The following is a 144,179-nucleotide window of genomic DNA, read 5'->3' on the forward strand; positions in this document are numbered from 1 at the left end:
TATTTTTTTTAATAAAATGTTTTTATTTTTATTTTTTTTAATAAAATGTTTTTATTTTTATTTTTTTTCTGTAAATCATGCGCGGAGTGTTGCTACATCGACTATCTTATAGCCTGACTCGCAAGGGAGTGCTGCTACATCGACTGACAAATAGCCTGACTCGCAAGGGAGTGCTGCTACATCGACTGACAAATAGCCTGACTCGCAAGGGAGTGCTGCTACATCGACTGACAAATAGCCTGACCCGCAAGGGAGTGCTGCTACATCGACTGAGGGTTTGGTTGGGGCAGGCAGTCTATCATTATTAAAAAAAAAAATTCCGGTCTTGCATTTTAATTTTTACTTTTTGTCAACAAAATATCGAAAAAACTTTCGGACAACATCTAAGGGTTTTATATATATATATATATATATATATATATATATATATATAAACATTAGGTTGTTTCCTAACAGCAGAAACAACAATTGTGTTATTTCTGCTGTTAGGAAACCATGGTTTATAAATTGTATTCCACACTTTAGTTGTAAAAGTATTAGGTAACCATTAATTTAAATAATTGTCATAATTTATTATATAATTATTGACATTACAATTTAAATTAAATGAAAGTTTGTTAAATTATTTTGGCCGTGGATAGAGTACCGAAATTCTTTATATAAAGTCCAATAAACTCCTAATTTCAAAACATAAAAATGGGATTTGTTTTATCACGTGACTTAAGCAACCAATATATATATATATATATATATATATATATATATATATATATATATATATATATATATATATATATATATATATATATGTATATATACATATATATATATATATATATATATATATATATATATATATATATATATATATATATGTATATATACATATATATATATATATATATATATATATATATATATATATATATATATAGAGAGAGAGAGAGAGAGAGAGAGAGAGAGAGAGAGAGAGATTGATAGATAGATAGATAGATAGATAGATAGATAGATAGATGTAGATATATACATACAGCGCCGGCCTTGGCCTTCTTGCCGCCCTCGTTTGAAATTTATCCGACCGCCAATTACCATTTTTTAAATTTGCTGGTAAACTTCATGGAAAGTAATAACAAGTTAAATTCAAAAATAGTACATTATAATAAAGTGTTTGATTTACATACATCATAAAAAGGTACGTTTTGTTTACATATATTTTTTTGTAAATTTAAATTACAACAATTTACTTGCCGCCCTCATGTGGCGTACATTCTTCCCTCTTATCCCCTTTAATTCAATTCAAAAGAAAAAAAAAAAAGCAGGTCCTGTATAAGTGACAACTAACTTATCTTGCAGACTAAATAAAATTACTATTAGTTTTTTGTTTGTTTGTTTTTACTCTTAGTTTTTTGTTTGTTTGTTTGTTTTTCGCTTTCCAATTCTGAAACTCAAAACGTTAGGCAATGTGAAGAAGCCATTTTAAGCTTCTAATTTGAAGACAGAGAGCAAAGGTTGACGTGTTTCAGCTGTCCGTCAAGATCATATTAATTCAACTTGGACAAGGTCAGCCTATGTGTTAAGCAGAATGATATTCTGTCAATTTTGCTAGATATGATGATTGTCACTTTGCTTTTACACAGATTTTCTTGATTTATCTAATATTATTGGGCAGAATTCCTTTTTTTAATACTTCTTATCTTTTTCAAACTGAATCCTGATAAAAAATGTTCAACGGCATTAAAATCCATGTAAATCTTTTTAAAGATTTATTTGCTGTTTTGTTTTGGTAGTTGCTTTATATGCGAAACAAGACTAAAAGTTCTTTTACCTTTCTTTTCCAGTTAAAACAATTAGTGAACAATTAGTGAACAATTAGTGAACCGTATCTTTTTAAAACTTAAAAAGACAGTTAAACTTCGTTCACACTTTTATCTTAAATCAGTAAAAAAAAAAAAAATGGTTCAGTGCATCAGCAGATACTTGATTTGTAAAATAGGTTTTTTAAACATTTTTTACAAACCAAATGCTCTTTTGGTAAGACATCTTTTTAAGACATATTTAATTTGAAGTTGAATTAGTTACAAAGCAAATTATTTCTTATTGAGAAAATATTTATAGGAAAAAAAAAACTTACTTTCAACAACATGTATTTTAAATACTAAAATCACTACTAAATGATACTTTTTCATCTTTTATAAGTTAAATTTCCTTTTTGCTGTCGGTTAATGCTTATAGTTTTACAAATAACAAATTTATATGTATAATTTATTACGTAACAAAAAATTGCTTTACAAAGGCCTATATTCTGCCCGTTTTATGCGGATAACGCGTTATAAAATCACTTTCCGTTGTCGCAAATTAAATTTCAAACAGTGATCAGTTTCCTAGTTGATATGAAATCTTTTGAAAAATGACTAATAAATTTTTTAATGAAATTATTTTTTTGACTGTTAAAATTACTGTTATATTACACTATATATCTTACTATAATATATATATATATTTTACTATTTTTTCAAACAAATTTTAAACTTAAGAAAATCAATGCCCTTCGTTTTTTTTTTGTTTTTTTTTCTTAAACTCATTTTTTATAAAAAATGCTGTTTTACTTTAGGTATAAACAAAAAAAATACAAAAAAGTTAATAGAGTGAGTATGATGAAGATAAAAAAGTAAGAATGTTGGAGATTATAGAGTAAAAAGGACGGAGATAATAGAGTGAGAAGTATGAAGACAAAATGTGAAAACTGAATTGTAATGATTCTAAAAAATTACTAATATGAAATTGTAGACAGAGTGACGGTACAAAAAACATAGATTGTTAAAAATGCTGATTAAACAATTTTAGTCAAATTCCATCAAAAGTAGTCACCCATAATGAAAACTGCTGATTTTTTAAATTGGATAAACAATTTTAATTGGGTAAACAATTTAAATTGGGTTACATATTTAAATTAGGTAAAAATATTAATTTTAAGCATTTATTTTGAAATACTATCAAATAATTTTGAAATGACTTTCGTTGTTACGTACAGTACCGTATTGTAAAGTCGGATATGATTTTACTGGTTTTAGATATGACAATAGCATACAGTGCTGTACGTAACCCCTAAAACTTTTTGCTTATACGGAACTTTGCGCAACCACTAAAACTTCTTGTTTAATCTCTTTTTTTTCTCATAAAATTAATTTGTTTTGATTAAAATTTGTTTCTAAGGAGAACGGATATTGCCATTAGCTGTTCACGACTTTCAATATATCTATTTACTATATAGGTTTCAAACGATATAACATTTAAAGTCCTCTAATTTAATTAAAAAAAGTATGTTTTCAAATATGATTGTCCGTGTCACTGTACGCTACGATTTGTGAATGCTAATATCCTTTTTTATTAGAAACAAAATTTTTTCATGGTAACTATTTTCTAAGCAAAACAATTAAGCTATTTGGGCCCACTTAACTAAAGCTTTATCTAAAAAAAATAACACATAAAAGCAAAGAGTGTTTAAATAGAGTTCAATAATTCAGTTATACTTGATTATTTATAATTATAATGGAATAACTTTTCTGCTAACATTTACAACTGTTACAAAACAACATTTGCAGTTTAATTTATATCAAATATAAATATATATTTATAAAACTACATATATAACTTTTTTTATTTATTTTTTTCAATTGTACTCAAACTATTATGTGTATATATACTTATATTTATATATATTTAAATCATAAGAAATAACAAACTATTGAATAGGATCGTATTTTCAATAAACAGATTTTCGGTTACCGTTGTAATTACATAAACTACTTATAAAAAAATTCTTATGCAATAAAATTTTTTTTAAAATAAGTAGTTTATGTAATTAAAGAAGATTAAACAAAGATTAATTATTAAATAAAATTTTTTTTCTCTCAATAATCCGATTTTTGGTTACACCCCAAGTTAAAAAAATTTTAGAACATTAAAATTACAATTTTTATTTTTTTTTGCTTCTTAAAAATAAATACAATTACAAATAAATAAGCAACTCAAACATTTATTATAATAAATGGTGTTTGAGTTATTTTCATTAGTTATAATTACATAATTACTTTTGTTACGAAAACTAAAGTAAAAATATTTTATTGTTTCAAATAGATTTTTGTTCGTTTTTTGTGGCCCTACAGAAATTGGGGGCGGATCCAGTTTGAAAACCGTATATACAGTTGTAATGATTTATCTGTTCGTGCGCGTGTGTATTAGCATATACAGTCGTTATATTTTATAAAAATCATTATTGATATATAAAACTGTTATGAAATTTTTTTGTTACTAATCAATTAAATCTTTTTAGCATTTTCCGGTCATAGCAAAAAACATTGCATATTTTAATGACGTCAGAACATTTTTTACATATTTATGTCGCTACCTACATTTTTATGTCAGTTATTATTTATCCTTTATTTGCATTACTTTTGTCTATAATGTTTGATATTTTACGATTGCTCAACACAGGCTTTTTCATGCACGGTTGTATTTGGTGTGTAGAAAAATAATTTATTAAGCGCGTGCAAAAATAGTTTGATTCTTTTGATTTTTTAATACTTTAATAATAGAAAATAAACAAATAAAATTTAATCAATTATTATGCTAAAATGTTGTCTTTGACTGTTCGTTTACGAGCTAGCAAAGATTGGGTGTCCTCATAATCAAACACTTTGGCGAAAAAGTAGCTCAGGTAAACTTTGAGATTTCCCTGTGTCGTATTCGGAGATTTTCTTTGAGATTGCTCTGTTTTAAAGCTGCTTAAACCACCGTTTGAGCGGCTACCCGACGTTGGTTTGATGCTGGGTACCAAACTTACATTGGAATGAAGTCAGCCACTGAAATCTGTTTGATGTAAGTTAATATGCCATCTTCAACCATGTAATAAGACATTTAAGAGGTCTACAAAAAAAAGGATAAAGCATTTACAATATACATCACAAAAAAAATATAAAACAAAACTATATATGTTTTTAAATTAATTAATTTGATTCGGAATCATCAAACAATTTTGATCAGCAAAACTTTCTTTACATGTTTGTGCACTGGCCCTTTATGACAATAATGGTTGCGGATGATACTCATCTTTTTTTGTACCACAATAACATCAAAAAGTTATTTCATGATATGAATATTGAACTAATGAACGTTTTCGAATAGTTTAAATTAAACAAACATCGAAAAACAAAATGGATTCTCTTTCATCCAGCTTCTAAAAAACATATACAATTGTTAGAAATGCCTGTCCTCATCATTGATAAAATTTATATAAAAAGAGTCATGTATACAAATTTTTTTAGGTCTTATTATCAATGAAAATCTTTCATGGAATTGCCAAATAGGTAACTTATGCAATAAAATTGCAAAAAGTTTTAGAATTCTTTATAAATCGAAAAGCATTTTAATGAGACGTACTCACAAAAGTAAATTTCGCTCTTTATTTTTTCACCTCTATCAAACACTGGGCAAAGTTTAGCTCAAATTGATTGCAAATTTTTATTACTTTGTTGATAAATAGGTTATCTTTAGTAACATTAGAGTCAAAATCAGGTAAAAACAAGTCGTATTTTTCAGTAGTCAGAGTTTTGCTATACTGTGATATATTAAAGAGGAACTTTAATGCTGACCTTCCAACAGCGTCCAATTTATTAAGAAGTGAATTATTATAGCAAGAATTTCTAAGCAGTATGATAAATTCGGTACAGCCAGAGATTTGAACAAATGTATTATTTAGTTTTTGTTAATTTAGTTAATGGTTGAGAAAAACGAATACCAGATTTTATAAGAGCTCTGGGGATTGATTGAAACTGAATAATACTTTTGTTTACATTTTCTGTTTGAAGTGTAGCTATATTTTGTGTATGATTTTGATTATCCCATAGAAATCCAAGGTGTTTCAGTTTATTAATGAGGTGTTGGGAAGAGCCGTTTATTTGAATTGTGTTTTTTGTAATTGAATTTTTACCGGATATAATAATCTCGGTTTTTTCAGTGTTTAGTTTGATATATAGGTTTTGGCATTGTGACTGAACTTCATTAACCAATTCTTATAAACCAGAAAGAGTAGGACTTTGTTGGATTATATTGTTTGCATAAGCAATAATACCAGTGTATACACCACTAACTGCTGTTCCAACTTTGCAATCTGAAACAATTTGATTTAATATACTTTGAGTGAATATATTATGCAAATGTGGTGATAAAATTGATCCTTGTCGCACGCCTTGAGACAAACGGAAATGATTTGATTTATGCCCAAGGTACGATATATTAGCAGTACCCGATAAGTATAGTGATTGTAGTGCGCAAACTACTGATAGCGGTAACTTTTTGTTGTAATAAAGTTTTTCAAACAACAAATCTTAGTTACAGCTATCAAAAGCCTTACTTGCATCTAAACTGCAAATATACATTTTTCCATAATTTATATATTCAAAGAGCTTTCTCAAAAAGGCATGATACTAATTCCACGATAGTTATGGGGATTATCAAGAGACTTTTTATTGGATTTTACTATTGGAACAATTATGGATGTTGAGAGGCACTCCAGCACCGCTCTATTATTGAAGATACTGTTATAAAACTTTGAAAGCCATGTGAGTAGGTTGTTGTTATAAGAGTAATATGTTATGGAAGTGTTCGCAGTAATTCCGCAGGAATCACGCGCTTAGACCTAAGCTTGGGAATACAAGTTTCGATGTCGGAAGATGATATAAGTATTTTATTAGGCTCATCTATAAGCTGTGGAATATGACAGTGTTTGTAATTGTTGTGAGAGTGTTAAGAATGGTACTAAAGTTTTGTCCAAATTTTTCTACAATTTCTTTTTTATCTTGTTTTTATTAATAGTGAAAATACGATTGTTTGGATTTGATTTTATTCTTTGGATATTGTTCCAAAACTTTCGTGGATTATTTTTTCGAAGGTATTCAATATTTTTGGTGATTTTATTGATTTTTAATTCATGAGCTCCTTTTACAATTTTGCGGAAATTTTTACAAACTAGATTTTATTTATTAAATGAAATGCATTCCTGCGATCTGCTGTAGTTATATTTTTTCCATTCCTTAAAGTGAAAAGAGAGAATATCTTTGTACGATTTAATTTCTGGTGTTCACAATGATTTTGAGTAAATTACTGATTCTTTTTGTTGGAAACAGTCTTCCATTGCTAAAATAGTAGCATTTTTTATTTTTCCCATGTTGTGTAAGATTGTTTCTCTATTTCTTCACCAATAAAGGTAATCTTATAATAAATAATCTTCGAAAAAATCAGAGAAATTCTGATTATAAAGTTTAATAAAGTTATTATCATTCCATGCATACTTTGGGATTGCATTATATTTTTTAAAAATACTATTTACAATTGGCGTTAGACTTTTATTTAGAAATTTATTATTTGTAATGAAGGGTAAGTGATCACTCATGTTTAGATGTGAAGAAGGAATAACATGGCAGTTAGTAAAGCATATTGATGATTCTTTTAAGACTGCAATGTGACCGATGTAAAATGAATTATGTAGCGTTTTATGTTTATAGGTATAGGTAGGACTAGTATCATTAATTATATTCAAAAGCGAAAGCTCATTTAATTCAAGAAAAATTGGATAAATGCTAAGAAAAGTTATTTTGTGTTTTATTGTTTCGAGCTTGGAAACCGCCGTCATTTATACATTCTCCTTCATCTTCATATTTGTTAATAATGGAGGTAATCAAACTAAGTTGAGACATGCATTTCTAAGGATTCAGAAGTATTTCTGAAGTAAGAATAACTCCAATAAAAATAAAAAAACTTTTGCGGTATGAACCATTTTTTGCTAGAATGTGTTCATCTTCGTGTATTACTTGAAGAGACAGCAGTAAATTTTTACAAATTAAAAAAACATTTCCCCCAAAGGTTCTTCCATATTCTTTTTTTTCGGCAGAGTTAAAAAATATTTGATGTGTCGGAGCTGATAGATCATTAAAAATAAAACGCTCAGCATTTGAAAGCCAATGCTTGGATACTTCAGGTTTTAGGACGATGTGTTTTTCGTAACTTTTTATTGTTACTTTAAAGGAGCGATTCTATTTATTTGCCCGGTTGAGTTTAACAGCAATCGCTTTAACGCCTATTTCATTCTTTAAGTAGCCATACAAGTCTATAACGCCTCCGACAAATATATCAAATTCTCGAACAATACGGCTTCCTTCAATAGAGCTTCTGTTCTTAGCTATTTTATTTCTATAGATTGGTTCTTTTCTTAAAACATAAATGAGAAAATTGCGAAGAAATGTTTATAAGGAGTTTTTAGAGCCGCAGAAAAATAATAGTTGAAAAGATGGTAGTTTTACTTACAAAAGAATAGCACAACGACAGACATTTCATGAAAATATACCTTCACATAAAATGGAAGAATATTACAGGCAATCAATTTACACTACTCTAATTGATGCGTTGTTATTGGACATAAACTATGTATTTGTAAATAATTCTATACAGCTTGGATTATTTATGCTTTTGAAACAAGTGTTAACATTGACAATGTACTGTGCATTGTAATTCTTCAAAAATTCTGATAAACATTTTTCTGAGTTTTGCATATTAAAATCATCAACAAGTATAAATTTATCGTATTTTAGCAAATAAAAATCAATCGAAAGACCAATGTTTAGTAAATAATAACTATCATCTTTGCTTGGAGCGTGATATGTTGCTAATATTACCCATTTTAACTGCCTTAAATTAACTTCAATATATAAGCCTTCGATGTCTTCATTAAACTTAAAATTAGAAAGTATTCTACTTTGTAGATCTGTTTAACAAATACAAGTACTCCTCCATTTTTGTTTCTGTATTTTTTATATAGAATGGCATAACTTTCAACCAAAAATTGCTATATTTAATACGAGGAAACTAATTTAGTTTCTGTAAGTATTAGAATGTCTATTTTATTTTTAAATATTTTTTTAAGTTCTTCAAATTTATTAGATAAAAAGTTTATGTTAAAATTTCCAATTATAAGATTATTATAGTTTTTTATAACTAATGAAGATAACAGTTTTAGATATGAATTGTTTTGTTGATTAGGTCTTTTAGTTTTTAGTTGCATCAATACCTTTTAACATAATCCATTTAACATAAACTTTTTTTTTTTCTCTCTCTCTTTTCTTAAAACACTTAGTGAGGTTGAGGCATCTAACCCTGTATCCTCTGACGGCAAATATTGAATAAAAGAGCGGTAAAAAAAGAACAGACGATTGAAATACATTTAAATCCGATTTGAAGAAAAGTATAGTCAGATATAGATGCGGCTATATTGTCCGCCACTGGTTTTATTTATTGGTTCATACAGCTCTTTTATCTATTTTTTGAACAATTTTACTAAAGTGCAGATATTTTTTGTTAGAAGTTACAATGAATATAAATAAAAACAAACAAAGAACGAGAACAAAATTGTTAAGTCATGTATGTAATAACATACTTGACGATAATTACAAAAGAAAGCATATATTTAGTATGTATGTATTATATAAAATATATAGTAGTATGTCTGGCAAAGTAAATGGTACACAATAAAAATTATCTGACCTTCTTAATCGCCTAATTCCATTTATACGAAAGAGAAATAAACATTTACAAAAAAGTTTAACATTAATTATAAATTCTTTACAACTCCGAAATTTATCTAAAATAAGATTAACAGCTCGAGCCGAATCAATAAAATCTGTATGAGTTTTTTTAGTTTCAATTATAAATACGTTGTAGAAACATCAACTGATTGATATTTAGATAAAAGTACTAGAACTCAAGCTTTAGGGTTATCTAAAAATTTGCTTACATTTAAGTTCTTAGTATTTTTGTACTTTATGAAAAATATCATGTACAAAATGAAAATGACCTTAAAAAATTAAAGACCTCAACATAATTGATGCACTTATGTTGTTAAACAGTTTAACTGAGATTTTTTACTGTATTAATGTCAACAAGCTGGCCACGGATAATTTAGTGCAATAAAGTAAGCACTCCAATTAGTCGTTGATCCTGAATCTGATTTTAGAAGAGTTGAACATAAATAAAAACAAAAAAAGAAAGAGAACAAAGAGAAAACTAGAGATCCGTGGCCACCTCTGAACAAGTTTTATAAAATCGGTTAAAAAGGAGGCGTGAACTATCTTTTAAACTCTCTTTCCACAATGCTCTGTGATAAGACCGTAAGGGTATCTTGGGGCACCTGAAATAAATAAAAAATTTAATGTTTATAGAAGAAGACTTTTGCCAAAAAATATCGGTTCTAATCCATAATCAAAATTCCATAATCAATAATCGGAATTAAAAAATTTTTTAGATACGCTAATTTTATTATCTTTGAGCATTTAAAAAAGTATAATTCAACTATTGAACCATTGTTTATTTTGTTAAAATTACCATAAAGTACCAAATACTTTATAAAATCACTTTTCTCCAGGTTGTCATCATCTAAAACAAGTGATTATGATGGATTTTATTTTGAGTTTTTAGTGTTGGTTCATTGTTGCAAAGTCATTTCTAATTTATCAAAATTTTTCAATGAATCAGAAACGCACAAAAAACTTTTGCCAACTATAAACATAAACATTAAGAATAATTTTAACAGCACCAATAGGTACATAATCAAGGGCCTTTGGAACAAATAAAAGTTTGCTGGCTCCAAAGTTTTTTGTTTTTTATCATTTACCTATTAAACGCGTTTACATAACTATTTTTAAAGATTGTTGCTATAAAACTGCAAAACCCATAACCCTTATGGCTTCCACAGCGCCGGGGGCCATGCCATCAAACGAATAAACATTTAGCAAATCAAAATGGATGATAAATTATTTTAGATGTACAATGCACGTTGTTCAATTACAAAACTTGATGCTTCTTAATACTAACAAAGATATGTTAGATAAGATTGATCTAAAAAGAGTTGTTGAAAATGAGCGCCAATGAAACAACGGAAAATCTTTAATTAAATTAAGAATCAATTCTCTGGAGAAATACTCTAGTTATTTCTAAAACAAGAGAAAAAAAAACAACTTTTTTTGACGTGATAAAGAAGAAGTTTTAACTAAGAAGTTATTGTTACAGCAAATGTTCATTATATTTGGTTCTTTAGTAATCAACATTACTATATAGTAATGAATATCTAGTATATACTAGATATTCATTACTATATACTAGAATAATTAAATTTAATGATAATAAAAAATAATTAGTCGGATTTTTTTTTGCTCGTACCTCCAAAAATAACACAATGCTAAAACTATTTGGAACAAAAGCTAAAATTGTTCTTTGAATCAAAAAACAAACAAAAAATGTTAAAATATTTAAGAGATATTCATATAAAGTTTAACGTGTGTTCTATTTGAAAAACGTTCAGGCAATGTTTTTGTCATTCCGTTTGGTTTTTGAGTAACTAACGTCACCACATAAAAGTTAAGCTGGATATTGATTTTTTTTCTAACAACTTAAATACTCTTATATTGTATTGAATCCATCATTTGCTTGTTTTTTTCCTCACTATAACCCTGCACTCAAATAGATACTCCCACAAAGAATTATTTTAGAGTCTATACACACCGAGCACCATATTTACTCAATATTGTCATTAAGCAATTAACCATTAATCAAACTAAACGAACCGATGATGGGTATAAATGTGTAGATCTTTACAAAAAAAGAAATTATAAAGATGAGGAGAATGTAGCGAAGATTTCTTCAATAACAATAAATACTACAATACAAAAACATATGCAAACTCCAATATAGTAAGCTTCAAAATAAATATACACAAACTTCAATATAACAAACTGTAACTATAAAGTAGGTGTAATAAACTTTAATAACTCTCAAATAATAACCAATATTTTTTCAATTGTCTTTTTAATTCTGACTTCACTTGCATTTATATGTCGGATGTTTCTTTTCACCGAATGTTAATTCGGTTTCCACAACGGACTATTACATACATTCATATATATATATATATATATATATATATATATATATATATATATATATATATATATATATATATATTTGCTTCGGTGTTTATTACCGGTAATCCGGTGTTTATCAGCGGTATTCTTCTATTTCTCCATTTTCTGGCTCTAAGGTCTTTATATTTTCTGCACTGCAAATCTCCTTTCTACTTCATCTGAATAACAGATTATAGTCTGAAGAATAAATTCACTGTATGCATTCCATGCATAGGAGCAGAAAAACACTAACATAATATCCCTCGCATACTTGTTTTGCTTTTTCACCAAGACAAGTCGTTTAAGAATGTGACGTTGACCCTGATTCTAGTTATGTTTAGTCTAAGATTAATCTCCTTTTTTAGCATTACAATTTTGTTTCAACTGTTAAATTAAATTATAGTATTTGTATAAATTATTATATTCCATTTTTACATAACTAAATTTATCAACTTAATCTCAAACCGCATAACCGAATAAACACCCATGATGAACTCTGCTAACAATTTCAAGTTTTTTAGATCTTTTTTTTCTAAATCATACTCTGAGCACCTGAATTAAATTAGTCACATGCAAAATTTAGCAATCTTGAATGACTGTGTGGGCTAATTTGAATCTCTTTTAAATCATTAGGGAAAATACCTGATGATATTGCATTATATATTCTGTACAAATCACTATGTCGTAATTTTATACAAATGGGTGGCCAAAAATAGTTATGAAGAAAGTAATAACTTTTATTTAATTTTTTTTGACCCAATTTTAAGAGTTTTTTATAAAAGTACAAATTTTTTTTTTTTTTAGTTAAATTTAATGAAGGAAAAATTTTTAAGATTTGTACGGCCCTAATGACTGTTTTTTTAGGCACAACTCCGAACAACTAGCCGCACCACTGATTACATTATTTATTATTAATTATATTGTTTTGTTGGAGCAGGTAACTTGTAAACATTACCTCACAGACCTAATTAGTAAACTGTGTAGGCCATAAATACCTAAGAGGACACTAGTACTTCTACAAAAGGTTACAAACTTGTTTTAGTTTTTAAAAAAATTAATATTTAAAAAACTTTCTTCAAAATAATTTTTCACAATTTTTATTTTTAATATTGCTATATTTATTTCACACGCCAATGTTTTCATCTTCCAAATAATCTTTAATAATCATTAGTAGCTAAATCGTTCGTTATTTCATCTTCTAAATTAATAATTTCTGTTAGTTCCGATAATTCTAAGTCTGAGGATTCTAGTTCTGTCAGTTTTATTGATTCCTTATTGTTCACTTCTAAAATTAAAATAATCTTTACTTTTTTTGGAAGTTTAAGCACAATTTTCTTCGTCCGTCTAGATTCCAAGGAGATAGAACTAATGAGAGGATCGGATGATCTCCTTGCACGGTTAAAGACGTCTTCAAAATTTGCTTGTCTTGAACATTTACGAGCATGTAGTTCACAATGTCGTCTGTAATATTTGTTTCGGCATTCAGATGCTTCCTCGGCTAAAACTCCCAAGGGAACTGGCGAGTTTATCATTATTTCTGCTCCATGTGCAAGAACTTTGTGAACTGTTGACGGTACCAATTACACAGATCTAAATATCGACGGTATACTGTTTTACAGTATAGCTCAAATAACTCTGGATTCAATGTTTGTTCACAACTTATTGCAATTGAACATTTTAATCATTGTTTTATCAATCCCTACTATTTCCTTAGTTCGTTTGGGTCAGAGAACGCTTTTCTGCAAACATTTCCGGTGGTAGATGTTCCTGCTCCACCAACTGCGGTAAAATCAACTCGGAGATGCTTCCTATTGAACATTAATTGCTGGATAAATTTCTTTTTGTTATCGTATACTGTCTTGAGTTCTTTGGTAACTCTCCATTTTTTGAATTCGAGTTGGTATGAAATATGTAAAAGACACTCTAGAAATCTTATCCAAGCATGTAACGGAGATATCCCATTGATAAGTGTACCTTTTTTTGATGTAAATCCACTTAGAAAGTTCTTCAAACAACTCATTGCAGTTGGTGTAGCTCCGCACTGCGTTGATGATGTGTTTGTTATAATTGCTAAAACCTTTCCATGCACAAAATAAAATTGAAATCAATAATAACAAACTTTCCATTAACCAATTTAATATTCACTGAATGAAAATCCAAAATTTCATTTTCTATTTGACGTTTTTTCCTAAAACGACTACAGCAGTTTCTTTGATGAAATGAAATTAAATTGGCCTACAAAATCTTACACTAAGAGGCATTAAGTTGGTCCACAAAAAGACATTTTTTGAATTTGACACACTAAGCCTCAAAGGTGTTGTTACAACTGCAAACATACTTGAATCTTGACTGTCAACAGAATCGGAAAACGCTTGGTTATGCAGTACCTGCCCAGTAGATCCATCCATACCCCAACTGTCTAAAAGCAACATATTTTCACTTAGTTTGTTACTGATATCCAAATAATCCATTATTTCTTTTTGCCTCAATTTTACAATTCTTTCAGCGGTATGATTCATAAGTGCTTTTATATCTACATTGACTCTTAAATCACTGACTTCGAAGTAATTATCCTGTGGACGACACAACTTAAGTGCTTTTTCAACTGTTGAATAAGATGGATATCTTATTTTAGATGCCTGTTGGATTCGTTTACAGCCAGATACGCTAAGATCTACGTCAAGTATTATTGCAGCGGCTTCTTTAGCTGTCATTTTATCGTTGTCATTTGTCAACTGAACAAACATGTGATGTAAATCTTTATGATTTTTGATGACATTTGTTAACACATTGAATAAAGAATAATGTTTTTGATTATATACTTTTCAACGGGCTATAAGTAATGATTTTTCAATTGAATCAAAATTTGAATTTGTATGCTCTCCTGCAATTATCTGACATTTACTTCTCTTACTCATATCATCAAAATCTTTTTTTGATCGGGCTTTTATGTTTTGTGCGAATTCCAATGACAAAAAGTCTATTTCAAACTTTTGATTAAACAATTTTTCGTGTTTCGTTTCAAAAAAAAACTGTGTTTCTTGATGAATCTCTCCAAAATCTTTGGTAATTCGATTCAACTTCACTTAACTTTTGTACCAAGTTTATTTTTTTACCATTACTCATACAAACTCTAGAGGTTATGAAAAGTAAAGCATTGTTTATATTTTCTTCTTTTGTTGAATATTTGACACAGCTAATAATATCTTTAGTTGTAAAATCCATTGCTTTTAATTTTAGTTGAATATTAGGGATATGACTTTTTTGCAACCTACTAGGCCTGTATCGTAATTCAATGAACTTTTATGTAAAAAGAACGAATAGATGTTTCATTTTGACATATTTTGAAAAAAGGTCACCCCAAAACCAAAAAATCGAATTTTCAATAGGTACACTTTTGTACAGTAAATGAATATTAAAGGCTGAAGATGTTGTAAGAGTCATACTCCTGTTGTTATTTTATTTATTTATGCAACATGTACTGTGATATAACAAAAAACATTATGTGATATATAATTATACAAGTATTACAAAATTAACAGTATCAAAGCGTCTAGTACAACAATATACATAACTGTCTGTGTCTATAGGCCTACTGTGTTTAGTACATGGGTCACATGATGCTCACGTCTCATAAAGAGTCTAGCGCTTATTACTTAGAATGAATCGAAGTTGCAGTTTGTCTTTCTTTCTGCAGGAAGCATACAGGTCTTGCATCACCTTGATTGCACGTTCAGCTATCTGATTACTTCGTGGTATGTCGATGACGGATGGCTCTTTCTTCCAGTGATTTTTGAATGACTGCAATGCCTTTTTGTAAGGCTTCAATACATCAGATAAATTCTTGAAGTCATTGTCATTGTACTTTTGACTACTAAACCAATGTTCTGCCCACTCATATGAAATGAACCTGCAAACCTTCTCCAAATTCTTTCTCGCTTCAGGCATAAGAATGAACGCCAGAATGGCGAGAATGGCTCTTGAGTTCCATCTGGCATTGCTCATATTAGGAATGTTCTGAAAGTGAATCAGAGAGAAGTTTCTTTGTTCTTCATAGAACCTAAACACTCTTGTTAAATGGTACAAAAACTTCATATCGTCTCTCCACCCTGATTTATCAAGAATTTCTACAGTTCCATTCACAAACTTATCCTTCAGTTCATCATACTTATTCAACAGTTCAGACACAAATGGGTATTCAATGTTTGGAGATTTGGTATCACCCCCAAGTTCTTCGTCCATCACCAGACGGAGAATCCTGTCTAGTACGTGATGCTGACAACCGATAAATTGTGGTATTGTGACACCCTTTAATTTAAACATACGTTGCAACTTCACAACAACTCCATTTCTCTTCCCAGTATTGACGTTTGTTGTATCAGTAATGATCATCTTAATTGAATTCCACAAATTGTATTCATCAATAAGTTTGGCAATTTTTTCAGCAACAGTTTCAGCTTTGCCATCTTTTAAACGCAGTGCATCAAGTTTCACGTCAGTTCTTTCATTCTGAAGTACAACTACCTGATATTCCTTATCATCTATTCGTTTGCCGTCAAAGTGTAAGGACCACTGTTCCATTTTAAGTTGTTGTATCATTTCTTTTTTTAATTTACCTGCCTCTTTGAATATGGACTTGTAAATTGCTGATTGACTTGGAGTTGGAATATCAATACCTTGTTGTGACAATACATTGCATATTTTAGCAGCTTTCTTTGTGGAAACTCCACTTGATGTAACCATACTTACAGCAAATTTACTTTTGTAGTGCTTTCTAGTTTTTTTCCGAGTGTCCTCATCATCGTCTTTATCACCGTTGTCGTCTTTATCATCTTCACTCTTACTTTTGCAGTTTTCAGATTCAGTACCACTGTCTGTGGTAGACAGGACTTGTGATGTGGAAGGTATCCCAGTGGAAATAAAACCGCGTCCCACATGGGTGCCGCGTGGGTTCCGTGTGGGATTGATGGGATTTACGTGGGACGGATTTTCCCATGTGGTATCCGAATGGAAATTTGTCACCTTAAACCCATATGGGTAATCCCACATGGGTTACATGTGGGAACCATATGGTATTTACACACATAGGAAATCCCACGTGGGTTTCCTGTGGGATTTGCATGGGAATTAATTTGAAAGCTGGAAACTAAAAAAAAACTTTTAAAAAAAAACTAAAAAAATTTTTTTAAATCGACATTGCATTGCGTTACGTTTATATTGTGTGAAAATATTTTATATTAATATAGAGAATTTCAAGCGAGTATGTAAGTACCACGAATAATGTTTATCTTTCTTTATAGAAATAAGATTAGGATTTGTGCAAACAGTATTATTAGGATGATATAATAGTTATTTGAATATAGATCTTGAGTAATTATTTGCAAACAATTAACTGATGCAAGTTGAAATGTTGTCAAAAACCAATCTTGCATGCATGGAACACTGCAGTGTCCCACAAAGAAATGCTGGTTTGAAAGTCAAAGAATTCCCAATTTTCTTTATTAAAAAAAGAACAAAAATAAGATGAAGATGGGTTTCTGTAACTTTTTTTATGCTCCAAAACTTTTAACTTTAGATATAATGAGGTCCTTAAGACTTAAGGGACTTACGAACTACATTGAGGAACAAAAACAGGATATTTACAGAAACTTTTCAATTTTTAATCTGGAGTACCACAGTGTTATTGGGAATAAAGCCTCTGGGTCCAGTTTTCAAAGTAATATGATCTAAAGTAATGTTTAAATAAAATAATATGCTTTAAAATGCATGCAGTTATACATATAACTCCTGATAGTTAACTATATGTATAACTAGTTATACATATAATTTGTTATAAAAACTTATTTTTTAAGGTTATGCTTGAGCAAATTAGTACCAATTAATTCAAGTTGGAGATTTAGTTAAAGTTCAAGTTAAAGTTCTTATTTATTCATTGTTTTTGTTAATTTTATATTTATTTGTTCAAATTTATCAGTTACTAACTGATAAATTTGAACTGATAAAATGAAAAAAAAAGTAAAAAATAGTACTAACTGAGTTAGTACTATTTTTTACTACAGTAAGAATGTTTATCATTGTTGAACGTGATTTTATTAGTAACTTAATTTTATTTTATTATTATATTACTTTGAATACTGGACCCAGCGACTTTATTCCCAATAACACTGTGGTACTCCAGATTAAAAATTGAAAAGTTTCTGTAAATATCCTGTTTTTTTGTTTCAATGTACTTCATAAGTCCCTTCAGTTTTATGAACCTTATTATATATAAAGTTAAAAGTTTTGGAGCCTAAAAAAAGTTACAGAAACCTCCCTATCTCCCCCCTATTTTAATATTTTTTTTTTAATAAAGAAAATTTGACTTTTGAACCAGCATTTCTTTGTGGGACACTGCAGTGTCCCATGCATGCATGCTTGGTTTTTGACAACATTTGAACTTGCATCAGTCAATTGTTTGCAGATAATATACTCAAGAACTATATTCAAATATCATATGAACATGTTAGAGAATGTTCATATGATATTTGAACATCACAAATTTAATAATATTGTTGTGATATGTTATATAAATAATACCATAATAGATTATGATATGAAAATAAGATAGGATATGAAGGTAATGATCAAAGAATAAATTTACTTATAGAGATTTAGATGTTTGTTTATTAGTTTCAGAATATTATATTATGTGTGACCGCGGCTTTCTATAATAACAGGCCTTGACATCGCGCAACAAAGTTGTTAAACTGAAGGCCAATTCCTAATACTGTGTTTACATTTTCATCTTTTAACATTAGACGAAAGTTTGTGTTCACGCTCTTTTAATAAATCTTTAAAATTTGATTGGTTTATAAATTAGATAGCGCAACTTCAAGACGATAACGTTGTAAGGTTCAAGGCGTTACATTGTAAGGTCAAACTAACGGTAAGTTTTTTTAATAATTAAAATGCCTTTAAAATGCTGTGTTTCTCTTTGCAAGTCGAACTATCTCAACTACAACAAAAATATCAATTTATACAACTACAACTACAATATCAATTACAACTACAACAAAAATATCAATACTCAACTACAACAAAAATATCAATTTATAAATTCCCGAAGAATCTAGAGGAGAGAAAAAGATGTAGTGAAGCTATCCCAAGAACTGGTTTTATTGTTACAGACTATACAACAGTATGTCAACTTCATTGGCCAAATGAAGCACCTTTTGAAAGCAAATATGGGAAGCAACGACCTTTAAACCCACCATCTGTTTTAAAAAATATTCCGCCTAGTTGTTTAGCCACACCAGCAAGTAAAGTTAGAAAAACTGTAACTTCAAGCGGTTTCGAAGCCTTTTACCAGATAAGTTAAATAATTTTCTAAAAGAGGATGAACTTATATTTGGCGATATTCAATCTTTGTTAAGTGATAATAACGATGTTATTGTTTTCCAGCTTAATAAAAAAAGTTTACACATACAATCAAAAATGTACAAACTTGGTGTTTCATTATTTATTTTAGTAATTTTCAATGATTATTCATTTGTAGCTAACCATAATGGCACAACTTGTAATATTTTATCTTTAGCTGTAAACAAATTAAAGTTAATAAAAACAAAATTAGCTTTATTTGAAGCAGTTAGTTTTTTAAAAAATAAAGAAAGTTCACTTCAGTTAAATATTCTATTTGAACACCTTAATGCTATGAGAAAAGTTAATATTGGTGAAGTTTTATATACTTCAGATATTATATGTAGAGCATATGACTATTTTGCTATGCGACGAAGTTTATATGATTGTTTGTGTATTGACTACAAGTTGCCATGTATAAGGAGTTTAACACGATTGACTTCAAAAATAAGCTCAATGGAGGACCTAAGTTTCATAAATAGTATTTTTATGAATTTAAATCCATTGAAAAGAATTTCCATACTACTAATTGATGAGGTCTATGTCAAAGCTTCATTACTTTACCGAAGAGGTGCTTTGTTTGGTCAAGCAGTAAACTACCCTGAAAAGTTAGCTAAAACAATTTTATCATGTCTTTTTACAGGTCCAGAATTTATATGTAGAGCTCAACCTGTTGCAAATTGTTCCTCTGAATTTCAGTTTGCTCAATGTCAACAAATTGTTGATACGATAAATAATATTGAAAATAGTAAGACACTGGTAATAATTACTGATGGTAACCGTGTAAATCAAAGATTTTTTGGAATGTTTAGAACAGTTGATAGTAAACCATGGTTAACAACATCAAGTATATATTTATTGTATGATTATGTGCATCTCTTAAAATCTATACGAAACAATTGGTTGACAGAAAAGACTGACGAACTTCAATTTTTGAACAATAAAGAACTGGCTTTGGCTAAGTGGAGTGATTTAAAAACTTTATATAAAACTAAGTGCAATAGTCTTTTTAAACTCTCTAAACTTACAGCTAAATCAGTTTATCCAAAACTAATAGAGAGACAATCTGTAACGTTTTGTTTGTCTGTTTTTTGCGAAGAAACAGTAGCTGCATTAAGAACGCATCCAGAGATTGAAAATAAAGCATTTGAAGGTACTCCTGTATTTATTGAAAAAATAATTTTTTTTCGATTGTTGTTAATGTCAAAGCACCTGGTGCTGGCATTCGGTTTAGAAATGAATTATGCGAAGAAATCCACTCAGTTGGTGATCAACAGTTACAACTGCTATGAGATATTGCTGAACTGTCAAATTTTATGAAACCTACAGGTAAGCGTGTAAAACAGCTTACGCTAGATACTAGCAATGCAATAGCGCATTCATTTTATGGCTTTATTGATCTCGTAGAAACTTTGTTGAGTAATGGAGCAAAGTATGTCTTATTAGGTTGGTTTTCAACAGATCCACTTGAAAAAGCTTTTTCTAAGCTTCGACAGGGATCTGGAGGTACTTACTTTATAAACGCTAAATCTATAATTGAAAAAATTAATATTCAACATACTAAATTGATATTACAACTTGACATTCCTGTTGATGGTATCGATGGTCATACTTGTGACATATGTTTTAGAGATATTTCTACTGATGAAAAAGAACTTCTGGATAATATACATGATCTTGAAAGCTCAGTTAATAAATCTACATTAGTGGCTATAGTTTACATAGCTGGCTATGTGCAAAAAAGCGAAATAAAAATTTATGATGATTCTTCTAATTATTATTATAAATATGGAAGTTATCTGTATAGCCTAAACAGAGGCGGACTTGAAATTCCTTCTGATACTCTTGTCTAATGGTCAATATTTTGCTCTTTTTTTTTTAAGGTGCTACTGACCCTTTATGCAGAACATTTTGTGTTACTCAGTTTCAGTTCATTGCTGCTAAATATAAATTTAAAATCACAAAAAAACAATGCAGAGTATATTCTAATATTCTGCTAAAGAATTACTCACTAATTACCACTCCCAAAATACTAAAGCTATCATAATTTATGTGAAAATTAGTTTTGTAATTTATTATGCTATTTACTTGTTATGTTTTTTATTTTCTCATTAGCCTATATGTCTCTCAATATGTTTGGATTTGTAAATATTTACCCTTGCGATGTCAAGGCCTGTTATTATAGAAGGCCGTGTGTGTGACGAAAAAGTAAAGATACTTTTGCATCCAGTGGCTATTGCACAAAAGGTCTACATCATTGTAAAAGTAGGTTTTTACATTTTTGTTTTTATTTTTTTGTTTAACTACTTATCCTGATCACTTGTTTTCAGGATTCTCCTCATGGGTTTAAGCTCATTACGCATAATATGTGTTTAATTACCCATAATTCGTTAGTCATTAAGTAAGTAATAAATTAGAAAATAATTATTTGTGAAATATTGTAGTCATTAATGACATCAACCTGGCTAATAATTAAAATTGCTCGACTAATAAGGTTCCTTATTAAAATTGCTCTCTTTTTCTCTCTCTCTCCCTCTCTCTCCTCTCTGTCTGTCTCTCTCTAACTCTCTCTCTCTCTCTCTCTCTCTCTCTCTCTCTCTCTCTCTCTCTCTCTCTCTCTCTCTCTCTATATATATATATATATATATATATATATATATATATATATATATATATATACATATATATATATATATATATATATATATATATATATATATATATATATATTTGTATTTATATATATTTGTATTTATTTTTTTTTTTTTTAGAAAAAGTTAGAAGATACTAAAAACCTTGGTATTATGCAAGCCGAAGCGATTTAATTAATTCAATCGACAAAGAACGGCGTGTAAATCGCAAAAGAAAAAATAATATTTTTAATATTCATTTTGGATGTATTGATTAATAGCATTTATTTTAAAATAAATTCATTTTGCAACACGTTTTTTAGTTTTATAAAATTTCGTCATTATAGTTAAAGGTAAATCCCACAGGTTATAGGTGGAAAACATCACATGTAAAAGATCAAAAATGCTACACATTTTGAATACCAAATGGGATAAAGTAGCAAATACCAGATTAAGTTAAGCCTCTCTGAAAGCTTCGATGATTAATTTTAAATTACTATTTAATTAATTTTTAAATTAAAAGAATTTTAAAAACATAGAAGCATTCGGACTTTCATTTGTCTAGTATTGACTACTTTTATACCATTTGTATTAAAATATGTAGTATTTTCCACCTATATCCCATGTAGGATTTACCACATAAAACCCATGTGGGATTTACCATATGAAACCCACATGGGACAAAATAATAATCCCCATATGGGTTACATATGGTAAAAACCCACGCGTATCCCATATGGGATTTACCATATGGAATCCATGTGGGATTTACCATATGAAACCCACATGGGACAAAATAATAATCCCCACATGGGTTACATATGGAAAAAATCCACGCGTATCCCATGTGCGCTTTTTCACTGGGATTGCTGTTCCAGACTGGACTTTCCTTCTCTTGGAAGGGTGAATGGTTTCTTTACTTGCCACTTGTCCTGTTGAGTACCCCACCTGTCCTTTACTTTCTTTTTGTAGGTGGTATAGACGTTTATCTTCCGAGGATAACCACTGGCCATTCACTTTCGTGATGTCAAATAATGCATTGAGAACATCATATTTTCCACGCTTGACACATTCATCATAGACCTTCAGCACCTTCATAAGCTTTGCTCTTATCACTTGATCAGACACACGTGGAAAATTCAGTTTATTGTCCCACAATTTTGTAATTTCCTTAGAAATTTGGTCTATTCGTTCTTTTCTTCCTTTAACATATGCTCCGAGAAACTGGTATCTTCCTACGATCTGCAATTGAAGTGGTATTCTGGATTTTTCATCGAGTGAATGTTCTTCTACAGCCACGCTTCCTCTTCTTCTGTGTGACTCTTGAAATCTCACCAAATTTTTAGTCCAAGTCTTCTTGTTCTTTGTTACTGTGGTATGACTTTTCTTGTGAGACATCATATAATATTGTTACGACTTTACGGATAGCTGAGCGTAAATATCCGTTTAATAAAGTCGTTTAATTAATAAAATACTTTAACTGTATAGTAATCCAATTATAGTTCGATAATCCAGTCAATGTTGATAACAGTTCGATAATCCAGTCCGTATCCTAACGATAATGCTACAACTACTTATACTTCGTACACTTACAGCGTCTTTAGTTCGCTACAGTAGTTCCTTATTAGCTCAGTTACACGCAGAGTACTTCATAGAACTATTCACATTATCAACACTGAGCTCTGACAGCAGCTCGCTTATATAATTATTTAGAGCTTCCAGAATGTTCTACTAAGTTCTATAATCTTCTACAGTCTGTTACAGTCGTCTATATCACCGTGGTAACACAATGACGTCATCACATAACAATTCCAAGTATTTGCCGGCACACGGCCGTTTCGTTGCCATGGTAACGTGTGGCGTTATATTTATAAATTCATAACAAAATAATAAAATAAATAGAATTAAGCTGAGAATTAAGCTTAAGATTAAAACATCGGTCAAAAATGAATGTATAAAAATGGTAAATCAAATTTTTATTTTGGGGGTGACCTTTTCTTGTTGCAGAAAGCTATTTGGGCCTTTTTTCATGATTTTAGGTAAAAGTTCATCGATTTATGATACAGGAAACATTTTATTTGAAAAAAAATTAAAAAGTTATATCCCTATTGAATATACAACGTTTTGTTCTTTTTATTTTTTATTTTTAATAATGTTAATTTCAAGCATGGAATGTTAGTTTTAAGGATAGGATAATAACACATATGCAAAAAATTAACTAATTAAATGTCAATTATCAATAATAAACTAACATTTTCAATTGGTTATTGAATACAAAGTCTTATGTAGACTTTTGATTAATTAACACTTGGGAAAAAACAAAAAATTGAAAATTGGCTATAATCCAGATAGCGCAAACTTCAAAGAGAAATTTCTCGCATAGTCGCGAAAAGTCGCACCTAATTTTTTAATTTCTTAAAAATATACTCAACTCCACGTTATTTAATAATAATTTGGTCAATACCTTTTGATACTTTGTTTTTTGCGTGTTCACGGAAGTTGGAAGTTATGATTTAAACTTTTTTTTCGGCTTTAAACATCATGAAAATTGAAAAAGAAAATTTTTTTTTTTTTTGAGCGTCTTAAGACGTATTTAATTTGATACTCTTTAATATATAAACAAATTAGCAGAAAAATTTTTTTTTTCACGAAACACTGCAAGAAAAACAAAAACATATAATTTTTTTTGAAACTTAAATTTGGCAACCATTTTTGACTTTGATGGTCACTATCTCTGGGATTACTTTCACCAGAGTAAAAATATTTTGTATTTTCCTTAATCTGAGTATTTTAAAGCAGTAAGAATTTTGTTTCCAAAAATCTGAGATAACTTTTTTTGTATTTTGGCCACCCCAAAACACATAGTGCAAATGCCTCTGATCTGTAGACTAAATGAATCTACAACTTCCTTCTCCAGATGAATTAGCTCTACAACAAAATCATGCTCAGAGATGTATGTAAAAATAGGAAGATTTGTTGCTTTATTAATAAGTTTTCCAATGTTTCCTGAGACGCTATTTTTAGATTAACTTTTTCCATCTAAAGCTAACATTAAATGCCTTATTGGCTACTCGTTGGTTTATAGTGCACAAATAATACAGATTAGTTTGAATCCTAGTTTCTTTTCTAAATATTGAATAACTCCACCCTTCCAACCTATAATAATTATTTACTTTCAGTAAAAAATAAAAGTATATAAAATGTTAAACTACTATGAAACAAAAGTTAAATCTGTGTTAAGGTTGGTTGAATCTCCTCCAATTGCAACTAATTGATTTTCAACGCCATGTGCTATTATCTAATCATACAGTTGTTCAGCAATATTTTCAGCAGGTCTTCGACCCTCTCTCTCTCTCTTCTGAATTACTTACAAAGTGGAATAAATTTTTTCCACTAGACTGTACAGACACTTTAATGATTTCCTTAAATCTCCCTTGGGTAAGATTTACTATCGTTACTATATAAAACTGTTTTTGACCATCGAATATTACACAATAATAATGCCCCCTTCTTTAAACTCATTGTTATGTTTTTTATTTTCAGGCCTTCATTACTCTTTGCTTTGATCTCTCAATTTTTTTATGATCTAGAGCTAGGCTTCAATCAGGTATATAATCTTTTAAAAAACCTGCATCCTTGGCTGCTTTTAATGTTGCAGTGCCTATTGATGCAGTTGCTCTGTCACTTATACCAAATCTTAATGCCGACAAAGCAATATGATTTACATTTAAGATATTTAGCCGAGAAACTTTTTTTATGTCTGGTAAATAATCATTTTCATTACAATCATTGTCAACATGGTTTAACTCCACGTTATTACGAGATAATACATCAGAATACTGTACAGTTTCAGTTCTAAATCTCTATGATTTCATCTGCTTTCTTTGATATTTTTTTGTTTTGATACTTCTTTTATATTAACTGGACCTATTTACATTCCACTTTTAGAACCAACTTTATCTCTCTGCGACTTTATTTATCTTCAATAATAGGAATTTTATTTTTCTGAGAACATTTACAAACAATATGAAAAATCTGGTTGCAGCCATTACAGTTGGATTTTGCGCATAATTTTATTGAACGTTTTCACCTAGCTATGTCAAACAATTTATCTAAGATTAAAATATGATCACAGACTTGCTTAGATTTTTCCATCCCTAAAACCAAATTATTTGTATTTTTCCAGTCATATACACTCTTAATTAAAAGATGTAAAATTACACCGTTTTGGTTTTAACATAACATCAAACGGTGTTTTTTGAAACTTGTTTAAGCAAAAAGTTTAAATTTACACCCTTTAGGTGTAATTATACACTCTGAAGGTTAATTTTTAATAAAACGGTGTAAAATAATACCTTTTTTTATATTACTACACTTTTTTAAAAAGGTGTAAAAATCGAATATTAGAGCAGACCGGGGCTAGTTGACTCGGTTTTTACTCTATAAGCTCTGTAGCCCTAACGGCACATTTTTTTGAAAATATCAAAGTGTAGTCCCAAAGAGTATGAACTTGGGTAATTTTTAAAAGTTGCATTCATTTACAAAAAAAAATTCTTGGGGCCTTCCCGGGCCCCAAAAAAAAAATTGCGCCAACTTACCCCACCACGGAGTAAGCTGCTTATACTCAAGGGGTAAGTTGACTCACAATAATAAAAATTAAAGTTTAAGGTCCGATTTATATGTATCCCAATAATATTTTAACCCCACCCCCACCCCCCACTCACCCCTTTTTTTAAAAGAATACATAGCTGAAATATTCTTTTACCAATATCATCAAACTTTTGGGTCAAGTCATTGTAACATTTTAAGCAAAAGAGTAATTATAATTAAAAAGTATATAATTAAAAAGTATAATATAATTAAAAAGTGAAAACAAAACAGTGTTCCCAATTTATGGATATACAATAAGAATTAAAACGTGTATTGTTTTATTATATGAATATTTTCAACTAATTGAGTTTCAAATCGGCTAGCAGCAATTATTGCAAATGAAAAACAAAGAGTCTCCGATTATGCATGACTCGTGAGTCCAAAGGTGACATTGGGTGCATTGAACCCAGACTTCTTCTGGTTTACTTTCCGAAACATTCCAACACAAATTAAACAAAAACACTCCTTTTCTACAGAGCTATTTGGACAATTCAAACTTTTTCCCATTAACTTCCTTTACTAATTGATCTTCTACTCATTTTATCATTATCTATATTTAACCTTTTTGTTTGTTTTCTCTCTTTAATTGCTAACTTTTTCTTTTTAACTTATTCTTTTTCTATTTTTAAAACATTCGTATTTGGTGAATCTGTAAGAATTGATGTGGTTCTATTTCTTTTATTAGCTCTTTTTCTTGGTTCTGCTTTTTTGAATGGTCTTAAATCTTTAGGCAATAGAACTACAGTTGACTCTGTAGATGCATTGTACACATTATTGCTTGAATATCATGATGTGGTTCTGTATCTTTTGAGCAACCAGCTTCTAGCATGTTGTTTTCTGATGTTGTAAAGTCAACATCAAATACATTACTTATATTTAGTGTTGTACTTTCCACAGTACAGTCTTGTTTTAGAGATGGTCTATCTGTAGTAAACTAGATGGTCTATCTGAAGTAGCTTTTAAATTTCACACAAGGAAATATGAAAAATCAAGGAATTGAATTTCCTCTTGCAGAAACAGCAATTAAATCTGCCACAGTTACTAAATTGTCTCTCTCAGCGGAAGTAACACGTCCAATTTATTAAAAATATTTTCTTGCTACAATATGATTTACAATATATTAAAATAAATAACACTATATATATATTTACAATATGTTAAAATAAATACCACTATATATATATATATATATATATATATATATATATATATATATAAATATATATATATATATATATATATATATATATATATATATATATATATATATATATATATATATATATATACATATATATATATATATATATAAATTAGTGAAAAACACTTATCTAACTTTTTTCTTCAACTTTAAGTTTCACCATTGCTGGATCGCCAGGAAGAGTCCTGATGATCCGGCAATGATGAAGAACTCTTCCTGATAATCCAGCAATGGTGAAACTTAAAGTTGAAGAAAAAAGTTAGATAAGTGTTTTTTACTAATTTATTATTGCTCTGTTCTTTAAGAACATTGAGCACTCTATTTGTAAAATACACTAACATAATTTACATATATATATATATATATATATATATATATATATATATATATATATATATATATATATATATATATATATATATATATATATATATATATATATATATATATATATATATTGATCACAAACTCTCCTACTGATCCCTGAAAAAGGTAAATTAAAAAAATCGGATGGTTGGACATATTTCACTGAACCATGCAAGATATAACTTTAATCAAGTTTACGTGCACTTGATGCAATTGCTTTTAAAATCAAAAAAATAAAGAAGTTGTAAAAGTTACAAAAATGTGGAAAAAACACATAAATCACAATATCTTTTATGCGCATGCGCAAATCCTTACAATACTACAGTACAAGTTGAAATAGTCAACTAGGAAGGTTTCCTGAGATTATTGGCGCTTTCTGATGAAAGGCTTTGCAGATGAACGCAGTTCGTCAACTTACTCCTGCTGCCAACTAGCCCCGGTCTTCCCGAAGTGGTAAAAAATTGATTAAAAAAAAACTTTTACCGATCAAAGTAAGAAATAAAATAAAATATGTGGCATTAAAAATCATATCCTATTGTCCATTTATAAATGTGATTATGTTAAATAAAGTTATAGAAATGAGAAAGGTGAGAATAAATTAACTTTCCAATTTAAGTTTCATCTGGAAATGAGTTAATTCACTGAGAAAGAGTTTATTTTATAAAATTAATAAATGTAGCTATTAAATAGTTATGGCCATTTTATCAGTTGTTTACCTTATATATATGTATACAGTGCTCGCAAAAAGTCTTGCAACAAGGCACAATTTTACACAAATCAATATTTGCAATGTGTACACAAATGCAAAAAGTCTTGCAACATCATAATTACTTTTCATAATTACTTCCAAAAACAATAATACTTCCAAAAATATTATATTTTCACCAAAAACAAGTTTAATTATTTTTATTACATTTTATAATCATTTTAAACAGATGTACAAATAATGTTTGGTAGGATATCCTTTGTTTTTTAACACAGCACTAATTCGTTTGGGCATGGATTTGGCAAGATTTTCACATAGTCCTGATGTAATTTATGTACACCATACATGACGAATAGCATTTTTCAAACCATCTAATGAACTGTAGTTCTTAGCAGATACACGCTTCTTTATTAACATCCAAAGATTTTCAATCGGGTTGAGATCTGGAGAATTTCCAGGCCAATCAAGCAACTGTATGTTTTTTGATCCAAGATATGCTTCACAGACTTCGCAGTGTGGCATGGTGCTAAATCATGTTGAAAAATTGTGCACTGATGAATAATCATGAAATTGATTAGAGATTCATCCAAAACGTTGAGGTACTTTTTTGCATTCATAGTTTCTTCTTTGGGCAAAAAGTATAAATCTCCGAGACTGAACATAACCTGTGTCCACTGCTCTTCTGTCCAATCTTGATGCTTCTTGCAGAACTCAATGCGCTTTTTTCTCATCTTTTCAGTTACTAATGGCTTCTTAAATGGCCTTCGTGCAGGTAAGTTTAATTCCGCAGAAAGTCTGTGACGGATTGTGCGCATTGAAACATTAGAAAGTGTTGGTATGCTGTTCTGTAGGTCACCAGAGGTTATTGAAGGATTCATTTTGACCATTGTTACCATCCTGAGGTCAGTACGCTGTGAAGTGGCTCTAGGAAGTCCAGACCTCTTTTTAGGAGACAGGGGGATTACCTGCTTTACAACACGCCAAATTGTAGTGCGTTCAACCATGCAAATTGTTGCAATGTCTGCATGAGACATACCACTTTTAGCAAGACGTTGAATGCATGCTTTTTCTTCTTTACTAAGCTGCCGAATCATAGCCATGGTTTTCACTGAATTAACTGTTTAAGCTACAAAAATGTCTTTATAAATATATTTATACCTAAAAATAAAAATATAAGATAATAACACTGAGCCTACTGGCGTGGAAACATTGATTTGTGTAAAATTGTGCCTTGTTGCAAGACTTTTTGCCAGCACTGTATATATTAGGGTGGTTCAAAAAACAACTTTTTTAAAAATAGTCTGGTGCACTTAACTAAATGTGTTCTATATAATACAAAAACACTAGGTTTAAAATTTTTTTGAATAAAAATATTTTTAGGGGTGCCTCAAGACCCTTAAAAATTTGAAAAATGTCAGCCTGCCCAGTGAAAAAGCGCATATGGGATACGCGTGGATTTTTTCCATATGTAACCCATGTGGGGATTATTATTTTGTCCCATGTGGGTTTCATATGGTAAATCCCACATGGATTCCATATGGCAAATCCCATATGGGATACGCGTGGGTTTTTACGATATGTAACCCATATGGGGATTATTATTTTGTCCCATGTGGGTTTCATATGGTAAATCCCACATGGATTCCATATGGCAAATCCCATATGGGATACGCGTGGGTTTTTACCATATGTAACCCATATGGGATTATTATTTTGTCCCATGTGGGTTTCATATGGTAAATCCCACATGGGTTTTATGTGGTAAATCCTACATGGGATATAGGTGGAAAATACTACATGTTATAGATCTTAAATGCCACATATTTTAATCCAAATGGTATAAAAGTAGTCAATACTAGACAAATGTTAATTCTTAATCTTCTATGATTATTCTTAAAATTCTTTTAATTTAAAAATTACTTAAATAGTAATTTAAAATTAATCATCGAAGCTTTCAGAGAGGCTTCACTTAATCTGGTATTTGCTACTTTATCCCATTTGGTATTCAAAATGTGTAGCATTTTTGATCTTTTACATGTGATGTTTTTCACCTATAACCTATGTGGGATTTACGATAAACTATTATGACGAAATTTTATAAAATTAAAAAACGTGTTGCAAAATGAATTTATTTTAAAATAAATGCTATTAATCAATACATCCAAAATGAATATTAAAAAAATTATTTTTTCTTTTGCGATTTACACGCCGTTTTTTGGCGATTGAATTAATTAAATCGCTTCGGCTTGCATAATACCAAGGTTTTTAGTATCTTCTAACTTTCTTCAAACATTTTCTTAAAAAAAAAATATAAATACAAATATATATAAATATATATGTATATATATATATAGAGAGAGAGAGAGAGACAGAGAGAGAGACAGAGAGAGAGAGAGAGAGAGAGAGAGAGAGAGAGAGAGAGAGAGAGAGAGAGAGAAAGAGAGAGAGAGAGAGAGAGAGAGAAAAAAAGAGAGCAATTTTAATAAGGAACCTTATTAGTCGAGCAATTTTAATTATTAGCCAGGTTGAAGTCATTAATGACTACAATATTTCACAAATAATTATTTCCTAATTTATTACTTACAATGACTAACGTATTATGGGTAATTGAACACATATTATGCGTAATGAGCTTGAACCCATGAGGAGAATCCTGAAAAAAAGTGATCAATTAGGATAAGTAGTTAAACAAAAAAACAAAAACAAAAATGTAAAAACCTACTTTTTCAATGATGTAGACGTTGGGTGCAATAGTCACTGGATGCAAAAGTATCTTTACTTTTTCGTCACACACACGGCCTTCTATAATAACAGGCCTTGACATCGCGCAAAATGCCGTAAAAACTGAAGGCCGTTTAAACTTTCACTTTTACTTATATTGATATATTTTTATATTAGGTAGGGTGCAATAGCAGTCTATGTTTTCTAATAAAAATCTCTAGTAAAGACGGAAATATAAAAAGAAAACCTAAAAGTTGTTAAAAGATAATCATATTTTTCGTATTTCAAATTTCATTAAGAATATTTATGTAATATTAAATAGTATCAATAACAAGCAGAACCATAACAAAGTATATATCTATATATTAAAAAGATAACTGTATTTTTAATTTTTTTTGCTAAAAATGGTAACAATAAAAATCACCAACAATAAAAAACACCAACAAAAGTTGATTCAAGCAAAAAAAAAGTTTTACCAATATATCTCAACAGGGTAAATATATACAAATCCAAACATATTGAAAGACATATAGGCTAATGAGAAAATAAAAAACATAACAAGTAAATAGCATAATTAATTACAAAACTAATTTTCACATAATTTATGATAGCTTTAGTATTTTTGGAGTGGTAATTAGTGAGTAATTCTTTAGCAGAATATTAGAATATACTCTGCATTGTTTTTTTGTGATTTTAAATTAATATTTAGCAGCAATGAACTAAAACTGAGAAACACAAAATGTTCTGTATAAAGGGTCAGTAGCACCTTGAAAAAAAAAAGCAAAATATTGACCATTAGAAAAGAGCATCAGAAGGAATTTCAAGTCCGTCTCTGTTTAGGCAATACAGATAACTTCCATATTTATAATAATAATTGGTAGAATCATTATAAATTTTTATTTCGCTTTTTTGCACATAGCCAGTTATGTAAACTATAGCCACTAATGTAGATTTATTAACTGAGCTTTCAAGATCATGTATATTATCCAGAAGAAATCCACTCAGTTGGTGATCACCAACTGAGTGGATTTCTTTGCATAATTCATTTCAAAACCGAATGCCAGCACCAGGTGATTTGACATTAACAACATTCGAAAAAAAATTATTTTTTCAATAAATATAGCAGTACCTTCAAAATGCTTTATTTTCAATCTCTGGATGCGTTCTTAATACAGCTACTGTTTCTGTGCAAAAAACAGACAAACAAAACTTTACAGATTGTCTCTCTATTGGTTTTGGATAAACTGATTTAGCTGTAAGTTTAGAGAGTTTAAAAAGACCATTGCACTCAGTTTTATATATAGTTTCTAAATCACTCCACTTAGCCAAAGCCAGTTCTTTATTGTTCAAAAATTGAAGTTCCCCAGTCTTTTTTGTCAACCAATTGTTTCGTATAGATTTTAGTAGATGCACATAATCATACAATAAATATATACCTGATGTTGTTAACCATGGTTTACTATCAACTGTTTTAAACATTCCAAAAAATCTTTGATTTACACGGTTACCATCAGTAATTATTACCAGTGTCTTACTATTTTCAATATTATTTATTGTATAGACAATTTGTTGACATTGAGCAAACTGAAATTCAGAGGAAAGATTTGCAACAGGTTGAGCTCTACATATAAATTTTGGACCTCCAAAAAGACATTTAATCATAAATGATAAAATTGTTTTAGCTAACTTTTCAGGGTAGTTTACTGCTTGACCAAACAAAGCACCTCTTTGGTAAAGTAATGAAGCTTTGACATAGACCTCATCAATTAGTAGTATGGAAATTCTTTTTAATGGATTTAAATTCATAAAAATACTATTTATGAAACTTAGGTCCTCCATTGAGCTTATTTTTGAAGTCAATCGTGTTAAAGTCCTTATACTTGGCAACTTGTAGTCAATACACAAACAATCATATAAACTTCGTTGTAGTTGTAATTGATATTGTAGTTAAAGTTAAGATAGTCCGACTTGCACAGAGATACACAGCATTTCAAAGGCATTTTTAAGGTATTTAAAAAAACTAATCGTTAGTTTGACAATATTATTACCTTACAATTTTAACGCCTTGAAACTTACAACGTTATCGTCTTGAAGTTGCGCTATCTAATTTATAAACCAATCAAATTTTAAAGATTTATTAAAAAAGCGCAAACACAAACTTTCGTCTAATGTTAAAAAATGAAAATGTAAACACAGTATTAGGAACTGGCCTTCAGTTTAACAAATTTGTTGCGCGATGTCAAGGCCTGTTATTATAGAAGGCCGCGGTCACACATAATATAATATTCTGAAACTAATAAACAAACATCTAAATTTCTATAAGTAAACTTATTCTTTGATCATTGCCTTTATATCCTATCTTATTTTCATATCATAATCTATTATGGTATTATTTATATAACATATCACAACAATATTATTAAATTTGTGATGTTCAAATATCATATGAACATTCTCTAACATGTTCATATGATATTTGAATATAGTTCTTGAGTATATTATCTGCAAACAATTGACTGATGCAAGTTCAAATGTTGTCAAAAACCAAGCATGCATGCATGGGACACTGCAGTGTCCCACAAAGAAATGCTGGTTTGAAAGTCAAATTTTCTTTATTAAAAAAAATATAAAAATAGGGGGGAGATAGGAAGGTTTCCGTAAATTTTTTTAGGCTCCAAAACTTTTAACTTTATATATAATAAGGTTCATAAAACTTAAGGGACTTACGAAGTAAATTGAGGAACAAAAACAGGATATTTACAGAAACTTTTCAATTTTTAATCTGGAGTACCACAGTGTAATTGGGAATAAAGTCTCTGGGTCCAGTATTCAAAGTAATATGATCTAAAGTAATATATAAATTAAATAAAATGATTTAAAATGCATGCAGTTATACATATAACTCCTGACAGTTAACTATATGTATAACTAGTGATACATAAAATTTATTATATAAACTTATTTTTTAAGGTTATGCTTGAACAAATTAGTACCAATTAATTCAAATTCAAGATTTAGTTCAAGTTCAAGTTCTTATTTGTTCATTGTTTTTTCACTATTTTATATTTATTTGTTCAAATTTGTTAACTGGTACTAATTCTTACTACAGTAAGAATATTTATCATTGTTGAACGTGATTTTATTAGTAACTTAATTTTACTTTCAACATATTTTGACAACACCCTTTACATTTTAAATGATGACAGCTTTACTTTTCTATTGATGTTAAATTTATTACGTTTCAATAACACACATAGAATTTTACTGACTTATTGTTAGCGTTTTAAGAATTTGTTGTATATAAAATTTTGTTTTATATATATTAAAAAATATATATATATTTATATATATATATATATATATATATATATATATATATATATATATATATATATATATATATATATATATATATATATATATATATAGTATTTAGGCTATGCCAGTAGATAGAGGGGCAGTGTGAGTTTAATAATAATTAACAATGGGGAGGGAATGTTGAGACCAAAATAATGTCAATTAAAAAATTGAATTAAAAAAAAAAGTAAATTATTTTATTAAAAAAAAGTAAAACAATTTATGCTAGCTATGAGCAGGTTTTAGAGGTATTTACACCAACAATGTGGTCTAAAAACTTCTTGCTTTTGTTGCTTAAAACTGTAGAGGATCATAGGAAAAACAATTTAAATTCAGAAATTAGCTTGCTTATCTGAAAGAACAATTTGTGTTTTTTATTTTTACTTTTAGTATTGTTGAGAATAAACGTATAATTGAACCAGAAAAAAATTGATGGTATATGCATTTTTTATATTATATTAACAATTTAGATATACCATCATAATATGATAACAAAAACTGACATCATTTTCAATGGGAGATGGCAAAAAATTGACTGAGTTTGATAAAGGGTGAAGGTGTTCAATAAACCGGGTCATCATCTGACATCATTATGCATAGATGATCCTATGATTTAGGTAAAATAAGTAATCAATTTGCCATATTTCTCTTTAGAAAGTGTAAGAAAAAAGCATTGTTATGCTGAGAACCTACCTATTGAGCAAGCTTTGACCACCTATTTTATAAATTTGAGAGACAGAAGTGGAAGTGCGAATCGCAAAAGAATTAATAACAATGCTCTAAATTGATTTTAACTTTGTAGACTAACATTAATATAGTATTTAGAAATAATAAATGAAGTTTACATGATTTTTATAATTTGTATTTATTTCCATTAATTATCAGTTGTCAGTCTCTATTTTATAAAATGAATTAAAAAACTATTTATTTATAGTATAATATTAATACATAAATACTAGTTTCCTAATGCTATTATCATCAAAATGTTAATGGTATTCATTTTAAAGTGAAATTTTGTATCAATTTTGTTGTTTTAATGTTGTGTATATATATATATATATATATATATATATATATATATATATATATAAATATATATATATATATATATATATATTATCTTTACTTTATTTAAAACGACATTTGATATACAACAAACCCCTACAAAGCTTACAATAATTCAGTTATGATACAATCTGAGTTATTGAAACGTAATAAATTTAACATCAATAGAAAAGTAAAGCTGTCATCATTTAAAATGTAAAGGGTGTTGTCAAAATATGTTGAAAATAAAATTAACAAATAAAATCACGTTCAACAATGATAAACATTCTTACTGTAGTAAGAAATAGTACTAATTAACAAATTTGAACAAATAAATATAAAATTAACAAAAACAATGAATAAATAAGAACTTTAACTTGAACTTTAACTAAATCTTAAACTTGAATTAATTGGTACTAATTTGTTCAAGCATAACCTTAAAAAATAAGTTTCTATAACAAATTATATGTATAACTAGTTATACACATAGTTAACTATCAGGAGTTATATGTATAACTATATCAGGAATTATATGTATAACTATATCAGGAGTTATATGTATAACTATATGCATTTTAAAGTATACTATTTTATTTAAACATTACTTTAGATTATATTACTTTAAAAACTGGACCCAGAGGCTTTATTCCCAATAACACTGTGGTACTCCAGATTAAAAATTGAAAAGTTTCTGTTAATATCCTATTTTTGTTCCTCAATGTAGTTTGTAAGTCTCTTAAGTCATAAGGACCTTATAATACCTAAAGTTAAAAGTTTTGGAGCATAAAAAAAGTTACAGAAACTCCCCCACCACCACCACCCTATTTTTTTCTTTTTTAACAAAGAAAATTGGGAATTCTTTGACTTTCAAACCTGCATTTTTTTTTGTGGGACACTGTAGTGTCCAATGCATGCATGCTTGGTTTTTGACAATATTTGAACTTTCATCAGTTAATTGTTAGCAGATAATATACTCAAGATCTATATTCAAATAACTATTATATTATCCTAATAATACGTCTATTTGCACAAATCTTAATCTTATTTCTATAAAGAAAGATAAACATTATTCGTGGTACTTACATACTTGCATGCCATTCTCTATATTAATATAAAATATTTTCACACAATATAAATGTAACGCAATGCAATGTCGATTTAAAATTTTCTTTTTTTTAGTTTTTTTTAAAAAGTTTTTTTTTTAGTTTCCAGCTTTCAAATTAATTCCCATTCAAATCCCACATTAAACCCACGTGGGATTTCCCATGTGTGTAAATACCATATGGTTCCCACATGTAACCCTTGTGGGATTACCCACATGGGTTTAAGGTGACAAATTTCCATACGGATACCACATGGGAAAATCCGTCCCACGTAAATCCCATCAATCCCACACGGAACCCACGCGGAACCCATGTGGGACGCGGTTTTATTTTTCACTGGGTGGTACTCAAGAGAAGCAAAATTATATAAAAACTTCAAAAATAATAATCAGTTTACATAAAAAACATGTTTAAAAAAATTATTTTAAAAACTTAAAAATATTGACTTTATTTACTTTCATCTTAAAAACAATACTTTTTAGGCGATTATACCTGAAAAAATATTTTTATGTAAATTGATTATTATTTTTGAAGATTTTATATAATTTCGCTTCTTTTGAGTGCCAGGTTGACATATATTAGAAAAACATTTTTTTTCAAAACATTAGGGACCTGTCAAATTTTTATGTGTCTTGAGGCACCCCTAAAAATATTTTTTATTCAAAAAAATTTTAAACCAAGTGTTTTTATATTAAATAGAACACGCTTAGTTATAAATATATATATGTGTGTGTGTGTGTGTATGTGTGTGTGTGTGTGTGTGTGTGTGTGTGTGTGTGTGAGTGTGTGTGTATGTGTTTGAGAGTGTATTTATATTAGTGTTGATACACTATTGGATAACTCGACTGTCGACTAAATCGACTAATATTTTCTGAAGTCGTTTAAATTGACTAATATATTTTTAAAATCGACCAAGTCGGCTAAAAGTTGATTTAGTCAAAATATGAGAATAATTTATTTTTTCGTAAATTTTTAAATAAATTACTTTTTTTTTTTTTTTAAATAATAAAGTAATTTATTTTTGCTTTCTATTTTGAACATCATATCATTTAAATGTTAATGGAGCAAAACAATATGACAGAACGGCCGCTCCGACAACTGGACAATATGTTTCCAGTCTCCAATGAATTCGGAATTGCCTTAAATATTTTCCATATATCAATGTCTTTACAATCATATTTACAATGTGATTGTATAGATGACATTTAGATTTTGGAGCTTCACAACTTAATTTTGCCCAAGGACCCCGAGTCAGCTTGAAGCGGCCCTGAATGAAAGTCTTTATGAAAATCAAAAGTATCAAGTAAACGAAAGAAAAAGAAATTAATGAAATTAATACCCGATAGTTTAATTAGGTATAATTTTTTTTCTCTTTTTTTATTGTAGTTATTAAGGAGCTCCAAGAAATCTTTTCGGTCATATTACAGTCCCGGAAAGGGCATAAATAATGCTAATATGCTATGAATTAAATAAACCTTAAAGAGTGCAAACAAAAAATAGATAATAGTTATAATTAGAAATGCCATACTAAAAATAACCATTCACTATGTGCAATGCGACCGGCAAATAATACGAAAAATTTAGCAAGTTCTGTTAGGATAATGTTTTGCGCTTGCTCACCAACACTTATATGGGTTTGGTGTCCAATTTAAGTTAACGATTTCGTTTGCAATTGGAATTACTCTTTCTCACATCTTCACAAGTCTGCATTTTTTCGTAGAGATTAGTTCGATTATTTTTATTTACATTTCTTTTTCTTAGGAAGTAGAGCTGAATTATTACCGGTTCTACTAGTCACGGTGATGGTTCATCGGTGTCAAGCAGCCTTTCACTTAGAAAGATTTATTGCATCATTTTATTGCAACCGTATAATTAACATTCCCATTAAAGTTAAACCATGTTTTAAGTTCAGGTTGTAGTAAAGATCTATCTATATCTAAGATCTATACCAACCTCTCTGAAATGCATTGCAAAATCTCTGAGCTGGTTATTTTTGTAATCTTTTTTATTGGTTTGAATAGTTTAAACATAACCATAGTTATATGTTTATACATAACTATAGAAAAAATTAAATTACTATTGTTACTAATACTATAGTAATACATAGCTAGAGTAAAAAATTACATCAAATTAATGTAATAGTCAACAAATAATGTGTACTGTTACACATCCAAGTCATAAATTAAACAAACGTACCTACAGCGTAGTTAACATATTGTGGGTATTCTATTTAACTCAAAAATCCCTTTTAAAAGTAATCAATCATTTAAGTTTTCTTCCAATTTGAAACTTTTTATAATCTTATTAAATTGTATTTTTGTGTTGACATTTAAATACTCTATATTGTTAAGTGTTTGTTTAAGAAAATAATTCATATCTTTTATTTTTTTTTTAATTTAAAAGCTTTTAGCCTAAATAAAACACCCGTTTTATGAATTAACACTAAATGTACTTTTATAAACAGAGAAAAGATAGTGTTTACTTTGACTTGTATTTTGCCAGTTTGTACTTATCATTAAGTCAAAACTGACAATTTTTGACTTTACATCTTTTTCCAGTATACCCACGATATGCACTTCAATGAACCAGGTCGGAACCCTGGTGGCAACCGAATATTTGGTGACACAAAACCACTATTTGTGACATCTCTCGTTACAATAGTACATGCTTTTATTTTTAAATGAACAAATAAAAATTAAAAAAGATTGAAAAATTAAATCTAATGAAAAGATAAAAGGACTTTAAGATTTTCATTTGACTAAATCGACTTTTAGTCGATTAATAGGAATTCCAAAGTCAACTAAATCGACTATTAATTCTTTCTAAGTTGACTAATTTTTACTTTGGACTTGTCGACTTTTAGGCAATTTAGTCAAAGTCGATAACAACACTAACTTATATAAATATTAATTTATATATATGTGGCTTTTGTGTATTATTTAAACCCTCGCTCAACTGTTATTAAGCAAAACCCAGAAATCATAAATCATGCAGCTTGCAGACTACTATAGAGGAGACAAATATCTTCTTGTTGTTGTTGTGGTTGCCTCCCAAAAGTTTTTTTGCCAAACTAGGGTTTTTGCCAAACTAACATGCCAAACTAGGGTTTTTTATACATTTAACCTAGAGTATCCTTCTAGATCAAAATCATTTTGGGAAATTTTGGCAATCTATATTTCAAAAAATCTTCTTTTATCAATAAAGACAAGTAAACTATTGAAATCATTAACTTTAAATGAATCATAAAGACATTTTTTAAGAAATTTTTTAATGAGTAGAACATAAACAGGAACATTTTTTTATTTACTTTTTAATTAAATATGTGTATATGTTAATTTTTAGATATTTTTTTGCTTGTTTGAAACAAACACTAAAAAGGTGTGTAGCATGAAATACATCATAACGGTGTAAATTAACACCAAAACGGTGTAAATTAACACTAAAAAGGTGTGCAGCATGAAATACACCAAAACGGTGTAATTTATACCAAACGGTGTTTTTCATGCCTTTTTAGTGTAATTTAACACCTTTTAATTAAGAGTGTAAGATTCTTTCTTTTCCTTGTTTATCAGAAATAATGGATATAAGTGGATTAGCTGTTTACCATAAATATTTTACTGAGGTCCACAACTTTTCAAATTAGTTTTGTCAATTTAGATCTAACTATATCACGAGTGTTTTGAGCCATTATTTATAACTTTTGATTTATATACAACTTGTACTTATTGTATGATTCTTCTTTCTTTTAATTAATGAAACTGGTCTTTGTGGTCCGACTTTAGCTTACATAAACAAAAAGTTGCGAAAATACCTCATCAACACATTTTGAAAATTACTAAATACCCATTTATATGGTTATATGCCCATTTAGTTGTTACAATTTAGGATCATATTTTGACATGCTTATTGATAAAATAGATTTGGTTTAAGATATTGATTTGATTTAGAGTGGTTTAAAGCTGAAATGCTAAATGTGCCAACTCAAATGCATATATAACAGTTTTGGGGGGATGGGATGAGGGTGGACACCCTCTACACTCCCTGTTCAGGATGGCCCTGTATATTAGGCAGATGCATTTTTAGGGGTTGGAAAAACTACAATTTTGCCACCTTATTATCCCAATCTATGTTGTTATAGAAGACTTTTTCTACAAAAAATTTTGAAAAATTTTAAATTTCCTGACCTCCCTAGGGGTTTGAATATTTTATATTTGTACATTTTTAGAGTAATATATCGATGGCTAAACTCCAACACCACGTATCTCAAAATTTGGTGGTTTTGAGTTAAGTAGTGAATAAGAAACTATGTTTCTTATTCACTACTTAACTCAAAACCACCAAATTTTGCTAATTTTCCAACCTGAGTCTAACAACACTTATGTTAAATAATACCGGGAAAAGTGTTTAAATTAGTTAAATTTGTCTCCTGTATCTTGTTTGTTGGTAGAACTGAATTCTAACACCACATATCATGGTTTGTTTACATTGAAAACATGTGACAATATTAGCCAGCTGGTTCATTTCAGGTAATTATTGTTTGATTTGTTAACTGTAATGCAATTAAGTTAATTGGCTACTAGCTTAAAAGTATAATGAATAGTTTTGAAGTATTCACTTAACTTAGATTTGTTGTTTACTATAGAAAAATTGCTTGTAAAATAAACGTTCAAGATACGTGTTGTTACAGTTTAATTTGTATTCTTGCAGGTCCAAGATACGTGTTGTAATATTAATATCTACTACCTAGCAGTTGAATCATGGATGATCGGTTTGCTACAAAAAGAAGAAGCAGTACGTAAGTAGCTTTTAAAATAATACTTAAATTCAAATTTCTATAGACCTACTCCATAAAGTGATAGGCCTACTCCTGTATAAAGTATGACTATTTGACAATACTAGCTCAAGCTTATTCGTTTACAACATTTGAAAGGTATAATAACAAGAAATAGTTTTGAACTTTTGGCTAGGCCAAAAGATTCAAAACTATTAATAAATTTCTCTCATAATTTATCCATTAAAAATTAGTTTATTAAAACAATAATACCCTAATAATTTTTCAGGAACTGAGCGGACTACGAATTTTCTTGGAAGGACAATTATTTTGAACAGCAATGACGATACAGGAAATCAAGCTTTTGGACTATTGATATATAAAGCAGAAGTGATATTTGAAGATGGCTTAGGTATTGAAGACGTCCTACAAGAAGAAGTCATCCACTCTGTCAACGAAACGGATTTGAATCAGCCCGGGACAAACCATCAGGATGTTTTACGATAAGGAGATCAACCCATACCTATTATTGATTGCTCTCTATACTTAAAAGATAAAGAAAAAACTGCTACAAACATTGACAATAGTATTAATTACAATAGCAATGATGAAGAACCTAATGACCTTAATGACCCAGATTTTGTGTTGCCTGATGATGAGATTATGCAAATTAGCCTTGAAAATGACTCAAATATTGGCCTAAATAAAAACGATGCTCAAAATAAAGAAAACAATTCCAATGCAGACCATTTAATTAACGACCTTGCAAGAAAATCTCAAGATGACTTACAAAACTATGCTCAAAATATCGAAAATAATCCCAATGCAGACAATTTAATTTGCCAAGAACTTGCAAGAAAACCTCAAGATGATTTGTGCTCTGTTGAGGTACTTAATAATGAAGGCAATAATGGCAAGAGAAAAAGAAACTAGCGGCCTGATTGATCTTCTTGGGATATCAACGTTCACAAGAAACTAAGAATAACAGGAAAAAAGTATTTAGGCTATAAAAAAGTGATGGTAGAATTATTGTTAAACGAAGTGAAGTGGAGCATGAAGAAAGAAAAATGGGACCTGCGTTTAATTACAAAATTTTTAAAGCAAATAAAAAACGAAAATGTACTGAAATATCAGAAGAGATGAGACATGATTTATTCAAATTTTTTTGGCAATGATATGATTTATTCAAATTTTTTTATCTTGGAAAAAAAAAACAAGTTTACATCCGCAACCACGTGAAGAAAACTGATGTACAACAGAAAACTGTTATAGATAAAATAAACAGGAGGTCTGGTTAATTCAAATACTACTTAAGTTCTACTGCTGGTGATTTAAAACCTGTTTGCAAAAAGATGTTCTTGAACACCCTTGGTACAAAAGAATATTTGGTTCAAAATTGGGCATCAAGTACAGTTGTGTCTCCAGACGACAAGGAAGCATTCAGAGAAAAAAATACTACAAAAGAAAAAGATCATTTCTAAATGGTTTGAAAGTTTACCAAAAGTCCCAATCTCATTATTGCAGAGCATCCACGTCAAAAATGTATTTAGAACCATTATGGGATACAAAAATTGATTTGTACAGATCATACAAAGACTTTTGCATTTCCCACAATAAACCGTATGGATCCCTTACTATTTATGCAAGTTTTTGAAGAAGAGAATTTTTCCCTCTTCGTTCCCAAAAAAGATCAGTGTGATACTTGTTACGCATTTAAAGCAGGCAATGTTTCAAAGGAAGACGACGGTCAGCATATTACTGAAAAAAATTGGGCTCGAGCTGAAGAAGAACGGGACAAGCAGAAGGCAGTTGATATTGTATCAACTGCCTTCTGCTTGTCCCGTTCAAGCAATATGAAATATATTGCTTGACGGCAGACATGGAATCTGTTAACCCCATGACAAAGGCAAGAGCCATGTATTATAAGACGAAATTATGTTCACATAATTACACTGTTTATAACTTAGCTATTAGGCATTGCAAATATTACTGGTTTTCAAAAGTAGAGGGGGTTTTAATATACCAAGGAGGCTTAGCAAACTCCCTTCCCTTATGAGGCTGCATACTTGAAATATGACTTTTTCAAGGATTTCTTTATTATAAGCTATTACAATTCAGTTCGTCCATGAAGAAATAACGGTGACCCATGATGTTCGCTGTTTCCAGTACCTACCCACAGGAACGATTCAATACAAATTATATTTTGATGGAAGTTTTGTGGATTTGCCTAGAAGACCAATCAAAGTTAAAAAAGATGAGTCACCTATACAACTATTTAAGGAAAGGATTCCGCTTCCATACACCAAATGGAAATATTTACAAGACTTGAAGTATGCCATCCCAGAGGATTACCATCACTTTTATGACTTCCTTTCTTACAAAAAAAATTTTTGTGAAGACAACAGATGTTGGAGGACACTTAAAAGTTACCCATTAGAACACCAAAGAAGGTATAGGGGGTTATGTAACTGTTTAGCCTTACTATTTTTTAAAAGACTGCCTTTTTACAGTTTTATATGCCTTTTAGTTAATGAATTTTGTCCTATTTCATTTTAGACAATGCAGTTTTATTATTGACTTACCCTCTTAAACAACACTTATCTCAAACAAAACTTCAGGTCAATTCCACGTATCTTAGAAAATTGCCCATATTTCAAAGTAAAAACTTATTTTAATAAAATCAACATTTTAAATAAACAAACAAAAGAATTTAATAATTTGACGTTTTTTTATTTTTTTATTTCAGTGGCTTTTTTGAAAAATATCACGTTTTTTATACTTGGTGTTGAAGTTTAGTCATCGATATATTTTTTTAAATTTGCATCGCCGGACCTATGTGGAGTTCTAATCACAGCGCGCAATAATAAATTTTTTGAAACTGCACTGTTTATAACTTTTTAAATTTAAAATGGCAATATCAACACGTTTAAATACTGAAATATTTTTATTAGGACAAACCCACGAAATTGATAGCAGAACTTTGCCTACAAAAGGCGACGTTTTAAGATATTTTTATCTCTGCTGCAAATTATTAAATTTCAAAAAAAATAATAAAAAACACACCAAAATTATTTCTTGCCCTCTAGATATAAATCACGGGCTGCTATGTAATGATAAAACATGTCAGCCCAAATGTGTTGTTTCTGTTCTTAGAAAATCGTGACTTAGGAGTGGTATTCCACACATTAGCTGAAGAAGTATTAGGTAACTATTGATTTAAATTATGTTCATAGTTTATTACATCAGGGCTCGAATTAAGCGTACCGCGATCGCGAATCGCGATTACTTTTCGCACCTTCGCGATTAGTTTTTTCTTAAAATTTGTTTTTTCGCGCTCTTTCTTTTTTTCGTGATTGTTCTTTTTTTATTTTAGAAGATTGATACTCTATTTGCGAATATTTAGTGTTCTTTTACAGTATAAAACTGCAGTGACTTCTGTAACGATAATTTTTTTTTTGCGGAGCATAAAAGAAAGAAAAATAATAGATTTAGAAAATCAATTAGCAAAAATGTTCAAATGCAGGAAAAAGACCGATTGTTTAAGGAAGGAAAAATTTATAGAAAACAAACGTTTAAATACCTATTCGAATCAAGAGTACAAGCTAAATATTGCAAATATTACCATATGTATGGAAGGCTGTTTTCAATCTCTCCAAAAATCACCATTGTTTATACATTTGGTAGCTTTACTTAACGTTTATAACCGGCCGTTAAATGTGAATGATGGAACTTTTGGCGATAAAGCTATCGGTGAAGTTGTTGAACATTTTTCTGAATTTTTAATTGGTTTAGGATGTGATTTGAATAATATACTTCATGAGTGGATCATTTTAAAAGCATACATGTTTCCCATCATAAGTAACAATCAAAATGAGTATTATTTGAAAATTTGGAATCTCTACTTCGGATAAGTGAAGAAGGTCCTGAGATTGACAAATTTGAACCTGATACTGCTATGGACGAATGGTATAATGATGAAGTTAGACGATTGTCAGCAAATTTTCATCGTTATCCGGAAAAAAGAAAAAGAAAGTCAGGAAAAACAGACATTGATCTAGCGACAGTTACAATATCGGATTTGGAAGAAAGTGAAAGCGAGGAAGAAAATTTCATATTTTAAGCATTAAACTAGTGAAATGATTACAAAACGATCAAAATATTCACGATTACGATTACAAAATATTCACGATTCACGATTCACAATTCACGTCAGATTCACGATTACAAAATATTCACGATCTAATACTTTTTCTATTAGCAATCAAAAAAAGAAATAGATCGTAAAAGATTCTATTTAATTTAGACACATTTTTTTCTTTCGTTTTATTATATTGAATGAAAAAAGTGAACGCTAACTTTTATTAAAAAATACATTGAATGAAATAGCAACAGATAGAAATATAATGGGAATTTGATAAGGTTATTTAATTAAGAAAACTTACTTAATAAGAATTTAATTATCATTCTTGTTTGTGATTGTGCGGGTTTTCGTGATAAAATGTTAAGTTATCACATTTTATCATGATAATGTTTTCGTCATTTTTAATGGTCTTTTATAACTGTTTCAAATTTATAGATTGTTTTGTTAGAGTTTTAAATAATTTGTTTTACTGTTAAAAATTTATAGAAAATTAAATATTCTAGTTGTTTTAAACAGTTTAAAATATGTAAATAAAATAGAAAATGAAATAATTAATTAAAAGAAGATTATATCAAGTTCATTGATTTTACAAAAATACAGCCGTTAGATTTAATGCAGATTTAAAGAAGATTATATCAATTTCATTGATTTTGCAAAAATACAGCCGTTAGATTTAATGCAATATAATAATAGTAATAATGTAAATTATAACTAAAGCTACTTTACAACCGCTGAACGTAAATGCTATGACATCTTATGCAAAAATGAGACTTATTATATATGTTATTATAAATAAGTTAAAATAAATAATGCCCCCTCCCCTCCGGCGGGAGTGCAGGAGGGGTTATGAGCAACAAAAAATCGCGATTAGATTTTTTTACGTTAACTCGAGCCCTGCGCATTATTGATAATTATTCAATAGTTATATATTAATTAAAAACATTTTCCTTAAAATAATTTAATAAATTTTCATTTGTCATGTAACCTAAATTTTTATATCAATAACTTATTGATATAAAAATTTAAGTTAAATGACAAATGAAAATTTATTAAATTATTTTAGGGAAAATGTTTCCAAACTAATATATCATCACAAGAAACTGGTATCATATCGTTTCAAAAACGGTTTTGACAGAGGGCATCCAAAATTTTATGAAATAATTGAAAAAAATTTCGATCAAAAGATGCAAAAGAATGCGATATTTTATTGTATGAAGACCACAAAACTGCAAGAAAAATGATAATTGATAAAATATATCAAAAAGTTTATTCCAACAGAGAGTTTTGCAAAAGGAAAGCCAAGGAGTTTGAGAAAAAGGAGGAATCATCCACAAAAAACTCAAAGTTAAAACAATTTTCATCAAATAGCAATTGTATTAATGAAAATCAAGAGGTATATTTGTTAGAAAATTTTAATAATGAAGAATTTCATAATAATAATTATGATGAAATTGAAAAATAATCAACCAACATAAAACAAAATAAAGTGACAGTAACAGTGGATCGTGATAAACTTATCAAAAAAACTTCAACATTTTGTGGGCGTTTTGGAATTTCTGTTGGAATACAAACAGAATTGTTAGCAATATATTTAAGATGTGGAAATATCGATGAAGTAAAACTTTCAAAGACAAAAGTAGAAAAAATAAAAAGAGATTTATATGTATATTTATAGTTTTTTACTTATCAAAGTGGTTAAAAAGTCCACCTGAAATGTGGAATTAGTCTGTGTAAATGACAGTTGTGAAAGAGCTGGTAAATTGGTAAAAGATTTTATTGATTCAACAATTAAAGAGGAAAAGTTGCAAGATATTTTATTGGTTTTGAAGGAACACAGAGTTAATTTTCCATTTTATAAATGTAACTGGTCCAAAGAAATACTTAATAAATTGTAAGAAAAGTTTAACTTTTTAAATGTGGGACAAAACTTTCTCCGCACCCTGTATAAATATATATACACACACACACACACATATATATATATATATATATATATATATATATATATATATATATATATATACACACATAAATACATACATACTACATACATACATACATACATACATACATTCATACATACATACATACATACATACATACATACATACATACATACATACATACATACATACATAATGCAAAAGATTTAAATTCAACTGATGAAAGTTTTGCGACATTTCTTTCTAAATATATTTGAAAATGTTTTAGATCAAATATTTCTTTTAGCATTTTAGCTATTTTAGCGTCTTTTAAAACCTTAGAATGGCTTAGTAAAGCATTTGCATGTTTGCTATTACCGTGATGAGTGAGATTCATTGAGTACATACACACTATTTATGGTTTGTCCAACACTATTTACCATTTTTTTAAGCAGTTATTGAAAACAATAATTATTTTTACTGCTTTTATACTTAATTTTAAGCTTTTAAACGCATAATTTCAAAATAACTTACGCATGATTAGCATAATTTGTGTGGAGTTATATCGTATTTAGAGTGATACGTTCCTGCGCTAACCTCATAAAGTTTGTTTTGCACCATATTCCCGCAAAAAACACGATTTTCAACTTCAATAAAAACTGTTAGAAATGATATAAATGATGATATAAATTGCAAACATATGCAATTAACAGTAAAACATGCATAATTATGTCATAACAAAGTGCGCCTGTTTTGAAATAAAGGGGAGGGGAAAGGGTCGAAATAAAAGCGTACTAAATTAAGAAAAAATGTATGCTGACATGTATTAGAAAAAATAGTTTCTAACATCAATTGCGCTTTAAAAAAATTAAATAGCCGAGACTATTTTGAAACGGCATGCGAGAGATTGAAAAAAAAACAAGCAAAAAAGAAGTGTAATGACGAAGGGCAAACAAAAGGCAATTATTGACTTATTAGCGGCGCTAATTTGATCATCCAACAACACAGAAGGTGTTAATAAATACGGCTTTTTGTATCCGTTATTCAACTAAAGGTAAGTTTCCGCTCATCCTTTTTTCTACGGGAACCGAAAAGAAAAGAAAAAAATATTTACGTGAGCATGCGTAGTTTTAATTTGTTCGAGGAAAAACTACGCATGCTCACCTGTTTGCTTTTCCCATCCCGTTCCCGAAGAAAAGTGTATGAGTGGAAACTCACCTTAAGTTTGAGAATATTTTATCGTAGTTGGAATATATTTGCATGGTTACATGAACAAATTTGTATGTTGAAATGTTCAATGAATGATAAAATTTTAGTTTTTAGTCTTAATTAAAGCAAAACAGCAACGTTATTGTGAAAACATGCAAGAAAACCATAATCTTAGAGTAAAGCAGGCAATGTTTTATCAGGCAAACTTTTCGGCTAAATAAGAGCTTCTAAAGTTTACTCCGTCGGCTTTTCATGAAGAAGAGAATCTCGGTTACTTACTATTTTTCTGCAGACGGATTAAATTTTCGACCATAAGTTATTTTTTAAATTTCATTTAGAACGATGCAAAATAATTATTTTGAGGTAAAATTAATGCCAATTTTTTTTTAATGATTCTATGGAAAACAAATTACTGTTTCAATTACTTTGAAGAAAAAAATAATAATAATTCGGATAAAAAACAAGTTGAGTAACCCCGTGTTCATTTTTTATAAGAATGACTGCATTCACAAAAAATACAACTTGTTTGTAAGAAAAATGTATTCGCATAATAAGTTTTCTATCCAACCGCACGCGCATTTCAAAAAACGGCAGGTGTTTGTATGTTTGGAAAAATGAAACTTCGTTGGCGAAAAGAATTGACTGTGAAACTACTGTGATTGAAAACGAAATAATTAATAAAATAACGAAACTAATACAAAACATTTTGTTAATTGTTTTTAAATTTTATAAATTAATTCAAATTATAGCTAAACTCGGTTTATCTTGTTTATAAAAATGCTTTCATTTAATTTTTTTTTTTTTTAATACTGTCGAGTTTTAGCATTAAAATTGTTTAAAATGAATATTAAAACAACAGATTCCGTTCTAACATCTGTAAAAAATTAAAATCTTATACAAGCATTTCTGTTTGAAAAAAAAAAAAAACAACCATTAGGCGGTTGATTAATTTATATCTTAAAAGCGGAAATCTAATTTTTGCCTGAGAATGAATAAAGCGCTTACAACTGTTAAGAGGGGATAGTTTGAAAATATTAAACTGTACATTTTAGGAAATTCGTAGAAAGCGTAGGTTACCGAGATAACAAAAAATAAACAATCAAAACTTTTAATTTAATTAGCTATAAAATTAAAATCAGTAAAACCAGCGAAAACCTTGTCAACCAGCCAAGTACAGTAGTTTTATTTTTTTTCAATCACAAATTGAGTAAAATGTTTATTAAAATCTTCGAGATTTATTTAAACCTTATTATAATTGATTTATTTCTGAAATTTGGATTTAGGCTCATTTTAATTGTTACATCTAGAAACTGTGTGCAGCTGTTTTACGCAGCGAGCGTTACATTTACTTTATCCCTACTTTTGCAGGCAAATGAAATTAATGAAGCGCGTCTAACCATGAATTTGTTGTATGCAGAAAGTTACACTCAGTCGTTAATTATTCATACGTAACTTTAGTAGGAAGCATCCAGCCGTAAATTTGTGAGCTTTGTATGTTTGATATACATAAATTCGTTTTTAGTAATTATATACATAATTTGTATATTGTTTTTTAATATTAATATATGTACGACCCACACACACACATAATGTTTTATATACTCTCCACGCTCCTGATTGGAGCGCTGGTCAAAACTGCGTTAGCTACTGATGGAGAATTTACGCTTAAAAAAGATACAGATGAGTCCGGAAGTATGAAAGTAAAGAAGGTTAGAACCCATGCTGCTTCTTGTTTCTTCTCATTATTGTTTGACTTAATTTAAAGGTCCGTCTTTTTTAGCAGTACAATTTACACCGTTTACAGTTTCAACTTTTTTCCTTCCTTTTTTTTTTTCCGGCATTTAAAAATATTTTTATCGTTTAATTTTTGCAGCAACGTTTTGTAATAAATTCTTTAATTAGTATTATTATTGGAAATTGATGTATTTAAATAAATTAAATGCATTTGTTTTCAACAAACTTTTATCACCTAAAATGTAAAAATTATTCTACAGAAAAGAAAATTTTATAGATGACGGCGATTGTAATATATCTTTTTTCTTAACGAACCGCAGCGGGCCAATGAAAATAGTCTTTAAAAATCTACTAATAAAACACTTTTTTTATTAAAATATTTTAGTAAATAGTTTTCAGTTTTATATTAAAGTTTTAATTCAATAAAACATGAGTTAAAAAGCTGAAAAAACGGCCACTACAAAAACAATTATTTTGTGTACTGAACATTGTATTAAGTAAATGAGTAAAAAAAATGCCTTCGATAAGCAGCCATTATTAAATGATTTGCTTATTTCTTTACTCAGACTTATATAGTGCACATAAATGCTTAATGCTTAAAAATTATATACTAAGTGAGTTTTAGTCAAAATTTTCTTATATATATTGTTTTATTTCTTATTTAATTATATATACAAATTTAGCATTAAAAAATTTTGTACAAAAAAATTAATTAATGTTACAGCAAAAAAAAAATGTTTTAAATTTATAGACTTGTTGCTAATTTGTAGATGATTGCCCCTGGATACTATTCTCAAGAATGCAACGTTCATAAACCGTGTCCTGACCCCACGAAATACTGTCATATGTTTTTGTGCGTCGATTGCTTAAAAGAAAACGTTGCTTGCACTCAAAATGGTCAGTGTTGCCCTGGAACAGAATGCACGTATGGAAGATGTAAAAAAGGATCCTCTAAAGGAGCTGCAGGTTTTAAATTTTATATTTTTTGAGCAAAATATATTTTAAATTTTGTAATTTATTTAACTTTATAGTTATTTAAATTTATATTTTTTAAATTTAAAGAAGCATCGAAAGTTAGAAAAGTTTAATAACCTATAAAAATACAAAATAAAATATAAAGAATCCAAAACTGTTTTGCAAAATGTTTTTAAATAACAAAAGTGGTTCTATGACCTATGAATCAATATTATTAGTTCTGAAATATCATTTAAGGTACTTTTTGCGATAGACAAAAAGATTGCGTTGGTCCGGATTTGTGTTGCGTTCGTGAACCTGCTATTAATCCTGTCATCAGTATTTGTAAGCCTGCGCTTGATGAACATCAAACTTGTGGACCGTATAACCAATTTAGAACAGTATATATAGGAGGAACAGTTCAGCCAGTTTGTGGACCTTGTAAACAAGGATTAGTTTGCAAACAAGTGGGGTAAGAACTTTATTTTAAAAATTCCAGCAGATCACAAACTACATAAAACATTTAAACAAAATTAATGTTAACTATAATTGCATGCCAAATTTCTATTATAGGTATATAAATATCTTTGTGTTATTTTTAAAAAAAATATCCTTGTGTTAATTTTTTAAAAAATATCCTTGTGTTATTTTTTAAAAGAATATCCTTGTGTTATTTTTTAAAAAAATATCCTTGTGATATTTTTTAAAAAAATATCCTTGTGTTATTTTTTATAAAATTTTTGAGCAAAAATCAAAAAACTACTAATTTTTTTTTTTTTTCCTCTGTAAGTTTGCCGTCAATACATTTTATAAATTTCGTATTTAAAATTTAACAATGGCTGGGGCAAGAAGAAGACACAATTGTCTTGTCACCAAGCCCCTAAAACTCCGTAAATAATATATTCACATCATATACACACATACGGTTATGCAAATATATGTCATTAAATATTATACATAAAAATTAAAAAAGTAAAAATAAAAAATAAAAAAAAATCACAAGTTTAATCTCTTTAAAATATTATCCCCTCCTCCTCCCCCTCTTTAAAACATCATTACCTCCTCCCCCTCATTTCTATATATTTTTATATATACAAAATGACATTTTTTAATGAAAATAAATAGTATTTTTCAGTGTTAATTTGTCAAAAGAACTTCATTAATAAGTATTTCAATGTTTTTGCACTATCGAAATAAATCCTCCATGATATTAATTGTATGTTTAATACAATTATGACCACATCTTTACCGTTGTTGGAAACGGTGTCAGCTCATCAGACCGAAAATTCCTAAAATGTTGTTAAAGATGTGAGCGATCTTTGCGCATTTTATACGGGTTAGTGTAGATGTCTTGAATGTAAAACTGGCCGGAAAGCCATATGTCACCCCACGTGCCACTACTAAATTCAAATATTGATTGACTTTCAACTGACTAATAAAATTTTGAAAGTAAAATATTAGCTTGAAAAACTAATTAGATTGGTTGTCTAAAACGTAGAATGGTTTTTTATAGGTCGTCTACTTCGTCTAATGCCTCTAAACCTTCATAATCACTGGTAAAATATTGTGCTCATTTTTTCTTCAGTGCTAAAATTTTTTTTTATCTATATTGTTTAATTTATCGTTGCTATCCTGGCGGATATTTTGTTTAATTAAATTTTAATTTATTGGATGAACCTTATACATGTGTATTTTGAATTGTGGTGTAGAAGCCCGTTTTACCATGTGTTAACATCTGAAAATTATTAAAAAAATCTCTGTTTTCTTACCTCAAATGTTCTCCTACTTCATCAGTTACAGTGATTAAGTTGATAAACTCATGTTTTCCTGGTTTTCTGTTGTCTTTTTCAAAATTTTTGATGAATATTTTCAATTTATCTTTCCACCGTTTTCTTAATGAACTTGGAGATTTAGCTTTTTTATTACATTTTTATCATTAACCATTATCACAAATATATTATGTTTACACTTTTTACGTTTGAAATTGGATTTTGTTTGTTTGAACAAGACTGCCAACAGTCTTTGTATGTTATATATATTATATAAATAAAATACTTTAATTAGTTATAAGTTTGTACATTCTAACATTCGGTGCAAAATCTGTCCGCTATCTTTATGCTACCTTTTAAATCAACTTCTTCCGTCTTTCACTCTAACATTTTTCGTTTTGCTTAAACTCGTTTACTCTTGGTTCGTCGAAACTTCGTTACAATGCTCTTTAGTGAGCTAAACTCGACTTCGCGGGCCTTGGAATGTGGCCTCTTTATGGCAATTAACCGGAGAATGATAAACCACAATGCCATCTTTGTATACTTTCTAACCTTTTTCGGTTAGTTCGAAATAAACACAATTCCCTTATTTTCTTATTCGTTTCAGAAAGAAAACTATTTTTGTTCGACTAAAATTCTTATAAAATTAAAGTTTGATAATTATTTTTGTTACCTGGAAATAAACAAGTCTTGCAAGATAATTTGTTAAAATACGTTAATAAAATATCAACAGTGAGGTGATAAATAATAAGCTTTATCCTAACCTAATTAAAAAAGTTCTCAGAACCATCACATATATAAATAATTATAAAATTATTACTATTATTACTGTTTATTTCAAAATAAAGCCTGATACATTAAAATTTATGTTTAACGACAATGTAAAACATACAAATACAAATGTTGTTACAAATTCACCAACAATTTATACTTAGTCACGCACGTTTTGATTCTGTCGCGGCAAATATATTATTTTTAACTAATTATGTTAATTATGTTAGTTATGTTACTCCGTGCTTTGATTAACATTTGATATGTTTAGTTATTTTATTCACATAAACCATTGAATGTTGTTATATAAATTGTAAACTATCTAACATAAGAAATATAGGAGATAAAAATGTTGAGCTTGGTAGGGGTGGGGCAATTTTTTTTAAGATGCATATTTATGTCTATGCTATAACCAGTGAACAATATAAAATATATATAACATAAGAAAAAAGATTTGAGAAAACCATACAACAGTGTAGAAAAAAAAAAATTTTTTTCATTAAATAATCTAGCAACATTGTCAACTAGTCACAGTATTTTGAAAAAATTCTGGCTTTCTTTATATGACTCAGGGCCTAATGACATTTAGTTTAAAAGGTTTCTTTTGTCCTCGGGGTAAAGAATCTTCAGAACTTATAAGAGCTCGGAGAAAATGTTTCTCCTATTAATTATGTATGCATGTATGTATGTATGTATGTATGTATGTATGTATGTATGTATGTATGTATGTATGTATGTATGTATGTATGTATGTATGTATGTATGTATGTATGTATGTATGTATGTATGTATGTATGTATGTATGTATGTATGTATGTATGTATGCATGTATGTATGTATGTATGTATGTATGTATGTATGTATGTATGTATGTATGTATGTATGTATGTATGTATGTATGTATGTATGTATGTATGTATGTATGTATGTGTGTATGTATTTATATATGTATATAAATCAATATTTGTTTAGAATTTTTGGCGTTCATGAGATCTGTTTGCCATCTGGAGGTAAAGGAAAGAAATAAGCAAAAGAAAAAGAAAAGTTTACGAAGCAAAGTTAAAAACTATAATAAATTGAAATTAGCCATCCCTTAAAAGTACATTCAATAATATATTTGAATTAACAATACTTTGAAGAAAATTTAAAACTTCATAGTTTAGTTGCATGGCTACCGAGCATGTTTTTTAGTATTGTTTTTTTTTTTAAACAAATTATTAATTTATCTTTATACAAACAATTGCTTACACTTTGTTACGCACAATAAAAGCAGCCATTAAATATAACTTTGATAAAAATTTAAATTGATTTAAATTGATACTTTAACAAGTTAAAACTGACTTTTAACTCAAAATAATCGTGTATCAATCCAATTAAAAATTTTAAAATAAAAGTTAAAACTGGGCTTTTTTTATGCATAACTAAAATTTTTCATATATTGTATATTAGGTTATCCACTTTACAACTTTGTGTAAAATATCTTAGAACATGTGTATAATAATATTGTGAATGTTCAAAACACAAAGCTTTACTACTCTGTGTATATTAATTATTTAAAACGCATCTTTGTAAAAAAAAGTTGTACCCCTTTAAAGAAAATGTGTTTGTAATTTTTTAATCACTCACTATGCATGTTGGAATAATCATGTAAGCGCGATAAACTATAAAATACAACATATAATGCAGTATCATGGTCGAAAAATAAATATTTATAATAACTATATAGAATTAAGTTGTAACTAAGCAAAAATAGCAAATCGAATACTGTAAATGAAAGTACTCTATCACAAGGTGGTTTAAACGAAAGTATTCAACAATTTTTCGTATAAAACTAAATGTTTACAAACATTGCTGCACTTTTGGTAAGTAATTATAATTAAGTTTTGGCGAGTCCAGAAAATTCTTATTTTTAAGTTTAAATTATGAACTTTATGTAAGCAACAAAATAAAAATCGCGTATTATATATTGCACTCAAACTTTTGACTATACATGTTATGACTATACATTTATATATATATATATATATATATATATATATATATATATATATATATATATATATATATATATATATATATATATATATATATATATATATATATATATATATATGTATATATATATATATATATGTATATATATATAAACACCAAATTACGGTATAACCGTATAAACACCAAATTACGGTGATAAAACCTAATTACTGACGGTTATATAAAAAGTTTCGCATCTTATATATGATAACGAATTTAAAAAAAAAGTTTTGATAAAATAAACTTTAAAACAAGACCAAAAAAAGTTTTAAAATATACTTACAATTGTGCTAGATTTCAACTTGAAATCTAGCAAAATTAAATTAACAAAAAAAAATGAGAAAAAAATTAATTTTGCAAATAAATAAATAAATGTTGTGCCAAATATGACGTTAATTAATATTATGCAAAAAAATTATATTTCCATTAAATATTTCCAATAGTTCTTGAAACAAATTCAAATTAAGATAGACGCAAGCAAAAGTGACTTAAGCCTTAAGTCACTTAAAACAGTTAAAAAAAAAATCCTAAATTTTCATGTTTTTTTACCAGCTTACCACCTTAAGTTAATTGCGAAGTCCGTAAAAACACCTCATTACGGACGTTTTGAAGTTAAAGTTAAATAATAGTGTTGTTACAAATATTAAATAATTCGACTGTCGACTAATTCGACTAATATATTTTCTAAAGATGATTAAAATCAACTAATACATTTTTGAAATCGACTAAGTCGACTAAAAGTCGATTTAGTCGAAATATGGGAATAATTTATGTTTTTGAAATAAGTTGTAACAAAAATAATAAAGTAATTTATATTCGCTTTCTATTTTTTTAACCTTATATTATTTAAATATTAATGGAGCAAAACAATATGAGAGAGGGGCCGCTCCGACAACGGGACAATTTATTCCCAGAACCCAATAATTTATGTACTACCTTAAATACTCGCTACATATCAAGTATATATATTATAATCATATCTAACATGTAATTATATAGATGACATTTAGAGTTTGGAGCTTCACAATTTAATTTTGCCCCAGGTTATTGAGCCAGATTGGAACAGCCCTGTATTAAAGTATTTATGAAAAATCATAAGCAACGAAAAGAAAAAAGATAGAAATACATAACCGAAAGTTTAGTTAGGTAGAGGAAGTTCGTGTACCTAGGGTCTCCTTGTATCTCCCCCACTTTATTTGAAAACTATAAAGCTCTAAGTAATAGTTTTCAATAGTACCCTATTTTGATTCTCAGAGAGCATTGCTACGGTATGTTTTAATCGGAAAACACTTTTGATAGTCTAAAGTAAGTTTTTGCCGCTAGTATCTTAGATTGTTATACAATCCTACTGGAAATGCTTTTTTATAAGTTTTTCATAATATATTGTTTGTTACTAAAGTATTAAATGCGATGTTCATTAAGTTTTCTCTCAATCGGGATTCATTAATAGATGGCATTTTTCATGGGGCTCTCATTTTTGTACCATATGTTTGTTACCATATAGTGCCATATAGTTTGCTTGTACCAAGGCACATAAGTGCGTAACAATAATATACTATATAAACTAGATGTCTAACTTACGGGATTTTATTGGACGAAAAATGAAGGCGCTTTTTTTTTGTGTTCATAAATATAGTCCGCCATGTTTAAAAAGGGTAAAAGCAGAAGCCGACGTGTGGAATAAAAGTTAAAAATGCTAGCCAAAAGTTTCCGATAAATTAAAGATAATTCAAAAACACGTTTTAATAATCATAAAGTACTTATAAAAGTATTTTTATGAGCCTATGTTTATTAAAAAGTATTATGGTTCATAAATAAGCGTCTTTCGTTTCACTTATCAATTCAAAACTTTAATCCCTTTCTAATCGAAAATAAATTTAGGAATAAATTATTAATTTACAAGAATTCTAATTTCCTCTAAACACTTGTATATAAATAGTATTTACAGTGGCGGCGTTAGGCGTCTGCCGACGGCCTCGCGCTTGAAGGGGCCTCGCAAAAATATACTAAAAAAAATTAAATATCTTAATTATAATTGATGATATTTTTACAAATCTTATTTTGCTTTGCAGTACGAAAATATGTTTATCTATCGGTTTTATTATCGGTATTATATTACTTCAACTTTAAATAAATATCATTTTCTATGTATCAACCTTATTCTCACTATTTCTGATAACATAAAAGCATTTTTAAATATTGTTTATTATTGTTTACCGGCTCCGAGGCGTAACGTATCTTTAACTATATAATTAACAAGGAATTAATATTCGATTAAAGATCTATAAAAAATTCGATTGTTTTATTCTATTCCATTTTTACTCGATTACTGTTATAAATAAAATTAAACTCTTTATTTAATTAATGACACGTAAATTTGAAAATTTAATTAAAAATGTTCCGTTTCTTTTATGATTATCTTGCCTAAAATTAATACCATAAAAAAATAATTAAAATCAAAACTTAAAATTCATGTAAGTACGATGTATATATATATATATAAATATATGTATATATATATATATATATATATATATATATATATATATATATATATATATATATATATATATATATATATATATATATATATATATATATATATATATAGAGGGGAGAGTGGGGTATTGGCGAACAGCTAAGCGGGAATGCGAATTAAAGACATCTTTTATACGAAAAAATTTTGATTGCGTAAGTTTTGTAAAGAGAACTTAGTGTTAAAATGACTTTGAACCTCTTTATTAGGATTTATTAATCTTTATTAACCTAACCATTGATGTCACCAAAGCCAGGTTTTTGATATTTCAATATCAACTAATAATCTAAGCTTGCCTCAAATTGAATCTGTATAAGCTGTTTTCTACCAAAACTATTTTTATTCTCTGGACCACGAGCATATTTTATATGACACATGTAAGGGGCACTCATAAAACTGTATTAAGTAATGTTATGACAACTACCCAATCTTAAAACTCTCTGTATTATAAAAGCTATATTGTAACTCCTCAAGGTCAATAAACTGAGAAGATGAGGTTATATACACAGGTGGTTCTTATACTTTCACGAGCTACACAAAAGTGTAGCTCGTGAAAGTATAAGAACCACCTGAATCTGCCGCTTCAAATAAATATTTGAAAACATTTTGACTCTACAAACATCAGCTCTTCTCTTAAAAATAGTTTTCAAATTTTATTTATTATTGTTCAAATTTTTTAAGAGTTGATGTACAGTAAGTAACACTGTGTATTAGGAAAACGCATTGAAATTTTAATTTTAATCAGTTTAGCACCGCGGAATAAAAAAGAGGATGGCAACCCTAATTAACGATATATTGTAGTAATAAAGCTGCAAAGCTGCAATATCTAGATAGCAACATGTCATAATAAAATAAGTTTAATCATTATGATAAATAAATTAGATCCAATACTAAAAATCAAATTTTTTAAACATTAAAGAATAAATGAAATAATAACGTAAGAAAAGAAAATCGTCTTAAAATCACTATAAAGCTTGTTATTCGCTAGATAGTTATTATTTCCCACCCGGCGTTTTAAAAAGAACTTTGCCTAAATTTTACATTAATAAAAAAAAATCTTCATAACTTTTTGAATGCTAATAAATTTGTTGTAGTAATCCCGGAATCAAGTAATCCCGGAATTTCTATAATATGGTTTCTATCATATTTTATATTACTGAGTAAAATAAAAGATTTCTATAATATTTTTTATAACTGAGTAAAAAAAAGGTTTTGTCATATATTTTGAATATTGTCGAATAAAGTATTGCATTGAACTTTTTTTGGATCGAAGTATTATTACCTTTAACGAAGACATTTTTGTTAAAGGTAAATTTCCATATGTAAACATTATTACTTAAGATAGCTTACAATTAATATATTGGGTCGACGATTTTGTTAACTTCCAAAACAGTTACTTTTAGTTCCCGGTAAATGCGGTAATTTGAGCGAAACTTAAGGTAACTTAAGTGTAACTTATGGCAACATTGGGTAAGTTATAATCTAAAAAGTAATTAAAAAAAAATTGACTACTATTATCGTAATTAAAATAAAAAATTGACTACTATTTTCGATAGAATGTGAGAAGAATTCTTACATTATCAATAACACTTAAGTAGTTTGCGTTTTAAAAGCATATTTAAAAGCATTTTTAGTAAAAAAAAATCATAATCCTTTTACAAAGTTAGCTCAGATTCTTTGAAAAATCTCTTTATACAAACATATTAACTATTCGTTTAGATTTAGATTCGTTTAGATTTAGAACTATTTGTTAGATTTATTTAACTGGTTAACAAGAATTATACTTACGTTTTTTAAGAACGTGGGACTTCATAAACTTAATTGTACGCGTTAAGCGTATTTTTATTTCATTTTATCACGTTTCCTTAGGGAAAATAAAACTTAAAACTTAGAAGATTATTCTGGAATCAAAGTCGTGTAAAAAAATAATTTTTACTTAATAATTAAGTATAAAAAAAAATTGACAAGAGTTACTGGTAACTAGAATTAAGCTTACCGGTAAGTAACCAGTAACTTACCGGTAAGTAACTCGCCGAATTCTATTAATAAGGTAATATCAAAGGTAATTAATTTACTTAATAGTACTTGTGAACGTAGGAAAGGTTTTAAAAAAGCATTAATGCGTCGGTGTATTTACTTTTAAGGCTGTCGACGGGTACCCGGGTGCCCACTCGGTTACTGCTCTGGTAGCATAGTCAAAAGATGGTAGGCCGTCTAAATTAAAATTCATTTAGTTAATTTTAAAGTTTAAAATCTTATAATCATCACTTAATAATTTCACAAACATGTGAATAAAAATCTTAAAGATCTTGTTGTTAAACATTTCAGTAAATTTACAGTTCTTTATCACCATCAGAATTTTTGAAGTTATTTGAATTTCATGATTCAGATAACCCCTTATTATTCCTCACATTATGTACAGCGTTTTTCTTTGCGTAAATCAAAATTTCTCCAACCCGTTTATTACATGGTTACTTAGACAAAACTTTTTTTAAAACCTGGATAATGGAAAATATAACTATTTTGAAGCTCAATCAAAGAAATCCATGTTTCGGTTAAGAAATAATATTTAAAATGTATTCAGTTTCTTCTTAGTATACACTTTGTTCGAAAAAAAAAATGATTTGAAAAAAAAAAATTTTTTATTTAAGTGCGCAAAAACATTTTACGAAACAACTAGAATGCGTTTATTCAAAAGCATATAGTTTTGGTGAACATCAATCCCACAACCACTTACGTATATAAGAATTTCTATTGTTTCTGAGCAATATTTGTCCGAAAATTAACCCCATAATGCCTTACGTTACTGAAAAAAAAAAGTATTTTTAGAACAAAAACTTAACGCTATTCTAACAAATAAATGTTTAGTATACTGCCGTTCTTATAAAATAGACAGTAACTCCAAAATTTCCATTCTGAAATATTCTTAAAAAACCAAAGAGTTATTATAGATAATGTTATTATTATAGATTATATTATATTATTAATATTATTATTATAGATTATCTATAATAACTCTTTGTAAAAAACAAAAAACGTATTTATCCAACCAGTCAGCTTAGAGCATGTCAGGAACTTTTAATATCATCCATTGACTTCAAATAAGAGCTTTCCTAAGATTTTAATGATTTTAAATTTTTTTTATTTAATTATCATAATTAAGCACGTCTTTTTGCTATGTACTAAAATTATTATCTGCACTGTTAGCATGTTTTAGGTAAGAAAGAAAGCAACTACGGTCTTTTTGCTTTGTGCCATGAGAGAATATATGTTAATTCCGGTCCTAAGTCCTTTTTCATTTTTTTTCACTTACTGTCTATTTTGTAAGTAGGGCAGTATAATCTAGTTGTGATTATTTCTTCTTTATAATCTACTTTTAAATTAATTGCAATAAAAGCACATTTAAAAATGGAGAGATCATATAAAATATATTAAAGGAGAAACCTTTTTTAAATTCAAGTTGTTTAAAACTCTTATATTTCTCTTTTATTAATTCCTATCTTAATTATGCTAATATCTTAATTATGCTAATATCTTAATTATGCTAATATCTTAATTATGCTAATATCTTAATTATGCTAATATTGCATGGTGTAGTACCAATACAGATAAATCAAAAAAACTCTTTAATATGCAAAAACATGCAATCAGAACTATATCCAATGAAAACCGCTGTACACCCTGCCAAGCTTTATTTACTAAGTTAAATATACTAAACATCTACCAAATAAATATTTATCATCTTCTAATTTTTATGTTCAAAATTAATAAAAGTATTATTCCGAAAACTTTTAATCCCTTATTCAAAACTAATCAGAATAAATACTTAACTAGATATTCAAATAACACCTATATAAAAAAGGGGTACCATTGTCCCAGTCTTTTTGCAGGAGAACGCGATAAAAGTTTTTATTTTAATTAGTTTAACGCTGCGCTCTCCTCCGTAAAAACCGGGACAATGGCTGTCCTAATATACAACCCAAAAGTTATTATGCGGCAACTGAGTTCTCAATTTCAATTAGAGGACTAAAAGCATGGAATAAATTACTCACAACTAAACTTAATACTCTACAATGTTAAATGAGTTTAAGGCTAAATTTAGACAGTTGTTACTAAAAAATGATTTACCACAAAGCTATTTCTGAATTGCAAAATATCCTTATGATTGATCGAAAGCTTAAGTAAAATTCTTTTTTTTTCTGTTTAACATTAAATAATCAACATATATATACAAGAAAAAAATAAAAATATGTTCGTAGAAACAAAGAAGACAGTAAAATCTTGTCAACAAGCACCGTTTTTGTATAGACAATAAAAAATAAAAACTGTTCTTTTTACAATGATCTTTATAAAATAAAGAGTTAAACAGACAGGGGCTCGAATAAGATGAAAATGACAATACGTCATCGCAATCTTTTCATAGAGCCCCTTTATACATTTTTAATAGAATATAGATATTAAATTAAAAAACCCTAATAGGCATAAAACTGCTGCGCTAATTAGTAAATCCAAAAAAAGATCAAATAAAATAAATACTAAAATAATTTAAATTACTTGGTGATCCCTTTAAGCACAATTGATTTTCAAATTTTAAAAAATTCCTTTTATATTAGAAACTTAAATGAACTTAACTTTGCCATACATTCGAATCCTTTTTGATAACTATTCCATATATTTGGTCCTAGATATGCAATGCTATATTCAGAATATTTATTGAAGTTTTGAGGCAGTTTATATGAGTTACTAATACTTGCTCTGAGATAATAGTTTTCATTTATGTTTATTTCAAACTTGTTATTAAAGTTTGCAGGAGAAAGATTATTATTGAATTGATACATAAAAATTAAATACTGATAGATATTTATTTCATAAATATCCATCATTTTCATATCTTTCATTATAGGTTTGGCGTGTTCACGCTTATTTTTAGAGTAAGTGATTCTGCTAGCATGTTTTTGTAGACTATAAATTTTTTTAAGTTTTGATGGTTGCGTACTCGCCCATGTTATGTTTGCATAGCTGATGAAGCAATGAATTAGTTCAAAATATATTAGTTTGAGACTTTGTTTATTGATATATGAGCAAACTCGATACATCATACCAATTATATTAGTGATTTTAAATTGAATATATCTTATTCGAGGAAGCCAGGATAAATTCTCATCAATAAAAACTCCTAAGAATCTAATACTGGCTTGTTTTTCAATTAAGTCATCATTTAAGATAAGGTCAGGCAACTTAAGAGGAAGGTTTTCTTCTTGTGTTTTTTTATGGAATAACATATAGTTTGTTTTCTCTGAGTTAAGTGAGAGTTTGTTAGCCCTAAACCAATTATTTACTTTATTTAGTTCTTTATATATCCTTGGGGGACTCCACATAAAACATTTAAAACTCCAGATTGTATATTACACACGTATTGTTTTCTATTGGTAAAATAACTTTTAATTCAATTGTAAGTTTTATTAATTATGCCATAGTGCTTTAGTTTATCTATTAGGATGCAATGGTCAACAGTGTCAAAAGCTTTTGATAAGTCAATAAATACTCCTAGAGTAAACATGTTTTGTTTAAAACCATCAGTTATTTGATTAACTAATTCAAAGATTGCATGCTCTGTTGAGAGGTTTTTTTGAAATCCAAACCGGTTTAAGTAAAATAATTTGTTTTTAGTGAGGTGATTATAGATTCTAGTATAAATTACACGTTCGAAAAGTTTTGAAAATACAGAAAGTATTGATATAGGTCTATAATCGGTTATGTCTGAATGTTCATTGCATTTATTTAAAAATAGGAATTACTTTTGCTAATTTAAGTACATCAGGGAAAAACCCCGATGATATTGATAGCTTAAGTATATGGATCAGAGTTTGGCTTAGACTGATTTTATTGAAAATAACTAAATCGCTAGTTATTTTATCAAGCCCTGGTGCTTTCTTTTTTTTTTAAAGAGGAAAAGGCTTCTTCGAATTCTTTATAGTTGAATTCAATATCATACATGATAGCGTTATTTGCGGTTTTAGGTAGTTTTAAATGAATCAGATGTTGGACTTATTTTATTAGCGAGATTAGGACCTACTATTTATAAAATATTTAATAAATTCTTCCGAGATTTATTTTTTACAGAATATGTCAGTGTTTTTAATATTAATTCTTTTTGGTAAAGAAGTTGAATTTATTTTTTTCCTTCCCATTATCTCATAAATGATGGACCACGTTTTCTTATTATCAGATTTGCATTTAATAATTTGATTACTGTAGTATTTATTTTCAGCCTTTTTGATAAGATTTTGGTAAAAATATTTATAATTTTTGTAGTTTATCTCATTTTCAGTGTTTTTATTTTTTTTTTAATTTATTATAGAGTTTTTGCTTCTTTTTTGAGCATTTTATCAGTGATTTATCCATCCCCGGATTGGCAACTGTTTTTGTCTTAATTTGTATGTTCTCTTGAGGACAGGTTTCATTAAAGCAATCTTGGAATATCTAAAAAATTGTTAAAAGCTTTGTTAGTGTCATGACAACTCTACACGTTGGACCACGTTTCTTGTTTTAGTCTAATCGATAATTCATTAGTATTACTTGTTTTAAGATTGCGTTTTTTCAAATTTATAACTTTTGGCTCACAATCAGATATGGCCTTTAAATTTCTTACTTTTATAAATATCGAAAAGTGATCGCTAATATCAGTCATAAATATCCCGGTTTCAAATTTCATTTCCAGGTAATTATTAGTTAAAATACTGTCTATTGCCGTTGCCGAGGTTTTTGACACTCGTGTTGGTTTATTAATTGCTGACAAGACATTAAATTTAAGAAGCATATCAAAAAAGGATTTTGTTTTCGGAGACTTTGAATAAGTTAGAGCATCAAGGTTCATGTCTCCAATAACGTATAAAGTTTTATTTTCTTTATCTATTTTTTCAATCGTATTTTTGATAAAAGTTTAAAATGATTTGATTTTACCACTTGGTGTACGATAAACGCATCCAATTAAAATATTTCGAAATTTTTTATTTATAATTTCAATGAAAAGGCTTAAGATAAATGCACTTGATAACTTTTCAAATTTATTTATGTCTTTGTTGTTTAATATGTATTGTTATGCTTTTTATTTTTTGATCCTTAGGCTTTGGTTTTGTGATCTGAAGTTAAATATTTAATAAAATAAAAAAAAATTAACTCATGATTTTTCAATAAAAATAAATATTTCCGTGCTTTTAGAAGAATATGTTTAAGTAAATAGCGCTTCTTGTTATTTTTAATAATAGATGTTTTATTTATTACTAATTTTACGTTTGTTTATTTTATATAGTTAACAGAAGTGCTTATTTTTAAATTAGACTTTATATTTACGGAACTTATCAAGGGGCTTGGCGATAAGACATATTAGTTTTCTTCTCGTCCCTGCTACATATATATCTTGTTATTAACGTACGGATTGTATATATTTACACGGCAAAAGCCGTAAATATTAAGTTAAACCGCAACCGTGCATAAAGAGTAAGCGCGTTTAAAGAACAAATATTCGTGAAAGATGAAGGATCAGCAGTTAGAAATGTGACATAAAAAAAATTTAAAATACAATCAAACAGCCTAAGATACATTTATTAAAAGATGTTATTATTGTTGACCTCTTAGTATCAAAAAGAGAATGTAATTTTATTAGTACTTAATATACATATATTTTTAAAGCATAATTTATTACGTCACTGTGCATAATTTATTACGTCACTGTGCGGCAGAAATGCTTCAAAACTGAACATTTGACGAAAATGAAAAAAAGGGTTATGAAATATTTTTTGGCGGTAATGTATAAAAGAATCTCTGGTCCTTATTTACATGTTAATTTTTAGGGTAGGACTGACCTTTAACCCTGTAGAACCTATAATCTGGCTCAATTTTTTAGTTTAAAAGATAAATCGCTTGCGTGAGTTACTAGTACTTCTTTGTTACGAGTTACTAGTACTTCTTTGTTACGAGTACTACTTTGAACCACGGATCCTTTGTTTCTGAGGCAAGTGCGCTACCACTGCGCCACGGCTGCTCTATAGTGGTAAAGCTGAAGCTTTTGAAATTTCCAAATTTTTTTCAGGGATTTTTCAATTTTAGGTTTACCGCTATCTTTTGGCAATGAAAAAATAATTTTAAAGTGCCTAAAATAGAGATTAAAAAGTCTTTAAAAGAAGTGCATTTAAAATATTTTATCTTTATTTAATTTTTTCAAACAATGCGCTTTTTGTTTATTTCCTCACTTAGATACAGTTTCAATTTTTTTTTATGGAATTGCTAATGATTACAGATTGTAAAACATTTTTTTTTTCTGCACTTATTTGCCCCTTTTTGTGTATAGTGGAAATGTGTCAGCTTCATCAGTAAAAACCAGGTAACAAAACCAGGTCATGAACGCTTGAACTAAAGGCGTTCTTTTTTTTTGTAAGATTTGTTTTGTGCAAGTTTAAACGAGTTTTGGAGAAACTTTTTTTCGAGTGACTTTTTACATTAAATTCGAATTACAGTAATTTATTTTAGTGAATCGATAAGATTACGTTTATATTATCACTTACCGGTTTTATAAAATCTTCACTCGAAATTACTCGAAAATGCATTAAAAACGTCTGACAATTGTAAATATTTGTTTAAAAAGCTATGGACTAACTTTTCCTTAGTCTAACAAAAGCCCTTAAAATAATTATTTAACTTAAAAATCAAAAACAAAAAAAAATTAATTTTGTCCTGTTTTAAAGCTATTCTGTGCGTCGCACAGTGAGTCAGAAAGGTGAAAAAACGGCAAAAATTATATAACTATCATATATAATTATGTGATGCATCAATATTATCGTATTTTGGGTCAAAAAATTTAAATTTTCCATTGAAAATAATTTTTACGCGTACCTACGACGCGTGAGGCGCGCGCATACGCGTGTAACTGTCTTTTACGCGCGTAAAATATAACCTAAATAAAAAAATCGAATTCCTTGATCCAAAATACCATATAAAAGAATACCACATATTTTTTATTCTAAATATTTCTTGTGCCTAAGGCTCGTACTACTTACGCGTATACGCGTTAGAGACTTTTACGCGCACAATGACTGACTTAATTTAAAAAAATTAAATTTCTCAAACCAAAACATTTATTAATTAAAAAGAAAAACTGGTTCGAAAAATATTTTAATATTAAATAATATTAAAATATATTAAAAACAAAATAAATATTTATCTTATCTAATTTTTCTTTCACGAAAACAAAAAAAGAAAACCTAATACTAATAAAAAGGCTTTATTTCATTATAACAGCATTAACAAAGATAAAACTTCAGGGGTAAGTGTTTTTCCATTTTCAACCTTGTATTTTTTAAAACAAGTGTTTGATATTACAAGATCACTTCTAATCAACAAGTACTGGTTTTTCATAACATTCTTTCTAGATATCTTGGCTGTATGGTTTAATCTAGCTTTGTGAATTTCTTTATTTAGAGCCTCTTGTGACTCTTCAGAGAAGTAAACAATTGGCAGTTCTAATGCCTCAGATATCTGCACACCATGTTCCAAGAGTTTATGAACAGTTGGGGGAATCACACACCAGCAATAGTTTTTGAGTATAAGAGCTGTATTTTCATAGCAATACTGGCCAAAACTTTCAGAGTTCAACTCATAACAGGAGCATACTGCTATTAGGATTGTCCTCAATCTAATAATTACATCTACTGCCACTCCCGTTATATCAGCGAAAGTTTCTGCATTTTCAAATGCTCTTCTGGCAGTGTTTCCATCGTTAGTGTTGCCAAAACTCTGTTTGGGCATATCAACTATAAGACTTAGCTCTTCTCTAAACCTCAGTTGAATGTTCGTTTTTTTACTTTTTACTAATGCTTTTTCAGCAGGGGATTTGGCAAAGTATTTTTTAATGTCAAATTTATATCCTAAATGTAAAATATATTCAAAACATCTGAGCCAGCAATGCAGAGTTGCATTGCTGGCTCAGTTGCAAATGCAGAGAAAGACCCAAAGATAAAGCTTTTTCATTGATTGGTTTAGATCTGATCAATGCTGGGTTATTAAGTTCACTGGGCTTAGCTCCGCAAACATTACATGATTGCGAGGAGAGAGTGTTAGTGAGGGCATTAACCACTTTACCATCAAACATAGTTAAATCTAGTTTGAACTTATATGTGATAGTCGTATCCGGTTTGCCTTCCTCTACTTCTAACTTTACTTCAAACTTGACTAGTCTATTTATTTCTGCTTTTAAAAGTTCATATTCATTTCTTATCAATTCTTCCGTTTCTTTTTGATATTGGAGATGGAGGGGTCTACAGTTATGTGTACTAGAGGGCTTTTTATTTAACCATACATTTTTGTTCATGATGGTTAATTTAGGTGGAACAACAGGTGTCTGGAAAAGACTTTGTTCATTAACTTGGGCTTCACCAATATTTGTATCAGTGTATTTTTGTTTATAGACACTTTGACTGGAGGCACCATCAAAACCACCTTTAAAATGAAGTAAACCTTTAAACCTCCCCCCAATTTCAGCAAACATCCTCATAGAATCTTGGCATTCCGTAAAAGTTAATATCCTTGTCAGAGTATGATTAAACATACCCTGTAGAGAAGTTGAAGCAGATGTTTCTGTCACAATTAAACCCTCAGGATAACATTTGTGTCTCTCATTCTTAATTTCATGAAGTGAAGGATAAATATCTGCATTATGTATTATCGATGAATTTCTAATAATTTGATACTGTTCATCAGAAAGGTCACACTGAATTTTTAAGCTCAAGGCATCTTCGGTTTTCATTTTTATCGGAAAATTTATCTTTTTGATTTTATCTTTTTCAGAGTTTGTAGCACTTTTCACAAGATCAACGAAGTCTTTTTTGCTAGGATCTCTAGTGGCTTTTTTTATTGAAGCTAATGCCAATGCTTCAGCAGGATGTTCAGCCAATTTGGCAACCTTAAACAAGATGATATTTAATATTTAAGCTTGTAAACTATTTTTTTAACTGGTTTGAATTTAATTTATTTATTAATACCTTAGATCTTCTGCTTCTATCACCTAAATCTTCCCAGTTCTTGCACTCTCTACCTGAACCTGATGCAACATTTTTTTTGTTAACAGTAATATCTTTGTTCAACCAAGTTCGCTCGTGTTCTAAAAGTCTAGAGAAGGTTCTTGCATACTTCCGCAACTTTGATCGGAATTTACATTTAAATACTATTAGAGTTTTCTTTAGATTTATCATTTCAGGTTTTTCAATACTTTCATAGTATAGACCCTTCAGTCTACAAAACTCACGTAGAAGAGCCTCGAGTAAGTTATCATGATTAATTCCTAACTCTTGAATTATAACTAAATGTATTCTTTTCATATTGAATGTAAGCAATGAACTATTTTAAGTTATTTTATACACAAGTTTTAATTTTAAAACATGCACTATGCCATCAAACGTTGCGTATATTGGTTTTTGAGGTTTGATAATTAGCACCATCTGCATGAGCATAAGTTTTTTTACTAATAGGAACTAAATGTATAAATTGTGGAATGAATGAAAGCAATGAACTAATATTCGCTACTTTATACGGCAAGTTTTAATTAAAAACGAAAAAAAAAAACACAAAAAAACCGAAGTATTTGAAAGGTCTTATTTTAATTGGGGCAAGTTTGGGCAAATGATTTTTATTTTTTCTGCTTTCATATATACGTGCGGTTTCATATATACGTATTTTCTGCTTTCATATATACGTTTCATATATACGTGCGTTATTTTTTCTGCTTTCATATATAATGTGCAGCCGTGGCGCAGTGGTTAGAGCGCTTGCATTATAAGCAGGAGATCCAGGTTCGAAACGAGCTTTGGACATATTTCGCGTCACGGTAAGGAAGGAGGCGTGAACTTCCTGGTTAAATGCACTTCCGCGGTGCTCTGTGACAAGACCGTTAGGACTTCTTGGGGCACCTAAAAAAAAAAAAAAAAAAAAAATATACCTATTAATGGGAAAATATTAAAACTACCATGGAATCTAGTGGAATCGTTTAGTTTTTAAACTAAACTCATAATTAAACTAATTTAAAAAAATCAATTTATGACACATTTTTGAGATCTCAGTATGAAAAACTAAAAACAAAATTTATTGTCAAAAATGTTGTTAGTAGTTGCCAAACATCTTAAACATATGACTTCAAATTAAATTTTGAACTGTTTTTACCCATGTCAATCTTAAAAGAGTGACACAAAAGCTAGATTTTTTTGAACGAGTTTTCCGATAAATAAAATAAAATAAATTAGTCTCGGAAAAAGGCGTATAAATTGGTGAAATCTTGAAAATTGTTCACAAAAAAGTTAATTAATGACTTTTAGTGGTATTTAGTAACATTATAATTAAATTAATTAATTTCCAGCAATACTTTTTTTATGGGGGGTTTTTGCGGTTTTTTATGGATTTTGACTCACTGTGCGTCGTCCAGTTAAATACCTATGCTAAACACCAGTTAAATACCAGTTAAATACTTTATTGACATCCACACAATATAGTAACCATAAAAATTGTTGTCGTAGACAAGTTAAAAACTAAAAAGTTCTCCTCTCATTTCACATCAGGGGTTAATTTATTATGATCAACAAAAAAATCAAAGAAAAGTTTTTGCTTTATACAAACAAAATTTTGTGACATTGTTTTTCTTCTTAAATTAAACATTGTTTAATCTCTGTGGTATTCCGTTCTCGAGTAAAAAGTCTAATTTTCGTGTTTTTTTTTCTTTTTTCTTATTGTTAAATGACTTTTTTCCACTAATTTATTTTGAATAGAATAGATAATTGATGAAATAGATGATTGATGAAATAGATGGTTGATGAATTAGATGGTTGATGAAATAGATGATTGATGAAATAGATGATTGATGAAATAGATGGTTGATGAAATAGATGATTGATAAAATTGATGATTGATAAAATAGATAATTCTGATGAAGATGATTCTGATGATTCTTGTGCATTTTTATATTTTAATTTTTAAGATCTTGATGATAATTTCATCTATTAATTGAGTTCATTCTTCTAAAAAAAAATTAATGTTCACATTTTCAGAAAATGACTTTAGAAAAAAATCGTCCAGTAGATGACGCAAAACCATTATCTCTGGGCCAGCGACACAGGTTTCGAAGTAGGGGGGGGGGGGGAGCACAATCGTTAATTCTTAAAAAAATGATCCGGCCCCCAACCCCCCTTCGGTGTCGTTGGCCCTGTATCTTTATTACTCTAGAGAAAAAAGTACTGCTAAAAATTAGATTGTGCTTTACCATAAAATGTTCTTTCTGAAAAGTCTAATCACAACTCACACTCTTTTAAATAATCTAATAACTCAAGAAAGCATCTTACACCTGGAGCCAACTAGGAGTTAAACAAAAACTACGCAGACAATTAGTAAAGTTTCTAATTAAACCTTTTTTCGCCACACTTAGTTTCTTATCACAAAGTAGGATTTTTTTTTTTTTTCTACAGGCCTATTTTTATTAGCTAAAATTTTTACTATCTGCATTGATAAGGATAGTACTACATTTTGATTTTCAAAAATATTTTTTGAGACACCCAAATGATGAAACTTAGTTTCAAATGAAAATAGAAGTTGCATCTTTTATTTGTACCCTATCATTTGAATATCTTTTTGTTTTTTCAATTTGAATAATTGGTTCTTAAAACTAAAATGATATTTTTTCATTTTAAACATTTTATAAAATGTTTATAAAAAGTCATAAACGTTTTATAAATTTTTACAATAGTGAAAATAATATGATAAATTTGGTAATATTAAAAGCAGTCAATTTTTTACAAAATATAGTAACTGATAAAACAGTATGCAAATAATTTGTTTAAATGTTTTCCGGTTAAATAACCGGTTTTACCTTATAAAAATTGAAAAAAAACATCAAATCTACAAACTTTGTTTTTAAATGAAGAGTGAATTACTTTAAATCTTCTCAAACGAATTAATAATGATTGCAATTTTCCACACTTAGATTTCCAAAAAAAGAAAAATTTAGTTTTGCATTAGTAAAAGAAATCGAAAATTTGCTCAGCCGGCACAAATAAGCCGGATTGAAAAAAGTATTTACGCGTATTAATACACGTTTTTTTTTATCAGGTGTTAATTCACTCTATGGAAAAAAATAAATAAAAACAAAGTAAAGTTTAAAGCGTTAATTTTATTATTATTTATTTCTCATAATTCAATTAGTTAATTATATTAGTAAATGAAATGGACATTATTTTCTAATTAAATCATATTAAATAAATAATAAAAATAGTAATAAAGAAAAAATTTAACATATATATTTTTTTCAAAATATATTTTCAAAAAAAGCTACAATTTCAATTCGGAGAATTGCAAGAAATGATAAATGACATTATCCTGCATTAGTTTGATGAACTATATAGAATTCTTGATGCGCTACAAAGTGCTATGAACTGTATAAAATTCTTAATGTGCCACAAAGTCGAAAATTATTTTTCTATAGTACAAATAGCTGCAGCAGTGCACAAAAAAATCGGAAAAATCGGTACTGAGAAAAGTTAGTTCTAGGTTTTTAGATCAAATTATTTAAACCAGATCAAGCGTATTCGGTTTCCGCTATTTTGTCTCCATTTTTGATATGTGATAAAACAAAAATGTGGAAATGGAGGCATTCATTTCCTCAGAATTTAATATTAAAGTTTTAGAGTTTTAGTAAATAAACTTATTCAGACATCCAAAAAGTTTATGAAAAGCTCATTAATAAGATTGTTTATTATGTTATTGGTTTTTCCAACAATTTCTGATTTTTGCGAAAACTCTGTATCTTCTCCTTAAAAATAGCGATTTCGTCAAAATGCTGTTTGTAAGGCCTACAACGCACAGTGACTCAAACAACAACAAAACGGCTATAAAAACCTCACAACTTTTTTATGAATTAAGTGCCTCTTTTTAAATAATATTGATTTGCTATGTTTTTTTATTTCAAAAGAAAAAATAATTTTTTATAAAACTTTAATTTTATATTTTATAGTTAAAAGAAGTGAAAAAATTGAAGAAAAGAAATCTGAAAAATGTGAGATTATTATTTAACTAAATTAGAAAATTTGAAATTTAAATAAAAGTGTATATTTATTTTAAGATAATCTTTTGACTATCAAATATACTAAAAAAAAACTAGTAAATCAAAAAAAATTCTTTTTTCAAATCCATGCTTTATGCAAGCAGAATTCTATTGGGCCTAGAAATTCTTTTTTTGTTATCTTTTGTAGAAGGAAAAATTACTGCTACGTTTTTAAATTTTTTTTTTATTAATTCAGTGTCCTTATGGGGAAATACAAATTAAATTTTTGTTAACTTAATTAACTTTTTTTGGTCAAATTTTTCCATTTCCTTGTATTGTCATCGAAAATGATTAAGTGTGCAAAATTTGAGCAAAATTGGTTGAGAAAAAAGCTTTCAAAAATTGATTTCAAATTTTGTGGCACACAAACATATATATATATATATAGAAAGTAACCTTATATAAAGCATGGAAAAAAAAAAAAGATTGTTTTTTTATTTAAATTTAAAGACTTCTCTAAAAAAAAGTGACAAATAATTATTTTTTGGTTTATACATGAGCTAAAAAAATAATTTTAGAATTTAAAGGGATTACTGCGGTCTCCTGCGGTATCGGAAGTTATTAAAGAAATACAAATGTTAATTAAAAACCTTATTTTCCGCCATTTTTAAAAGTATTTATTTTATCAAAACAAATGAAATTGGCGGGAAGCTAAATTTTACTAGAAGAACTTGTTCTAATATAGTTTTTAAATCATAAATATTAAATATAGTTTTAAAAAAAAGGTGCTTTTGTCATTATATACTATCTAGAAGTTTATTAAAATATTTAATGTCAATTTTGAAGAATGATTTAGTATTCGATAAGTACAACATGTTGGAAAAAGCTCAACAACTTTAATATTTCCTGTAATATAAAAGTAACTTAATAATATAATATTAATAATACAATTAAAACTATATAAAATTATTACTGGAAATCTAATGTGATAATTGTTAAAGCAATAATAACATAAAATTTTAAGCAGTTTAAAGTATGTAAATGTATAAAGTAGTTTAAAATGTTTCCTGATATATTAAAGATTTTATTAAATTGATGGTTCTTAAAAACAATAACAATGAAAAGATTAGATCTTATCCCAAATATACGTGAAGTAGGAGAGGATAAATTAAGATTTTGGAAGGATTTACTTAATGAAATGAAAAATACTGAAGAAATTCACAAAAGAAAACTTAAATAAAGTAAAGGTTACTATAGTTATATTTATTTCAAATGAAGAAAAAACTAAAACAATGTAGCCAAAACTACAATACATTTATATAAAAAGAATATCATTGGCTGCAAAGAAATTTTATGTCCAATAAAAATAGCCTTTTTGATTCTGGAAAGCCCCATAGACAATGGAGTGTTCTTGGAGAGCGAAACAAAAAGAAAAAGATAAAAGAAAAAGCCACTGAACATCATGAAGCTTTATCTTTAACTTTTGCAAGAATTGAAAATGCTGTTGGAGACCAAAAATGGTAGAGACCAAAAATGGTGATGAAACTTTGCATAAAACCTTTCCCATTAAAATGAGCGTAGAGAAAGCTCTTGCATTAAAAATAAACACTGATCACAGAGATAAACAATATTAAATGATCAGAAACTCAGCTTTTGTACATAATGTACGTATTTAATAATTTTTGATTTGGATATTTAGGTGCCCCAAGAAGACCTAACGGTCTTGTCACAGAGCACCTCGGAAGTGCATTTAAATAGTAAGTTCACTCCTCCTTCCCTACCGTTACGCGAAAATATGTCGTTTCGAACCTCGATCTACTGCTTCTAAAGCAAGTACTCTAAGCACTGCGCCACGGCTGCCAATCTTTATCCTACCTTGCACGATATTATCTTGGAAAAATTGAAATGCTATTCTGAAAATATACATTTTTCTGAAACTTCAGCAAAGCGTACTCTTCAAAGCGTGTTAGATCACACTGTTAGTAGAATAACTGAAATGATTGATATGTCGGAATGTGATCAGGTAACAAAATATTTGGAATATCAAAAAATTGGTTTTGATAAAACATCAAGTCAAAGTATATATAAGCAGAAATACGAGAAAAGCAACATAATTATAGAACTTAAGCATGAAGAAAATCTTTCCAATACAACTTTTGTGTCTTTATTGCTCAAAGTAGGAGACAAAATTTGAAAAAATGGAAATTCTTCAAGTTGTCACTTTTGTAGATCTCTTCATTTACAACATAAAAAAGAGAGTACAATTTTATTCAGAGAAGCAGAATCAGATAAAAAAAAAAAAAATACCTTAAAGACTTTTCGCAAAGTTTTTAATATTTTTTTTTTTTTTTTTTTTTTTTTAAATTTTAGTTTACATTATTTACATGTCGTAATTTACATGTAATATATAAATATATAAACTTGGAATCTGGAAGAAGATCACAACGATCTTGTCGCCAGAACCATATAAAAATTACAATATAAATATAATATAAAGTAATACAAGTAGATTATGACAAAATAACAATCCAAAACATTTCAAATAATAAATCGTTAAAATAACATCTCAAAAATATTTCAATATATTATCCGTTGAGAAAATAATATTCTTTAATTTGTTTTTAAAAACAGAAAAAGAGATAGATGAATCAAAATTAGGCTGGACAATTTTATTCCAGAGATAAGGTGCTCGATAATCTATACAAAATTGATTAAACTTTGTTTGACAAAAGGGTTCATTTAAATAGTTTTTATTTCGCAAACTATATTTATTCTTTTCTTTAAAGGTAAATAGATCTTTAAAAACATGTAATAAAGGGTTGTTCATACAACAAAACGTAAAACATAAAGTATTATACAAATTAAGTTCAAATACGTTTAATACATTCATTTCTTTGAATAAAGGTTTTGTATTTGAAAAACGATTTAAAAAATGTATTATTCGCATTGCATGTTTCTGATGGCGGTAAAGACATTGCAATTTACTTTTACCTGTACTTCCCCAGGCAATATTTGCATAGTTTATATAGCTATGAATAAATGAGTAGTATAGTTGTTTTAAATTATTTTTATTTAAATAATTTCTGGCCTTATAGAGGATTCCAATACTTTTCGCAACTTTTGTTGATATATAATCAATATGAGTTTTCCATGTCATATTTTCGTCAAGATAAATACCTAGGAATTTTAAAACGGAATCTTTTTTTATTTCTACTTCATCAATATAGAGTTTTGGTAAATCATTGGGCAAAAAACGCTTTTTTATTGAGGAGTGGAAAAGGATCCACTTTGTTTTGTCAATATTTAAGGTTAGTTTGTTGCATTTAAACCAAGTCGAAATTTTTATAAGTTCTTCGTTCATATTTAAAAAAAGTTTGTTAATGTCTTTGTTTAATAAAAATAAATTTGTATCGTCTGCAAACATGATGCTCATAAGGTTCGAGGCCTTATTTAGATCGTTGATGTATACTAAAAAGAGAAGTGGACCAAGTATATTGCTGGAAGAATTGTGGAATTGTGGAATATTGCTGGAAGAATTGTGAAATTTAATATCAGCTATAGAAATGATCTTACAATGTTTAATAATTAAGTAGTCAACCCACTTACAGAGACAAAATCCACTCAATCCTGCAATGTTTGCAATGTTAAATCAAACAAAATGAACAATATTGATTTAGTAAAAGCAAAAACTGAACACAAGTCAGCCTTGGCTCTCGGAAACTTGGTTTTGCACTGCTGGATAAAGTGCTTGGAGTTTATTCTTTATAAAATGGAAATTAAAAAGTATAAGCCAAAAACAATTGAAAAGAAATTATCTGTAAACTTAAGAAGGAAAGAGATTCAGGTACTCTTCAGAGAACGGTTAAGTCTATATGTTGACATGCCTAAAGCTGGATTCGGCAATACCAATGGCTGCCAGAAAAGCATTTGAAAATAATGAAGTACTTCCTGAAATTACTAAAGTTGATTGTGATATAATTAAAAGGTTGCATAATATTCTCATAACCATATCTTTGCGGAGTTATCTGCATAGTTCTTCTATACCACATAAGCTACCTTTGTCAATCTGGGTATATTCGGAAGATGCACTGGAGAATTTAAATATAACAGATAAGAAATACGCCAAAAATATCAAGGTTAAATACTACGATGAATCAGATGTACTACCTACTAATAAGATCAAATCCAAAAGTATCAAGCATATCTTTTAGAGAACATAAGAGTTATCGAGAAAAACCGTTACCAGATGAAGTTATTAAACTAATTGTAATATAAATGATAAAATAAATGATAAAATAATTTTTTTTCTCTTAGTATCAACATCATTTAAAAACCATTTTTATAAAAATATCTAGTAGATTAATGTATCAAGATAATGTGCTTGTCTTAAAGATTCTAAAATTTAAAAAAACTATTTTGTATGCGTATAGCCAATTTTAACGCGCGCATAAATGCGTGAGCGCGCACAGTACGCGTCGAAGCTGCGCGTAAAAAAAGTTTTTATTAACAAATTTTGAGCCAAAAATAATTATTTCAACATGTAACATGTTTTTTTTACGAATTATATCAAATTTTATTGAGTTTTTACTGTTTTTTTTATTGTCCTGAGTCACTGTGAAACGATTCAGATCAGCAGTTCAGTTTTCTGTTTTTTTAATTTTGAATCATGGTCTCCATAATTGAAATATTAAAACAATAAAAAAAGAATTATTTTAAGGATACGTTACATAGTTTTAACCATTAGTAATTGAAATGTATTTCAGGAAACAATAAAGCATAGAGAGTTTAAAGACTCCAATGTCAATTTGGATTGTCAACAATTTTTTAACCACTTTGTCAAATCTCTCCATGATAGTGCTCCAGGTAATAGTCATATATCGCAGTCTCTATCAGGTCCATTTTTTGTAAAAGTACGTTCACTTTCGCTTTGGTTTCTGTATTTTGGAGTCTTGATTTAGTGCTATTAGGGCTTTCTATTACAGAAAAAGGAAATATGTATTTATAATAAACGAAATATGTTTCATAAACGTATTACAAAGAAGCATAATAAAATAATCATAATGGAAGAACTGTTTATTTAGAACAGGTACTTTTACATGTATTTTTATATTAAACGTAGTTCTGATAAAGAATCTTGTAAACTTTCACGCGTACTGGCCAACGCGTTTGTAAAAGATTTTTTGGAACTTTCAAATCCTTTTTATTCAAAGATTGAGTACACTCCTTTGATGAGTTGCATAAGCAGTTGAAAAGTTTCATTAGAAAGCCGAAGAAACCCACTGCTTTAATTCAGCCGCACTTACTCCAACAAGTTTCAAGAAGTAATGGGATGTTTTTTTTATTCAGTGAGGCGGATAATCTCTTTAATTTTTGCTTAAAGTCGTTGTAGCTATCTGACATGTTGCTGACATTGTCATAAGATTTTCCCCGACAACTTTTGTATTATTTCCATGCTATTAAAATTTGTTCAAAACAACTTTGAACATTTCAGTGGAAGAATGGCTATACATGGGAATAAAAGTTAAGAATCTTTCAACGGGCAATCCATCTAATAAAGCAAAAAAGGGTGCGAGGGTTTAGTAGTTTGACAATTTCTTGATAAGGAGGAGGGGGATTACTTTAATTTCTAATAATAATAATATTTTATAAAGTTTACGTATCCGAGTACGCGCTCATATGACATTCATTCGTGTAGAAGATTTGTGTAGAAGAAAATGCATACAAAAATCGTTCTAAATTTTTTTAATAAAAATGAAATTGAAAAAAAAACATTAAAAAAACATTAACGAAATAGCAATTTATTCTTTGATTGTTTCTTGAGGTTGTAATAGTAAGCTCGCATTTTATCAAGTCTGCTGTGAGTATCTTTTTTTTCCTCTGGGCTATTTTCGCTTTGTGGCTTGTGTTATGTAGTTACCGTTAAAAACTAAGTATTTATGGAGTAAATATATAGAGTAAAAGCGGGTCACACTATTTTTTCAATCATTCATTGAAATATTTAAATAAAACCGAAACGGATAGGAATATCTAAATAAATTAAATCATCAGACGTAAGAGGATCTCCTCTATTTAAATATGTTATGAAATAAGTTCAAAGTCATTTTTCAGTCATTTTATTTTTACAAAAGTTTAAAAGAGAGTCTTAAATATTTGCTTTTTCTTTTTATTTGCTATCGTATATTATTACGATACGTAATAATAATTAATAAAAAATAATAAAAATTTAATAAAAGTTTTTAAAAAAATAATTAGACCCCTATCTTGTAGAAAATTAAATTTTAATACTAATTACATAATTTTTTTTGTTTTATTATTAAAAATTAAACAAAAAAGAAAACGAATATTCAATTTTTTCTGGTAAAACCGATCATTTACATATTTACTTTAAATTAAATAAGTATCTATGTAAATCAAATGTTTGGATTTTCCAATGTGTTAGTTACGGTTTCTTCCTATATAAAATTTTTTAACAATAATGACTAAATAACATTTATTAATTATTCACTTTAACCATTCTTAACTCTAATAGGTTGCCAGTGACAAATCCAGGATTTTTTGCTGCTTGAGATAGCTAACTTCCAGGCATGGAGCAAACTCCATACATATGTATGTTTATACTTATGTCAATTAATAAGGCTTTGCAATAAAATGCGATGATTGAAGGCTGGAAACGAAAAAACCCTTTGACTTTATTCCTTCATCACGCCCTCCCTCCCCCAATTTGAAGGGCAACAAGTTGATAAAATATATTCTGTACTATTTTCAACTAGACATATATTCATCGATAAATTTTAAGCTTCATAATATTATCTTACAGTTTTCAAAAGTTATGACCATTTAAAATTTGTAACCCTCTCAAGTTGAGGGGGACTTCAAACATCAAAAAATACTGGATCCGTCACTGTTGGTTGCAAGAACAACAACAATGTTTTAATGGAACAGGATCTCTAGTACTGCGAGTACTCTCGCAACAAACAGAGTCAATGATGGTGCATACGTTTAAGTTCGTTTGTGAAATTGTTAAATACGAAATGATATCATGATTTCATATGAGATTTCAAATATGATTTCATATGAGATTTCAAATGATGTCATGAGTTCATATGAGACTACCTTTATTATACAAATCAGACCTATTTAAAAATAGCAGGCCTGGCAAATTGACTGTTTTTATGAATTTATAAATTGATGGTCTAAAGAAATTTTACAAGAAAAACTCGCAATTTAGAATCTGCCGGAGCTGCTTCTTTTTACGCAAGAAATAGTTGACAACTATTTTGAAGATGCCACAAACAATACCAATTGTCTGGTAAGTTCTGGTTGTAATATTTGGAATTGCAATAAAATGGGTTTCTGTGATAAAAAAAGGCAATGCAACTGGAGTATGGTAAAAAGGTGCAACACGTGTTTTGAAACTCACTGATAACAAAAAAAATCCATTATACAGTAAAAATGTAATACGCTTATCTTTAATGCTGATGGATAATTTATATCTCCATTTGCGATACTTTGAGCTGAATGGGCTTTAGGTGGTCTTAGATAAAGAATATTTTCCTCCGTTACTCAAACAGGTATATGAGAACGGCAAATTTTTTCCACGTTTGCACGCTTTTGGTAGTTTTCAACATACTGGGTTATTTACACTTAACAAAATTGATCAACAGGCATTAACCATCTCAGAAACGTTTTATCAACCAATGTCTTCAATGCCACTGCCAACATTAAGGCCTTTGACATTATCTTCTGAACCAGCTACAGCAGCATTGAGGTTTAACAAGTAAAAGCAAGAATAACAAACAAAATGGAAAATGAGATAAAAAGTTTTTTTTAAGAGAATAAAATTAAAAAAAAATATAGTCAATATATATATATATATATATGTATATATATATATATATATATATATATATATATATATCTATATATATATATATATATATATATATATATATATATATATATATATATATATATATATTGTAGTTATTAAGGTGCTCCAAGAAGTTCTTAAACTCTTATCACAAAGCACCGCAGAAGAGCATTTAACTAGGAAGTTCACGCCTCCTTCCTTACCAATGCTGCTAATTGGGCTAGAGCCGGCACCAAACCTTGGACTTCCTTGTTCTATGCCAGAACTCTAACCATTTCGCCACGTCTCCAATATTCCAAAAATTGCTGGCCAATATATTACAAAACTTGGTATTGTAGATCATCTCAAAAGAAAAGAAGAAGTTTAACAACTCAAATAGCTGAAAAATAGCTAAATAATTTAAAACCATCAACTCGTAATGCAATTGCAGAATCCTGCAGAAAAAGAAGTAACTCAAAATAAAAAAAAACAATTTTATCACCTTCAGCCAAAAGAAGAAATGTTATTAAATGCAGAAAGTGTAGAAAAGAATTATATTCAGACATGATGTCAAGTGAGAATCCAAATTGTAACACCTGGCTCTGCAACGAAAACATTTTTGCTAAAAAAATTTTGTAATGGGTTCAAAAATGTTTTGTTGTAAAAAATATAAAACTTAAACCTTTTATTATTTCGGTATGCTATGTTAAATATTTTTAAATGTAATAATGTTAAGTACTTTTAGATATAAAAAATTTTTAATTTATTATATGTATTTTTTATTGATCGGTTTTAACAGAAAAATTTTTTTTTTTTTCTTTTGGTTTTTGTATTTTTCAAATACAATTAAAAAATAAATAATTTGTGTTTTGGTATTTTTTATATTGAAAAAAAAAAAAGTTAAAAATTTTTGAAAAAATAATAAAGTTATTTTATTTTTATTGTTCGGTTTGAACCGGTTTTACTTTATATAGCCATGGAAGTATAGAACAGATGGAAGTTCATCAAAGCAATTTCAAGTCGTCTCGGGAGGATGCCTGTAACCGACTTAAAAAAACAAGTTTCACTGGATAAAAAACAACAAATTCATTGAAATGATTTTTTTTTAAACATTAAAAAAATAATTATTCTGAGGATACGCTACATAGTTTTAACCATTAGTAATTAAAATTATTCAACGAAAGGTTTATTAAAACTCAGTAATTAAAGAGAACCACTTTATTTTGAAAGCATACGTTAGTTTAAGCTTCTTATCTTGTTTCAAATTATAACACGACATTTGATTAAAAAGACAACTAAAACAATTTTTAAAAAATTAAAAAAAATGTTTTCTAAATTACTCAGCTTAAAGTTTCATTAGTTGTATATCATAATTCCATTCATTCTTGTAATACTCAAAAAAAAACAAAATGTTATAAGCATAGTTCCGAAGCATTTCAATGCGGTTGAACTTCCATTTTTTTATACTTCCATGATATAACAAAAAAATTTCAAACATTTTTTATAAACTATTCAGTTTAAAGATCGGTTAAAAAATTTTAACTGCTTCCAGGCTACCTCTTAGACTCTTAGATTAACAAAAATACATACAGTACTCGCTTCGTACCGTCTTCAGGTATTTGTTTATACTTGCCTTACCTATTCAGTTCATAAATTAGACATAAATACTAATCTACCTTGCTTAACAAAGTGCACCAACGCACAGTATGTTAAAATTTAGCAAAAAGGCCAAAACGAAAGGTCGTATATTGACTTTTTCAACCATTTGCAACCAGCATACATACGTAAATGTTTATATTATATTGTTTATTTAGACATTTTTTATAATTTTTTATTAAAAAAAAAACATTAGGGCAGGAATTTCGGTTTTTTTTAATATCACGTTGAGATGAAATTTACTTGAAAACATACTTTATTATTTTAACTAACGCATAAAGAAGAGATTGGCTTCCCCCTCCCCTCACATGCCTACCTCTTCCCAACCCACCCCGAACCCCTTCCTCCCCATCCACCCCCTACCCCGTCTTCAAAGTTTGACAATAAATACCAAAATTACAAAAAATTTGATAAAAAATATATAAATGTGTATCAAGAAAAACATATCACACTTTTTGTGGTAAAAAGTATCTTTAACAGTTTGTAAGGAACTAAAACCATTGTAATATTAATGTTTTGCAAAAGAATTCTGATTATTAGTGCTTGGAAACAAAAGTACTCTTAAAAGTTGGCTCCCTTAACCCTGAATGTGAGGACAATAAGTTAAGGAAATAAATTATTTTACTATTTAACGCTAAACTTATGAGGAGATTTTTAATTTCATTTAATAATCTTTTAGATTTCAAATGAGTTAAACTTTTAAAGTTAAACTCTAAAAGATTATTTTATAAAATTAAAAACCTGCTAATTAAGTTTAAATTTAGTATAACATAGTGAAAAAAAAAAATCCATTTATTCATTGTCCTTATCTTTGGGATGAGGGGCCAAAGTTTGCGGGTTGCATTTTGTTTCCAGGCCCCAACTGCAGTTGTTTTTTTGAAAAATGATATAAAAGTGTCATATCTGTAAACCCAAAAATTCTTGTTCTTGGTTCTCCTCTTTATAAATTTTTGTCCTACTATAGAATGAGGCGACTTCTTCCTATATACATGATGCTTTATATTGCTTTTATGAGTTGGCTTTATTTTTCAAAACTATTTTTAAATTGCTCACTTAAAACTATAATGAATAATCATTATATCATTAAAAATTGCACCTTTAGTTTCCCATTTCATAATTCCTAAATTGTTGTACCCGAACTTTAAAGAATTGAAATGGTATCTTTTATTTCGTATAATTGTATTTATTTTGTATTATTTTTATAAAAATGTTCTGTACTTTGCTTCTTTTTTTTAAAGAATTGTTTAATAATAATAAGATTTATTCTCTGACATTAAATAACATTTTTTACTTTATGTAGCTCTTATAATGTTCTAAAAAATTACTTTATTTTCACTTTTTTTATTAAACTTTTTACATGGCCTACCTAAAGTAAACTTTAAGTAGACCATGGTTTTTTACTAAGTTCAGTTCAACTTCGATTTGAGAATTTTTAAAACCCGTACATGCAGATTATCTTCAAAACCTCTATAATGAGTAAAATATTCTATTTTTAAATTTATCATCAGGAAAATTGTGCATTTTCTTTTTTTTAAATTTTCTTTACTTTTTTTTTGCTGATTAGGATAGATTCTTTATGAAATATCTAATATCAAGAAACTTTCCTACATTAGGAAAAAAAAGCCCAAAAACAATGCTTTTACTTTTTCAATGCACCTTTTACGTACCTGATATTATTAACTATTCTCTTTATTTTTTTGGCTAAAGCTTCATTGCAGCAGAACAAAAATTTAAATCTAAATAATATCTCCAATACATTACATCATAGGTAGTAACGGGTGATGCGGAAGTTATCGGACAAAATAAAAACGTCAATAACTTATTTATAAATAAAAAAACAAACTACTATTATATTTTTTTTAAATAAAGCATTTATCTTTTAATAAAAATATATTATTTTTTATATGATAAAACACCACCATCTGCAATTGATCTCAATTTTGCTCTGACGCCTTTTATATGCGACTGTAAAAAGTTTAAATCAATTTCTTGTAGTTTTAGCTTAATGCGATCAATCAAAATTTGCTCTGTTGAAGCTTGCCAATCTCCCTCGTAAACCTTCTGTGCCAAATGTCCCCAAAAATTTTCAATTGGTCGTGTTTGAGGCACATTTGGGGAATTGGATTCTTTATCAACGTTATAGACATATTGGTTGATCCAATTTAAAGAATCTTTAGAATAATGAGAACTTGCTAAATCTGGCCAAAATAAATAGTTAAAGTCTCCATGATACTTGTGTTATAGAGTTGGTTAACTAGTTTCCTGCTTCTTTTCTTTGTCTTTATTTGTTGTTCTATAGTGTATTTTGGAGTCTTTTCACGTTTTCTATATTTAATATTCTTTTTTTTTAACTGACGACCAATTGTCGATTGATTTACACCGAGTTTAATACCTATTTTTCTCTGACTGACCCCTTTTCGATTGTTGACAAGTCTCGTTAATTCTTTCTTTTCTCTAGTCCAGGATGTCGGACGACCAGGGTGCTTTCTATCAGAAAACGATTGAACAGTTTCAAGTCTTTTTAGGTTATCATATATTGTGCTTCGAGCAAATCCTTCCTTTTCAAAATGATTTTCGATTATTTTTTTTTATTATATTAGCTTTATTTACAAAAAACATTTTTAGTCGCTTTCGAAAAGATTCTCGTTCAGCTGCATTTAACCTCATTTTAAATAATTATGTTTCGAATAATAAATTTATATTTTATAGAACGTTTATGCCTACGCATAAAACCACAAAAACTAATAATTATGCTCAAATAATGAAATTAGGATTTTTCCGATAACTTCCGCATCACCCGTTATGTTTCAAAGTTCGATGTTTATTTAAATAAAAGAATTTTATCTAAAATACAAAGAATTTTCCAGAAATCATGTCACGCAAATATACAAATTTTTTAAATGTTATTACTAAATAAATAATATAAATAAAATATTTAGCTAATTCTAAAGTTTTATTTTAGTGTTGTAAGAAAATTTTAATAAAATTTCACCTATTTTAAAAAATGTACAAAAATGTAAAAGAATGTTAAATTATTTAAATGATAACAGCAGCATTTTCTTTAACAGTTAAAATCTTCGATCAGAGAACAAAAAACCTACACTCAAGAACCTAACCTAAAAATTATTTATAAAACTTATGAATATAATAAATTAATAGTTGTCGAATCTGGGAGAAAAAGAACTATATTAATGAATTTACTTTTATTTAAACCTAATAATATATATATATATATATATATATATATATATATATATATATATATATATATATATATATATATATATATATATATATATATATATTTCTGATTTTCATAGCTTTTTTGACACTTACATAAATCATTTCTTGGGATTTTCGAGCAAACTTTTTCAAAAATATACGATGTTTTTTTCTCCCAAAAAAGGTCACGCCAATAAACTCTCTATAATGTCATTAGCAAACGTAATCGTCAATATATCTGATGCTTTAAGTTAAAAAAGGTAAAGCTCCTATTATGAATCCTGGTTGGACTCTAAATCTTGCATTATTTAATGGGCTTAATTATGAAGATAAATCTACTTTGAAAAAATAATTCGTTTCACATTGGTTAAGAGAAACAAGTGCCAAAAAAAAATTTAACAAAATTTTTTAGTCTTCTTGTTTAGTTACTTTAAAAGTTTAATGAAAAAATTTTCCGGATCGTCCCAGTAAACACACAAACAACTCTTTCGTAGCATTTAAACAAATAAATTATAATGTATGTAGTTTAAAAAAAATTGTTTGCTAAACTATGTAACTAGCTGCGCAAATGCTTTTAAACTGACAATGGTTGCTATATAATGAACAAAATTTCAATACCAGTCTCCATTTTACTAGCATAAATAGGCATGGGTTTTTATAACTTTTGAGATACCATATTGATTCAATATTTTTTTGTTAAATATAAACTTTTTACATTAGGAGATGACAAGCACATACACATACACCACTGACGGCAATGGTTTGTCGTATCTGCCTTACGACGTATACAATTGTGTTTCGTCTCCTACAGACAACTTTTGTATTGATGCTGGTTTATTAGACTACGATCAACCAGTTGTTCAGAGAACACCAATTGATAACTGGGTTATAACAAATATTAACCCAAACTCGTACAACAACGGAATTAACTTTAGTGTTTTGACATATCCATACTTACATGATTATGGCGAGCCAGGTTTCATTCGCAAAAGAAATGAACGCGAAAGAATGAGAGTTCGGAATGTTAATGAAGGTTATGCTCGTCTTAGAGACCATTTGCCCCTTGAACCAAACGAAAAAAGACTTTCAAAAGTTGAGACACTCCGAGGAGCCATTAACTACATTAAGCTTCTTCAAGATATTTTAGAAAAATCTTCAAAAGTTGATAAAAAAACAAACTTATACGAAAAGAAACTGAATGAAGAAACAAATGACATTGACGTAGAAAATTAACTTTCTTTAAAAAAAATTTTTTTATAAATATTTTGTAAAATTTGAACGAAATTTTGAATTTCGAATTTTGTAAACACTCATAAAAAAAATAAAAATAAAATCAAACTAGAGTTTGCAGCATTTTTTTTTTTTTTACTTTTTACATAAAATAAAACAAATTGTCTTTTAAATGAACTTTAGCCGAGTTTCAAATCCAAAATTTAAATGAATTTTCATGTCTAACTCTTGTCTCATCTTCTTTATTTGACTTTTTGCGCTCAACGTTTGTTCCTCTACCATTTTAATTACGCCCACTTAATATATATATATATATATATATATATATATATATATATATATATATATATATATATATATATATATATATATATATATATATATATATATGTATGTATATATATATATATATATATATATATATATATATATATATATATATATATGTATATATGTATGTATATATATATATATATATATATATATATATATATATATATATATATATATATATATAAATATATGTATGTATAATATTTAATATTTTCAAGTTCGTTCTTTTGCTATACATAACCTGTTTATATATACATACATACATATATATATATATATATATATATATATATATATATATATATATATATATATATATATATATATATATGTATGTATGTATGTATGTATGTATGTATGTATGTATGTATGTATGTATGTATGTATGTATGTATGTATAAATAAGTTATGTATAGCTAAAGAACAAACTTGAAGAAATCTGTTAACAAACTGTTAAAATGTTAATTTACTGTAACATTACATTCATTCAGTACATTCATTCATTAGAATCCGTTTAACCTAAAGTCGTGTCAATATTTAAAATTTAATGTCGAACAATGGAACATTTCATAAAGTCTTTACTTAGGATAAATACAGGTGCGCAAACCGTTTGGCATTAAAATATTTCTTAAGCAAATATATGTGCCTAATTTCTTATAGTAGTCGTAGATGACAATTTTAATATATATATATATATACATATATATGTATATATATATATATATATATATATATATATATATATATATATATATATATATATATATATATATATATATATATATATATATATATATATATATATTTATGTATATATATATATATAAATATTATATCAATACTTAATAAAAATAGTTGTTAATCATAAATATAAATACAACATTAAAAAAAGAGTTTTTTTTTAATTATATAGTAAAAAAGGGTCAAATAAAATAGTTAAGAAATAAAATTTTATTCATTTTTTCTAGTTTTAGAGAATTTCGAGCTGAATATTTTTACTTTTTTGAGAAACTTAATTATTTAAAAAAAAAAATTATTTCATTCCCCCTTCACATGTGCAGTAGAAACAAAATTCGTGCTAGGAAATATTGACAAGGGGCATTTGACTATCTTTTTTGATTACTGGTTTAAAAGTAAAGTAAGTGCTTCCAAAAGACAGATATGTAAGTTCTTTTTTAAAAAAGTAAAATTTGATAAAATATCACAATTCATTTCAAATGTTGACTGGATCAATTTATATGAGAATAAACAGGTCCAGGATGTATGATGAGTCCATCAGGAGATGTATGATGAGTTGATTTATTAAACCAGCGTAGCAAGTAACTTATAAAATCCCAATTGTTGATGTTTCACTTCTTAAAAATAAAACAACTCCGTGGATAAATAAAGAATAAAAAGTTCTAATCAGAAAAAAAAAGAATCTACGTTATACAAACTGTGCTGGTAAATGGAATGATGTGAATTTGGGTAATAAAACAAAAGAGTTATGTCTTCTTGTAAAATCAGAAGGTAAAAATGCGCATCTCGCTTTCGAAAGAGATTTAGTATTGAAATCTAACAAAAATCCTAAATTGCTCTATAAATACATTAACAATCAATTAAATGTAAGAGTCAATAAAGACTTTGAGAAAACTGGTAGAGAATTATCTTAAGATCAATTGGAAATTTCAAATATTTTAAATAAATACTTTCAGGACGTTTTGTTAATTGAAGACCAAGGTGAACTATCATTCTTTGAGTACAAAAGAGTAAAAAAGAGTACGAAATTGCACTAGCAGATTTACTGATCGTTCTGCTAAAGAAATAACATACAATAATGTTTTAAATCGACGTCAGAAACTTGATCAAAACAAAGCATGTGGTCCAGACAATCTTCATCCGGCTCAAACATTCATCAAATGCTTTTGCTTTACCACTAACATTAATTTTTAGGGAATCTTAAGTTACTAGTCAACTGCCGATTCAATTTAGATCTGCAAACGTAACTCCACTTTACAAAAAACAGTGGCAACAAATTATCGTCCAGTTTCCCTCACTTCAGTTCCGTGTAAGATACCAGAAGAAATAGTCCGAAGTAAAATTGAAAATTATTTTTATGATAACGATTTGCTGGCGCAGCAGCAACATGGGTTTGTGAAGAAAAAGTCGTATACAACAAATTTACTAGAAACTATTTAGTTTATAACATTATGTATAGAAAACGGTACACCAGTTGATAGTTAAAGGAGAAATTGTATCTAGCTGGGTTGACATTTTAAGCGGTGTGCCGCAAGGTTCAGTTATTGGTCCTTTCTTTTTTGTTATTTATATTAACTTATCTATGATAATGAAACACATCACAATGTTATATGCAGATAATACTAAGATTTTTAGCAAGCTATGATTTTGATTTGTGTGTGAGAAAAATTTAAAATAATAAGACAGAGCCTTTAAATAGACCAATGATTGGCTATTTAGATTTAACGTAAATAAATGTGTTGTCATGCATTATGGTTAAAGTGACTAAAAGAGTCCCCTTTTTATTAATGGCGTTCAACTGCTGGAATCAAAATCAGAAAGAGATCTTGGTATTATTTTCAATACAAATCAAGTCAACATGGCAATCAGTAAAGCAATGCTTGGTTGTGCAAAAAAATCATTTGCAAGATTCGACTGTAAACTTTTATGTTTCCTTTGTTTACCTTCATTCGTCCTCTTTTAGAGTTTGCTGTTCCAGTTTGGTCTCCGTACCTGAAAGGAGATTGTGACGCTATTGAAAGAGTGCGACATAGAGCAACAAAACTTGTACCTTCAATAAGTAACCTTACATATGAAGATCGACTTGTTTCTTTAGACTTAACCACTTTAAATGTAAGAAGAAAACGAGGTGGCTTGATTCAATTATATAAATTTGTTCATGGCATTGAAAATATAGAAATCAAAAAAAGTTTTTTATTTGTAAATAACAACTTTAGAGGTAACTGCTTTAAATATTACAAAGAGTTTGTCAGACTACCATCAAGAGAACATTTCTTTTTTAATAGAATTAAGAACCTGTGGAACTCGCTTCTATATGAAATCATAACAGCACAATCGGTTGATAATTTTAAATTTGTTCTTGATTGCTGGTTGAAGAGGAATCAAGCATAACAGCTTTCAAAGTGTGCATGAAAACACACTCACTGGCTTTGCCAGCACAGTAAAAATTTACTATTACTACTATTACTACATTTGGTGAAAATAAAATATGTAGATCGACGAGTAATTAAAAGAACACTAAATTAAAAAAATAGCAACCAATAATAAAAATTAAAAAACAACCAATCACTAAAAAAAAATTCATTCTTATAATGGATGTTTATTTGTTAAAAGGTTTTTGAGGTTAAATTGGTTTTAAAAGATACTAAGTTTTATAGTTAGTTTTAAAAGAAATCAAGTTTTAAAGTTGGTTTTAAAAGACACTAAGTTTTAAAATTAGTTTTAAAAAACACTGATTTTTAAAGTTGGTTTTAAAAGATACTAAGTTTTGAAATTGGTTTTAAAAGGCACTAAGTTTTAAAGTTAGATCTTTAAAACTTAGAGCTTTTTTTTATTGCTTTAGAATGCATATTTGACAAACCCAAATCTTTCACATTGAATTTTTACACTGGTACCATTCACAACTACCATTTTTACTTGTTGAAAGAATTTTATTGCACTTTTATAGCATTTTTAACACTTGACTTTTTTTAGTGCTGGTGTTAGTGTTTTTGATGTTAAAGTCGTTTATTTGCTGCTCATCATTAAAGTTAAGCTTACGTTGTTTTTAGCTTGATTAGCTGCTTTTGTGCTGTCCTTACAACCTTACAAGGTGTATTAAGACATTTCCCTTTGAACTTTGGCACGTCTACATTTTTTTTCTTTTTTGTGTCAACTTGTAGAATGTTTAGAGTAGAACATTTAGAGTAGAGTAGAACATTTGTTGTAAAGCTGCTGCAAGTAAATAAGTTAATTTCGAGAGGTAGATGGTTTAAACGCATTGGTAGTTTACAATTTTGACTAATTTTATTGATGTCGATTATTGATGCGGAAAAAAACTTTTAAAATCCAGTGACTACTTGCGTACGTGTAAAATTTTTACCCGAAACTGAAAATTTTTACTTGAAGTTAACTAAACCAATCTTTTAATAATTTTTCTAAAACTTTAACTTTTTCTCTGCATAAAACTGTTACCTGGGTAACACTGTTTTGACATGGCAATAAACACCAACATCCAGTAGCTGCAGAACGTGCAACAAATGAGACGGTAAGTACACTATGATTTGTTACGTGCCACGTGTCTGTATATCACTGAAATATAATACCTATAACTCGATAACTATAATTAGATTCATTGGTCAGTTTAGATTTAATTAATTATTAAAAGCCCAATTAACAAAGATTTAATGTCTTTCATTCAACCCCATAGTTCACCGTTTTCATTTTTAACTCAAAACTTTTTACCGCATATAGCAAACTTAATTAAAAAAAAAAGATTTCTGACCAGTATAATAAGTTATACAGATTTAATATTCACTGATAGTAAATTTCATTTCCGAGAGTCTATTTTTAAAAAAATGAAAAAAAGCAGCCTGAAATTTAACTATTGATAAAAACAAACAAACTATTTTTTATTGAAGTTTTATCTTACTAGGTAAAAATTTCTTAACAACACAATTGATAATTATTTTCCAAACGTAATATGTAATTATATCGTCGGTATACAAGGGAAATGCACAAGGTACATTTTTGGCCGTATGGAGTTATTTATACCACAATTTAGTGTTTTAAATTCTTTATCGTTTGATATACCACACAAATTTAATAAATCAATTATTAATGAGTTATTAAGATTTTTTATATCAACTATTACACAAAAACTTATTATTTTAACTATTGCGCAAAAACTTTTTTGATTATTATCTCAAAATGATGTCTATAGACTCGATGCATTTACGACGGTATGCAACTTAGTAAATTAAAATTAATCGATATAAAAGGTTTTATATAAAAAAAATTAAAACTCTTAAAGTCAAGTTTTTTTTAAATTGTTTAAATTTGACTTTAATTAAATATAGTGAGAGCTGCCATAATTGCAGCTACTTCCGAAAAAAAAGTTTATCACTAAGAATTACTTAATTAAAAACGTTTTTTTTTAGTTAATTAATATGGGAACACAATACTAGTTTGTTTTTATCACGCCTGCAGTATTGTTGGAAGTCGGTTTTATTTGTTCTCTGATTTGTTCCAATTAATATAATCAGTGTTCTAAATTAAAATTAAGATAATAATGCTTGAACAAAATAAAAAGTTTCAGAAATAAATTGTTTTACTATAATTGTAATTCATATTTTAAATCATAGATTTTACTGGAGACTGAAGAATGTTCAATAAACGAGTATTTTAATGAATATTCGTTCTATTTCATTTTATTTGTTGAACAAACACTCTACTATAATAGTATTTTTAATAGTATTATAGAATAATTAATATTATTATATAGAACAATTAATATTATTATATAATAGTATTTTTATCTTATAAAAAATATCTAATAAAAATATTATATTTTTTCCTAAAATGATGTGTGTTACCTAGTAAAATAGTTTTATAAGGTAAATTTCTTAATAAAAGCAGCCATTTTGTTAACTATTTTAAATCTCTACTATTTATTTTTTTTATAATATATATTTTATAAAAAAATTTTGTCGTTCAAAAAAACGTGAATCGTGTTAAAAAAGATGACCGGAAAAAAAATTTCATCAACTCTTTCATAAAAACTTTTCATAACATTGTTATGAAAAGTTCCATACTTTTATTTTCTTTTTTTTTTGCTACTTCAATTTTTAATAAAAAAAAATTTTTTTTCTCCTTAAATTATAGAATTAAATTATAGAATAAGAGATACTTTCGATTTGCAATGAGTAAAATCTAAACTTTCGAATCAACTACTTAAAGTTGATTTGTAACCAAAATTATTCACACAAAATAGTTGAAAAAAAATCATAAATTGGTACGCAATCAAATAAAAACTTTAACGTTTGGTTCCAACATTTCACCAAAATGCATTTAGCAAAATTCATGAATATATAGAGTTTGCATAATCTGTTGAGATTAGCCTGAATATTAAAAGTGCACAAGATTTTTGAAAAAGTTAACTTAAGGTGGTTGTCCAAGAAATAAATCTTGATTTTTTCAAAAAAACAAACAAAAAAAAACCTTTTTCATGAGCAGAACTTTATCCTCTTTAAAATAGTATATAAATCATTTATGTTCAATTTATATAAAGTCTTTTTTTTCTCATTTTTATATAGTGGTATATAAGGTTTTTTTTCGCATTGTTGTTTTTCACGTTTTTCTTCATTTGTAACTTCAATTGAAATGTCAAATATCTTGGGTTTATCTCCTCAGATAATCCTCATCTCCGTATCGAACGTAATGTCTTGTGGTGTATCTTAGGTTTCATGGTTTTTAATAAACTAAGTCATTGATTGAATGAATATCTTATTTTTTAAGCAACGTGATGCAACATAAAATATATTATTAGATTTTTATGAATCTATATTGAAGTGTAATGACTTATTTGTATTTTTTATTACTTCTAACTCTTTTAGGCATAAATATATAACAATGGCGAATGGAAATAAGCAAACTAACGCAAGAAAAGTTAAAAGACAGGCTCCTCCCAATCGGATTAGGAAACAGGAAAAAATTGATCTTTCTGCCAAATCACACAGTTTAAATACAATTAGCATGTGTTCTAGTGCAAAAAAATTGAATATAGGTATTCAGAATCATTTGCAGTGTCGTGATCTGTATGACTATAATATCCTTATTAACTTTTCTGTTCTCAAAAATATTTTTTTGGAAATAGCTTGTCCAAAATGTCATATTCTAACTATTGAGCTATTTGATAACACACAAAAAAGAATGGGATTTTCACATAATCTCAAGTTCAAATGAAAATCTTGTGACCAATGGAGTCTTACTGTTTACTCATCTAAAGAATGTGTAAAGAATAGCAGTAATACCACTGGAAGAAATACATTTGAAGCAAATGCAAGAGTGGTGATTGCTTTTCGAGAGATTGGTTGAGGTCATTCTAGTTTAAACACATTTACTCAATGCATAAACATGTATGGTTTAGCCAAAAACGCTTTTGATAACCTAAATTCAAATGAGATATATAATGTATATAATAATGCAGCTTTAAAAAGCATGAAAAAAGCTGCAGATGATCTTCAAGATTCTTCAGATAGTCCAACACAACAACGTATAAAAATAGACGGAGCGTGGCGGAAAAGAGGCCATTTATCTCTTAATGGATTTGTTACTGGTATCGTTGAAGATAAAGTCGTAGATGTACAAGCTTTTTCCAAACATTGTAAGGGTTACCTTATGTGGGAGAAACAAAAAGGGTCACCAGGTTATGAAAGATGGGAAGCAGAACATGTATGCGATATTAATCATGTTAAGTCATCTCGAGCTATGGAGGGAGCTGGTGCTGTTAAAATCTTTGAACATTCTGAGGAAAAGAACAACTTAATTTACAGAAAATACTTAGTAGATGGAGATTCTTTGTCTTTTAAAGAAGCCATAGCAGCAAATCTCTATAAAGACTTTGGTATAACACCTCTAAAATTGGAATGTATGGGGCATGTTCAGAAGCGCTTAGGTACTCGTCTATAGAAATCTTGTGAAATTACATAAAGGTACAAAGCATCCCATATCAGGAAAGGGGAAGTTGACTGAAAAAACAATAAGCTCTATGCAAATCTATTATGGAAAAACTATAAGAAACAACTTAGACAATGTCTATGCCATGAAAAAAGCAATCGACTCAGTGTTGTTTCACTGTACTGCGTTTACTGATGAGAACCAGCGGCATGGAATGTGTCCACGCAATGACACTTTTTGGTGTAAATGGCAGTTAGATAAGACTAACAAGACAAAAATATTCAAAAACACCATAAGTTTACCAATGTTCATTTATTGCCTTTAAAAACCAATCTTTGTAAGTTTATCAGAAGATGACTTATTGAACAAATGCGTTCACGGCCAAACTCAAAACACTAATGAATCGTTCAACTCAGTTGTATGAACTCGCTGTCCCAAAAATGTTTTCATTGAAAGAAGAACATTTGAGTGTTCAATTAACTCAGCTGTTTTACATTACAATGATGGGAGTGGCGGAGTGAATGGACATTTTGGACATTTTGGCTTACATGGAAAGGTAACCGCTGAAAAATCCATTGCACGAGATCGCAAACGTGTTGCAAGGATAAAAAAGCAATCCAGTCCAATCGTTAAAAAACAAAGAAAAAATTAAGAGCAGTCAAAAAAGGATATATGGATAAAGAGAATGAGAATGAAAAGTGTGAATCTTATGTTGGTGATGGTTTTTAACATCTTTTTTTATTATTTTAGACAAAAACTTGATTTTCTCATGTTTATAGTTTTACATAATTTTTAAGATTTTGAAATATGATATCTTAAGATTGAATGGATGAAATAAGTTGAAATTTTCAGGAAATACTCATATATTATATATAATCCATATATCATAGACTTTTCTTTTATTGAGGTAAATAACTTCTTAATTTGTGACATATATACAAATAATGCTATGTCTTTAGCACTCTTTTTACTAATAGAGGCATAACTTTTGACTAAATGAGTCAATCAAAAAATTGGTATGACGAATAGATTTTACTATCCTCTTGAAGCTATGTTGAAATTTTGATGTAGTTACCATGTTCATATCTGCAGATATCGTGTTTTGAAATATTGTATTTTTTTGTCTCATTTTAGCGATAAAATAGGGTAATCGAGGTAAAAAAAGTTTGGTGTCTTTGAAATATTTTTTTAGTCAAGGTCATTTATATATTCCAAAATTTGGTTATTTAGATTCACAGGGTCAAAAAAAAGTTGATTTCTTGGGCAACCCTCTTAATGAGAAAAATTCCAAAAAAATTCTTACAGCATCCATGAAAAAGATAAAAACTATATTCATCCTAAATTTTAATTTAAGAATTGTTACAAAGAAAAAGAACTATGAACAAAATAATAATGGTAAGAATACATAATGTATAGATGATTCTAATTATGAATAACTCATTTTGAATTAAGAAAAATTCTTTTAGTATGATAACTGATTATTTACCAATATTTATAAATATGCGGTAGTTATAAATTTTCATGAAATTGAATGTTCGTTATTTGAATTATTTTCAATTTTTTTAGGTTTATCTTGCATTGAGCATTCGAGGTGTACCTGTATAGCATGCCTTTTTAGTGCAACTGGCATTATATTGAATGGAAAGAGATCATCAATGGTACCATAGCAAATCAATGCATTTCGTTTCATCCATGATAACTACCCCAACGTTAGCTTATAACTGGGACGTTTTATTAATAGACATTAGGATATAAATTTATTTTTTTATGAGATAATTCTTGCATTCTGCATTAACATACATTTTACTTCATTTTTTGCATTATTTTAAGTTTTGATTAAGTAACTTTTAAAAAGCGTTATAAGAATTTCTCTCATTTCCTTAAATTGTATTAACAAAAGTTAAAACCTAACTAATGTTTCTTTTTATAATATGATTTAAGTGAGCTAGCCAGCCATGAAAATTATCCAGCTAAAAAATTATCGGCTAGCCAACTTTAAATGGTTAGCCAGCCATGAAACTATTTTAGCGGCCATGAAAGTAAAATTTCATGGCTAGGAGGTTAGTTTTATGTTTGCGACAATTCAAATACCCTTCGAGATATTTATATACACATAAGAAAGGGAAAGTATGCCAAATTTTAAAATCTTTTAATTTGATTTTAAATCTTTAAAAAATTTTAAAAGCCAAATATTAGCGATTTAAACAAACCTTCCCTATTGAGAGTTTAACTTTTACATAGTCACGCTACACTTTGATTTTTAAGTTTGATTTTTTACTAAAGTGAAGATATTGCATCACATATGCAATATGATGTGAAAACAATATAGTTTAAGAATATTAACAACATTTTTTATAGAACTACTTTACATATCTATATATGTGTAAAAATATTATTTTTATACAAGTTGTTGAACACATGAAGTTTTGATATAGATATTTGAACATAAAACATCGTAGTCTTGATTATTCATAAAACATCGTAGTCTTGATTATTCATATTTTGACAGTTTGACACATTTATAAATATGTCATTTAGTCTTATAAAAAATTTCTTATTAATTCAGAAGCATGTTGTTTTCCCCTCACAACAAATCGCACGTTTCATTTGATGTTTTAATTCGAGTGAATTTTCGTAAAAAGGTATTTTAATACCAGAGGCGATTTTACGGGTGTGTGAGGGGAAGGGGGAAATGACACTCTCCGAAGTAAATTATTTCCAACTTTTAGTCAGTTTTTAAGAAATATAGTCGGCTTCTGACACATTTGAGTCAGCAAATTTGTAGTTTTGAGTACCTTTTTTTATTATTATTATTACTATTATTATTGTTATTATTGTTATTATTATTATTATTATTTTAGAATGCAGTCGGCAATTTTAAGAATTTGTCCCTCCCCTTTTTTTTCCTGGAAGTGCCCCTGTTTGTAGCTTTTATATTTAGTACAAAGCAGAACAAGTAGATCAAAGATTTTTTTTGTTATAGCTTTAAAATAAATTTCAAGTTTTAGGTTGTTTATACTGATGCCAAATTTTTAAAAATAATCACGCTAATTGAAGTTGAAAAATATCAAAAAAGGTTGGTTAATCAGCAAATCCATGCGAGAGGAAATATTACTTGCTGTCGTAAATTCATCAATGAAATTTAAAAAAATTTCTTTTTTTAAAGTGGAGACCATGTAAAAATTAAAACCTCCTCAATTGGGAAGGAGTAGTTTCAATCGCTCAGACAAAGTTAAAATATTTAATAATTTAATAATAATATTAATTTGAATTTTTAATATTAAAAAATAATTTTTTATTGAAGTGCAAAATATTACAAAAACCAGATTCTTATTAAATATTTTTGTATACAAATACTTTCTTTTGAAACATGAGAACAAAATGTTAACTTTAAAAGAGTTCTTTGATTTTAAGTCAATTTCCTTTTTTTATTATGAAAGCAATTCATAGTGCGCTACCAGTCAAACATCTCTCTATGTAGTTGTCCTAAAAAAAATGCAAGTCAAATTATTTCGAAAAGTTAAATATAGCATTTGTTTATCTTCAAGTCGTTCGCCGCTGCTTTTTCAAGTATACTCACTAAACGAATAAATAATAACAATGGCTCGGCGCTAATATGCTTTCTGCCTACTCAACCGTCCTTACAACGCACTTTCTTCATACTGAAACTAAATTTATACTGCTCCTGTTGCTTTTTTCCTAAAAAAATGAACAAGAGCAATTTATTTTTTTTACTAATAAAAAGTTGCAAACTACAAGTATTTCTTTAAATCGATTGCCTTGTATTTTTAAATAATTTTAGCTTTTTCGGTTTGTTTGAATTTGCTTTCTGCTTCCATAAAGCATACCGATACGCTGTAATGCCGCTGCGGTGCTGCGACATCCAACCGAGAGAAAAAAAATGTAAGCTTGCACAAAATAAGCTGGGTTTTACAGATATGCTTTCTTAAAATAAATATATTTGTGATCATTATTTAACTTAAATCTGGAAAAACTTATTAATATGGCATGGACAGCCATTTTGGCTCTTTGTTTATTTTCCTTGTATTTTGAAAATGTTGAATGCAACTTTACATCTGGTAAGCGTTAATATTTGTGTAAATAATTGCTGATATTTGATAAAACAGGATATTAATTAAATTGCATGCAACTTTTTTCATAATAAAATGATTTTCATCGTTTGTTTATTATATTTTGTACGGATGCAAATCATGTTTGTTTATTTTAATTAGGTATTTTGAATATTGTTTTGAATAAGTTTATTTTAATTAGGTATATTGAATAAAAAATCTAGTTAATTAAATTTTATAATGCAAATTTTTACTTATGGTGATATAAAAAATATTCAGCAAGTTTTATTAGTTCCAAATTATAACTTAGTTCTGCATTTCTCTCTACGCTGTGCAGAATAATTTATACTAAAACTATTAAATACACTTTAATTTCTATGTTGCATTAACAATTAATGTATTTTTTATATTAAATTTACAACGACACATTTTTATTGTAAATTCACGTTTAAAGTTTCGATTTAAAAACGATTTATGCAATTAATGTAGATCAAAGCATCAAACTCATTTATTCACTAACAATTCAAACTAAAATATTCGAATGTAATAAGTGTTTCTACTTAAGAACTTTCGAAAAACAGTTTTGGACAATTTGAAATTGTATGGTTTCACAGCATTTGTCAGGTTTTAATTGAAAACGTAAGCAAAACATTGAATTTCAAATATACAAAAATCAAAAATTATAAGCTAATAGAATCAAAAAGAATAAATTTTTATTTAGAGTAAGAACGAAGTAAGAAACGTCATTTTTCAGGAACATAGTTAATAATTTTAGTAGTAGCATCATTTTTAATAAAATACTGCATGATTATCATAGTTTAAAGTTAACCAATCACATTCCACAAAAAATATTTAATAATATTGTTTCAAAACGTCACAAGCAATCAAAGCATTGCTAATAAAAGATGGAATTTAAGAAAATGCGTAAACAATGTTTAGATTTAGTTTAATGTTTTTTTGTTTATGTTGTGCTTTTTAAACTTTTAACAATAAAATTCTAGATTAGAATTAAATTAATTGATGTCTAGATAAGAATTGGTAGTATTTTTACCGGATATAAAAAAGTTATATATTATGTATGCGTGTAACAATTTTTATTGTTTAAACATTACATTATTATATATCATTAAAAAGTACATAAACTTAATACTACAAAAGTGAAAATTTCATAGAAATTGGATCATTCTACAAAATATTATGTGCATTTAAGTAACAAAAGTCGACAAAAAGGAATCCTTCAGAAAACTGTGACTGATTTCGAAATATTCCGTTCGGTCTACGGCACTTTGGTAGTAATAGTTACCGATTGTATCAATGATATATAAACTAGATGTTTAACGATCCGAAAAGTGAAGACGCTTTTGCCTTTTTTACAATGGCGGATTAAACTTGTAAACAAATATTATTTAACTTTTCTTTTCTTAAATGAAGTAAATATATTTTTAATATAAATACTATTTATGTAAAAGTGTTTAGAGAAAGTTAGAATACTTGTAAAATAATGATTTATGATTCCCAAATTTATTTTCGATTAGAAAGGAATTAAAGTTTTGAATAGAAAAATGAAACAATAGACGCTTTTGATGCATTTTATGAATTATAATTAAAATCAAATTTGGTAGGTGTTTAGAAAATAAATATAAAAATTGAGAAAAATAGTTAAAAAAAAAAAAATCCATAACTTCGATAAAAATGCGATGTCAGCAAACTAACAAAATTTTCAAAACAGAAAAATTTTAAAGAAAACTTTGAGCTAAAAACACACACTACAATAAAGTTAAATCATTCGGCAATTTAAAAAACATCTATACTAATAACAAATTCTCAAAAATATGACTACAAAACAAGTCCTTACTGGACAATCACCAAATGAAGTTTGAAAAACGTAGCACGGAATCAATCGAAGAAATCGGTACCGTAAAACACACATACCTATATATATATATATATATATATATATATATATATATATATATATATATATATATATATATATATATATATATATATATATATATATATATACATATATATATATATATATATATATATATATATATATATATATATATATATATATATATACATATATATATATATATATATATATATATATATATATATATATATATATATATATATATATATATATATATATATAAAATTTAGCAATTTTTTTTTAAATCCAGCAATACTACAACACAAAATAAAATCCTAGAGAGATATATAAGTTCCTTGCCGAAAAAATGTTTTTCAAGAACGAAACAAACACATAGCTAAACGGTGGAGAAGTAAAAAATAAGGTTCTAATTAGTAGTAGAGGTTGTCTAAAACTTTGATATTTACACCTAGGATCGAGGTATTCAAAAAAAGATTGATTACTTTACGTAATGATTTTTGTTGTGATTACTTTTTGGTTGTTTGAACTGTTGTTAAAAAATTATCCAGTCAACTTTTCCATTCGAATTATCCAATTCGATTACAGCTTTCAAAGGTTACAAACTACATTTAAAAGTTTTCCTTTCTCAACGCAAAGGCGCCATTTTGACTTGCCACTGGAATAGTTATAGTATTAAGACTGTACCACGAATTTTCAGCTTTTTTCTCCCTCCATGAAGAAGTGAAGAAGCGAAATGTCGTGAATTGATATTGAATAAATTGGAAAAATTGCAAAAACAATTTTTTTTTCATCAGCGTAGGAATGTACAATGAATCAAGTACATACAAACCGAACTTGATCGATTAGTTTGTCTTGCTCGAGAAAAAGACCAGAAATTAGATTTCCAAGTCTTGGAAATCCAAGATCCTAAACTAGAGCAAACAAATTAGTTGAAAAACGAGCTTCTTGGCTAGAAAAGCAAATGGAACGAGATATTAAAGCAAGTGTTGCTGAAACAGAAGAAAGTAGTAGTAGAAGCCTTGGTAAAAAAATTTTATATCAAAGATAAACAGTGGCGGCTGAAGCAGAAGAAGGTAGAGACATTGCTAAACAAACAGTATACCAAAAAAATATATAAAAGTAGATTAAAAAAAAGAACAACATTTTTGAAATGGGCTAAAATGTAAAAAACAAACTTTTCTCAGGACCCATGCACTTTGCGTACGTACACAACCCATAATGTTCATGTTAATAACTGTAAACTTAAAGGTTCTTCGTGGTACCTATGGACTTTGTGCACAACCTGGAATATACATCAATGACTAAAATTGTTGGGTTGATGAAATAAAAAACAGTTTATTTTAATAATAAGGCTGGGGTACTTAAGCCTCAACATAAGTGGTGGCAGCTAATGAATCTGATGTAACCACATTTATCAGTTCTTGAGACTTAACTTGCTCGTAGTGCTTTTTTTTTCCAGACTTGTTTATCATTTGTTACATATAAATAAAAACTTGTTTTCAGTACAAATATATTTTTTTAAATGGACGTATTCCAGCAACCTGGAATCCTTTTTCAATATTTTCTTTTATAAAATATCTTCGGTAAGCATAACCAATCAATCCAGCAACATTATTTAACTGGATTATATAACAGAAACTCTAAACCGACCCCTAATGGCCAGAACTAAGAGAGGTTAGTTTGGTTTGCCACTCACAGATGGCATTGCAATGCAATTTTTATTAAGGTAAATTGTCCTAACAACAAAACTCAGCACTATTTATATATTAAGTTGCTCTGACGTCAAACAAAAACAATCGAATTGGCAGTCATGTTGAATGAGATGATAACATAGCGAAGAATAAGAGGAAATCCTTAAATAATTTTTGCTTATTAGTAATGTTATAAGAAAATCATTATAACGACGCGCCAAAAAAAATGACGTAATTTTTATATCCGTGAACAAATATATACCATTATTTACGTCATTTTTTTTAGATTAAAAATTTGCAATAGGCTGTTGTTCAGTTAGGTTATGCGAGAAAGTGGTAAGGTTAGCTGTATGAGAGATAAAAAGATTGTATCACGTGAAGAAGTGGTTATAAGAGTTAAGAAAGATTATATTACGTAATTACTTAAAGAAGAGTTTATAAAAGAATAAAAAAATTGAATCACTTGAAGAAGTGAATATAAAAAAACCACGAAGTTGTTAGGAATTGATAATAAAAATGCTAAAAACCTATTGTGCTCAAAACTGTTCAAACAACAACATAAAGGACAGTAATGTAAAGATTTATTTTAATCTCTTCTTTTCTTTTTTCGACTTTTATATTTGAATTCTATACAACTTTTTTGCATTTATTATCTGCCAAACTATATATAAGGAAGTATAGATAACTTTTATACGGAATTTATGTCGCTTATTTCTTATTATTGCTAAATTTTAACATGCTTATAAGCGTACATGTATTATATACATACAATGAAATCACAAAAATATCCATTTGATAATGCTTAAAACATTTTAATAAAGGAGTTACTTACTAATTAACAATAGTTTGTTATTTACTAAAGCACTATTAGGTTCTTAGAAATAAAAAATGGATTTATGCCTTATACATTTAATCGCACAACACAAACAGCTGTGATATTTCTTTTGAATTATCTTATGATTTTCCTGCAGTGCATCTGAAAACGTCCTAGCTGTGTTTGAAGATTTCTCTGCATATTTTCTCTACAATGAAGATATTCCTGCACATTCAATTGTTTTGTATCATTTCACATTGTTAGATCTATAAAAACCTGAATCTAAATTCAAAATTATTTCCAAACTTTTAAAAAAAAAAAAATATTTTGAAAAAGTGGAAATAATTTTCTGATATTCTACTCAAGCCTAAAGTGTTTTCAACCAAGTCTTAGTCTATTTTATTTTCGGACAGTTTATGACCAATATTAGGGATTTTTGTATTCAGCCACCAGATAAATTAATTTTCAACCGGTTATATGTGATTTTCATTTCAACAGACTTCATTTTTAACGTTTTTAAAAAAATACGTGTATACAGATTACTATGTGCATGCGAAGTGTATTCAAATTGACTGGAAGACTTGGTTTCGACGAGATTTGAAAAATTATACTTAGGATTTTAGTTTTATTTGGTTTTAATTTGGCACAAAGGTTAGAAATACTTGAAATAACGAACAAATTTTTTTTCTTTAACTATGATTTCTATAATTTGCAAAAAATAAAACTTTTTAAGCAAAAAATGTTTTATATTAAAAAAAAGTTTTATTTGCTCTTTAAGACTGGAAATGTAATAACATTTTTAAAATAAAATTAAATGCCATACATATTTTTACACGCATTCGCCACGCATTTTAGGATATATGATATATCAATGTCAAAAGGATATAATACATCCTTTTAACATTTATAATATATCTTTTTAACAAAGTATAATATATGATATATTATATCCCTTTGACATTAATTTGGTTTGATCATTGACGCCGGCTATAGCCAAGTGTTATTTCATTTTTAATCAATTTAATGTCAAAATGGGTACGTATTCGGGGTGGATCCAGACTATCTAATAAGGAGGGGGCAGCAGTTTTGAGGTATTTTTGTTTTGGTAGATCCAGACCATCTGGTAAAAGTGTGGGGGAGGAAGGAAGATGATTTTAAGGGGCAAAAATTTGCATTTTCCAATTTCATCAGAATTTATATCATTTTCAAACATCCTATTTAAATTAATTTGTTCTTTTTCAAACAATTTGCTGTGTTAAATTAATAGAAATACATTTTTAAAAAAATTATCAAATCTAAGGAAGGCGGAGGGGTATTGCCCCTTTTCCTATGGATCTGCCCATGGTGCCCATGGAGTTAAAAATGAAATGCAAAAATGTAAACTGATTCCCATCCAATATTTAGGAGTTTATATTGAATTAAACGGAGTTGAACAGAAAGCAGAAAACTTAATTTTCAAGAAACTTTTGAAATCAATCTGATATTCATTACTTTTGCATAGCTTAATTTTTTTCCTCTTCACTTGAATTCTCGAATAATAATTCTTGCAACTAATTATCTCCAAAGTTATCAAATGGAAGCAATATGTTGAGTATATATGTTTTAAACAGTAATAAATATTACTCATAGTTTGGTTACTTTAAAGTGACTAATTGTATAAACTCAGAGACTTAGAGACAAAAAAAAATGATGTGCATACTTTCTTGGAGTTTTAAAAATTGTGAAGGAATGGAAGTATGTTAAGTATATTTTAAAAATTAAGTATTTTAGGCAAAAAAAACTGATTTATTTATAATTAAGAACGTAATAATGAAAAAATAAAAAAAAATTTCAATAATTTAAAAATAAAATAATTTGGAATTTGTTCTCATTTTAAAGCAGTTCTCACTACTGTCTCTTTTAATTAATGTAAATATGAAAATATCAGTTGAAATTTTAGAATCTAACATTTTTCGATTTTACAGAGTTGAAAAATTAACAAGGAGCTACCATAATTATGATAGAATAGTTTTGACTTTATGAAAATCCCGGAATTTTTTTTTTAATGAAAATCCTGGAAAATTATTTTTATAAAAAATCTGGAAAATCCCGGAAAATTTTACACTCGACAAATTGACGAAGGTATGTGGGTAAATTCTGGAACATTTGTAAGGGGATAAATAAAGTTTATTCTAAAAACTACTGAATAATTATGTTTTTTTAAAATTTCTATTACCGTAAACAATCTGCAAAGCGAAAAAATTTGTTATTTTTAATGTAAAATGTCAGACAATGGTTTGGAAATCAATACTTTTTATTCTTATAATTTTCTGTTGCGAAACATTCATCAGCTCTTCTTTTTCTGCACTTTTTTGCATGATCAATAATTGATTTTTTAACTTTCTTTAGCTTAATCTTTGTCTTCATAAAACAAGTTTAAATTTTTTTTACTAGTTCAATTTGCTCGTTATAAATTCGATGGACAAACGGTTCTTTTTGTTCAAAAGCTAAAATAAATGAATATAAAGTAATGTTTCATTACGTCGGAAAAATAAAAAAATTAAAAATTATAGCTTTCTTTCTGCACCTTATTTTGTTAGCTTTTTCTGTGCTGTGTTTTACATTTTATTTTTTTATTAGTTTTTTACTTTCATTTGATAGCCTCTTTGAAATTTTTTCACTTTCATCATTGTTCAGAGAGATGTATACTAAGAACCTTCTCATTTTTTTTGCCAAGAAGCACTTTTTATGTTTAGGGAAACATTTTTATTTTTATATCAAAAACAAGCTCAGCATGAAAGCTTCATCTAATCCTTCTCGCAGCTTATACGAAGCAGTTGTTCAAAACATTTTCAAATTTTTCAAAACATGATGATCACTAGACATTTCTTTTGCGTATTCAATCATATGGTATGTTAAAGATTACACGTCTAAGAAATAGGTACTCGATGACAAGACTGACTTAAGTCTTCTGCGAGCTTCCTATAACTACAAATAAGTAATTCTTTTTATCAATCTTACACAAATTTTGTTTTTATCATATTTATACACTAACATTATTCTGAAATGTGGTAAATAAACTTATAGTAAAACATCTAAACTCTCCTCCGGAAAATCAGCAGATCTATTTTTATTTATTGTATTTTTTATTTTAATTGGAGTAATATAGAGATATATTTCTCGGATTATTTTTACGTACACGTTATTATATTGTTGTAATTGGTATTTATTTTATTCATGTCTCGGAGTTGTAAGCAACTCTATTTTTATTTACCTTGTACATTTCGAACTTTATATCTATGATTTAAATTTGTATATCTTTACTCCCAATCAGTAATTGGTTACTTGTAATAACTTTGTAGTTGTAAAATAAACATGTATAAAAAGAAAAAAAAAAAAAAGATGTTGGAAGATTGTGTTTAAAAATAAATTTGTGTGTCATAGCTTCTGCATTTGATATCCGGTCTCTAAAACTTACAATAGGTTTAATGGCAGGCTTCACTCTATTTATGTAAGTACTGCCAATATGCACGTTATCTAGAGTACCATATGGCAATATACATGTATATTGCCACACGGTTTTCTGAGGGTGGGGGCTAAAATTTAAAGCTTTTTTGTTCCCAGGCTCCGATCGTCGCAATTTTTTGAAAAGCATCCTTATTTGACATAAGTATAAACATATAATGTTTGGAGTTTGCTCCATGCCTGGAAGTTAGATATCTCGAAGACCAAAAAATGCTGGCGCCACCCCTGATTTAAGCTCTTACAAAACGGAATTTCTAATATTCAAAAAAGTTAACTTGAATGAATTAAAGAGAAAAAAAATTTATTGGAAAAATTTATCTTTTAACAAATATGTTTTTTAAAAAAAAACTTATTTGTTTAAAAGCAAACATTGTCGTATTTAAAATTTTATATAATTTTTTCACTAAGTAACAGCACTAAACATACAGAAATTTCCGCAAACTTAAAGGATTTCCGGATTGAAGACGAGCATTTCCGGGAATGCCCGTGAAATGCTCGTCTTCAAAATATGACAGAATCTTAAAACTTTTTAAGAATTCTGCAAATAGACTTAAATATATGCTTATAAAAAAATCATATACTAATATTTAATAATGGTCTTTTACCCTATATAAAACAGTTAGGGAAATATATAATAATGATTATTGCAGCATTAATACCACTTTTTCATATACTTTCAGATCTCTTTATTGTAACAAATTTTCTTGTCCTAGTGACAGGCATATTTTTATACAAGATTAAAAAACTTATTCATAAAAGCAAAATTGTCAAAACTTAGGGTTAAAAGGTTAGAAAAAAAAGAAAAAGAAGAAGGGCAATGAGAACAATTAAATATAAGTTTTTCACCAAGACTTATCACAATTATTTAATTTCTATAATAGAAATTTAATAATTTATTAAACTATTTAATAGAAATTTAAATTAAATAGAATCTATTTAATTTAAATTATGTCTGTTTTTGTAACTAAAGTGTGTTTGACATTGTATAGAATTTAAATATGCCATAACACACACATTTATTACTATCTTCATTTAAGACAAACATTTTCATATAATTTCAGTTATTTGCTCAAAATTAAATTAATAGTTGAAACTTAAAAGCAGCTTTTCTTTAAAAAAAGAGAACGCATTTTTATATAAAGGTGAAGAACTTTTTATATAAAAAACAGCCATATTGTGGTATAACAAGTATTAGATCTATCAAACAAATATAAAAGGGGCAATAAGTGGCAAAAATTTTTAAGCAAGTATTTTTACAGAAGCTAAAAAATATAGTCACACTGTTCCTTCATGGCTTTAACCTCATCAAATTCAGTTATCAAAGTACATTTTACATGGTGTTAAATATAAAAAGTATTACAGCATACTCATTGATTCCCCCTACTATGGACATCACACTTAAGACATACAATCACCATTGTTATCATCATCATCATCATCATCATCATCATCATCATCATCATCATCATCATAATCATCATCATTATCACTCTTTTTTTTTTTGCATGAACTTTACTTAATTTTGGTAGTTAAGTAGTAGGCAATGTATCTCACATGTTTTGTTAATTAAGTAATGGATCTCTTTGCTGGTACTATTGGTAACTGAAAACACTGATTAAATAAGCATGTGTCATTGACATCGTTGTTTAGATGGAATTTAACTGTTCTTATAAAACTATTTTTTGCTTCCTTTATAGTGAAGGAACTCTGTAATAATGTGCATAGTAGCCTTTGAAGATGTTTTTTTGATTCTAGTCTGTTGTGTTTTTTGGCATATTTCAAAAGCAAGTTTTTCATTTGCTTTTTACAAGTCAAAAAGCTGATAAATCTAAAGGATAAAGAAATTGGGTGAGACAAGTAGTAATGTGTTGGAAAATAATTTTTTTCTTTCTTGTCAACTCAATAGTATAGTTAATATAGTTCGAAACTATTCCAAAAGTAAGGGCACACTATCCAGTCCATGACATTAGTAGTATAAGCATCTCCAACAGCAACTCGTTACTTTGATTGCAGAAATGTAAAAATAGTTACAACAGATCATTTTAAACAATCATGCTTGTGCTACAACTTTTCTTAAATTTGCTACAAATACATTTGCAAATCTTTGTTAAGGTTTATTTGTGCTTTAATCTCTAATAGTTTGACTAAATCAAGAATTATTTTAATGAAGTAAATTAAAAAGTTTATTATTCTTTTTAAAATTTAAAAAAGTAAATACTTAGGCTATTTTTTACCGATTATGCAATTCAAACATAAAATTTATATTATTTGATTGCAATATAGTTTTAATTTTGTAAAAATATCTCAAAGTTAAGCATTTTTAGATAAGAAGCTCTTGCTATAGGAACTTTGTATAATAAAATGAAAATAGTGAATGATACAAATAGTTTATTTAAATTGAAAAATTAATTTTGTAGTTTTTAATTAAATTAAGTGAAGCAAATTATGCTTTTTTCTATAGATATATATTATTGTAACTGTTGATAGCATGTCACCTTTTTTTTTACAGGTACTAATAACAATGTTAAGCAGTCATCTTTATCAACTAAGGGTGTGGCAAAAGATATCTTAACTGGTAAAAATTCTTTTTCAAGTTTTTAAATGAATTTAGTGCTTATAAGTTTTCTTATCAGCTCAAGTTTTTATTAAAGAAATTTTTATCAATTTAGATAAAAGTATTTTTTCAAAAAAACTTGCATACTGTGAATTCATTATAACATTTCACCCTATTAGAAAAGCCTTCTCAGAAGACATGTGCAGTTGTACACAATATATAACCATGCATACGAGTTTTTTTTGACAACTTGGCCATGGTCTTTTGCATATATTGATAGTTTGCATGTTTTAAAAAATGCATTAAATATAGTAGTATTCATTGCATGAATACAGCTATATTCAGTGCATTATTATTTTTATGCTTTTTTTAAAAAAAGCATAAAAATAATATATTTTTTAATTCAGAAACATTTCAATTTAGTTCAAACTTAATTAATTTAAAAGCGTTTCAAGTAACAGATTATAAGTAATAGTTTTAAAAGTAATAATTTTTCTCCACGTTGATGTAGCACATAGGTTGATTAATTGTTTTATTCTCATTTATGAGGTGGGACTGTTATATCAGCATTGGTTGTGGGTTCAAATCCTACTAAAGGATAGTTTTTTTTTGATGTTTAATTTGCTTTGTAGACATTAGAAAATATCAAAGTTTCAAGTTTTTAAATATTTAAGTTTTGAAGTAATTAAGCTTGGATTAATTAACTTTGAAACTTTAATTTTTTCTAGACTCTTTCTAGTGAAACACTTTTAAATTAAAATAAAAACATATATTAAATTTAGGCTTTTATTTTTTATGGTTTATTTTTTATTCATTTTATCATTCGTTAAGATTTTTATTTTTTTAATTTAGTTTTGAATTTTTTTGTTTTGTTTTATTTCTCTTTCCATTTTATAGTTTGTTTATTTTTAATTTTAGTTTAAGTTTACATTTGTTTGTTCAGTACATTTATAATCCTTCTAGTTTAAAACATGCAAGGAGTCTTGGTCAAGTTGTCAAAACAAAATATTATATCCATGTTCATATAAGACATGTGACTGTACGCATATCCTGAGAAGGCTTGATACATATATATTAGGGTGTCCCAAAAAACAACATTTTTGAAAACTATATGCAGAGACCCCCTTAATGTGTTTTATCTAATACAAAAACACTAGATATAAATTTTTTTTGAATAAAAAATATTTTAAGGGGTCCCTCAAGACCCTCAAATATTTAATGGTCCCTAATATTTTCAAAAAAAAAGTTTTTTAAAAGTATGTCAACCTGGTACTTAAATGAAGCAAAATTGTATAAAAATTTCAAAAATAATATTTAATTTGGAAAAATTTTAACTTATTTATTAAAATTGTCATAAAAATACATAAAAAAAATGCATTTTTTTGTTTTTTGTTAAAAAATGTAATTTTTCATGTAATAAAACCAAAAATAACAATTCTATATTTGAAATCTATATTATTTTTGAAATTTTTATATAATTTCGCTTCATTTGAGTACCAGGTTGACATATTTTTGAAAATTTTTTTTTTTGAAAATATTAGGGACCACAAAATGTGACCCTGCTGTTTTATCCCGTGGAGTCTTCACATATATATATATATATATATATATATATATATATATATATATATATATATATATATATATATATATATATATATATATTTATATATATATATATATATATATATATATTATATATATATATATGTATATATACATATATATATTAAATATATATATTATATATATATATATATATTATATATACATATATATATTATACATACATATATATATATATATATATATATATATATATATATATATATATATATATATATATATATATATATATATATATATATATATATATATATATATATATATATATATATATATATATAAAAGTTGTTAACTTGTTTCATTTACTATATGCAGTGATGGGGTTCAAAATTTTTATTAATTAGTTTACACTCATAAAACCAGTTCACATTTGTAAAGATAGTTAATGCATGTTATGTTACATAAAAAAATGTTAAAAACAGTTGAATATTCTTTTTTTAATGGTTTTTTTTTCTTTTAAACTCAGATTAGAGCACTTTCTACTGATTTTGAAACTTATGTGTTTTTATATTTTTCTGAATTATCATAAAATTTATTACAATCAATCATTAAAATGCGGGAAGCAACTGCAGTAGAGCACACAACCAGTCCTGCAAACCTTGTGTTTTCTAAAAACTGGTTTGTAAGAGTTAATGCTGGGAACATGATTAAGATGATCAATGTACTGATTTTTATGTAAAAGAATGCATCACAAAACTTAGTTAAAAAATTGATATTTATATTTATACCATTAAAATTCTAAGAATTCTCCTAATTTTCTATTATTATATAACATTTTATCCCATGAATTTTTTTTTTAACCTGTTTTAGAATTTTAGGTCAACTTAAATAATATAAATTAAAGATATTTTAATAAATTTTAATAAAGATGAAATGTTTTTAATTGAATCAAGGTTAATTTTTATTTAATCTGTCATATACTCATCAGATTGGCTTGATGTTTCTGTAATATATTTACAGTGTATGCTACATATAATTTACTCTATAATTAAGTATAACAAACTTTAATTAATTATTGTTACATTATTTCTAATTACTGGAATAGTTTCTAGGGTTGTATGTTATACATTAAATAACATACAACCCTAATTAAGTTAATTATAACATATTATGCATATTTTAAAAATATACTAGTTACTGTGAAGTAAATGCATATGCTGTGTACAATACTAGTACCAGGGTTACACCAATAGACAATGTCTTCCACAAAATGCCTGATCAAGAGGGCTAAGTCAATACAAAGTCAATGATAGGTTTATTCTTATACAGAACAAAAAGCATATAAATAAATTTTTATCTGTTTATTAATAAATTATAGCTTGCATGAACTACTATTACTGTAATAACTTGTTGTTGTACCTTAAATTGCTTTATTTATTGTACCTACATTTAAGATAATCTGTAGTTGCTACTATTTTTTTAAAATTTGCTGAAATTCTTGATAATTCATCATCTATTAGTATACTTGATATTTCATATTTTGACGGAAACTTACAAACAGGGATTAAATTATTCAGAAAGATTTTCCAATAGCTATTAATGCACAACTAAAGATTTATTTCTGGTTCCCTGTATTGCCTGATTTATTCATTTTTATATTTAATATTTATTATATCAAACCTTTAAAATAGCATCTCTAAATAACAATTTTATAGAAAACTGTTATATTTACTGTTATATGAAACTATTATATTTAAATTGTTAGAAAAGGTGGTTTTTAATATATATAATTAAAAAAAAAATTGCTCATTAAATAAGCTACTAGAGTAAATAAAAAACTAATAAACTACGAATTAAAGTTATTATAGTCATGCTTATTAAGCTAGGGTACCTTAATTTTAATTAGTTTAGCGCTGCGCTTACCTGCATAAAAATTTTGAAAAGTTATGAAAAGAAATAGGTGGTTTATATTACATAAAGAAATAGTACAAATATATACATGCAACTTTAGTTGCCCATTCAAATTTAAAATACATATTTTGAAAATGTAACAATTATATAAACAATTTTAGGGGTTTTAGAGTTCTAATTAATTAAAATTTTCAAATAAATATTTGAATAAATATTTTTTAATCATTTTATCTTTCAAAGAAGTTGCATTATTTGCATTATTTTATTAATAACATTCAGTAAGTAATGATAATTTTAAACTAGTTATGACATGTAATTATTTTTTAATCCATCATATTTTCTTGAAGAAAAAATAATCAGAAAATTGGTTATGTATTGCATTTGAATCAGAAACTTTTTTTTTTTTAAATAAAATACATCTTGGTGTTTACAACAAGATCAAGATATGACTTTATAATTGCTAATAAAAGTTTTAAAATTACAATAGTATATATAATTTAAAAATAACCTTGTTTATTACCTTTAAATGTACCAAAGTAATAAGAATTTTAGTCCTAAATTATCCTATTTACTATTTACTTTAGTTATTGTATGTGTACAAATCTGAAGATTTGTACACATACACTAACTATTTGATTGGAAAGATACCATGAATCTTTATGTTCTACATGTGCAAATGAAAAATTAGAAGCTGTTGTAGAAAAACTTGAGTGTGTGTAACAGATATCATGAGTGGTCTAGTATTAATAAGAGATGCTCACCTTATACTTACATGTGAGTATCGAAGAGTTTCATAGTTAAAAGCACCTTTAGTTTCAAAACAAAATGTATTTTAATTTACATCATTTCACCAACCCATGCAATGATGATGTTTGTAACACATAATTTTATGTCATATAATCAAATTGGCTTCCATATTGTTATTATTATACCAGGGGATATTCTTAAAAAATAATTTGAGCAGCAGTACTCCCTTGCTAAATTTTAACCCTCTCCTTAAATAAATGTTAAGGAACATGGGTGGGCGGAGGGTAGTGTGGATTCTCTTAATGTCTTTTGCCAAAAAAAAATTTTTAAACTTGTATGTTTAACAAAATTATGTTATTGACAAAGCTAGATGTATGGCAAATTATGTTATTGACAAATTGTGAAGTTTTAATCTAATTGTTGTAATCTTTTTATGAGTATTATCATTAATTTCCAAACTTATATTTTATCATATTTTAGGATTTAAGTTCATGGAATTTTTTTTCATGCAGTTTGTGTTAATATTAATATTTTATATGCAGTTTGTGTTAATATTAGTATTTTATATGCAGTTTGTGTTAATACGGTATTGTTGTTTTTATACAGCTTTTTAAAAAATTAGAATATGCATTCATGCATTAAAATTTTTAGTATGAATATATTAGTTTTGAATATTCAGTTTAGATTTTTTTAATAAATAAAAATCTAAAAATCCTCAAAGTAAGTTTACTGTATAATCATTTAAAATAATAAAAAAAAATAGTAATAATAATGAAAGTATAAAATAATAAACAAAAAATAAGTAAACTGATAATCCAAAAAAAAAAAAAAAACTTAAACATTGTTTTGTATAATGCTGAATTTCTTTTGCACCATCATCATCGTTTTGACAAAGTTTGCCTTTTTTGTAAGAAATTTTTGAACAAAATAGTCTTTGGCTATACAGACTTGTTGCTTGCTTGCTAAATATGGTTTTCTTTCATGCATACTTTGACTGTATGAGTTTGTTTTCTTAATATTTTGCTTTCTTTCATTAATCCTATGACTGTACAAGCTGTGAGGACAGGCACCATATTTTGTTGATATGTTGTCAAGATATGGTGTCTTGTCAGGTACCATATCTTGCCTCCATTTGTTTCAATTAATCAGCATGTCTTGTTGAAAACATGTAGTTGTATAGCAATTCTATATAGGTATGTTAGTTGGTTTTACTTGTATAAATTTTTCATACATACTCAGTTAAATATCAACACTCCTACTTCCACCCTGTAACCTTGGTACCTGGCTGTCAAAATGGGTTTGCTGATGTACAGCTGAATAAATACTTTATTTATATTTTTTTTAAGTAATATGTTTGTAACTGTATTTGAAGAAAGACGTTTTTCACAGTTTTCATTACATGTGTTGGCAATTTTATGATAACTTAACCTTAGTTTCTTACTTGATAAAATATAAAACTGTTTTTGAACTTTGTAGTTTTTTTTTTAACCTGCAAGATCCTGAATGATGTTGGATACCATCTGTTGTTTTAAAATTTTTAATCTTCTTGCTATATCTCCGTTACTAATTGTCATTTGCCATCTTTCGTACCTATTTTTTATCACTTCGCTTACTGATTTTTGATCCATTACTGTGTATCTTAAATTTTAGGTGTTATCAAAATACTTAAAAAAGATTTATTTGGGACTAAAGTTATTATCATAGGCAATTTCATGCAACCTTTTACAGGAACCTTTTATAGGAAATTGCTAAACTAACATATATAATTGATAAAATATTTTTGAATAACAGTTGAGTTAAAAAGAAAGAATGAAAATCAATAAAAAAGTCTGTTGGCCTTTTTTTTTATAACATTTTGTGGTATGTTTTTTGTATTTCTTTGAAAAGACTAAATTATTAAAAAACTTGCTATAATAATAATAATAGTAATAATAATAATAATAATAATAATAATAATAATAATAATAATAATAACAATAATAACAATATTAATAAAATTAGTGTCTAAGGAAATATGGTTACTTTTTTATGTTTGAAAAAAAAAGGAACTAAATATTTTATTGCATAGTAAAGTAAAATAGAATAGCTGATGAATACATCACAACTCATTTTAAAGTTTGTGCATATGTTTAGTCTTCACATATATTTATATTATGACAACTTTATTATGTGAAGATTGTTGAAAATTTTTTGTTGGAAAAATGTTGACAAACAGTTTAAAAAAAAATTGTTTTAAAATTAAAACATAGCAATAGTGTGTAACCATTGTGTAACAATGTGTAAATGTATGTAATAAATTAATGTATATAATAAATTAATTACAATGTTTTATTTTATTATGTTTATTATTTATCATTATGTAACACTTTTTGAAAAAAATTTAAAAATGTAATATCTAAAAACTAAAATGTAAGAAAAAAAAAATGCATATAAAAGATAACTTAAAATAAGTTTTTCCTTTAAATGGCTCAATGAATGAATAAACTCAATTTTTTATTTATTATTTTATTTTACAATTTTCTTTTTGTTTTACTTGAAGAAAACAATTGATTTTTTATTTTTTATTTTTACTATTTATTTATTGCTACTGCATATTTTAATACATATAGTTCTTATATTCTGTTATGGCTCACACTAACACACAAACAGATATATTCTGTTATGACAAACACAAACACACATACAGATATACTCTGTTATTGCGCAGACACACACACACAAGCAGATAGCCAATAGTCTACTTTTGCATAATTATAAAGATATATATTTATTTGATTTAGATTTAGCTTCAGCTGCTATTTGTAAAGGTTTATATCTAGGCAGTCAGTTTTGCTGGTTATTTCATGAAATCGTGAATCAAAACAAGATTATTGATCCTGTGAGCAAAAGAGAAGCAACTTTGTACAATGTGAGAGATTTGTAAAATAATTAAAAACTTTTGCTGGATCTTTTTTGTTAGAAATTTTTATGGGTTTTATAAATTTTTTGACCCTTTTTTAGGGTGCTACTATTGGATCATCAATTGATCATCCTCACTATTTAAGTTTACAAAATGCTAATGAAGCTGAGTATCCATATGTAGATATGGGAGATTTTGCAGGTTTAAAAGCACTTTAAATGTTTATCCAATTTTTTTTATCATTACTTTTTCTAGCAGGTTGATATAAGTTTTTGTTATTTGGTAGTTTTTTTAAAATAAATCTGATACAATGTATGCATAGTAGGGGTGGGAAGTTTTTTTTCAAGTGACAGCCTTATTACTATTGGTGGAGTTATTACCTTAAACTCACAAAAACATAAAAATAAACTTTATAAATGCAAAAAACTCTCTGCGAAAATCCATTTTAAAGTATTGTCATAAGTTTGAAAATTTACTTAAATAACTCATATTGTTTAACTATTGTGTGTTGTATATGTTTAAATATAAACTGTATTTTAGAAGTAGAAGATATCAGAGAATAATTGAATTGGACAAAATTGGTCACTCTTTCAATAATTTATAGCCAAGAAATCGTATACAATATATACCATTTGTATATATAATATTTGATTTATGTCTTACATGAATCAAATTTCCATATATAATATATGGAAATTTGATTTATGTAAGACAAAGCAGATATTAGAAAGATATCATTTCCTTTTAAAATTGGGTAATATTCCTAGATCAAGTGATGTTATTCAAAAAGTCTCAATTGAAGTTTGTCAATTATGGAAAAGTAAAGTCTGCTATTCAAAATTATAAATTTGTTATTAAATCAACACAAAGTAAAAATACTTATTATAAATACTTGATATAAATTTGACTTATTGCCCAAAAATGCTAAATTTAAAAATCTGGAAGACAAACTCTTTTATGAACTTCAGAAATCTTCCTATGGGTGCAAAGGTCAGTGCAATATTGTGACAGATCCTATAACAACATATCCGCAAAACCTGCCACCTAAAAAAAAAGATCTTGAAACAAATTATAGTCAATTGTTTGATGATTTGTCTGACAATTCTAGTAGTGAAAGCTCAGAAGTTAATAGTAGAAGTGATGGTTACCCAATTCCATTGAAACATGCAAAGATCACCGGTAAAATGGTAGCCAAGGTAGCTAAGATATCTGAAAATGAATGGTATCCAATAATTTGTAGGGCAAAGATTGTAAAGGCTGTACTCAATGCAGTTGATGAGACATCAATTTGCAGATCTGCAGTCCAAAAAGCGTCTACAACATTGTGCATGAATTAAGCTTGATTCAGTCTTAAATCAACTCTTCTGAAGAAATGTGGTGCTCACATTTTGATGGTAAGAGCATAAACAAACAACATTATTATAGCATTTTGATTTCAAGAAACTCTAAATCTTTGGTTATATATTTGAAAAAATTAGAGAAAGGCAACTCTGCTTCTATTTATAACATTATACACAATATTATTTTGGAATTTAATTTATTAAATAATATTTTTGTTGCAACAATATTTGACACCACTGAAATAAAAACAGGTTCTAAAAATAAAGTAATTAGGGGTTTGATAAAATTTTTTCTAGGTTTAGTGTATCATCCTTGCTGACTTCATGTTCTCGACCTGCTTCTTAAGCATTTTATGAACTCAAAGTTTGATTCCTTATCAACATTGTCTAATATTAATTACTAGTTCATTAATGAGTTAATTAGTAACTACCATGATTTAATTGAAAAATACAAGCTTAACGGGTCAGTTATTAAAAGTAAAAAATATGGCAGGAATTATTATACAGAGCTGGATTTGTTATGTAAAGGATACAAGTCTTATCAAGATACAATGAATTTACCCGCAGAAAGAAATGTTAACAATATAATGAAGTTAAAATTGCCATTAACTGGTAATTGCCTTGAGTGTTTGGAAAGACACTATGATATTTAGAATGATTGTCCACTAGACATTGATTACACAAATGAAGTGTGGAAAAGGTTGCTTGCAAAATTTAAGTTATTTTTTCAAAGAAACGTCATCAGCTTAGAGGCCAAATTTCTGAGACACTGTAATAAGCGTTGATCTGTGTGTTATTGTAATAAAATAATTTAGTGTTTGAACTATATTTACTTCCATAAAAAAATTTTAAAAGACTTAACTTAAGGTCAAGATATTTTTTGTTGAGTTGAGTTTTTTATATCTAAAAAACTCAACTCAACAAAAAATATCTTTACTTTAAGTTACACAAATTTTATGCTTAGTTTTTAAGCATAGAGGTTAACCATGCTAGACAATTTGCAGGGTCTGCAAATTTGGGGCTGTTTTTGAATTTAAGGTTCCTTTTCCAAATATAAGGAATTTTTTTTTTTAGTAATATACCTAGTAATAGAAGGTTTTTAAGATTTTAACGCCTTAATGACAGGTTGGGGGGGGGGTCTGAACCTCTAGCCACAGCACTGTTTGTAAGATATTTTCAGCCCTATGTGAATTTGTCTTAATAACTCATATTTTAGTTTATAAAGGTCATTCCTTTTAAAAACAAGACTTTTTAATCTGTTGCAACAATTTTATTTTTGAAAAGTTTTATCATTTCAAAAAAACGAGTTTGCGCAGAGGGTTTTTGAATCTGTTACGGTTAAAATTATTTTAAAATACTTTTTATACTATTTCTCCACCAGTAATAATAGGACATATTGATTTTAAGAAAAAAATGTTAAAAATTCCCATCCTTAATGCATAGGGTGGCTCTTAAAACAACATTTTTGAAAAAAACCTGTTCCTACCCCTTTACTTTGTTCTATATAATACTAAAACACTAGGTTTAAAATTTTTTTAAACAAAAAATTATTTTAGGGGTAGCTCAAGACCCTTAAAAATTTGACTGGTCCCTAAAACTTTTAAAATAAAAATTCTGCTAAAGTATGCCAACCTGGTACTCAAAAGAAGCGAAATTATATAAAAACTTTAAAAATAATAATCAATTTACAAAAAAATAACTTTTTTTTTTAATAAATAAATAAAAACTATTGTTTTTAAGCTAAAAATAAAAAAAGTCATTATTTTCAAGTTTTAAAAAAATAGTTTTTTAAACATGCTTTTTTTTAAAATGATTACTGTTTTTAAAGTTTTTATATAATTTCGCTTCTTTTGAGTACCAGGTTGACATACTTTAGAAGAACTTTTATTTTCAAAATTTTAGGGACTAGTCAAATTTTTAAGGGTCTTGAGTTACTCCTAAAATAATTTTTTGTTCAAAAAAATTTTAAACCTAGTGTTTTAGTATTATATAGAACAAAGTAAAGGGGTAGGAACAGGTTTTTTTCAAAAATGTTGTTTTAAGAGCCACCCTATTAATGCATAAGTATTTTGTTTTACATAAAAAAGTATATTATATACAGTATAAAATGTACTATATATAGTATATGTGTAAATGTTTTATTTAATAGTTATTATTATTTGGTTAAAGATAAAATTTATAAGATATAATAGTATTAGGATTTAATAAGCATTAAAAATAAATTTATTTCATTTTTATTTTTAATCAATGCGCTTAAAACAACTTTTGTTATTGTAGGGAAAATATAAATATATAAATAGTAAATAAATAATAACTAAAAATATTTCTATGGTAAAAATCTACTTAAACAAAGTGTTATATATGTAATTTTTAGGAACATGTGTTTCTGATCCCAATTTGTGCACCAATGGTTTAACTGTAATGTTTTGGTTAAAAATGACCCAAGATGATATTTCAAGAATGTTTGAAGCAAGCTATACCCATCAATACATTATATCAAGTGGTGGCCAAAAAAGTGATTCAAGGTGACAATGTCTTAAATACTGTTTTTATATGTATTACCGGTAATTTAAAAAAAATAGTATTAACATTAATTTCCACATAAACTTGTATTTTCATTGTATTTTAAATAGTTTATATTGACTATGCTTACATATTTTAGCATACATGTTTTTAAATTATTAGGAACTTAGTTTTAGCTTTTGATTGAAAACATGAAAACTTTAATGTTATTTTACAATAATGTCTAGGGGGTTTGCTTTCCTGTACCAACAAGATTCAAACTTTAATGGATTCAAGCTTCAACTTCAAGCAAGTGATAGTGATTATGTGATTGAGATGAATAGTATTCCTAATGAATGGTTTCATGTTGCATTTACTTGGCATAAAGAGGGGGGTGAGATGACTTTTTTTCATTAAGTGTTTTATTGTTCATTTATATGCAGCATAAATTGTTATATATGTTATATAAATATTATATATATATATGTATATATTTATATTTATTTATTATAACTTAGAAATTTTATTACCTGGGACTCGTGCTGGATTGATTTACTATCAGAATGGAATTCAAGTAGGACCATTAGGTACAGCTGTTGCAGGAAGTTATCCTTTTGATAAGCAGACTCGACTTACAATTGGTAAACCAAACTATGGAGATAAATTTTATGGGAGATTTTTGATGGATAGCTTCATTATATATTATCAAGTTCATCCTGCCAATTCTATTCTGAAATTTGCTACAAGTAAAACTATTTTACTTATATTTATTAGTAATTTGTATATCTTAACAAAAAAAATTGTATATTACAATAAAAATAGTATTATAATGGAATATTAAACATAATAATACATTATAATAATTATCATAATTAAAAGATAAAGTCTTTTCTAAAAATTTTTATCTCTATTTTATATAATTATAAATTTATTTTCAAATGAAAAAAAACATGGTTTAGAATTCAATCACCTTTCAAATTTGTTTATTTCAATGAATAGATATATCATTGTCAATGTTAAAACTGTGTTGAAGAAATTGAACTTTTAACTAATTACAAACAAATGGCTCAACATTTTGATATTTTTAAAAAATTAAAAGTAATCTAGAAGTTTTGACAATAATCTTGAAGTTTTAAAGATGAATTTGTAAATTTAAAAGTGATCTTGAATATTTAAAAATGATATTTAGATTTGATATTTAGATTTGAAAATGACATAAATAGTTTGAAACTGATTTTTAAGACTTGAAAAAACTCTTGAAAATTTGAAAATGAGCATATTTAGAAACATTCATAGAAGTTTGAAAGTACATAAAAATGATTTTTTTTGTTGAAAAAATCTCACTCTAATTATTAAAATTAGATTTTGACCCAATAATTTATTATAATTTATCATATTTATATCATAGGTGCATCAATCAGTGTGACAGAAAGTTTATCAGGAAGTATATCAGGAAGTGTATCAGGAAGTGTATCAGGAAGCATATCAGGAAGTGTAACTGGAGTAATCAATGGAAATGGAGATTCAAGCTTATCTTTGAGTATGTATTTTTTTTTAATAAAAAAACGTAAATGAAATAAAAAAACCTTAAGAAAAAATAAATAAAAACTACAGCGCAGCTAAATATTTCAAATTTTGATGATTTATAAAAGATATCAAAATATCAGGAAAATTATTAAATATTGAAGCAAAGTTAAAACAGAGTTGTTAATTGAATTTAGCATATCAGACAAGTGTAAAAATGTATGAATATGCACGATGGTTTTGGCCATTTAAAGCAGTACGAATTTCTGATGCTGGACAATCGATATCTCCACTCCAACAGAGTGATTCAAATCATTATGCAGTTTTAGGGGTAAGTTTTATCATTGGGTTAGTCTTTATATTTTGGTAACTGGTTTTTTGTAGTTGTTTTTATATTTTGATGGATTGATTGGCTTCATTTTAGTTTCAGGGGAAGAGGGGTCTTGGTTTAATTTTTTTTTGGTGGTTCTAAAATATTGAATACAGAAAATTATTCCATTTTCTGTATTCAGTATTTTAGAAACATTTATGGTATTTTATTTTAATCATTTAGAGTGAAGCTAAACTTTATCTTTGTTTTTTTAGGGAGGAGCTAAATTGTATCTTAGTTCAGTGAGAGGACAAGTTTTGTGGTTAGAGAATTTTGGGGCTTTTGCAGTGTTGGGAGATTTTGCTGGTAATTTAAATCTATTATTCTGCTGTTTAAAGTAATAAAATATTCATTTTTATTTTAGTTATCATTGTCGTCCCAATGAAAAAATTGTGAACAATACTTTTTGTCTTTTATCCCATCATATCAAATAAAGTTCTATTAGTCTAATCATATTGTTATATCAAGGCTATTTTATTCATTATGCAAGTTTTTAGGTTTAGAACTACTTATGTTTGTATAGGCTTTTGTGTTCTTTATTTAGTGTCAATTCTTTTAAATTATTAACTTATTGTATTAAAAAATTACTGTTTATAATTTATATAGTCATTACATTAGATAATTCTTTGTCAAATGTGGCAGAAATTTTTAAAAATGTCATCCTATATCTCAGATTTTACTGATTTTTATACAGTTGAGAGTACTTAATAAAATAAAAATTCCTTGAAAATTTTAGCCTCTAGCTCCGAGAAGATCCAGAAACATGATCATTTTACTTTTAGTAGATATTGGCCAGGTCTCTCCCCTTAAAATTGTCTTGTCCCCTTAAAATTGCAATGTTTATTTAGAGGTTTACATAACTTTAAAAATAATTGATCTTTTTACTTAAAAATTTGTACCTGGCTATTTTTATGGATAACGGGCATGATTCCCACTTTTTTGTAGTGGAATATTGCAATTGATTTTTCACTACTTTCCAGACAAAAATTTAAATTTTAACATTTTAAAATCATTATTTTAACTGATATTTAATTCTAAAATGTTAACATCAAGTTTTCTTATTACAATTCCTGAAATTAACCCAGAATCTATAGATACTATTAGCTTCAAACAAACAAGGGAAGATGTTAATATAAGAGACATTTTTTCTTTTTATGGTATTTAAATTTCTTAAACTAATTAGCATTGAAATTTGGTTTGATACATTGAAATTTGGTGAGTTTGATACATTGAAATTTGGTGAGTTTGTTCTGTTTAAATACTTTGTTGATGCGTTTCATTAGATTGGTACAATAAATGAAATTTATCATATTGAAATCTTTCCATGATGACGACAGAAAAAGTTATAATTTGTCATCTGTTAAAGATATTATGGCAACGTTTGTGAACCTGCACAGCCCTTTTAACAAATTTTTCTGGCTATCTAGAGCAGATGAGTGTCGGGTTTAAATTACCAACGCAATTTGTATCATTGATGCACCTGTAAAAACAACTGACACTTTATTTTTTTGTATTTTATTTTGTAAATAATTAAAAAAAAACAGAACAAAAAAATTTTTCAAGACAAAATTTTTAAAGTTATCTTTACTTTATTAAAGTAAAAAAAAAAAGTTTTTTTTCAAAGTGGGAAATGGTCTCTGGTGCCCTGGCCCATGGACTCTCTGGTAGTCTGCCCTGGAAACAATTTTAACACATGTTCATTAGGACTACACAAATGGTGAAATTTTCAAAGCTCAAATTTGGATAGTAGTGAAAAATCTATTGCAAGATTCCACTAAAAAAAATTGGGGCTCATGACCCAGCCCCCTTCTGGTGTCTTAGGCCCTGGAAACAATTTTAATATGCATGTTTATCAGCGCTTCAAAAGTGCCAAAAGTTTTAGAGCTCCAGCTAGTTTGGTAGGTAGAGAAAAATCAATCACAATATTCTGCTACAAAAAAGTGGGGTCCATGTCCTGTTTCCCATATATAGAAATCCATAAACTTGAAAATCAAAATGCTTATGTTTTCTGAACTATCAATGAATATAGAATTAGGTGTTGTTTTTTTTTTTGATATCATCAAGGCCATGTGAGTATCTTGGGCAATAAAAACAGGTGTATAAAATATTGCCTAAATTTATTTAATTTGATAAATACACATACTTAATAATAATTTTTTATATTTCTGATCATATTGGATTTGTCACTCCTGAAAATAGCTAAATAATTTTTAAGTAAAAAGATCAAATATTTTTAAATTTATGTGACTTGAAACCTCTAATAAAAACATTGCAGTTCATTGCAATGTTTTCATTAGAGGTTTCAAGTCACACACATAGTACACACACACAGTATACACACACAGTATACACACACAGTATACACACACAGTACACACACACAAAGGTTCAACAGATAAAAAGTTACTTCAAAGACCTCAAATATTTGTAAAAAATCGATTGAATTAAATAGGCGGCAGCAATGGTTGATGGTGACAATGGTTTATATTTATCATGTTTTATGTTTATTAAAGAATTTGACTCATTCATTGATAGTGCATTAAACCCTTGGGAATAAGCAATGCAGTTACCTCAGTTCTGCTAATCAACCTAAAGTTGTAACAAAGGGTTCTTTATGAGACCTTGACAATGCACACCCAAAGCACTAATAGAGACTTCATCCATATGCAGTATTGCACTTGATGATGGTATTAATCAGTCTCCATGAGAGTTACCACAGAATTCAGAAAACTTTACTAGCAGTTGGCTTTAGAATCATCAAACTGAGTTTTAAAGTTGTACTCTCATTAGGAGATAACAGCAAGAGTTGCATAGCCATTAAAAGGAGGCACAAGCATAAACCCAAGAGTAGAGTCTAGCAGTCCATAAAACAAAAAAACCACTCATCCTAAACAGGAAACAATGTAGCACAGGTTTCCATCTAGCCTAATAGATGAAGAAGGGGTGCAATTCTAGATAACAAAATCTTTCTGCTAACCCCTATAGTTTTGCCTCGGAAATCTTCCATAAGACAGTAGCAAGATACAGTTAAAACCTGCCAAGATGAGTGTTTTTTTTTTTTTTGATACATCATCATTAATCTTTACTCAATAAAGAGCTCTATAACAAGGGATATTTTATGACAGAATTGACTTGTCCAAGTTAAATCAAGTTACAAGGACAAGTTAATTATGTTCTCATTTTATAAATCAAATCCTACAAAGCAGCAGAACATGGAATGGGTTGTATTGGATTACATGTTGCCAGTAGTTGGGTGATCATAATGACCCTGACCTGACTGACCTGACTAAAAAAGTCTTAAGATTATACAATAATTCTAAACTTGGTTTCCATGGTTTCTAGTAGTTGCAGAAATGTTGTACAACAGTTGCACAAGAATAATGTTTTATAATGGAAACAATTTCTTTTGTAAGTTTTTTTGTAAGTCTTTTGTAAGTGCAACATTTTCTTTTGTAAGTCTTTTGTAAGTGCAACTTAAAGTTGTGCAACTTATGTGCAACTAACTTATGCAAGAAAAAACAGATAATCAATTATATAAACAAGTGTGTCAAGAGAATTTTATTTTATAAAAATGTAAGTATAACTCCAACAGCTGGGAGTTGATTAGAATTATTGATTTAACTGGTTTGATGTCTTGGAGTAAAGAAGGAATGGACATTAATAATAAGTTTCTCTGTTATTCTGGGTTAAGCTATTAAGAAAATCAAACCAATTTGGATTACTATAAAGAATTTGGATAGGGTCTGACCAATTAATTATAGAACAAAGCAAAAGGATGTTGTTTTATAAAATCTGACAAATTAAAATACAGAGGACATTTCAAATGCTAATGTATGCACAGAAATGCATAATGTGCTAAAATTATAGTCTTTGTTGAAAAGTATATTCCTTTTGTAAAGTATTTTTTAAAAACTATAAAATTTGTTGAAAAAATATAAAAATTGTTTATGCAATTAAAAAAAAAAAATTTTCCTTAAAAATTACTTGTAGGCTTGCAGTTTGCAGGGCTGACATAAGGATTATAGGGCCAACATAAGGATTGCAGCAAATAAAAGTCCTTTTTTTTTAGTTATTGAATCATACATGGTTTACTAAACCATGTATGATTCAAAAACTATAAATGACCCTATCTTAAACTTCACTTATTTTTTAATAAACTCTAAAATTTAACTAACTTGAAACATTCTGTCAAGTTAAAGATTTTTTTAGAATTTTTAATTAAAATAAAGTTCAAAATATTTATGAATATATGTTTTGAAAAATTTTATAAAATTTTAAAATTTTAATCATTTTAACCTTATTTTTATATTGACTCAAATATAATTTTGTGTATTTAAATTAATGAAGAACTTTTTATTTAAATTAATAAAATATAAAATTTTGTTTTAAAAATGAAGAATTTTTTTAATATGGAAAAATTGTTATTGTAATTTTTTTTTGAATTTCCTTATTCATAAATTTAGGTACTTGTGTTAGTGATCCAGAAAAATGTAGTCAACAAGCTGGAAGTGCCCCACTTGGTATGACCCCTGGATTAACAGTATCATTTTGGCTTAAAATTACAGCATCTGATCTTGCAGTTCCATTAAATGACCAGCAGCAACAACATCAATACATCATTTCTAGTGGGGGGCAAGTGAGCAACTCGAGGGGTTTTTCATTTTTATATGCGGCAGAGGAACAAAAATTTAAACTTCAGTTGCAAACAAGATATTATGTATACATGATTGAGTTTAGCAATTTGCAAGAAACATGGTGTCATATCGCTTTTACATGGAAAAAAGAAGGTAGTTAAAACATAGCAGATAAATAAGTATTTAGGTTAAAAGTAGCAGATAATTAAGATAGATTAAAAGTAACAAATAGATAATGTAGGTAAAAAGCGACATATATACAAGATGTGTAATATGTAGCAGATAAGTAAAAACTTAAGGTAGATAAGAATTAGAAGTTAATAAAATTAAAATTTGTGAAATGGTAAAGTTTTCATAATTTTTAACTTTAAAATATAGTTTTTTATTTCATAAATCTTCTGTCAATTGACACATAAATTTATTTTCCAGGTCAACTTGAGGTTTATTGACACATATACATTTATTTTCCAGGTCAACTTGTGCTTTACATAAATGGAGTAATAAAAGATGCGAGAGAAAAGCAAGAAAAAACATTTGAGTTAGATACACACACTAAATTGACAGTTGGTAAACCAAATCACATTGATAAACATTTTGGAAGGTTCAAAATGGATTTGCTTAGTATCTTTTATTATCAATTATCATCAACACAAATCGGTGAAATTGTGAACAATGCGGCTACAAGTAAGGGGTCTTAGTACTTATTTTATCATTAATGATGATATTGATTAGAATTTTAGTAATATTTATTATAATATTAAATATAATAAAATATAAAACAACCAAAACAACATTATTAACAATTGTTTATTTTATTATTATTATGGATTTATTCTTTTACTTTTGAAATAACATTTTTCTTCTGATTAGCCTTCAAACTAAATTTTGAGTTTTTTAGAAAATAGAGAAGCATAGGTTAGACAGCAACTAGAAGTTTGAATTTTTTAGAAAATAAAGAATCATAGGTTAGGCAGCTAACTAAAGTTTAAAAGATTTATAAAATAGAGAATCATAGGTTAGACAACTAATTAAAGTTGCTTCACTTTCTCTTTTCTACAAATACTATCATGAGCACTGCTCTTAAGAGCTACCACCTCTTGTGTCATCTACTAAATTCGTTCTCGTGTTACTTGTCGTTCAATTAAGTTTCATCCTTTTACTGTGACTTTTTCTAAGTCCTCCAAAAACTCTTTTTTGTCTAGCTTTTTTCCTCGAACATCAGTTCTTTGGAATTTGCTTCCTTCATCTTGCTTTCCTGATTCATATAATTTGCAATCTTTTAAGTCATCTGTCAATTGTTATCTTGCTCTACAATCTTCATCTTTTCTCTTCCAGTAACTTCAAACTCTAGTACCGGTTGCTTTCAGCCTTGTTGGAAGCAAAGATGTTTAAAAAAAAAAAGACCATTCAATAGAATTACTCTGGTTTTGTATGATTTTAGAATAAACATAACATTTGTAAAAAAGTGAGTGTTGCAACCCTGCAGAAATGCAATAAAGATTCTAGACAAGCTGCATTTAAGTTGCCTTAAAAGCAACTTTTTAAAAATGATTGCTTTCTGCTTTTATTTTTCTAGCTTTGTTCAACGAGTTTTGTAAAATGATTTAGACATATATTTAAGTGAGTTAAAAGGTTTGTATATATTTATTTCTTTTCAAACTTAAATCCTTATTCATCTTTTTATGTCACTATGTAGCTCTTACCTAATGATTCTCTGAAATATAAAGCATTTTTCTGGAACTGATTTTGCATATAAGTTTCCATTATAAAAATAAGAAAATTTTCTTCTTTGTCCTCTTACGTTCTAGTGAAACTCAATGTTTCTGTCTTGTTCTTGTTCGATGTTCTGATTCAATGTTCTTGTAAAACACGCCATAGTTTAAATCAGAAACACCTTTAAATACCTAGCAAATAGCTTAAAGAAATAGACTCATAAACTCTGAGTTCAAAAAACAAATTAAAACATATGACAAAGTGATATTTTTGTGTAATATTCTTTTTAGCAGAACAATTATTTTAATGAGCAAATTCAGTAAACTGTTTTAACAATTGAAATATTTGCATATTATTTTAAAATTAAGTTTTTTTTTTAATTTTTTTATTTATTTCTTATGCTTGTTAGTAGTAGTAATTTTTTAATTTTTATATTGTTATAATTTATTATTAGCTTTTTTAAATTTTTTTTTTTTTTTTTTTTTGTAATATTATTTTTTACCAATAATTTATAATTTTTTATTCATTTATTATTGTTACATTTGTTAGAAGTAATTTTTGTTTATTATTTACTTATTTCAGTTTTTACTTATTTAACAATAAGAAACCTTTTTTTTAAATTCTGATTTTCAAGCTAACATCAAACTAACATCAAACTAACACATTTTATTAGATTTACTGCATTCACTCAATACATATCTATTGCAACCAATGAAGGCACCGTCTTTGCATTCACTTAACGCACCCACATTATTAAGTTTCCACAATTTTTATACTAATCCATTTCCTACTTTTGTTACTAAAGTAACTGGACCATTTGCCACAGTATCACCATCTCTTATTGATAGTGGAGAAATTAATCCAACTGTTCCTCGTGGTACTACTATTAAACCTGCTTCTCAGCCACCAACACCAACTTCTCCTACAGGTAAATTTTATATTTGATAATAATGTATTTTTGTGGATAATAATGTTGTATGTGTTTTTTGCATAAATTTTTTTTTTGGAAAAACAAAAAAAAATAAAAAAATTAGAAATTTTTGTTGTTGTTAAAATCTTTTTTTGGGTAGAATACTACCAGATCACACTCTAACCCTACAGAAACAGAACTCAACCTATTGCATTATTTTTGATCATTAGTGATAATGATATAGGGACAAGCAGTAATATGGGTGTAGTAAATATGTATATATATATATATATATATATATATATATATATATATATATATATATATATATATATATATATATATATATACTGTTTAAGTGACATCAATAATAATATATAGTTTATATTTAAATGATAAAAAATAATGTCATGTTCGGTTATATATTATTTTTATTATTTTATAGTAGTTATAGTGAAAAAAACCATTATGCAAATTCGTAAAATTAAAACAAAAATGATGTCATTGAAACATAACAAATTTAGACTTATTTAGTTGTAAAAATGATCTTCAATTGCATGCCATCACTAAATTACCATTGTTGCAATTTAAGACTTTCTTCTGCAGTCATGAGCATTTGCAAACACTGTATCTGAACTGCTTTGCAAATCTTACGTGTATAGTTATTACCTGTACAACACATGAAACATAATATAGATATTATTTCTTGTTTCATTGATGTAACTTACACCACATGTGCAATCTAACATGTGATAGACCTAGATAACTTTTTGGATGGATAATATGGATTTATTTCAATATAAAATGTCAAGTAAAGAATTACCATAACTAAAAACAGTTTTTATTCTTTTTTTCTTTTTTTAAGTATTATGTTTAGTTTTGGTATCCTTGGCAGTATTTTTCCGGGGTCTATCTGCTTGTTTTTTATATTTTTATGGGATAGTTTATAATTTTTGGCAATATCTGAAAATTGTTGTCATAAAAGAGATATTTATTTAACTTGGAGCAGCAATATTCAAACCTAAAAATTTAAAACAAAATCATCTAAAAATTTAGTCATCAAAGTTGTGAAAAATCAAAGTTGATCTTAAATGTCTGTAAATTTGTACATGTATTTCAGCTTTTTCTCTTTCTAAATGATTTCTAATTTTTCTCCAAATAATGGGAAAGGATGAAAAAAATCCTTCACTTGGGTCGAATACTAGTTGGACAATTGTGCAACTACCGTAAAAATCTTGCAAAATTTACAAACAATTTGGAAGAATTAGATTACTTTATTTCTATAATTTTCAATTAATTTGTCGCTGATGTTGTGCTTTTTACAACATATTTGGACAAATATGTGGGGGAAATATTAGCATCTTTTAGTTTAAATGCATAGTAGCTAGGCATAAACTCAGGATAACCTTCGTTTAACCATTCCTCAGCTTTTTCCTCTTGACTTCTATCTAATGTTCTAAGTAAATAAATAAAGTTATAAGAGATAACCAAAAGTTATAAGTAAACTTCACCAAAATTTTTATGTCTGTATTTATTTTAATTTTAATTTTTTGCAACTTGCAAATCCGGTTCATACTTCTGATTACTTTTTGTTGTAGTAACAAATTTAGCAATTGATGTTTAGCAATCATTGCAGTTGACTGAACTGTTGAGGAATATAAAGAATTGCCAATAAAGCTTAAATTAATCTTGCTACTTATCTTCTGACTGGTTAGACTTATTTGATACTGCAGATGTAGATGGCCTTGACTCTAAAACTGATATACTGCTAAATGTGTCAGAAGAATCATTAGCGCTTCCTTTTTGTTACTAAAGATTTGTACCAAACTTAAGAAAAAATTCAAAAGCCCACCCAAGAACCCAGTTGGGTTGGGTTTTCGCTTAAAAACCCGGGTTTTTGCCAACCCTTTTTTTTCAAAATTCTCAAAATCAACCAAAATTTAGTTGATTTTGAGAATTTTGGTATTCAATAGTATATGAATGGCTGTATCTTGTGCATTCGAAGTTTCTAAAAAAGAATTTGTGCTGTCAATGTTAGAAAATCAAGCGTGACTATTATCAATGTACCTTTTGTAAGTTATTGGCACAGTATTAAAGCTTAAAGCTTGTTGGATAGCATTAAATTTGATAAAAAAAATAAATTGTAGATAGGCTTCTGACATAACAACCATAATGAACAAACTAATGGACCAGAATTTTTTAAGATTTGTAATTTGTCATCCCATAAAAAATAATATTTATTTACACAAAGTTCAATAAGCTTGTGAATATCGACTAATGATAGCTTAGTTTGTATAATGAGATCATCTTTATCTTTGTTTAAAATATCAATTATAGCAATCATTGCTTTATCTAGTAGAACAGGCAGATACAAGTTAATAACATCAAATGAAACTATAGTTTTGTTAGGTTCAATAACCCATTCTTTAGCCTCAGGTACAAATAAAAATTTATTTTTAACCGTCGGAGTTAGGGTTAGGGTTGTTTAATTAATAATTGATTAAACCACACTCTTTAACTTAATCAAATATAGCAATAAGTATTTTTAAGCTTTTCTTTCAAGAGTTTTGACCTGTTTCAAGAACATTAAGCAAGACCTGTTTCGAGAACATTAAGCATGTTCAGAACAGAATATTTAGAATGAAATTAAGTTTCTTGTTAATGTGTTTTCCCAAAATGGACATGCATACAAAGAATTTTCAGATATTGCAAAAATTATAAGCATAAAAATACAAAAAACCAGCAGGTAAAATACCACAGTGGATACCAAAACTAAGCATTTTACTTAAAAGAAAGTTTTGTAGAGCTTTCATTTTAATTTTATGAGTTGTATAATGGTTTTTTTAGTTTGATAATGCCTTTAAGAGAGAGAAAGAGGAAGAGAAGAGAAAGAGAGAGAAGAGTAAAACTACTTGAACCAAAACCCTCAATTGATGTATGTACCAAAATCAATGTATGTGTGCTCACTGTACTTATCTCTAAATAATTCAGTTGATAAATGAACTCCTAGTTTATTTTTTAACAGTTTAGAAATGGTTTTGGATTTGTTCAATTGATATAAGAACACAAACAAAAAATTGAAAGATAATAAATAAACATAAAAAGAAAAAATTAAAAAATTCTATAAAAGTGAGGAGAATAGTTTTTAAAAGAATATTAAATTTAATTTTCTCAATTTATGGTTTTAACTTTTAAACAACAACAAAAAAAAGATTATTAAATTTAATGGGCTTTCTCAATTTATGGTTTTAACTTTTAAACAACAAAAAAAATAATAGTTAAATAGTGTAATAAAAAAGTTTATTTATTTTTTATTCTTTTTACTATAAAAAAGGTTAAACCCATAAATTAACCCGTTTAAATATTTTATTTTGTTTTTAGGCAAAACAAGTGCAATTTGTACAGCAAAGCTTGATCTTGTGTTGCTCATTGACAATTCAGGTTCTATTGAAGCACGAGGTCGTGAAGGTTATTTTGAACAAATTAAAATGTTTATCAAAAATTTAATGAAGCTTTTCAGAGTAGGTACAGATGCTAATGTTGCTATCATTGAAGCTTCATCAGATGCTAGAATAATTGCTAAATTTGGAGATGTCAAAGATAAAGTGGTGTTTGACCAATATATAAACAATCTTAATTATAAGAAAGAGCGATCTTTTATTGGTACGAATTGATTTTTTATGTGAGCTACATATTTTTATTTAGATATTTTGTAATTATATTCCTATAAATAATATTAATATTTAGGTAAAGCATTGGAATTAGCAAGAACTGATGTATTTTCTAGAATTCTCTGTAAACAAAGTGCTAAGTTAATGATGGTGATAAGTGACGGTTATGCTTCAGATGATGTTACATTGTCAGGTGTTGAACTGCGAGACTTAGGAGTAATTATGATGGGCATTGGGTATGGCCCTGAAACACAACTAATGCGATATACTCTTGAAAGTTTGTCTTCTGATCCTAAAGATCAATACACCTTTGTGTTTGGTTATGACCGACTTATTGAGTCAGTACAACTTATTGTCAAAAAAGCATGTGAAGGTAAAGGTTGTTTTTTTATAGGTTTTTATTTTTGGAGTGCGTATAATTTTGTTACTTTTTTTTTTTTTAGCCGCAACAGAGGCTTCATTAGTTGATACCACTGATCAAGTTAACAATAACCCAATTAAAGGCGGTGAGTTACTTTGCATTAAATTTTGTTTAAAGAATTTGTAAATTATGCGATATTTATGTTTTCAATATAAATTTTTTTAGCTGTTGGTCAGGAGTTTATCAATTACTTTATGACAGAAATTAATAAATATCGCCGTATGCATAGTGCAATACCATTAACTTGGTCTGTTGAACTTAGCATGAAGGCTCAACAGTGGGCTGAGTATCTTGCTAATGAGGACAAGTATGAATATTTTAATTTTTTTTTTAATTTTACTTGGTTTTGATTATTATTATTGTTATTATTATTATTAGATTAACTTTATTTTTCAAAGATTTATGTTTTTTTTAGCTTAATTTTAGGTTGTTTTTTTTAATTCAATGTTTAGACTTCTAACAAAACCAAAAGTTCACTATGGTCAAACTTTATATATTTCTCCAAAGCCTGGCCCGATATCTGCACAGATTGCTGTCCGTGCATGGTACAATCAAATAATCTATTATGATTTTCAAAAGCCAAGAATAAGCGAACTAAATAGTTATTTTGTGCAGTTGGTTTGGCGGTCAGCAACCGATGTGGGGGTTGGGAAATATCAGTCAGCATCAGGAAAAACATATGTTGTTGCATTTTATAATCCAATTGGAAATAGTGATGATGGATTGAGTTTTAATATTCTTGCCATGACTAGTTAGTTGTTTAATTGTTCTTTTAAAATAATAATGTTGTCATGGTTTTATCAAAATTAAAATTCAATAATTTATCTAGTTTAACTAAGTTATTGTAAATAATTTTCTTTTATATAACTGATTAAAAATTTTATAATTTTTTCTTTTAAAATGCTATTTAGTTATAATTATTTAACTTAGGTTCAGCAGTGACTGGTGTCAAATCAGGGTACTGTCCTACTGGATACCAACCAAATTTAGAGTACTGCTACAAGCTTTATTCTGAACCAGTGACATGGGAAGAGGCTGTAGCAACTTGCAGCGCTCAAAAGGGTGCACTAACATCTATCACAAAAGATGAAGAACATTATTTTATATTTAATATTTTACATGCGCATACAGTTAAATCTACCTGGCTTGGATTGAATGACAGGTTGTTATTGATATTAACATTTATATGAATGTTGTTGTTATATATAGTATGTTAAGTTGATTTTTATCCCTTCTGGAACAAAATATTCCATCAAATATGAAGACCTAAAAAAAGGATTGACCTCTTGGTCAATTCTTCTTTTAGGGCCTTCACATTTTGATGGAATATTTTGTTCCAGAAGGGATAAAAATATAGACTAAACTTAACAACAGCATGTTGCAACAAACTTGTGAGCAAGCATCTGAACATCTGAAGTCTGTAATTTCATCAAAAGGTGGTCATTAATATGAAATTACATCTGCACAATATTGCGCATAAAATCAGCATTTTTGAGAGTTATCTTAGAGCTCAAGATACAATGCTTAAAAAAGCCTTTTTACCTCTAGAATCAATGTTTCTCCTGATTTATACACAACAGCACACAATTTTGACTTCTGCTGACTTTAATAAAACAGCAGAGCTACTTTTATATAAAAGATTTTGACTTAAATAAATAAACCTTTAATAAATTAATATCCTCAAGTTAATTTATCAAGAATATGTATATTAACTTTTATTTCATTTATTTTTCTTTATTGTAGGATGTTAGAAGGCTCGTTTACATGGGTGGATGGTGCTCCACTTTCTTTTAATGGTTGGACTAATCCACCAATAATTGGAAATCAGAAAAGTTGCGTGCAACTTACAACTGATGTCGGATGGCAAACTGAACAGTGTGATATACAAAATCCATTTATTTGTAAAACAATACGACCAGGTTTGTTGCATGTTGACCTATAACAACTTTTTGTTTAAAAGAATGTATACAAATAACAACTGTATAAAAACTTATTACCTGGAAATTTTTTTTAATAAATACTATTTATTTGAAGTTTACAAATTATTTATTTAAAGGAGATCTCATTTTTATGGTAACAATACATTATCCAACACAAGCATGGAGCCAAGATCTTGTGTATGGAACTACACCAGCAGCTATTGAACTGATACAACGTGTTGAAAGACTAGTATAAATTCTTTTTATATTACTACATTTTTTTTTAGTTACAAAGTTGCATTTTGATCACATAGTCGCATATTTTGTCAAATAGCTTCATACTTTATTCAAAAATATACACTTCTCGTATCTATATTCTTTTTTGAATCCATGTTTATATTAAATTTTCAGATCATGAGTATATATGGCTCTCGAGAGTGGTTTCTTAGTTACACCATCAAAGCATTTAGGTATTATTATTGTTGCACTTATTTCCTTGTTCTTTATTTGTTTGATTCCATTACTAAATGTTTTTATATGATAGGGGTCATGTCAGTGTTTTTATTGACATGGAATTACGATTCTCCCCAGCTTCACCAATTGATCCTGTTGCTCCTTTAAAAAATGTCACCTATACTGAAGATTGCGATGGTTATATTTGTGATTTGACTGATGTGCAGATTGTTCCAGGTTTGTTTCTAGACTTTTTAGGTGAAAATTTAAACAAAAAAATGTTTTTAATTTTTATTTACAAAAGTAAATAAGAAAAAATATTTATTGAAATTCTTAAAATAATTTTTTTAGCAATTAATGTTACATACAATGGAACGTGTTCGGCAAATTGTTACACTAGTTGTACACCAAACTGCGCTCCAGCTTGCTGTTCACCACAAACTTTACCTACTTACTACACATATGAAGTTGTTCAAGTACCAGCTGGACAGCAAACCGCAGCACCACCACCTCCACCACCACCACCGCCACCGCCACCTCCTCCACCACCAAGTAATAAATTTTTATAGTATTAAGATAAAATAAGAATAAATTAAAATAATTTTGTTTTACCTAAGGGTTAAAACTAAGCGATTTGAATTATTTGATGTTCCACAACAAAATCGTGCTTAAACCAAGTTTATAAATGAACTTATTTTAAAACTAAACTTATTTTAAAACTAAACATAGTTTATTAAATAGTTTTATATCATGTTTAACGCTAGACAATCTTTAATTTATCAATTTTAACATTTTCGCATAAACATCAAACGGTATTAAATCTTATTGAATGTAATTTGCTATAAAAAAAAACAGTAAAAGAAGAAATTTGTTATATGAAACATGATTTTAAATGGGTAACAATTATTGAAATATTGTTTTTAACCCTCGTTATTTAAAAGATCATAATAAGGTTATTACTTAAAACTTCTTCAAATATTTATGATAAATATAGGGGATAAAATAATGAATAACGACGTAACTTTTTAATTTATTTTTATTACTTTTACTTTTAAAACGGTTTTCTAAATTAAAAAAATTCAAAGAAGCTTTTACTTTTTTATTTCTAAAACTAATGATTTAACATTTGCTGAATGTTTTAATTCTTTTAGAAAACTTAAAAGTATATGAATTTTTTTCTTTGAATAATAAGCCTAATTTTTCTTTTATTACCAGAATATTAATTTCAGTGTATTTTGTTTAGTTGTGTCGCCTGTTACTTCCGTTATTGTGACATTCCCTTCGTATTGCGCCCAACAATGTCAACAAGTGTGTACCCCTGCATGTCCGCCAGAATGCTGTCAACAAAAGCGTCGAAAAAGAATGGAAATTTTGCACAAAAGAAGTAAAATAAATCACAACCACCATCAAGGTTGATCCCCAAGATTGTCGATAAACAGTAAATCCAAAAATCTATAAAACCGGAAACTATTTTTAAATGTGAAAAATATATTAAAAACGGTTCTCGAATAGAGTATATCTAAGTATTTTTATTAGATTGAAATATAGATGATATTGGGAGGTAACCATCTAAATATAAAAACCTGCTCCACGTATCAAAAGAAATCAATGAATGCCCAATGAACATATGTATCTAATAGTTTGACATTCGTTTTTTGATTTTTGCATTTATATATGGTGTGAAGAAAGAGTTTTATTAGACAGCCCAAATTGTTTTTAAAGAAGTATTTATAGAAAATTAATATGTGATATAAATAAAATAGTAAATAAACATTTTATAACAATATTTATTTAAGAAAAATAAAAAACCTCAATTTTTGTTATTTGTATGAGGGAAGTAAGGAAAACCTGGTTATCAATTTTAAATCTTATTCCTAATATGGAGTAGATGGAGAAAGTCTGATTCAGCCAAGGAATTGACTTTTAAAGTTATTTACCTAATATAACTGACTACGTTAGTAGTCAGATGAAACTTTTAGTAATCTAGTACAACTTATATCACGTTTTACTTCCATCATTATCTACATATGTCCCACGAAGAATAAATTTTTGTTGTTGTTAAAAATATTTAAATTAATTTAATTTGATTTAAATTTATAAGAACACGCATGTCTAAAAAACCCATATAAATACCTTAATCACCAAAATTAAAAAAAACAGATACTCGACAAAATAAAATCTATGTTGTCTCAAGACAATCTAAAACCTCTTAATTTTTCTTACATCCATAGTTATCTTTTTTTTAATTTAACATGATATTTTGCCGTTTAATAAGTATAACAGTCTCCATAAATTTACAATTAAGTTAATGGTCGGAGCAAGAAGAAGGCATTGATTTGCCTTATCGCCGAGCACCGTGTTACAATTTATAATTTTTACAAAGTTGTTTCAAGAATATATAGCATAAAATAAAAGAAAATTGAATGAATGTTCACAAATAATATCTAAAAAATAAAGTAAGATATCGTTTAATAAATAATGTCATAAATAGATTGGGTAAAAGTATATATGTGAATATAAAACTTTATATAAGTTTAATAAACTTTAAATAAAAATATATAAAAGATAAAGTAAGATATCGTTTAATTCATAATATCATAAATAGATTAGGTAAAAAAAAAGACGAATATATAATAACTTTATATATATATATATATATATATATATATATATATATATATATATATATATATATATATATATATATATATATATATATATATATATATATATATATATATATATATATATATATATATATATATATATATATATATATATATAGGGCGCCCTGGGCGAGATTTCTACGGCGCCCCTAGCTCAATTTAACCCTATTCAAAAAAAAGGCAAAGGGTAAAATAACCAATTAGTTTCACCCCTTTATATTCCGCGCCCTGGGCCATCGTTCAACCAGGCCCTACCCTAACGTCGCCACTGTATATATATATATATATATATATATATATATATATATATATATATATATATATATATATATATATATATATATCCAAAATTTCTTTTTAGCACATAAAATGTAAGTATTTTAATAAACAAGACAAACTTTTTAATTAATAAAACCATTTTATTAATTCTAAACAAAACAATACATGTTTCGACTATTAATAGTCATCTTCAGTTGAAGTTTAATTTTTAAATTTGTTTAAATACCTATATAGGTGATTTTTTCAATACCAATAGAAAATGTAATTATCTGTGTACAAACTATTAATTTAAATACAAAAATACAACAAAAACTATTATAAGAATAACAAGTCATACTAAAAAAACAAATAGGAAGTGACGAAAGAATAGGTTAATCAAAAAATACATAGAAAGTAATAACTAAACAGAAAGTGTCAATTGGACATGGTTGACCTGTTTGTTCAAACCAGGTTTTAACCATTCTGTAAACATGCTTTCTTTAAGTTTTAATTCGAACTTATTAGATGCTGAATCTAAAACGGAAAAACACTTTTCATTTAATTTCATAAAACAATTTTCATTACCATGGAGATGTTTATAGATATGTGATTTTTTGTCTCTCTTATAATGTTGAGTTATCCGTGTCTTGAGATGCCGAGTAGTTTCGCCTATATAACAGGAGTTACATCCGGCCCATACGAATTTGTAGACCACGAACGATTTGAACTCTAGAGGAATAGGATCTTTAGAGGAGAAAAATTTTGAAATTTTTAGTGAGACAAAACTAGTTTAAAATTTACAGAACAGCAATATCTTTTAACAATTAAATTCAATCTTTTTTTAGTTAAATCAGATATTTTTCCTAAAAACGGTAGTTTAAAGTAAGACAAAGGTTCTTTGATTTTTGGTTGTGATGGATTGTTTGTGTTAATTTTTTTTAAATAAGATTTATATATTTTCGATATAAGCCAAGATGGATACATGTTTCTTTGAAATACTTTGAAAAGGTTGTTTATGTCGGAGTTAAACCCTAGATTAATACTATTGATTTTAAATGTTCTATCGATTAAGCATTTGATAAGACTAACTCTGTACGAAAGCGGAGTAAAACTATAAAAATTGGTGTGTAGACCAGAGTAGGTTTTTTTATGAAAAACTGTAGTAGTTACTGTAGAATTTATTTTGTGTAAATTTACGTCCAAAAAGGATATTTTCAAATTCACTTCTTGTTCCATGGTGAAAGAAATAGAATTGTGTTTACTATTAATATAATTAAGGAAAATACGTGCTTCATTTTCTCACTGAAAAGCAGCAAAAATGTCATCAACATATCGTTTATAGAAAACTGGCTTAACTCCATTGCAATTTTTAATCCAGTTATTTTCAAAATGACCCATAAACAAATTGGCAAGAACAGGTGCTAGTGGAGAGCCCATGGCTACACCATCTATTTGATCATAAGTATGTCCTTTAAAAAGAAAATGTGTTTGTGAGGTAGCGAAATTAAATAGTTTTTTTAAATCGTTTTTAGTAATTTTAAAATTTTTAATATTAAGCATAATCGAATTAACTGCAATATCAATGGTTTCTTGAAGCGGAACATTAGTATATAAACTGGTTACATCATACGATACTAAAAATTGTTTATGTAAATTAACCTGACTTATTTCTTTAACAAAGGAAAACGAATCTTTAGTGCAAAACTCTGTGTTTATTAATGGAGATATCAAACCTCTAAGAAATTTGGCTAGTTGATAATTGTAGGTACCAATAGATGATACAATAGGTCTGAAGTTTATGGTAGTCTCGGAGGAAGTTAACTTGTGCATCTTTGGAAGCCCATAGATACGAGCAGGATGAGATCCGGAAGGATAAATTCTGTTGTTTGTGGAATCATTGAAAAAACCTTTTGCTTTTAGTTTCATGATTTTTGTAATTAAATTAATTGTAATTTAAACAAATTTAAAAATTAAACTTCAACTGAAGATGACTATTGATAGTCGAAACATGCATTGTTTTGTTTAGAATTAATAAAATGGTTTTATATATATATATATATATATATATATATATATATATATATATATATATATATATATATATATATATATATATATATATATATATATATATATATATATATATATATATATATATATATATATATAAACTCACAAAAAATAAAAAGCGATTAAATGTGATTTTTGATAATGGTTATTGTCAAAAAATTTTAACCTTTTTTAATGATTAAAAGGAATAATTACCTTGTTTTTCAGTTTTTAAATTATATATTTGATCTATTTTTAAAAGAAAGACTTATAATAGTATAAATCAAAATTTGTGTTTAATAAAAACTGTGTTTAATAAAAACTTTGTTTAATAAAAACTTTGTTTAATAAAAACTGTGTTTAATAAAAACTGTTTTGAATCAGTTTTGAACTGATGTAGTTTTTTTTACCGGAAACAATGTTTGGGAATCCACACACTAAAAAAAAAAGGTAGAAATTTCTACCTTAGGGTAGGATGTGTGATATACCCTTAGTAAGGTATAATTTTCTACCTTTTAAGGTAGAAAATTATATTAAAAACAATTATTTGCCATACAATTTTCTAACTTAAAGGTATAATTTTCTACCTTATAAGGTAGAAAATTATACCTTATTAAGGGTATATCACATATCCTACCTTAACTAAAATTTCTACCTTTAATTTTTAGTGTGCACAAAAGTGGTCCGCGATTCTGAATTGAATAAGAATTTTGTTTAGAATAAGATTTTGATATAAGAAAGTTGTTTGCGGAAAATCTTGTAGCATATTTATGATGTATTTCTTTAAAATAATTTCAAATATTTTGGGAGAAAGTCCACATTTTGTTTTATACATGAACGGTAGAACAAGATGGATATTAAGTTTGAAAGTATTCAGGGCACCAATTATACGTAAAAGAGGTTCACAAGGAATCGCTCTACCTGGTCCAAATATGATTCTAACAGCATGTTTTGCTTGCTATAAATTTTTTTAGCTTAGTGTGATTAGTACTTGCCCACATGATGTTGCCGTAAGTTAAGTAACTATGTATAAAGGAAAAATATAAACTTTTTAAAGACTTAAAATTTAAGAGTGGCTTAACTCTATAGATCACGCCAATGTTTTTTGAGATTTTTTTTTCTATAGAATTTATATGAACTTTCCAAGATAGATTTTCATCAAAGTTCACACCTAAAAAAAATTACAGATATTTGCCTTTTGATGTTTTTTTCATCAAAAGATTGGGAAGAATAAGTGGTATTTCTTTTGTTTTGCTTGGTTTGTGGAAAAGAGAAAATTTAGTTTTTTGAACATTCAAAGACAATTTGTTGCATACAAACCATTCATTTGCTTTATTTAATTCTTCATTTACTACTGTAAAAAGTGTTTCAATATTTTTGTGAGAATAAAAAAGATTCGAGCCATCTGCGAATAAAATTGAATAGGTTTGATGTTGAAGACAAATCATTTATGTATAGTAAAAAAAGTAAAGGTTCAGGTATAGAACCCTGTTGGATTCCACAATTTATAGTTTTTTTGGTCGTTTCTAAATTTTCAAATTGTACATATTGTTTTCTGTTTGAAAGGTAATTTTCAAACCAGAGTAAGTTTGTTTCCTTTATTCTGTAATATTCCAGTTTTTTTATTAGAGTGGAATGATTTGCCGTATCAAAAGCTTTCGGCAGATCAATGAAAACTCCTAGCGTAAAACAGTCTTCTGTAAAAGCATTAGATAAGTGTATTTTACGTATTAGTATCTTACCTATGCTAATATTACGTGGGGAAGGTCCCGCAAATCCGAATTGAATCCTCTTTATATAAAACAAAAAGATGCACCAAGACTAGTATATACCAAACTAATATATATTAACAAATTTTTTTCATGCTTAAATATAAACTTGGGTTAGTTTTTTCGAATTAACACAAACAGATACACCACAAGAGAAACTGGAAAATTTACTTTGAGAATAAAAACAACAAAATTTTCACAAGTCTCTATTTTATACCGGGGCCCATACCTTTTTAAAAAAATGATATCCAAAATCAAAAAATAATTA

General features: G+C 27.6%; 6 protein-coding genes across 8 annotated transcripts in view; 4 read left to right on the forward strand and 2 right to left on the reverse strand.

The window, feature by feature from the left end:
• LOC101241526 (serine-rich adhesin for platelets) overlaps nucleotides 1-2,282 on the reverse strand; it is a 17,839-nt gene extending 15,557 nt beyond the window's left edge. The window contains exon 1 of the mRNA XM_065812365.1: nucleotides 2,132-2,282. Within this exon, the coding sequence (XP_065668437.1) occupies nucleotides 2,132-2,186 (55 nt within the window). The 5' untranslated portion in view covers nucleotides 2,187-2,282. The remainder of the gene's footprint in view (nucleotides 1-2,131) is intronic.
• Nucleotides 2,283-17,192: 14,910 nt separating this feature from the next.
• Nucleotides 17,193-22,343, forward strand: LOC136088518 (uncharacterized). The gene is made up of 2 exons (XM_065812367.1): nucleotides 17,193-21,665; nucleotides 22,172-22,343. The coding sequence occupies exon 1, from the start codon at nucleotides 19,479-19,481 to the stop codon at nucleotides 20,718-20,720; it is 1,242 nt and encodes a 413-aa protein (XP_065668439.1). The 5' UTR covers nucleotides 17,193-19,478; the 3' UTR covers nucleotides 20,721-21,665; nucleotides 22,172-22,343.
• Nucleotides 22,344-50,655: 28,312 nt separating this feature from the next.
• LOC100209325 (dickkopf-related protein 3) lies at nucleotides 50,656-56,048 on the forward strand. Its single transcript, XM_065812368.1, has 4 exons — nucleotides 50,656-50,930; nucleotides 51,726-51,921; nucleotides 52,168-52,381; nucleotides 55,422-56,048. The coding sequence occupies exons 1-4, from the start codon at nucleotides 50,787-50,789 to the stop codon at nucleotides 55,474-55,476; spliced, it is 609 nt and encodes a 202-aa protein (XP_065668440.1). The 5' UTR covers nucleotides 50,656-50,786; the 3' UTR covers nucleotides 55,477-56,048.
• A 155-nt stretch (nucleotides 56,049-56,203) lies between these two features.
• Nucleotides 56,204-88,128, forward strand: LOC124807937 (achaete-scute complex protein T3). Of its 2 annotated transcripts, XM_065812369.1 has the most exons (3): nucleotides 56,220-56,311; nucleotides 74,063-74,104; nucleotides 87,540-88,128. In XM_065812369.1, exons 1-3 carry the CDS (start codon nucleotides 56,285-56,287, stop codon nucleotides 88,050-88,052), a joined length of 582 nt encoding a protein of 193 aa, XP_065668441.1. In that variant the 5' UTR covers nucleotides 56,220-56,284; the 3' UTR covers nucleotides 88,053-88,128. The 2 variants fall into 2 exon arrangements, with proteins under 2 accessions (XP_065668442.1, XP_065668441.1); XM_065812370.1 differs by lacking the exon at nucleotides 74,063-74,104 and having other exon boundaries at nucleotides 56,204-56,311.
• Nucleotides 88,129-99,699: 11,571 nt separating this feature from the next.
• LOC100206998 (uncharacterized) lies at nucleotides 99,700-138,983 on the forward strand. 2 transcript variants are annotated; one of them, XM_065812371.1, is made up of 25 exons: nucleotides 99,700-100,135; nucleotides 110,545-110,610; nucleotides 117,594-117,721; nucleotides 117,814-117,913; nucleotides 121,427-121,577; nucleotides 121,803-121,948; nucleotides 122,073-122,300; nucleotides 122,963-123,094; nucleotides 123,276-123,409; nucleotides 123,664-123,754; nucleotides 127,912-128,235; nucleotides 128,554-128,766; nucleotides 130,469-130,723; nucleotides 134,087-134,368; nucleotides 134,453-134,749; nucleotides 134,820-134,882; nucleotides 134,963-135,104; nucleotides 135,250-135,548; nucleotides 135,728-135,959; nucleotides 136,541-136,716; nucleotides 136,854-136,966; nucleotides 137,128-137,186; nucleotides 137,261-137,406; nucleotides 137,521-137,721; nucleotides 138,413-138,983. In XM_065812371.1, the coding sequence occupies exons 1-25, from the start codon at nucleotides 100,060-100,062 to the stop codon at nucleotides 138,583-138,585; spliced, it is 4,227 nt and encodes a 1,408-aa protein (XP_065668443.1). In that variant the 5' UTR covers nucleotides 99,700-100,059; the 3' UTR covers nucleotides 138,586-138,983. The 2 variants fall into 2 exon arrangements, with proteins under 2 accessions (XP_065668443.1, XP_065668444.1); XM_065812372.1 differs by having other exon boundaries at nucleotides 130,601-130,723.
• Nucleotides 138,984-141,392: 2,409 nt separating this feature from the next.
• LOC136087983 (uncharacterized) lies at nucleotides 141,393-142,019 on the reverse strand. The gene has a single exon (XM_065811619.1). It carries the CDS (start codon nucleotides 142,017-142,019, stop codon nucleotides 141,393-141,395), a length of 627 nt encoding a protein of 208 aa, XP_065667691.1.
• Between the last annotated feature and the right edge of the window lie 2,160 nt (nucleotides 142,020-144,179).

Source organism: Hydra vulgaris, chromosome 12 (genome assembly GCF_038396675.1).
Source record: "Hydra vulgaris chromosome 12, alternate assembly HydraT2T_AEP".
Classification (NCBI taxonomy): Eukaryota; Metazoa; Cnidaria; class Hydrozoa; order Anthoathecata; family Hydridae; genus Hydra; species Hydra vulgaris.

Excerpts from the sequence above, each read along its gene's own strand:
- LOC136088518 (XM_065812367.1), top strand. The coding sequence starts at position 19,479 with ATGTACAAACTTGGTGTTTCATTATTTATTTTAGTAATTTTCAATGAT.
- LOC100209325 (XM_065812368.1), top strand. The coding sequence starts at position 50,787 with ATGTACGACCCACACACACACATAATGTTTTATATACTCTCCACGCTC. Across the intron at positions 51,922-52,167 it reads ATCCTCTAAAGGAGCTGCAG|GTACTTTTTGCGATAGACAA; the intron begins GTTTTAAATTTT and ends ATATCATTTAAG. Across the intron at positions 52,382-55,421 it reads TTAGTTTGCAAACAAGTGGG|AATTTTTGGCGTTCATGAGA; the intron begins GTAAGAACTTTA and ends ATATTTGTTTAG.
- LOC124807937 (XM_065812369.1), top strand. The coding sequence starts at position 56,285 with ATGTTTACAAACATTGCTGCACTTTTG. Across the intron at positions 56,312-74,062 it reads CAAACATTGCTGCACTTTTG|TTAAAAGAAGTGAAAAAATT; the intron begins GTAAGTAATTAT and ends TATATTTTATAG. Across the intron at positions 74,105-87,539 it reads AGAAAAGAAATCTGAAAAAT|GAGATGACAAGCACATACAC; the intron begins GTGAGATTATTA and ends TTTTTACATTAG.
- LOC100206998 (XM_065812371.1), top strand. The coding sequence starts at position 100,060 with ATGGCATGGACAGCCATTTTGGCTCTTTGTTTATTTTCCTTGTATTTT. Across the intron at positions 121,578-121,802 it reads GGCCAAAAAAGTGATTCAAG|GGGGTTTGCTTTCCTGTACC; the intron begins GTGACAATGTCT and ends AATAATGTCTAG. Across the intron at positions 123,410-123,663 it reads ATCATTATGCAGTTTTAGGG|GGAGGAGCTAAATTGTATCT; the intron begins GTAAGTTTTATC and ends TTGTTTTTTTAG.
- LOC136087983 (XM_065811619.1), bottom strand. The coding sequence starts at position 142,019 with ATGAAACTAAAAGCAAAAGGTTTTTTCAATGATTCCACAAACAACAGA.